The 125,451-nt window shown below is 40.2% G+C and overlaps 1 protein-coding gene across 3 annotated transcripts; it reads right to left on the minus strand.

The window, feature by feature from the left end:
* Nucleotides 1-27,288: 27,288 nt before the first annotated feature.
* On the minus strand, nt 27,289-99,641 carry TMEM200A (transmembrane protein 200A). 3 transcript variants are annotated; one of them, XM_069541366.1, is made up of 3 exons: nt 99,468-99,641; nt 98,644-99,111; nt 27,289-30,240 (listed from the first exon to the last, which is right to left on the minus strand). In XM_069541366.1, the coding sequence occupies exon 3, from the start codon at nt 30,222-30,224 to the stop codon at nt 28,749-28,751; it is 1,476 nt and encodes a 491-aa protein (XP_069397467.1). In that variant the 5' UTR covers nt 30,225-30,240; nt 98,644-99,111; nt 99,468-99,641; the 3' UTR covers nt 27,289-28,748. The 3 variants fall into 3 exon arrangements, with proteins under 3 accessions (XP_069397467.1, XP_059886514.1, XP_059886515.1); XM_060030531.2 differs by lacking the exon at nt 99,468-99,641 and having other exon boundaries at nt 98,644-99,459; XM_060030532.1 differs by lacking the exons at nt 98,644-99,111; nt 99,468-99,641 and adding an exon at nt 94,210-94,451.
* Between the last annotated feature and the right edge of the window lie 25,810 nt (nt 99,642-125,451).

Here is a 125,451-nt window from a genome sequence, read left to right on the forward strand (position 1 = left end):
TCTTACCCGGGAGCTGTAGAAACAGTGGTTTACACTATCTCTGTCTCTTTTCTTATACCTGGAAAATAATTTCATGCAACTACTGCTGTTTCAATCAACACATATTCTGTTTATATTTTCATTAATGTAAATTCGATTTTAGGAGGGAAAATTTCGAACATGGAACTGAGGAGATTCCATTGTTTGTGTGTCTATTTTAATGACAGCAAAAATATACTCCATAGACTACATATCTATTTGTTAAAAATATAAACAGTATGGGATGCAGCAAAAGCAGTTCTAAGAGGGAAGTTTATAGCAATACAAGCCTACCTCAAGAAACAAGAAAAATCTCAAATAATCTAACCTTACACCTAAAGGAACTAGAGAAAGAAGAACAAACAAAACCCGAATTTAGCAGAAGGAAAAAATCATAAAGAACAGAGCAGAAATAAATGAAATAGAAACAAAGAAAACAAGAGCAATGATCAAGAAAACTAAAAGCTGGTTCTTTGAGAAGATAAACAAAATTGATAAACAGGGCTTCCCTGGTGGCGCAGTGGTTGAGAGTCCGTCTGCCGATGCAGGGGACACGGGTTTGTGCCCCAGTCCGGGAAGATCCCACATGCCGCAGAGTGGCTGGGCCCGTGAGCCATGGCCGCTGAGCCTGTGAGTCCAGAGCCTGTGCTCTGCAATGGGAGAGGCCACAACAGTGAGAGGCCTGCGTAACACACACACACACACAAAAATTGATCAACATTTAGGCAGACTCCTCAAGAAAAAGAGGGAGAGGACTCAAATCAGTAAAATTAGAAATGAAAAAGGAGAAGTTACAACAGACACTGCAGAAATACAAAGCATCCTAAGAGACTACTACAAGCAACTCTATGCCAATAAAATGGACAACCTGGAAGAAATGGACAAATTCTTAGAAAAGCAAAACCTTCCAAGACCGAACCAGGAAGAAATAGAAAATATGAACAGACCAATCACAAGTAATGAAATTGAAACTGTGATTAAAAATCTTCCAAAAAACAAAAGTCCAGGACCAGATGGCTTCACAGGTGAATTCTATCAAACATTTAGAGAAGAGCTAACACCCATCCTTCTCAAACTCTTCCAAAAATTGCAGAGGAAGGAACACTCCCAAACTCATTCTATGAGGCCACCATCACCCTGATACCAAAGCCAGACAAACATACTACAAAAAAGAAAATTACAGACCAATATCTCTGATGAATATAGATGCAAAAATCCTCAACAAAATACTAGCAAACAGAATCCAACAGCACATTAAAAGGATCATACACCATGATCAAGTGGGATTTATCCCAGGGATGCAAGGATTCTTCAATATATGCAAATCAATCAATGTGATATGCCATATTAACAAATTGAAAAAGAAAAAACATATGATCATCTCAATAGATGCAGGAAAAGCTTTTGACAAAATTCAACAACCATTTATGATAAAAACTCTCCAGAATGTGGGCATAGAGGGAACCTACCTCAACATAATGAAGGCCATATATGACAAACCCACAGCAAACATCATTCTCAATGGTGAAAAACTGAAAGCATTTCTTCTAAGATCAGGAACAAGACAAGGATATCCACTCTCACCACTGTTATTCAACACAGTTTTGGAAGTCCTAGCCATGACAATCAGAGAAGAAAAAGAAATAAAAGGAACACAAATTGGAAAAGAAGAAGTAAAACTGTCACTGTTTGCAGGTGACATGATATTATACGTAGAGAATCCTAAAGATGCCACCAGAAAACTACTAGAGCTAATCAATGAATTTGGTAAACTTTCAGGATACAAAATTAATTGCACAGAAATCTCTTGCATTCCTATACACTAATGATGAAAAATCTGAAAGAGAAATTAAGGAAACACTGCCATTTACTATTGCAAAATAAAGAATAAAATACCTAGGAATAAACCTGTCTTGGGAAACAAAAGACCTGTATGCAGAAAACTATAAGACACTGATGAAAGAAATTAAAGATGATACCAACAGATGGAGAGATATACCATGTTCTTGGATTGGAAGAATCAATATTGTGAAAATGACTATACTACCCAAAGCAATCTACAGATTCAATACAATCCCTATCAAATTACCAATGGCATTTTTTACAAAACTAGAACAAAAAATCCTAAAATTTGTATGGAGACACAAAAGACCCCGAATAACCAAAGTGGTCTTGAGGGAAAAAAACGGAACTGGAGGAATCAGACTCCCTGACTTCAGACTATACTGCAAAGCTACAGTAATCAAGACAATATGGTACTGGCACAAAAACAGAAATATAGATCAATGGAACAGGATAGAAAGCCCAGAGATAAACCCATGCACCTATGGTCAACTAATCTATGACAAAGGAGGCAAGGATATACAATGGAGAAAAGACAGTCCCTTCAATAAGTGGTGCTGGGAAAACTGGACAGCTACATGTAAAAGAATGAAATTATAACACTCCCTAACACCATACACAAAAATAAACTCAAAATGGATTAGAGACCTAAATGTAAGACCAGACACTGTAAAATCTTAGAGGAAAAAACATAGGAAGAACACTCTTTGACATAAATCACAGCAAGATCTTTTTTGATCCACCTCCTAGCGTAACGGAAATAAAAAGAAAAAGAAACAAATGGAAGCTAATGAAATGTAAAAGCTTTTGCAACGCAAAGGAAACTGAAAACAAGACGAAAAGACAACTCTCAGTATGAGAGAAAATATTTGCAAACGAATCAATGGACAAAGGATTAATCACCAAAATATATAAACAACTCATGCAGCTCAATATTAAAAAAAGAAACTACCTAATCCAAAAATGGTCAGAAGACCTAAATAGACATTTCTCCAAGAAAGACATACAGATGGCCAAGAAGTACATGAAAATCTGCTTAACATCACTAATTATTAGAGAAATGCAAATCAAAACTACAATGAGGTTTCACCTCACACCAGTTAGAATGGGCATCATCAGAAAACAAACGACAAGTGCTGGAGAGGGTGTGGAAAAAGGGAACCCTCTTGCACTGTTGATGGGAATGTAAATTGATACAGCCACTATGGAGAACCGTATGGAGGTTCCTTAAAAAAGTAAAAATAGAATTACCATATAACCCAGCAATCCCACTACTTGGCATATACCCAGAGAAAACCATAATTCAAAAAGACACATGCACCCCAATGTTCATTGCAGGACTATTTACAATAACCAGGTCATGGAAGCAACCTAAATGCCCATCGACAGACAAATGGATAAAGAAGATGTGGTACATATATACAATGGAATATTACTCAGCCATAAAAGGAACTAAATTGGGTCATTTGTAGAGATGTGGATGAATCTAGAGACTGTCATACAGAGTGAAGTAAGTCAGAAAGACAAAAACAAATACTGTATATTAACGCATATATGTGGAACCTAGAAAAATGGTACAGATGAACCAGTTTGCAGGGCAGAAATTGAGACACAGATGTAGAGAACAAACGTATGGACACCAACGGGGGAAAGCAACGGGGTGGTGGTGGTGGTGCGAAGAATTGGGAGATTGGGATTGACATGTATACACTAATATGTATAAAATGGATGACTAATAAGAACTTGCTGTATTAAAAAAATAAAATTCAAAAATTCAAGAAAATATATAAACAGGAACAGTTTGAGACTGTTTATTTTTAAATATTAAAGATGCTAATATCTTCAATGAACTACAAAATTAATATATACAATTTTTCTAAGTAATGTTGCCATAGTAACTGTAGATTCAGGATCAACTTTGAGGTTCTCATATGCTCAGAATTTTTTTCATTCTAAAAACTTTTTTTATTGATTTTTTTAAAGAAATGAAATTCAGCATCTGTATGATATACCGTCTAGCTTCCTGTCAGTTATTAAACAAAATAATCATAACAGTTCTCTATTTTCTAAAAGGATGATCCAAGCAGTGTCAAAGTACTAATTCCTGCTTCTTTTTTTTTTTAATGTTTTTTTTTTTGATGTGGACCATTTTTAAAGTCTTTATTGAATTCGTTACAATATCGCTTCTGTTTTATGTTTTGGTTTTTGGCCGTGAGGCATGTGAGATATTAGCTCCCCAACCAGGGATCGAACTTGCACCCCCTGCACTGGAAGGCGAAGTCTTAACAACTGGACCGCCAGGGAAGTCTCCTAATTCCTGCTTTGACACATCATTTCTTCTTTTTTTTTTTTTAAAACAAACTGATTTAATAGTCAGTAATTTAAAATATGACAGTAGTCACTGTTAAAAAAAAATTGAGGGCTTCCCTGGTGGCGCAGTGGTTGAGAGTCCGCCTGCCGATGCAGGGGACATGGGTTCGTGCCCCGGTCCGGGAAGATCCCACATGCCGCGGAGCAGCTGGGCCCGTGAGCCATGGCCGCTGAGCCTGCGCGTCCGTAGCCTGTGCTCCACAGCGGGAGAGGCCACAACAGTGAGAGGCCCACGTACTGCAAAAAAATAAAAATAAAAATTGAAACTCTACAAGTCAGTAAGCTGGGTCCTATTCCCATGTCTGCCAGTGTAGCTGTGACCTCGATGGTTGATGATTGTAATTTAATGTCTCAGGGTTTCATATTCTCATCTGTAAATGAGATTAGTGGACTAGATTACCTCTGCTGTGCCACAGTCAGTGCTTCACAGACAATGGCCGATCTGTTTCATCTTTTTGATCCTGAACACTGTTTCTCACTGTGTCTATCCAAGAAGCCAAACCTCTAAGAATTAGGGGGCAATAGATTTACTACAGGAATTAGACCTTTCACAATTGTGGGGAGGGAGAGGGTGCTGGGGAAGTGATGGTCTCACGGGGGAGCTGAAGGATCAACAGAGTGCCTGACCAGTTAATTTGAGAAGCCAAACACAAGCAGGCACAGACGGAGCCAGCAGAGAAGTCTAGACACAGCAGGTGTCTGGAGACAGGCTTGGGCTACTGTTGGTCAACGGTGAGAAGTCAGGAAGGATGGTTGACAGAGAAGCAGAGGAGAGTGAGTTGAAACTAGAACCAACTGGCACCTCTGACCATACAACGCCAAGAGAGGGAGGCTGCTGCTAAGTCCTGCCTCCTGTTGTCTTATACAAGGTTCTCTTTTGGCCAATTCTAACCTGGAGTCATCTAAGGATGGGGATTCTAAGAAGTACAGTTGCAGCTTAATTCAGATGATAACAGAACGATGTAATACAAACCCAGCGTGACAAAGTGGTGGGAACTTTGTTCTTATTCTCTCAACTGTTTATTCAATCTTTCTATAGTCTATGTATTTTGGTAATTAATCTCAAATCCTTGGTGCAGAAAGTTAAGTAATGAACACTTTTAAAGAAGTATAGCTATGAAAACATCTGAGGATTGGGGGACCATGTGGGCAATCTCAAAGTGAAGCTTTTGGTCTAGAATTAACCTGACTGCCTGCTCACACCAGCCCCTCCCTCCTCACAGATGCCCAGACTGTGGGAAGAAAGAGTAGGAGGTTTTGCAGAAATGGGACATGGAGCCAGACGGGAAGAGGAGGCAGTGGGAGGAAGTGGCAGGTGGAGATACAGGATTGAGAAAGACAGACAGAGAGTTCAGGACGGAATAGGAGTTCAGAGGAATAGGAGTTTGGAAGAAGCAGAGAAGAGCGATGAAAGTTGGAGAAACAATACAGAATGTACATCTGGACGATTGTAAGAATTACCTTAGAAACTTTTGTTTTTCATTACAGTGAAATAGTTTACATATCCCAAGGAATACAGGTCACAAATATTTAAAGATTGATGCATTATACTGCATCATATATCCACCCCCCAGCTCAAGGAAAAGGATATTGCCTACTGTTGAAGCTCTGTGGGTGCCCTCCATGGACTGCCTCTCTTGCCCTGGGAAGGAAGCCTCTATCCTGAACTTAGAGCCCAGCAATATGAGGTAGCTTTTCAAAAGACTGCAAAGGAGAGTAAATGATGTGAGTGAAAGGGGAGTGGATAGGGTTTCCTTGAACAACTTTTCTTTCTCAAGAAAATGTCATGGAGTTTTTGTATCTTCTGCATAGTCAGCTGGGTGGTTCCTGGGTATATTGGTAAGGTCTGAGTGGGCTGGCAGGTGTTATTGTTCTTACTCTGACTCCAGTATGTTACAGTTTAATGTCTTTTGCATCTTTTTCCCAGCGAAACGCAGGTCCTATGGCTATTCCACCTAAGCAAGCAGAGTAACCTCACTTGCAAACAGTCACTGTCTACAAAGTAGAGGCATTAACTGAGATAGTTCTTATATAGCGTCAGTATTTAATAGCCCCATTGAAGGCTGTTTCTTTGTAAACGATAAATTACCAGAAGCTTTCTATAAAGAGGGATATTGTTCTGTTGCCTTTTCTGGGACTTCTAGATTGGTTTCTTCAGGTCGTTTTAGCTTCTTAGATCCTAAGCAGCCAATAAATCGAAGTCAGTCATAAGGAAGGGCTTTTCAGGTGGGTGAGGGAGAAAGTACACAGAAGAGAGAAGAAAGGCAGAGGGCGCTGAGGCTGTGACTCCTTGAGGAAGGGACGGTCTTATCCAATTTTCAATCTTTCCCTCTGTCTTACACTTTGCCTGGCACAGAATCCTTTGTTGAATTGTTGAGCTGAAACGAGACAGATGTAATTGGTCAGCAAAGCCTCCACAGCTTTCTAGCTTAACCATGCTTTTCGATCATCTACTTTGATTCCAACTCCACTGTTTCTGAACTGTAATCGGAGTTGAAATTCACAGAGAAATGTCTCCAGCGTGACTGTGTCTGACAACTGAAGTGATGACTCAGGAGTGGCCACAGAGCAAGCCCATCGTCCTTCAAGCCTCCGAGTCTAATTGCCTCCAAAGGGTCAGAGACGAGTTGGCATTTTCCATCCTAAATCTTGGTACCCAGGTTGTCAAAATGCTCTATAGTAAACTCCTGAGACTGAGCGGACATGGGAGGGGCTGAGTGGTGAGCAGTCACCAATACCAGGCTTGACGTGGGGGGAACCTGGAACTAAAGGCTGAATGTTCAGAGTTTGGGACCCAAGTCTGCCAAGGTCAGTGTGGTTATAGGGCAGGTTTTCTCAACCTCAGCACCATTATCATTTTGAATCAGGTAATTCTTTGTTGCAGAGAGCGGTCCTGTGCACTGTAGCATGTGTGGTAGCATCTTTGACCTGCACTCACTAGATGCCGGTAGCACCGCTCCCCACCCCACCAATCAAAAATATCTCTGGACCTTGTCAAATGTTCCCTGGAGGCAAATTCACCTCCAACTGAGAACGACTGTACATAGAATGTGTTGACAGCAGTTTTTCCCAAGACATTTTTCTAAGCTACCTGCATCAGAAACACCTGGTGTGCTCATTAAAATACAGAGTCCCAGAGACCATTCCAGAATCACTGGGATGGTAGCGTGTGTATGTTTGATGAGTGTCCTAAGACATTCTTATATACATGAAATTTGCAAACCATCGTCTTCACTAATATTTGAAATAGGGATTTGTTTTGATAATTCAATAATACATGGGCCGTAAGTAAAACTATTTTAATGAATTTCCTTTAAATACAGAATTTTGTTTAAGAAAACATTTCCATGTCTCAAGGTGAGGGCTTGTTGATATCATAACTAACCCTTGCAGAGTCCCTTAACATAATAGTTTCCAAAATAAAATGCAGTCATCTACCTGGCTCTGACATTCCTTACTACACTAATCAATGTCCCTTCTACTCTAGTTGGTCAGCAAAGCCTGCAAATCCTACCACTGGACGTTTATGTAAGTTTGGGCGAGAAATCCTCTGTTACTATGCAAACATATTACCTGGTAGACGAAACTCTTTAAAACTTAGTACCACTTAGTTTTAAGGTTAGTTTTAGCATAGTGCATAGAGGGATGTAAATAGACATTTACATCTAGGTGAGGGATAAGATGTTTTCTGAGTTTTGAATAAAAATTAATTTTTTTTTAACTAGACAATCTCTTAAGATACTTCTGTGGAGGCAGCCTCAGTCTTAACATTCTTTGATTCACGGGGGGCTGGGCGCTATGTTCCTGGTTAACTTGGAAAGGGGCTTACGTTATGAGTCCTGGCTGTGGTGGTTACAGGGAATGTGTCTACAGACATTCCTCTGGGCTTTGGAAGATGGAAGCTGCCCACTAAGATGTGGGAGAACTGAAAGTAGAACAAAAAGACTCTAAAAATTAACAGAGCCTGCCTTCCATTTTTGCCTACGGCTAACTCTGCCAATAACCACAGCTAACATTTGTAATGCATTTACTACGTATTTAATGGGCGTTATCGCGTTTAATCTTCTCAACAGCCCTAGGAGGCAGGCACTCTTATTATTCCCCTTGGCAGATGAGAAAACTCCAGTTTAGAGGCAGAACCATGGCCTACATGCAGACCTCTCTTCTCAAACCCATGCTCTTACCCCTGCAGGATGGGCTGCCTAGATTCCAAAGAATTGGACTTAGAAAACACCCTCTAGGGGACAGAGGTTCACAGGCTTCTATAGATCGAGCATGGCTTTTGATTTGGTTTACAATTTGGGCTTCTATGTTATCTGCGTCATATCTGCCTGCCGAGATGGAGGTGGGTGGTGGGATGAAGGAGCAGAGCGGTCCCGGGGGTGAGATGGGGACAGGAGGAATGCAGATGGAGTTAGCAAGACCGGGCATCTCAGAGACGGTGGAACAAGAGGGATTTCTCCCAGCTGCTACCAACGTAGGCTGGAGCCCTTGACAAAGTTCAGAGGCATCCGATTTATTTTTCTATGCTCCTCCCTTCTGCTGGATACTCCCTTTTGTGCCTTCTTTTCCCCTCTAAGACATTCTCTTTCATCTGAGTTCACTCACTTAAAAATAAAAGGGAGGGCTTCCCTGGTGGCGCAGTGGTTGGGGGTCCGCCTGCCGATGCAGGGGACACGGGTTCGTGCCCCGGTCCGGGAAGATCCCACATGCCGCGGAGCGGCTGGGCCCGTGAGCTATGGCCGCTGAGCCTGTGCGTCCGGAGCCTGTGCTCCGCAACGGGAGAGGCCACAACAGTGAGACGCCCGCATACCGCAAAAAAATAAATAAATAAAGTAAAATAATAAAAAAAATAAAAGGGAGGCGAGGAGAATGATTCCAAGTGAATTTTGTAGCTCTGCGTCCCCGCAGGGAAGGCTGAGTCTCTAGAGCCCTGCAGAGACCCCAGAGGAGGCTGTCAGTCACCTGTCAGTGTGGGAGAGAGGTGAGGGCTGAAAGGGAGGCGGCTGTCAGAGCTGAGTGCCTGGAGAGAAGTGTCAGCAAGCTTGGCTGTGTCTCAAACAGGAGCCAGAGAGGGAACACATGGTATCTGATCAGACAGTAGGATTTTAATGTCCAATCAAGTGTATTAACATTAGGATTTATTTATATTGCTCTATTTTGTGCCTCCATGATTCTGTCATCTTTTACCTCCTTTGTGTTTGCTCTCCCATCTCACCTGGTCTGGAAAACTGGTACCTTCAGAGGCAGGACCTAAGCCAATGTGACTTTTCCAGTTGCTGGCACACTGTATTGCGTGGTATACTGCTTGCCGTCCCCCAAATTCCGTCTCCTCAAGTCATGTAGGGAATGTCAATCAGAACCTAAAATTGAGCTATATTTGTCTTCAGAACATATTGTGCCTTTACAGTGGGACACACCCCGAGAGGGTCAGTACTGGTCTGAGGCCGCAGACAGAGCTGCCATGAACAGGGCCACCAATGACTGCTCCTTCTTTTCTTCCTTCAGCCTGTAAGCCACCTGCAAATCCAAAATGCTGCAGTCGAGGGCTTTTCTAGTATTTACTTCAGGATCTCTCACCACTTCAGGTTGGTGCGCTTACAATTATCATTGGGGAGGATTTGGCTCTAAGTGACCTGTTTTCCTGTGCAAAGTGCCAGTCTGTGGGGAGGATGAGTTTCATTCCAAGGCGCTTGTGTCCTGTGCCGTGTGAGCGCTTCACTCCAACATCAGTTAAGTATAGTTGTGCTTCCATGTTTGGGACAGAGACCTGCCAGTTACACAAGAAGAAAAATGCTCAAAGTGGAAGAGAAATAAAGGAGGCAGAACTTGGCTTCCACACAGGAAGTGACTCGTTTTCTGCACACACGCACACACACCCTGAAAGAGCGACGTCAGGAAACCCCAATTTCCTTTCATCCAATAGAAAGCAGCCACCACTAGGAACCCAGACTCCAGAGTTTGTTCCATAAAATAATGTGCTTTTAAAGAATCACATCAATCTTGTCTATTGCAAAGACTTCCCTCCGGGAGTGTCCACTCTCTGAATAGCCACTTCAAAGGTACAGCGCTCCCTCTAAGAGAACTGAGCTAATTACATTCATGTCTAATTCAAATGATTCCTTTTATCATGATGACAGCAGACTTTGAAATCAGTCTGAGATTCTACAGGGATTTTCCGTAATAGGAGCATAAAGACATCACAGAGAAGCAGACCTAATTACTGTGTCCCAATGCTGGCAGTATTTTATTGTCCCCACCCCCCTACTTATATTGGAAGCACTGAAAGAGAAATAGAACCACTTAATTGTTGAGTTTCCAATTTTGGAGGAAGGAGCAGGGACTCAGGTTGGGATTCATTTTGCATGGTCCTATTTTCATATTTGGAGATGTCCACTGTGTCTGAATTAAGGAATACAGTAGAAAAAGTTCAAAAGTTTGAATTTTGAGATTGTTCACTGTTTCTTTTTGTTTGTTTGCTTTGAGTTTTTTCTTTTGTTTTGATTTTTTAGCTAGTTGTTTGGGGTCACTTTTCTTTTTTAAATGTTTTTATTGCAGTATAGTTGATTTACAATGTTGTGCTCTGAAAAGTGAATCAGTTATACATATGCATATATCCACTCTTTTTAAATTAATTAATTAATTTATTTTTGGCTGCGTTGGGTCTTCCTTGCTGTGCATGGGCTTTCTCTAGTTGTGGAGAGCGGGAACTACTCTTCATTGCGGTGCGTGGGCTTCTCATTGCAGTGGCTTCTCTTGTTGCAGAGCACGGGCTCTAGGCACACAGGCTTCAGTAGTTGTGGCACGTGGGCTCAGTAGTTGTGGCTTGTGGGCTCTAGAGTGCAGCTCAGTAGTTGTGGCACATGGGCTTAGTTGCTCTGCGGCAGGTGGAATCTTCATGGACCAGGGCTGGAACGCGTGTCCCCTGCATTGGCAGGCAGATTCCTAACCACTGCACCACCAGGGAAGTTCTTTCCACTCTTTTTTAAGATTCTTTCCCCATATAGGTCATTACAGAGTACTGAGTAGAGTTCCTGTGCTATACAGTACGTTCTTATTAGTTATCTGTTTTATATATAGTAGTGTGTATATGTCAACCCCAGTCTCCCAATTTAAGAGCTCTTTGTTTAGGGCTTTCCTGGTGGTGCAGTGGTTGAGAGTCCGCCTGCCGATGCAGGGGACGTGGGTTCGTGCCCCGGTCCGGGAAGATCCCACATGCCGTGGAGCGGCTGGGCCCGTGAGCCATGGCCGCTGAGCCTGCGCATCCGGAGCCTGTGCTCCGCAACGGGAGAGGCCACAACAGTGAGAGTACCATGTACCGCAAGAGCTCTTTGTTTAAAGCTGTGCCCTTTGGCTGGACTAAAGTTTTTCCTTACATTTTACTGCAGCCTGTCCTCTGAGCACGTGTTGTGTAAAGACCCTCTTCTGGGCGCTCAGTTTCTCTAACCCTCGTCTCCTCTGCAGCCACCAGGCACCAGACATGGACACTTCTGAACTTAGCAGAGGCAGAGCTCGTTAGAGAACAGGATAGGAGTCCCAGGGCACACAGCAGTGAGGCCCCACAAAGTGAATGAATCTTAATGACTTCACCCTCTGTCCTTACACTTACCCCTCTCTGCCCCCGCTGCAGCTTTCCCCACCTCCTATCCCAGAGACGATAAAACAGGTTTCTAAGAGGGCAGTGTGCCAATCTGCAGTACCTTCTGGCAGGGAAAAAGATGGGGCCAATTTTGTGCATGATCACGGTGGAAGATGTTTCCATGGCATGTGTTTTTAAAATCCTAGGAGAACTATCATTTTAATATGTATTAGTCTAACTAGTTAATCATATATTTTAGAAGACACACAGGATGAAAACAACTTGAAGAAACGTGCCGGGAATACCGACACTGTTAATTCAAGGGACCAAGAATCTATAATTTTGCCCCAGGCCATCTTTCAGAAAAGACTTTCTTCCACCTTTGAGTCCACCTAGGTGTAAGACAGCCTGCTCGATTTCATTGTTCTGGAAACTCTTTCTAGGAAAATTTTGATAACTGATACAATATTTATGACTTCTGGGGAAGACAGGAAAGATTGGAGAATTTTTCTTATTTACAATTCACTCTTGAATTTTACTCATTTTAAAGAAATTCAGAAACTTTAATTCAATGTCCGTTGGGCTTTATTGATATCTCTGTTTTGAAGAATATATAAAGTTATATTTAATATTTCTTTTCTTTTTCCTTGAGAGAGTTATACCTAGACCTCCTCAGTCTACTTCCATATAAATATGAGAGTGATACGTTATGTATGTTTAAAGTTATCATGAAAATCTGGATGCAAATACCAGGAGCTTCTTTAGTCAGCAAGAACCCTTTGCACCTTAAAGCCTGAGAACGTGGAACTGAAGGACAGAGTTGTCTCAGAACACCTTTGTAATTCACTTATCTGAATACAGATTAATAATAATACTTGGAAGTGAACTTTCTAATAATATCAGCAATGAGAAACTTATGACTGAGACTTAACATTTCAGGATTACTCTGCCCTTCCAACCACTGGAGACCAGCTAGTGCTATAGTGAAAAACTAAATATTGCAGTTGTCATGGAAACTGAGATCACCTTGGAGATGATTAATACCCATAGGGCTAACAGTGGAGGCTATAATCACATCATTTCTGGCCAAATTAATCATGATCAAATAAAGAGAAGCAAACACTTTTATAAAGGCCCATGAGCCCAAATCCTCTTTTCCAGACCATGTAAGTATTATCAAGTTTTGTTCTCTGTGAGTAAAGAAGTCTCCTGGTAAACAGTTATATTTCAATTTACTGAAGAACTTTTTTCTCATTCAAACGTAGGGGGTGTTGAATGACTCTGTCAGGGTGCAGAAAAGAAAGTCCACCTCATAAAGGAAAACTCTCAAGCATTTTTTTCCTATTATTTTTTTCCTTTTTCTATACATCCTTATCTTTTGAGAATCAGGTGAATCTAGATTATTATGATCTTTGAGGTTTTAAAAGTTTGTGGCTTTTACAGAGATTGCCCTGCTTGAGAGAGCTTTGCCAAAACCATCAAATACACTAAGATGTTATCAAGAAAGTCTGTTATTGGACAGGAAGAAATTATTATTGTGTAAACAAAAGAGTTCTTAACGGAATGTCAAGACAATAAAAAAATCTTTGTCACTGGGCATGGTTGGTTGAAGATTAGACTGTTCTGGTTTTAAAAGACCATAAAGTCATTATCAACAAAGATACTGTTTCAGTTACATATTTCCCTTGGAAATTTAAGTATCAGAGAGAGAAATAATTATAGAAATAGTTGTGTGTTTCAGGTAAAGAGGGTTACATTATTAAAATATTATTAAAAATTGATAATGTCAAAGATGATTGTTGAGAGGTTTATAATTTATTTTATAATACTTCCTCCTGGATGAAGGGATATTACCTTAGGTGTATTAATATTGAGGAATAACATGGCTTCTGTAGCAGAAAATCTGAGAAATTGCAGAGGTTTAATTCAATAAAGATTATTTCTCAATTCCTACACAATCCAATTTTAACAGCCCACTTAATCGTAACATTACTATTTTGGAAAAACTCAGCTCTTTTTCCTTTCTGTGTAAGGAAAAGCCCAGTTCTTCCCACTGTGTTTCTCTCCCCTGTGAGTCTACCATTACTACTCACACAAACACTTCACTTCTGGTCACCAAATATGTGGAGGTTTTGCCCCATGACAAGCAATTCTCTGCAGCCTCAGCTGGGTGTCCTACCATTTAAGTCAATTCTGATGGTATCTACCTGGAGATAGTGTCAGATCCTACAGGTAATGGCTCAGTCCTACAAGACCCCCTGCCCCTGCACACACACACTTCAGATGCCAGGCACAAGCTCCAGTTCACCTGTGCTTCTGACCAACCAGCTATAGATCAGGGGTTCCAAAGACCCTCCCTGGGTTTGATTCATTTGCTAGAGTGGCTCTCATCTCAGGGAAGCACTCAGGCTTACCAGTTTTTTAAAGGATATGATAAAAGACATAGATGAACAGTCAGATGAAGAGATACATAGGAAGAGGTCTGGGAGGGCCCTGAGCTCAGGTGCTTCTGTCCCTCTGGAGTTGGGACGTGTCACCCTCCTGGTGTGGATGTGTTCAACCAACATGGAAGCTCTGAACCCCCTACTATTGGGACTTTATGGAGGCTTCTTCATGTAGGCATGATCAATTATTAACTCCATTTTCAGCTGCCTCTTTCCTCTCTGGAGGATAGGGATTGGGGCTGAAAGTTCCAAGCTTCTAATCATGGCTTGGTCTTTCTGGTGACCAGTCCCCCCACAGGAGTCATACATGAGCCCACCCAGAGATGCCTCATTAGAACAAAAGATGCTCCTAAGTGTTCTTATCACTTAGGAAACGACAAGGGTTTCAAGAGCCCTGTGCCAGGAACTGGGAGCAGAGACCATTTACAGATATTTCCTGTTATTTCAATTTACAAAAAGAGTCCATGGATCTCATGTGCCTCCTTAAGGGGATCCAGTGGAAAGTACACAATACCATCTATAAAATGTTCTGCCAAAAAACCTCACTGATCAGACAACCCATACATAGGACATATGGGGCAGTGAAACCTGTCAAATAACACCAGAGGGATGCAATCAGCTAAATCCAGAATGTGGAAAATGATACAGGAAAAATACTTTGTTTCCTTCCACAAAGAAATTGCAAGAGGAAAAAAAAGGAGGAGAAATCTAAAGATTAAAAGAGACTTAAGATATATTAATCAATGGTAAGGTGTGGACTTTATTTGAATCCTGATATGAAGAAACTGACAGGGAAAAAAAAGTATGAAACAATTGGAGAAATTTTAATACCAAGTGAGTATTTGATAATATTAAGAAATTCTTGTTACACTTTTGGGTGTGATAATGATGTTGTGATTAGATTAAGATGAGAGAAGACTCCTTTAGGGCTAAATGCTGAAACATTTACAGAAGAAATGGTGTGTCTGGGACTTGCTCCAAGATAATTCAGAGGTAGCGGTAGTTGGGGTGAGACCTTTACCTTTTTGTTTTTTCAATCACTCAGCAGCAGAGACTTTGCTAATTAGTATTATGATGTTAGAAATGAGTTTCCATTGTTAAAATCAGTGGCTTTCTAAAAGCAAAATGGCTGTGAGAGATGGGCTTCTGCTTGTGAAATCTGTGGTCAAGACAAGAGGATTGGCTGACATGTTTTGGCGTTATTCCTACACATTCATGAACAGGTTTTAAAGTCCTGAGATCTGTTTTATTTCATTCTTCATCTTTTACCCATAGGGATGGTGCCTGAGGATTTTATTCTTAAATTGCCCTACAGCCAAGATATCGGTTCAGAAGATTCTGGTTGCGTCTGTTCCTTTTTGAATAACTGGATCATGACTGTAGAAGAGTGATTCTGAAAGTACGGTTCAGGGACGTCTGGGGGCCCTGAAGGCTTGAAAGAGGTGCATGAGGTCAGAATTATTTTTTTAATGAAAAGGTTCTGTTTGCTTTTCTCACTCTCATTCCTTGATGGGTATACAGTGGAGTTTTCCAGAGTCTCCATGATATGTGAAAACATCATTGCTCTGGCAGCTAGAGGAAGGTGTGTTTTTATTTTTTTAAGTTCTCAGTTTTATCTTCCAATGCAATAAATACCCATAGATATAAGATACATACACAAAATCTCTTTGCAGTCTTCAATAAATTTTAAGAATATAAAGGTTCCTGAGCCCCCAAAGTTTGAGAACCCCTTAGTTAGATCGTTGTCGTGTCTGCCTTGAGTGAAACTGTCATGGAGGATATTGAGGGGGTTCAGGACACGCTACCCCAAAATAGGGCACCTCGGCATATTGAATATCTTAAAACGAAGAAATTTGAGAAAACGGCAGAAGCAGGAAGGTCACCCTGATACCCTCCACTCACATTATTTTCCCTGAAAGCAGGAGATAAATGTCCCATGCGAAAGGCACCCTCTCTGTATCTGGAAGGACAGGGACATTCTTATGTTCCCTACATGTCCCCACGGATAGGGAGCATAGGGCTGAAAGGCTGTATGAACAAGTTTTGTTATTTCATCATTTACTATCCCCAGCCCAAACCCCTTTGTCTTGTCAATTCTTCTCATATTTATTGTTTCTTTGTCTAAAAGGGCTATAAAATCGTCCTGCTCTGGTCACTTCTTCAGGTGTCTTCATTCTCTTGGGAAGTTTCCCATGTACACGTAAAAATTTAATAAAATTTGTATGTTTTTCGCCTGTTAATCTGCCTTTGTCAGTTTAATTTTCAGACCCAGAACTTCATGGTTGTTTGCGCCCACATTGGCTTAGGTCAGTCTGTAGTGGTAATGAAAACCATAAATCATATGCTCAGGAGACTTGGAATAGAGAGGTAGGAAGTTGGAGGAGAAAATGAGGCGAAGGGATGAGAAGATAGAATGGAATCCAAATTCAGGCAGAGAAGAGACGAGGAGGAGTTGGGGGAGGGGCTGGCATGGAGGGAATGAAGACTGGTTCTAGGTCCTAGAAGAACAGGTGATCTGGGACTTCAGCTCCTCCATTCCCAGCAATTCCTGGAAAAGTTCTCTGGCAGCTAAGCCAGCCCTGGTTTTCCCTTCTTGAGAAAGAAGTTTCAAGAAGAGTAGAGCCTGCAGAAGTATTATTTCCCTCTGCCCCAACTTCTTGCAAAGACTGGGATAATTTACTGGAGAACAAAGACATTCATTCCACAGTTAGAGATAAAAAGGCTAAAAATCAAAGTGTAATCAATTAATCAGTTAACTAGCATGAATTATCATTTTAGATCTTTTCCTCTTGGAAGCACAGAGGATGGAGGATATTGTTCCAAAGAGCCACGTGTAGAGATAGGAAGAGGAGAGTAGCAAAGGCTGACTTGCAAACAGACATGTGTTAAAAATTTCCTAGGGCCCCCTTGGGTTGGGTCAAGTACCCCTCCTTGCCTGGATGCTTTTTCAGGTATAGTTAAGACTGTGTGCCACTCTGCTTCTCAAGTTGTGTTTTTTTTAACTTTCTATTTTATATTGGAGTATAGTTGATTAACAATGCTGATATACAGCAAAGTGATTCAGTTATACCTATACATGTAACTATTCTTTTTCAAATTCTCCTCCCATTTAGGTTGTTACATAATATCGAGCCGGGTTCCCTGTGCCATACAGTGGTAGGTCCTTGTTGGTTATCCACTCTAAGCATAGCAGTGCACACGTGTCAATCCCAAACTCCCTACCATAAGTTCGTTCTCTAAGTCTGTGAGTCTATTTCTGTTTTGAGAAGACTTTGTTTCGGCTTAAGGGACTTTTTTTAAAATAATGATTTTTAAAGTTCTGAGAAGATCTGTCACTGAGAAAGAAAGAAACTTAGAATATACTCAAATCCATTCAAGTATAGGTGACTTGACAATAATTTTTCAGTTTCTGGATCATCTCAGAAACAGTCTTTTCAGAACTGTTTGCCTTTGGTCTTCCTGGCCTCATCCAGCCTCTTCACTCTAAGCCCATTGTTTCCACCTCCTCGTCCCTCTTGCTGTCAGCAGGTGGTTCTGTGGATCTGCAGGGCTAGCACGGGTATCTACAGAGTGGGTGGTAGATACCATCTGGTAGTGTCCAGAGCAAGGTGTGAGCTAAAGGTCATAGCACAGTGGCTATTCCCATGCAGTAAAGGAGAACTTGGTTATTTGAGCTTGTAAACTCCTTGAAGGACAGGCAATGTCTTAATTTGCTTTGTTTTTACAGCACTTAACACAATGCCTAGTGCACCCTGGGCTCTCTGAAAGTGATTGTTACCGTGGCTATCCGAGAATGCAATCATGGGAGATATTTCACTTTCTTAGTTTTACAGTTCCATTTTGTTGGAATGTGTGTGTTTTTTAAAAATAATGACTGAAGATTGTTTCTATAACCAGTAATGCCATGCAAATAATTTTAAATGTATGAATAATAGTTGAAGAAAGTCCTGAAAGCAAAGGTGAAGCAGTAGCTTGGGGTGTCAAATCAAAAGGAAAAACCTAGACACGAATGAGAGACTAAATAAACAGGGAATATAGTAACTGGCAAGAAGAGCAGGAGAGAGAGATGTGGAAGACGGCTCTGGTAGGAATCAGCATCCATTGTCCAAATGAGTCAGGACCCAGATGCGAATTCAAGCTATGCCTAGTGGGGACAGGGGAAGAAAGAGAGCATGAGAAAAGAGTAAACCATAAATACTTACCTCAGGCTCCGAAATGAAGAAGTGGCTCAAGGAAGCCCCAGGCACGTCACGCCACTTGGTTTCTGGCAGGCGCAGATATTGAAAGAATAGCATTCTAGGCAAAAGGCACACACCGTGGAAAGCCTTGAGACGGGCAAATGCTTGTTCTGTTCAATGATCAGGAAAGAAAGTGAGTGGGTGGAGCTGAGTGAGGCAGGTAGTAATAGATGAGGCTGGAGGTGTAACAAGGGACAGATTATGTAGGTCCTGCCAGGGCTGGGAAGCCACGGCAGGGCATGAGAAGACAAGTGATATGACTAATCTAGCTGCCATGTTGAGAATAGACTACACTCCAGGATGGAAGTAGGAAGACTAGTTATGTGGGTATTTCAGAATTCCAGATGAGATAAGATGATGAAGTAAACAGTGGAGGTGGGTAAGAAATGTTTGGATTATATATGTTGAGGGCAGAGCCCACAGCATTTGCTGAAATATTGGGTGTGTGTAATGAAATAGAAACTAGAATCAATGATGATGGTAAGGTTTTGGGGCTAAGCAAATGGAATGAGGGAGTCACCATCAACTGAGAAGGGGAAGACTACAGATAGACCAGGTTTAGAGGAAGATGGGAGTTCAATTTTGATATGTCAACTTTCATTTGTCTAGTAGACAGCCAAGTGGAAAAGACAAGAGTTTGAATAAAAGGGAGAGTTTGGGAGTCATGGGCATGAGATGTTTTTAAAAGCCATCTGATCACCAAGTGAGTGAGGGTAGATCCAGAGAGAGGAGAACCAAGGAATGAGCCCTAGAACACTCCAATGTTAGTGAAGAAAGGGAAAGACCAGCCATGGAGACTGAGAAGAAGGGACTAGCAAAGCAGGAAAAAAAGTCAGGAGGATATGTTGTCCAAGAAACCAAAGATGAGGGAGAGAAAAACAGACAAATGAAGCTGGTAAATTAGTAAGACAATGACTGAGAATCAATATTTCCCCATTTTCCTTGATCCAGGTCCCAACTACTCTTTCCTTCCTTCCAATATTTCCCAAACCACTCTGCAGATCACCATTAAGCATGTACTTCTAGAAAACCTCCCTTGATGTATTCCTCTTATGCTTAGGAGGTCTTACCATGAGTCTAGGAACCAGTTCCTGGCCTGGCTTTTGAAGTTATTGTGAATGTGAACTCCGTGTTCCTTTGCAACTTACCTTCTGTTCTCTCCATTTTAAACTCAGTGCTCCAGACAGGCCACGTGTCTTGCAGGCTTTACTTCTCCCTGGTTCTGGGTCTTAACCTTGGAGGTATTTCCCTCCAAAAGATTGCCCTTGAACTATTTACTTGATTCATACAAATCCTTCAGAGTATACCTCAAGTTGTTTCTTTCCAGAAAGCATTACCTTCTTTTTGATGTTCCTTCAGGGTGTTAAGGATAGGGCAGCTCTCATAGCTGGTTCCCAATGCCGTCAACAGCATCTCATGAATGTGTATAAGATTCTTAAGAGTCTTTTAAAAAATCTATTTCTTTATTTAATAAAATGAATAACATCTGGATTCCTTCTCACTTAACTTGGAAGACTGGATATTTACATCTTAAATTTCTATTTTCCCTCTCTTCTGGTATCTGCTGTTAGCTCATAGGTATAAAATTTCAGTAAGAGCAAGTTTCTATTTCAGGTTTACATCTATGAAATGAAGGTAATTTGCATGCTCAGGTAATGTTGGAATTCCTGGGAGACTGGAGAATGAGGAAGATGTGCTATACCAATCACAAGACCTTGGTAAATGGATTGTAACCTCCGACTCTCTAGAAACACTAACCGCAGATGATCATTTTGACAGATAAATTCATGAAATTGAAACATTATGTATACCTGGGTAACTGTTTTATTGATGAAATGGAAATAACTGCTTTATTTCAAATAGGGCTTGGGCATTAAAGTTAAAAGGCAGGTATATGGGACACAAAGATAATACAAAGTTAATGTTTCAGGAAGGCCATTGACCAGCTCTACAGGTACTGAATTGCTTTTGCATTACAAAAATAGTTTTCTATTGATATGTTCCATGTTTTTAAAAAGATATACACAGCTTTTGAGATTACTTTCCTTATTCATTCTAGGATCAAAATACCAAGAGTACCACTGCATTAGTTCCTTCTTTATCTTCCAGCAGTTGGTTTATAGGCCAGTCCATGCCTTATATTCTAGTAAAACTTAAAATTTTATAACCAGCCACATACATTCTCCCTTTCTTATCATAGGGTCTTTTGGGAACTGACCTATCCATAAGTGTAGGGCAATGAAATACAGCCTATATTTTTCACCATGAACAAAAAGTAAATTAATTCTCTCAGTCTCCACTGGGAGCCCAGTATGTACCAGCATTGTGCAAGACTGATGCATCTTGATGAATAAAGTCTGAAGTCTAGAAGAATAGAAATATTGAGAAAAGAGTCTACAAAGAATTTGTTTAAATCAGTTCCAGAATTTCCTGAACTTTCCAATATACAAATAATTCAATGACATACCTAAATTGACAATAACCTCCATTCTGACCAAGAGTCAACTCTTGGTAGACTGTGGCAACAGAAGTGAAAGAACAAAAATAACAAATATGAAATACATAATTTGAATACCCCACTGTAGCACCTTCTCAGATTTTCTTCCTTTGCTTCCACTGTGAACTCATGGCAGTGTTATCATTATGTTGCAGAATGGTCAGTACTCAATGTTACCTCTCCTTTAACCCATCACCCAAAGAGAACATAACCATAACATTGTGTTAATGAAAGTAAATTATAAAATATACAAATAAATTTTAAAAGTTGAAAGAGAAGAGTGTGAATAATCCACAGATTAAACACTAAATAATTAAATACTTGAGAGCAGGCTATACTTGTAGGACTAGACCCTTTTGGTATAATTTTATAAATATACAATAAATTTGTGTCCAAATTTCTTAGTGTATATCATTGCCAGAACTCTAGAGTAAGAAAAGAATGTTTTACATTAAATTTATTTTGTAAGCTGCTGAATATTTTCTTAGCCAATATAAAATACAATGTGGTATTCACACAGCAAAGTGAATATATTTCACTTAGATTACTTCATAAGATAATATTTTTTTCCTCTCTGTTAAATGATAAGGAGCATGCTACACTTTACAGGACAATTATTTATGGCCTATATTGAATATGATCCAGGTTCTAAATGTCTTCCATACTTTTTGCTCATATGCCCTCTTAATGCCCTGACATAGTAATAGACTATAATAGCGAACTCATAAAATGCAAGAGCCTTTGAAAGACATTTCCTTAGCTCTTCAACTAACTGGCTGGAAAGTTAATGTGACTTCTCCGATTATTAACATTGTAACTGATAACACAAGGTAACACATTTGGAATTTGGAAATGCTTTAGGGAAAAATGCAGGGGACGCGGGTTCGTGCCCCGGTCCGGGAAGATCCCACATGCCGCGGAGCGGCTGGGCCCGTGAGCCATAGCCGCTGAGCCTCCGCGTCCGGAGCCTGTGCTCCGCAACAGGAGAGGCCACAACAGTGAGAGGCCTGCGTACTGCAAAAAAAAAAAAAAATTATAAGCTTGGTTTTATTCCAAAATAAAGTGTAAATGGAATGCCTTTTGCTGGGCATGAGTTTTCAATAAGCAGAAAAACAAAACAAAACAAAACAGAAAAACCATATGGCATTCTCTTCTCTCTCTAGCCCCCAAATCCCACACTTCTTCCTTCCCTCCCCCTTGTCTTCCTGCCTTCCTTCTAGTACATGTGGTTTATTGGATACGGGTGCAAATGACTCATTTTAGTTCCATAGATCTTGTTCAAAGATAATATAATGGCTCAGAAGGGCATACTGGCATAATTTTCATGGCAGAGTTGCATAGTTAATAAATCAAACACAGGAAATCAAGCTATAAAATAAGTATTGAAAATTCTTGTTCCAAACTCTGTGCCTTCTCTAACGTCAGCCCCTAGTATATCACCCCATGACCTCACACGCACTTCTATGATGTGATGAAGCATTCAAATTACATTTTCTGCCCGAAATTTTAGATACTTTTCTCTTTACCAGTCCTAATAAACCCAAAATCTATTCATTGGATTTTGAATGTATGTTTTTTAAAAATGTTTTTTTTTAAAGTTTGGTTTGGTTTTAATTGATGGTGATGCTGGGAATCAACAGTCCTGGATTCAAGTCTTGCCTCTGCCATGACCTTGTGTGTTCCACTGTGTGTCAGCTCACATGTCCTTATTGCTTCTTGATTCCAGATTGGCACGTTTCTATTAGCAAGTATTCTATCATTTGTACCACAAATGCTGTGGCCTTGCCTAGATTGTAAACCATTGCACTGCCAACAAAATCTCTGCATTTAACTTGTAGAGTACACATCGTCCTGGAGACACAGTCTATACTCTTCAGTGATGAGGAAGAACTAGAGAATTATTAGAAGTCTCAAACTATTAAATGGTGAATTAATAAGGGAAGAGACAGAAATAAAAGTAATTTTCTTAATCATTTCTGGTATAAAACAAGGGCTGGATCAACCAGTAGCAGAGGGAAACAATAGAAAGAGTATATATAAAGTTTAAGACTGTGAGGATAGCCAACCTGAAGTGAGAATGACAAGATCCTATGTGCAGAGATTTCCTATCTTCTTTATGACTTATTTTCTCTTTTCTTATACTGTCAGCAAATAACAAACATAAATGTAAATAAGTTTACCAGAAATGTGTTTCAAGAATAGGAATTGACTTATATGAACATATAAAGGTTGAGTGACCTAATTCTGTCATGTTAATGAGCCCTATTCTTGAGCAGACATGATTTTTATTATTAAAAAAATTTTTTTTAATTGGAGTATAGTTCATTTACAATATTGTGTTAGTTTCAGGTGTACAGCAAAGTGATTCAGATATATACATATTTTTTCAGATTCTTTTCTATTATAGCTTATTACAAGATACTGAATATAGTTCCCAGTGCTATACAGTAGGTCCTTGTTTATTTTATATATAGTAGTATCTGTTAATCCCAAAGCCCTAATTTGTCCTCCCCGCCTTCCCCTTTGGTAACCATAAGTTTGTTTTCTATGTCTGTGTGTCTGTTTCTCTTTTGTAAATGAATTAATAGATTTCACATATAAGTGATATCATATAACATTTGCCTTTCTCTGACTTACTTCACTTAGTATGATATTCTCTAGGTTCATCCATGTTGCTGCAAATGGCAGTATTTCATTCTTTGATTTTTAAATGACTATTTCAAGGTGACATCAGCTATTGAGTAAAAGGCGCTTCAGTGAAGTGGGCCTTTTTTCCCTGGTGCCATCGTCCTGGGAGAAAGAGCATATAGAGAGAAACCACCTGAATTACTTCAGTCTGAATTCAGGTCACAAAGCACTTAACTCATCCAATGGGGATCCTATATCAAGTTTATGTACCCTATTATTGACATAAGGTCTAAAACAGGATTCCATATAAGGTGGGGGAAGGGTAACAGGGCAATTCATTGAAAGTAAGAGACAGAATAATCTGTGTATGGCTCTTACGGTTCCTACTTAGGGAACAAATGATTAAGATCTTTGAACAATCTAAATACCATAGCAGTTGAATATATACCACCGGGCAGGTCAACGTTTTAATATTTAAAATGCTATGAGTAAAATTTTGGTAAACTGGCGGATTTTTTTAAGAACCTATTTTACTTCTTTTAGTTATTCATGGTGTGTTCCTGTAATGATTAAAAAGGGTTAAATTTGAACTGCTAAAACAAGTAGCTAAAAACTTATCTTCATCTAGTAAATTGTTAAATGCTGGCGTAATATCCACTTTGATACAAAGTTGTGCTAAAAATGGGTTTTTTTTTAATGATTTTTACTGATTACCACTGTTTCTTCTAAAATTATGTAGATGGAAACACTAATTTGAGCCTGAAAGCTTTTATAATCGATGGTTACTTCTAAGCCAACTATAGGGTTTTCTATTTTTTATTATGTATAAAAATCAGTACTTCCTGCTTCAAAAAAGCACTACCACTTTTGTTTAAATGATTATACTTACATTAAGATTATCAGTGTTAACATAAATCTAAAATTGACCATACATTCTGCTTTGGGCCACCTGCCATCACCTAGTATAGACACCTTTGACCCTGCTTATGAGTCTGCTGAATACTGGCTCATGGGTCTGAAGCAGTTCATCTGGACTGGGGGAAAACATTAGTTCATTATGGCTGCTGTAACAAATTACACAAAGATAGTAGATTAAAACGACATGTATTTCTTCTCTTACAATTCCAGAGGCCGCAAGTCCAAAATCATTTTCACTGCGCTAAAGTCAAGGTCAACCAGCAGGGCTGGTTCCTAGAGAGGCGCTGAGGGCAGAATCCACTTCCTTGGTTTTACCAGCTTCTAGAGCTTCCTTCCTTGTACTTCTCGGCTCATGGCTCCTCCCTCCATCTTTAAAGCCAGGATCTTGGCCTTCCATTCTCTAGCTGCTTGGGTCACATCATCGTCTCCTCTGCTTCCTTCTTACAAGGACCTTTGTGATTACACTGGGCCCACCTGAATAATCCAGGATAATCTCCCCCACTTTAAGATCTTTAACTTAGAGTTGCAAGTCCATTTTGCCATATGGGACATGGACACTTTTAGAGGACTTTTATTCACCCTACCACAGGGGGTATACTTGGGGGGTAGGGTGGGGGCAGTGTGAAGCTTGAAGAACTCTTAGGTGACACTTTCAGACAGTAATAGCTCACATATGTTGAGTGTTCGCTATGGGCCCACGCAGGCACCATCCTGGATCCCCTATGAGCATCAAGCCATTTAATCTATAGCAATGGATCTTCATCCCAAGGCACCAGGAACCCAGGACTTTTAGAGTTAGAAAGGACTTTAAAATTTATGTTCTTACCCGTCTCGTTTCCCACTTGAGGAATGAAGGCTTGAAATTAAGAAATTAATTGAAATTGAATTAATTGAAATGCAGAGATGAAGTGATTTATTCAAGGCTACACAGCGAGGGTGGCAAAGCCATTGGGGGCATACTGTGCTCTTGTCACCTAATCCAGGCTAAGAACACGCAGCTTTCCTGCTTCTCAAGGGCACACCTCATGTGATGGGCACAACCCCAAATTCGTTGTTTAAATCCTAACCCCCGTACCTCAGAATGTAACCCTATTTGGAGATAGGGCCTTTTAAAAGGTAATTAAGGTGAAATAAGGCCTCTAGGGTAGGGCCTGAATCCAGCATGACTGGTGTGGTCATAAGGCAAAGATACACCAGAGACACACAGTGAGAGAGTAGCTTCTGCAAGCCAAGAAGACAGGCCTCAGGACAAGCCAAATACCTTGATCTTGCATTTCAGACCTGGAGAAAATAAATTTCTCTTGTTTAAGCCACCCAATCTGTGGTATTTTATATGGTAGCCTGAGCAAACTAATATACCCTGGATAGGCCACAGGCCTTAGAAACTCTTTGGACTAGAGGCAGCTAGTTCATGGTCCAGATTCCTGGGGTTTCCCAGAGGAAGAAATGGAGTTTATAAGTAATCTGCAATATTTATAAAAGCCTAAGGGAAATGCACAAAATAGAGTCTAACTAAAATTCCAGGTTCCATTGCTTTGGGGTGGAATTACATCAAGTCAATACGGCGACATCAGCTATTTCATATGCATCTAAAATTTTACTTAGCAACATGTCTTTGATTAATTTAAAATAAGAAAATTATTTATTGTTTAATAAACTTGGTTTGTCTGGTAAGTAAAAACTCAGGCTTTTTGATGGAGTGGAGGCTGAACAGAAATCTCTGCTTTGAGCTCCCAATTCCTTTATTCAAATCTTCCAAGACCCATGCTGTTTAATCCTCTTCAAATTGCTAGAGCTCTTTCAGGGGTGAGCTGAACAAATTATATGGCTTTAGTCATTTGTCACATCAGGGGTGTTGTGAGCCATTGTTTTCAGATCTGGGAGTATCACTGACATTTGCTAGATGCTATGTATCTGGTTATCTTCCTGAAAGTCAATGAAATTTTAAGTGAAAATCATCCTAAGTATATTAGTCAGTGTTCTCCAGAGAAACTAAACCAATAGAAGATCAGATAGATAGATAGATCGATAGATCGATAGATAGATAGATAGGTAGATAGACATTTATATATATACACACACACACATATATTTATTTTGAAGGATTGGCTCTGGAGCCAAGAAATCCTACTCTCTGCCATCTGCCTGCAAGCTAGAGAGGCCCAGGAAAGCAAGTGGTAGTTCTAGCCCAAACTCGAAGACCAAAAAACCAAGGGAGCCAATGGCATAAGTCCCAGTCTGAGTCCAAAGGCCTGAAGACCAGGAGCACTGATGTCCTAGGGCAGGAGAAAGTGGATGCCCCAGCTCAAGTAGAGGGAGGGAATTCATCCTTCCTCTGCCTTTTTGTCCTGTTCAGGCCTTCGGTGGATTGGATTAGATCCACCTGCATCGGCGAGGGCAATTATCTTTACTCAGTCTACCAACTGAAATGCTAGTCTCTTCGGGAGACACCCTAACAGACACACCTAGAAATCTGGACATCCCTTAGCCCAGTCAACTTGACACATAAAATTAACCATCACATCCAAATAACAAAATATGAAAATAGCTTAATACAACAGGTGGATGGACCTAGCTCTTTAACCTAATAGAAGCAAAAGAAAAAAGCCAGAGCACCCAATGCAGATGCTAGGGTATCAAGCCCCTTCAGTACGATGTATCTGAAAGTTTGAAAAATGGTACTTTGAACAGAAATGTATTTTATTCAAAAAATAATAGAAATGTATGAAGAACACACACTAGTATTAAGACTGGAGGTTTATTAAATGCTTTATCGTAAAGTATTAAGCCCACTCCATTACAATACACAGGCTTGATGTTCTAACAAGTAACACTGTGCCTCAGTCCAAGGAAGCTCGTGATGCTAATACAAGGTGGAATTGTGGGGAGCTACAAATACAAAGATATCTTCCTTCTCCTCTTCCACAACAACTGCAATACTGATGTTCAGAAATGTGTATGCATTGGGAAAAACTTGTAAAATTTCCTGAGTGTTCTGTCAAACAATTTTTTAAAATTAGGTTACCTTAATGGAAAACATGAAAATTTTCTGATGGAAAATGCATTTTAATATTTATTATCTTCAATAACTGAGAACCACAATCCAAAATATCTATTACACCATAAGAAAGTCTTCAGAGTTACCATATGGCTTTCTAGCATAAGGTAAATGTCAAGGCAATGTATCAAGGACTAAATCTTCTTCAACCACCAACTTAGTGATATGCAAAGATAAAAGAAATGTCAAGGTTAGCTGATTATCTTCCAAATAACAGGATCTAAAAGATATTGGGGGAAAACAAGGATGTGGGAGTGAGTGGATATTAGATGATAAGAGAGACGGCTAGGAAAAGGTACTGAGACTAGTTAGCATTAACTAGCATGTATTTTTATTCATTAGTCAATCTTTTCTTCATATATGTAATTATTTCAAGATAGCACTTCTAAACACTAAATTGGTTCATTCAGTTTTCAAGTCAGTTGCAAAGAAATTTTGATTCTGAATATCTAAAGTTATAGCTGAGCATTTTGATATTTACCCCTAAGAATATCTGGCATTCTCAGCCATGGCTCTTGAATACATGGTTTCTTAGTAAAATATCACTAAAATAGAACTGATGTTGAAAAAAATACTACCTACCTAGAGCTCAGGGTACTAGTCACAACCAAACTCCACCAATTCTTGTCAATTAGCTACTCAGTACTAAGCCAATTTACCCGATTCACATTATTTAGCTTGCACAGAAGCTAGATCTTTTTCCTTTTAAATAATTTAACCAATCCTATATAAAAGCAAATTTTCAGAAAATGACACCTAAGATTAGCATTGAATTTGGCACTTCTAGTCTACACTTTGGTACCCTGCCTCTTCTAAACTGGACACTTTGCTCCATGAATATGACCATCCGTGAAAGAACTTTAAAGTAAAGAATAGGAACTTTAATTTGGATGGAAGTATTTTGTATTCATATTAATGAAAGAACCCATGCACTCAAGGGAACGGAAAAAAATAAATTCATATGCAGTAATATAGAGTACTGCAGTCCTAAGTAATCCAAACATATAACCATCTCCATTACAGAATTAAGCAGCCAGGTCTAATACACTACAAACCATTTGATTAAAAAGGCTTATAACCAAGGCTTTAACAAGGGAACACTGGTGAAAATAGGTTTAGAATATAGAGCCTTGTAAAATAAGATCTTTTTTCAACATTAAAACCTTGTTTCAGAAGTTCCCCGCTTCAAGTTGTTACTCAAAAACTCATCATGTTCGAAACTCAAATTGTTGTGAGACCTTGAAATCATAAGAAGCTTCTCCTTATTGGTAAAGTCTTTCTTGACTGCAGCCTGGGGTACAAGCAGCCTCTCCATCGGGTCCTCTTTGTTCTCTAGTTTCATGTATCCTTTGCTGTTGCTTCGATCCAACCGAGGCCAGCTTGGATGTTTCCGTTGTTCTGCCTGAACGGTTAAGGTGGAGTGACCCCGGTCTAAGTCTAAGGATTTCGAGTGTGACGAGAGCAAATGCAAGGATGTGTTGGACCCAAACTGTCTTCTAGCATCCCCAGGAGACAAGAGCTGTCCAGCCCCAGGTCCAAGGGCCACAGAGGACTTGTACTGACTTGACAGTGACTCCCCAACGGAATTATTCCTTGGGAGCATCATACTGACTGGCTGGAAGGACTGACTGGTATTGGGCAAAGGGACCATAAGGGAGTCCATTGACAAATTCCTCGACTTACTTTTGAGGTTGTCAGCATCCTCAGTGATGTTATCTATACTGGGCTCATCAATAACGCAATTATTAAGTTTGATCACGGGCAATGTAAAAGTACTGATGGACGATGACACAATTGACTTGGTTTCACATTTCTTAGGGCCACTGGTCTTATCATCAGTTGTCTGGGAAGGAGGTGGATAGAGGCCACAAACAGAGTTAGAGCTGTCAGAGAGCAAAGGTGGCATAAGATGTCCAAAACTCTTACTTTCATTTCTCACCAGCTCGTCCTCCTCCACAGAGCTGTCCATCCGAAAACTGCTCCTAAAACCTGAAAAAGAAGCAATGGTATTTGCTGCCAGTCTCGAGGCACAGGAGTTCCCATTCTGTTTTACTTCCGTTTCCCCCATTAGACCAGGGTAGATGCCATTCATATGCTTTTGCTCCTTGATTCTTAGCGTGTGGATGTCGATGACTGTGGAATAGATATCCCTCATGTGTATGACTTTTGTTTCTTTGTCACGGTTCTCGTGAAGAATGGCGTTAGCACAAATGAAAATGAAAATGCCAATCCCCATTGTGAAAGGGCCAAGCATTTTCATGTTATCAGAATGCAAATGCTGCTCAAAGAAGCGAACCACCACACCACCTTGGCTCCGGATGACCTGAGTTTCATTTGTTGACAATGTCGTCTCAGCATCGATAAAACGTTCTTTTTGAGGCCAATATCCAAGGACTGCCATTGCGATTCCTACAATGGAGATAAGGACTCCTAAAATGAGGAAGAAACCAGATGGGGAATAAAGCCGGATTTTGCCGCGAACAACCACGACATCGGCCCGAGGTCGACGCCTGACCGGTTTCTTCTCCTGGGCAGCAGGCGACGGGCTGAGGTTGACATGATGCTGCGATCTGGCAGAGTCTTGCCTCTTCAAGGCGGCCAGGCCAGTTATCACTCCACCAGTTGCTATCATAGTTCAGTCTTCTATGCTGAAAATAAGAGAAAAAGACGACAATCTTAAGTATGTTCTGAGGTATGCAGAGCAGTTCAGCACTTGTTTATATAAGACGTTATGGAAAAACCCGAGCGAACATTTTGGCCAACGCTGTATATTGTTGTTATTGCTTCATGTAATGCAATGGGGCCAAGGAATAAGGCTTTAATTTGGGTAGAAGTTTTGTTTATTGACTAATGTAAAATTCTGGAGATTTCCTTTTTTGGCTGAATTAGTGTTTCTATTATTAATGAAATGTGAGCTCAAGGTATATTTTACTTAAATAATTTTATCACTTATTATATAAAACAGTTCCTTGGTCACAAGATACACATATTCTCTATCTCTGTCTCTCTCTCTCTCTCTGTCTGTCTCTCTCTCACACACACACATCATCCTTCATTATCTGTTATTTTAAAGAAACAGAAAAATCCAGAACACTTAATAGGCCCCAAACAAACTCTAGATTTACAAATAGAATACATTCCAGCAACTCACAGTTCTAAGACCATTCTTGTGAAGGTCACCAATGAACACTTACCTACCACGTTTAATTTCTCCTGCTCAATTCTCATCTTCCTCACTTCTCTCTTTCCATGGATATTACCTGACCCTTCCTTTCTTGAAACTCTCTCTTGTCCAGCTTTTTATGCTACTAAGTCTTCTGCCTCTTCCCTGACCTCACTGACTATTTCGATTCTGGCTCATCTTCTCTCACCTACAAGTAGACCACCTTCCCTCCAGTGTCCTGTCCTTGGCCATCTTCTCTTTATGCTCCCCCTTGGTATTCATTTTCCCTCCCACGCTTTCCACCATTTCCTTTAAGCTAATGAGTCCCAAGTCTGTATTTCAAACTGTAGCCTGAGTTTCAATTTCACATTTCCAGCTCTCCACTGGGGGACATATATATGTACATTGATGCTCCTCTAGCAAAGCTGAACTCACCTTCCATCCCACAGCACACAGAGCTGGACTCACCTTCCACCCATACTACTTGACTTGTCTGACTTTTTCAATGCTCTCAGTTCTCAGGCTTGACTCTCCATAGTTACCTTTAACTCCTCCCTTCCTTCTTCCTCTCATCTTCCAATCAGGTTCTAACTCCTAGAAATGTTCACTATAGAATGTCTCTCAGTTCTACCCCTTCATTCCAATCCTGCTCTTCCCAGCCTAGTGCAGGTCTTATGAACTCTTACTAGACCATTATAATAACTTCCCAACTGGTCTTCCAAACTCCATTTCTCTTCCTCCACAATCAAGCTCACACGCTGAGGACAGATTAATTATCCTAAAATACAGTTCCAAAGTTGTTTAAAGAGTGGAAGAATGGATAAAATATTCTCCACTACCTACCAAAGTTTTAATCTGGGATTTCAAACCCATGAATTCAACTACTGCCTTTAGCTTCATCTCCAGCTGCTCTCTTTCATTTACAAAAACTAAAACGCAACCGTATTGCCTGTACTCCATACGATACCATTTTTGAGACTCCGTTAATAATGTTTCATCTGTCTAGATCCCCCTTTTCACATATTTCACATATTATCATCTGGCTAATCACTGAAGCTGATATTCCACTTCCTTTGTAAAGCCTTCTCTGACTCACTAAGCAAACTCCTACACGAGTTCATTCCTCAGAACACTTTAGCAAGTGTTCTATGGCACTCACCATATTATAATGTCTTAGTTTTTCCACTTCTTGTGGTCAAACATCCAGTTCAATCCACATTATTATTATCAGAAATATTTAATATAATACCTTACACATAGCTAGTGTCAAGAGATATTTGCTAAAATGCTCAGTAAGGGAGTAATACTTTTCCTGAGATTTGCTATATAATCATAATATTACTATACTAACTTTCCTAGTTAAAAATTTGAACAAATTTAATACCAAAATAAACAGCAACATTTTGTGACTTGGTAAAATGGTTGTCATCATTTGTGATGAATAGCTCTCAGGCGGCCAAATCTGGCTGGTAGAAAACAGAGAATATTTTAAGACCCACAAGGTCTCTGGCAAAGTTCTGAGAGGGTTGCTTCATAGCATCGAATTCTGTCTTGCAAAATCAAGCTCTCCCTTTGAATTTCTATTTATGATTTTTGAATTGTCCTTAAATAACAGGGTCGTGGATGGTATCTATAGTTTTAGCTAGCTGAACTGGCTGGTGAGTAAATCCAGCCTTCGTTGGAATTGTAAGTTAGATTAAAGTTAGTTGAATATTGGAAGAACAAACCATATTATAACCCATAGCTCTAGTCTGTGAAATTTATCAAAGTATACATACCGTAGCTTAGAACCTTTGCCAAACCTTGGCTAAAACAAAGCTTAGTGTCAACCTACGTTTTCTTGAACCAAAAACAGTTTCGAGCTCTTGAAAAAAATGCTTAGATTACATAGGAGCCATCTAACTCAATTATTTCCATAATGGCAGGATAAGAATTTTTTCTAAACTCTTTCTGAATAGAATGAAAACAAGGGCAAAAGACTCGCATCTGGTTTAAAAGCAGCCTCGGTGAATTCCCATTCCATACACATTCCCAGTCCTTCCCAACTTGGGAAAACATTTTCTGCTAGTGATGCCATTTTCTATTCCTGAAGCTGATAGAGAAAAAGGGGCTGGAAGAGAAAAAAAATAGTTTGAGAAATACAGATGAGGAGAGAAGGTGGAAAAGTGCAGTGAGTGACTGGGCTCTTCTGTAAGCAAGCAAAGCCAGTCAGAAGAGACAGGAAGAAAAAGCAAGGGCCGTTTAAGAGTGTGAGTGAAGGGAGGAAAGATTCCTGGAGGAGTTGATAAATCGAGATGAGAATGAGGGGGAGACAGAGGCTCACACAGCTTCTTCAGCCAGTCCGCCCTGGCCAGCCGGACAGGGGCACCAACACGCCCAAGGATCGGCAAGCTCAGGGTGGGTGTCTGTCCTCCCTCAATTCCAATCCAGGCAATTCAACACTACGTGAGCCTCTCTTGGGATTCAGGACCCCAAACTGACCCTGAGTTGGCAAAGCAAAAGTGCGCAAACTCAGTCCCTGCTTCAAAGAGCTTGCAAGCTAATGAAGGGGCTCATACACCTACATAAAACATAAGGTGGTAACCCCTAGAATACAAGTTTCAATCAGGGAGGACCTTGACAACAGGCTTCATGCAGGCGAGAGCATTCTAACATTTATCACGGTAAAAAAATCACGTGAATGGTACTTCGGGTAAGGTCGAGAAAAAGAAAGGCTGGGGAACAGAGCTCTGCCCAGCCTTTGGCACCCAGCGCGGCACTGAGGGAGGGAACCAGGCAAGGCTAGAGAGGGAGGGGGAGGGCCAGGTCTTGGGAGGGAGTAAGAGTCATTCCCGAATGCTTGAATGCTACACTCACACTCAGTGGAGTTGGAGGAAGATGCAAAACACAGTTGTTGCCATCTTAGGAAAATGAATCTCAACTTGTAGATGAAAGCCGTAATGAGGGACTGATATTGGGAAATAGCACGAGGATGCTAAAGGCAGCTTTGCAATAAGAAACTTAGTGAAACTATAAAACCTAGAGGCAGTGAATGCACAGGCCTCAGCATCTTCAAACTGCAATGTCAGCTTGGTCCAATGTGTTCAGTGCATGCAAAAACAGCTAAGTCTTCTTCTTTATTTATGCCGCAAAGCCACATCTCTTCCATCCTACACTTTTATGACTTTTCTTTTCTTGCTGGTGGTGAAGGGATTGGAGTATAGGGACCCCGTTCACTACAGTTTTCTTATTGTAACAAATCATAGCATCCTTCTAAGTTTTAATAATAACAATAACAATAATCGTAATAATAGCTAACACACAGTGCTCATAGGCACCACTCGAAGTGTTTTAGGTATAAGAACATATTTATTCTCACAGCAATTCTGGAGGTGGACACAATCATTATGATCTCTATTTTGCAGATGAGAAAACTGAGGCTCAGAGAGTTTAGGTGACTTGCCTAAGGTCACACAGCTCAGAGGTGGCTCCAGAGCGTATGCTCTTACAGAATTTGAGACGGGGACGGGCCTCTAAATTTGCTCTGAATTTGCCTTTGCTTGAGGTCTTCTTTCCCTGTCCGTTTTCTTATTTTGATTCCTGTTTCTGCCAGAACACCAGACCCTAAAGAATGCTTTGTGCCTTTAAAACTGTGACTATGAACCAACTGACTTCCATTTCCATTTCATGGGGAGTAGATGAGGGTGAAGACCCATCCTTGGGTGAGCACTGGCCTCTCACATCTGTCTAGATCACCTTCAGCATATGAAGGTGCAGACTCAGAACAGACCACTCTCCACCTGGACTCCCCTCCTTACTCTACCATCCTGGGTAGGGTAGGGCTGGGCATTATTTCCTTAAAAATCCAAGTGAAGAATTTTTCTACACTCAATTTCATTTTGTTAACTTGGGCACAGAGTTTTTGTTTATCAGTCTCTCTGGATCCAAGGCTTCACCCAAACTTCTGAAACTTGAAGAAAGCCCTGTGGTATTCCCCTAGAGACCGCCTCCTAGGTGGACATTGTTAATTTATGTAAATATTCATTCACGTAATCAGTAAAAACGGATATCTGGTATTGTAGTAGATATAGGGCTCAAAATATGTGTCCTGGCCTAAAGAATATAATGATTAGCAGCTATTTTTTTGAGGGGGTCATTCAACTAGCCTAACGAGAGGGTCAGCTACACTCAGTGTCTCCGTATTCTCCAAAGAGATATCACGGTTTTGTCAAACGCCAAGCTAAAAGACAGATATTCTTCTGTTAACAATACAAAACAAAAAAAATTAGTTCGGGTTTTTAGCTACATATCAATTGTCCTATTTTTCATTCTCAGTGTTCATAAATCAGCTACAATCTTTCTAGCAACAGCTATAAAGATCAGCAGCTTAAATTTCACACAACACACCTGCTTCTTCACTGTGCAAACCAGGATCCTGTTGGGCTATCTCCAGGCCTTTGCCATCGTACCCACTCATCGAAGAGCTCAGAAATCATCAGTAGGAATTCAATTTCATTTGCTACCTTTCTCACTACAGACGCAGACTCTTGCATTCTTTCAAGCACACTTAACATCTACTCGTCTACCTTGGGCTCATCTCTCCTCTGGACCATGTTTATTGTACACCTTTCAGCTGAAAGCTCTTTCTCCTTGACTAGGAGGATTTCTGCCTGTGTATCACGTATCAACACTACACCATCGCATCTAACTGTCAGGTGTATCCTCTCCTATTCTTGCTCTGATTATACTTCTAAAAGTCTTATTGTTGTTGTCCTTTACCCTTTTTACAAGTTTAAGCACATTCTGGAATTCGCTTTTCACAGCCCTAATCCATACAAGTTTTGAATATTCACAGCCCCATGGAAGTTTATTTCTGTACACTTAAGTCTTCTTCTGACCACACTGACCTGCTATTCTCACCACACGTGAGCCTGTTATACACCAGATGTGATTCTAAATGCATTCACATGCCCATATCTAAGGTAATGGTAAGTAAATAGACTTGCAGAGTTGAAAGCTTTAGAAGACTTTGAATCCAGACATTCCTTTTAGCCAGCTAAAAACAGGAATGTTGTCTAAGATCTAACAATGAATCAGCAGAAAGAATAGGATTGGAATTTAAGTTTTCAGACTCCCAGGCCAATGTTCATTCTTGGTTAGATATTCCTCTTTGTATTATTTTTCATGCTATCTTCCAATGCCTCGCTCAGTGCCTGGAATGTAGTTAAGTGCTCAGCAAGTTTATTTGTTGACTGTGAACTGCCTTGATGAAGGCTTGACTATGACTGAAATATGCTAGTAACTAGGGACACAAAGATAACGACACCCGATCCTTGATTTCAAGGAGTATGGGGTCCAGTGGGAAAGCAAAGTACACGTTTAAAGTAGAATGAATGAATTGCTCTGATGGAGCTATATTAGAGAATGCTCTTCCACACCATCTGGAGGAATCAAGGGAAGCTTCCAAGAAACAGCAGCAAGTCATGGAGACCTGGTGCATCAGTAGGAGTTTGCCATGCAGATTCTAAGTCATTCTCGTTCCTCACTGTTCCACGAGAGTCCTCGCCCTACAGTTTTTCTTCATCTTCTCAGCTGAAGTGTGCCTATTATTTTAAATATATTTGATATTGTCTTATGTATACTTTGAATTTTTATTCTAATCTCGAGGTTTAAAAAGTTGCCAGACAGTGAAGCTATCTGCCAAAAGGAGGTGAAAATTAATCTATGCCTTCAGAACCAAACAAAAGCATTATATTAAAACCCCATGTGGTATCCACAGATGTGACAGATGGAAATATTTTCTGTTCAAGCTAGAACAGTTTTAGGACTTCCTTCCCTGTAGAGACATTTTAAACTTTTAGAGGAGGATTTCTAATCTATATCTTTACCAGAGCTGAAAGAGAAAATGCCTATGGGTGACAGATAGCTCAATCATATTAAAGTTTAAAAAATAAGAATAGAATAGAAATCATTTTTTAATGTGTAGCATAATGGTTTTGCACATGGGCCTTGAAATCAGAAAGACAGGGGTTCACACCCTTGCTCCATCACTTGACAGCCATGCAACCTTGGGCGTGTTGTTTTAAACTTTTCTCCTCTCAGTTCCTTCATGTATAAAATGGCAAAACCTGTCTTTAATACAGAGGATACAGTACACTGGGGGCAGAAGACCTGGGGGGACTTGAATCCCTACACACCACTTAATAGCCATCCTTGAAAAACTGGCTCAACCTTTGGAGCCTCAGTTTCCTCATCTGTAAAACGAGGATAGTATCAATAAGGTTGTTGTAAAGCAAAGGAAATGATAAATGCAAAGCACAGCTCAGTGTCTGGGAACTAAGGTCTACATCAGTGATGTCAGCTGTGTCTGATTTTAAGGTCTTCTTGAGGATAAAATGAAGCATATAAAGTGTTCACTATTACACTTTACAGTAATTCCTCAATAAACAATAGCTATTAACTCTTCATTGTTTATTATTCATTGCTCAGGTAGGCAAACTAAAAATATATTTTAATATATTGAGTTAAATAATTAATGATGGGTCACTGTACATGGGAAGGAAATTATGACTGCAAGTTTGTCCTGGGATTTAGAGTCAAAAACTATCTGAGTGGCGTCTGTGTATTTTAGTGGCAGAAGCATTAATAACTTGGTGGTTGCAAAGAAGAGTTGAGTGTATGTAAGAGAGAGACAGGTGGGAAATACGTTACAGAAAGAATAAAGCATGATTTTCTTTTCAATTCATTCTATTTGTTGAGATTTGGAGACTTGTCTCTGTCAAAAAATAATAGCAATAATAAAAACAAGGTAGAAAAACCCAAACCAGCTCATCTGCTGTTTTTACTTAGTGATGCAATTAAATCGTATGCCTGAGTAATCTGATGAATTCGGCAAGCACCATTCTGTTTCCATTGGGACACCTGGACATAAAACAGACTGAAAATGAAGAATATGGGTTGGGGATATGAGAACTAGAGAAGATGCTGAAAGGGTGACATAAAGTGAAAATTTACAATATGTGAATTTTGTGACAAAAAGTTTAAGCTATGATTTTATGTACATTCTGAAGACCTTTGCTGGCCTACCATGGAGAGAACAGTTTCTTAATACTTAGTATAGCTCTACTTCCACGTGAATGCTAGAACTAAAGGGAAATACAGAATTTTTTGATAATTAGCAGCATGATACCCAGTCATTAAAGATAAAATATCATTTTATGGTCAAGTACCTCCTAAACATGCAGAAATGCTAGGATGGAAAATGCACTTGGAAATCTATATATGTTTTTTGTTACTGATGCTTTCATAACCTGCCAGCCTGACAAACTATAAAATATGGGCCTAAACCAATTATGAGCTGTGTAACAATGACGTGGAACAATTTCTTTCCAAGGGCTAAAAGCCAGGAAGCCCATGGAACACAAAAATCTTCAGGAGGCCAAATAACAGATCCATAATGAGCTGTTAGAAAAAACTCTGCTGAGAGCCAGTGGGAGACATTTTCCACAGGAACAGAAGAAATCAGAACCTCTTTCCCCAAAGTAGAAATATACTTCCTGCCCTGGATCCCAGTTCTTCAAATCTGGACAAGTCCTTAGAGGATTGTCACACTCCCTGTTCACTTTGTTTCCTGACAGGAAGTCGACTTGAAATTGGTGTAAAGAAGCTATCACTAAAGAAGTAACAAATTTACTAAGATGCAGGAAATTAGCTGAGATATTCCTGCATAAAGAGCTGAAGTATTTAAAATCACAAATTGGACTTTTTATGTAGATCCCTGCTCTGCAGAAGAACATATTTCGTAACTTCACTTTCAGGTAGGGTGACCATGTTTTTGAAGACGATATTGGAAAGTGAGACTCTAAAAAGTAGTAATGTCCTTTCCAGTGATTTTAAATGTCTGGAAAATCCAAATACATGCTGACATTCCTATAGGACAAGGGAAAAAGCTGGAGGGCAGTAGGAAGTTTCAATCCCAGTTGCTCCACTTTCTAGCCACTATCTTGTATACGTCTGTCAGTTTTGCATGGAACACAGCTGTGCCAATACCATTAAGGATGCAAAAGGTCTTACCTTCTTCTCTACTGTAAAGAAGGAACCACCTCTCACCAGAGCAAAAACACCATCTGAATTAGCAGTGAGCCATGTCATCTTTTAATCCATACTAACAGTACGGTAGTACATCAAATTTCTTATCAAGTTTTCCAACTGTAGCTTAGTAGCTCTAAGCTACATAGCATTTTTAAAACCCTAGAAAAACATTAGGAAATAGTTCAAAGTCCATCTAGAGAATTTACATTTTTTCCCCATAAGTAAAATCTGAGCAGGATTGCCTTTCAGGCAAAATAGAAAGTGGTATGAAGAGAGGCCTTGTGAGGGATGGCAAGACCAGACTCCACAGCTCGCACTAAAAAAGAATCTATTAAGCTTGGAAATACAGAAGTCCCTTAGCATCTAGGGGACATGTGCCACAGGTCCTTTAGAGAAACTCTACTATTGGTAAACGTATTGAAAAAACAATACAGGAGGCAGTGGGGATGCATGTAACTATTTTTATTTTCATTTTCTTCCCTCTCTTCTCCTATTTGTACAGGTTAGTGGCAGCAAGGGGAATTGAGGAAAACATATTTTTAGGCTTCCAGTTTAAAAAAAAGTATTTGTTGGCCAGTCTGTGTTTTTCTTATCTTCTCTATTTGGGAATTACTTGTGCTCAAGGTAAAAACCCAACAGTACAAAGTGAAGAAGTCTCTCCCACCCCTGTTTTCTCTAGTTCCCTTTCCCAGAGGTAAGCAGAGTGTTGGATTTCTCCTAGCTATTTCCAGAGAGGGGGGAGAATATTTTCTCATTTGGTTTTTCACAATTGATTTATACAAGTTGTTTATATACTGAAGAAATCAGCTCTCTGGTAGTGATATGCCTGGCAAACATATTCAATTTATATTTTTACTTTTTTTCATTGTATCTTTAACCAAACTGAAGATTCCAATTGTATGTGGTTAACCTTATCAGTATGTTGATTGATGGCCTCATATAATCATTAGAAAGACCTTCTTCAATGTTAGATTATATTAAAAATTTTCCTTTTTGTGTAAGAACTGAGATAGGGATCTACTTTGTTCACAGGTAATCAGTCACTCCTTTCTCGATTTGAAATGCTACTTCCATTACGTACTACTTTCATATATCAGTACTATATACCAAATCTCATGTGCATAAGGATCAATATTAAGAGAATGACATATATACATTAATATGTATAAAATGGATAAATAATAAGAACCTGCTGTATAAAAAAATAAATAAAATAAAATTAAAAAAAAAAAAGACTTACCACTCTGTTCCATTAATCAGTCTATTAGTTTGCCAGAACCAAACTCATTTAATTACCATTTGTATTAAAATACATATTTGAATATCTGATAAGATTAGCCCATTCTCATTCTCCTTTGCCAAAAGTTTCTTGTCTATTGTTACACATTTTATGTTGCCTACGAACTTTAGAATTTGATTTTTAAAAATCCGGTTAGTATTTTTATTGGGATCATGCTAAATTTCTACATAACTATAGGGAAACTTGGTGTTGTTGTACCACAGCAGCATTTTATCTAAAAGGTTTTATTTTATAGTTTTTTTAAACATAGATCTTTCTTAATTTGTGTTACTTTTTATTTCTTGGGTATTTTGTCACTGGGTTTCTATTGCACGTTGGTGTGTTTTCTGTCAGTATCATTTCTATCTTCAAGTGATTGTTGTTTGGATGTAGGAAGGCTACTGATTTTTGTACATTAATTTAGTACTAAGCTACTTTACTGAACTCGCTCACTTAAATAAAAAACTTTTCAGTTCATTCTCTTAGTTCTAGAAATATAATTCTGTCATCCAGATATATTTTTGCCTCCCCTTTCCCATTTTTTTTTTTTTTTTTTGCGGTACCGGGCCTCTCACTGTTGTGGCCTCTAACGTTGCAGAGCACAGGCTCAGTGGCCATGGCTCACAGGCCCAGCCGCTCCGCGGCATGTGGGATCTTCCTGGACCGGGGCACGAACCCACAACCCCTGCATCAGCAGGCGGACTCTTAACCACTGCGCCACCAGGGAAGCCCCCCTTTCCCACTTTTAAACCTACAATTGCTATTATCTAACTATCCCCCACTACCCAGAGAGCAAAGGTAAACAAGTACACAACAGGAATGACATGGACATCCTTGCCTCCCTCCTATTGAATGGGAATGCCTACTGTTTCACCCCTGAAAAAGTACCAATCAATGCCTGTTTTAACTAAGACTTTTTACCTAGAATTCCAGGAGACAAAATTAACTGATTCAGAGCTGCTGAGGGGGAGGACAACAGAGAAAATGGGCAAAGGGCAGAAAAGAAGGAAGAGGGAAAGGTGGGAAAAGTGGAGGACAAGATGGAGAAACGTATTGGGGGAGAAAATTATGGGTTATTAGTGCAAACATTAACTATCTGAAAGCATGAACAACTCCTGTATATTTCCTTAAAGGTCCTTACTTCTTTTCATCTCTTCTTTTAAAGAAACATTTATATAAGGACAGGAATTGTCCTCCTGGGTTTGCTGGGATGACTGAATCTTCTACAAATCCTGACTCTAAATAAATATATTAGCTAAAAGGGAAAAGTTGAGAAGAATGATAGACTGTATGAAATGTCAGCAATATGAAAAAGACTGGAAAGAATGCTTAGCAGTAAAAATGATTCAAGAGCGACCTAACCTAACATCAACAGGGGATAAAACTGTGTTTCTAAAAACATTACACAGGCACATTACGACTTTCTACAAGGGTAGGGTATTTGGGGAGCATGGCTAAGATATTTTCAGCTTCAAATATCAGTTATACTTTAGAATGGTTTGCTTCATTGGTAATTTCCTGTGAGAGATAGCAATCCAAGAGAAAAATGGACAAAAGACATTAATAGTCAATTCACAGAAGAAAAAAATACAAATGTCCAGCTAACAAATGAAAAGGGCAACTCAGTAGCAAGCAAAGAAATGCAAACTAAAGCCATATCAAAAGTAAAGTTACAACTTCACTTACTAATTGACACAAATGAAAAAAAGAGGGATTGATTATGCCCCTTATTGGTGAAGTGTAAGAAAATAAACTCTAATAAGCTGGCAATGAGAGGACAAATTGGTACTTTTTTGAGGTTAATTTGGGAATGACTTCCCAAAGTTTAACTGTCCATTCCCCTTGCCACACCCCCCATTTCACTTCTATGAAGACATCCTTTAGAAAGACTTGCAGAAGTACACATAAAATCATGCATTCAGTGCTACAGTAATGGCAACAGCTTGGAAATAACTAAGGTTCATCAACAGAAGATTGTGCTGCATCTGTATAATAGAATATTATGCAGATATCAAAAATGATTGCTATAGACCAATAAAGAAAATTTTTCACATCATATTTTTGAGATTTTACAACAGAAATAAGAGTCCAGGCCTGTTGGTGTCAAACATACAGATGTGTTTGAATATGCACTGAAGTAACGCAGGAGGCAACCTCACTGTTAATGGTCCTTATGTTTGAAGAGTGGGAGTGCGGGGGCTACCTAACAGAACGCTCACTTTCTACATATCCAAATTATTCACGTTTTTGCAAGGAGCGTGCACTGATTTTATTTCATTTCCATTTTGGGACTCTTAATTAAATACAGAGCAAAAAAAAAGGATGCTGTAACTTGTCAAATAAGATTAAAAAGTAGACCAACCCAATAGACATTTGGGTAATTCGTTGGACTTGCTAATTTAAAAACAGGTGTAATGTAGCCTTTGAGGCAAAAATGCAGAACTTGAAAAAAATAGGAAATGGCAAAAATCACTAACCAGACTAAACCAGAAATTCAGGAATGAAATATTTACTTATGGTACATCATAATCTTGAAGCACAGGAAACAATTCTTACCTACCCGGGCAACGCTTGCATTTACTGGGTGCAAGGCAACATAAAGCATGAATTAAGAATTGGTATCTGCCTTTAAACAATTTATAATCTAAAACATGCTCAAGGATAATGCTGTATATTGTAAAGCAAATCTTTTATCAGGATTGATCAGCTTTCTCTGTGCCTGGGTCATCCCGACCTATTCACACAACTCCCTTCTGGCTTTCAGAGGGGGTGTGGCTTGATTTCTTTCCCCAGAGCTCAGTCCTTGCTGAGAGCCTTTGGTTACTCTCACCTTCCAACTTTGATTCAATTATGCAAATGGCTTTCTTGTGGAGATTATCTGGCAACTTCAAAATTATTATTCTCATAGAGCATGCAGTCACCAAGTCTGGACAGAGATCTTCAGCTTCATTATGAGGGGGAAACTGGGCTGGGGCTCTGGAAAGGGGTCTTCCACTTAGCCTGATTTATATTTATCTCCTCGTAAAGATGACGGAGCAAGACTGAATTTTATTTAATTTTCATGCTCTGCAGTGAAATCTCTGTCTGTCCCCTCCATTTACCCTGTTTCATCCTTTGTGTGCAGCACAGCCCAGTGTCTACAGAGACCCATGAGTCATCCCAGTGGGAGGGTCTGTCTGGGCAGGGCCTTATGGCAGGAGCTGGATGGAGGGGCAGGAAGGAGACCACCCTTGCACTCAAGGATTACCTCATACGTGCCTTTCCCCTGCTTAATCGGAAGCTAAAGAAGGTATATTTACATTGAACTTTTCTTCAAGGCATTAACAACCCTGGGCTTATTTAAGATGAGTTTATGCCAAGGGTGAGCTTTCCTATAAATTCACATGACTTCAATCTGAGGGGTTTTTTTTTTTTTCGTTTTTGCGGTACGCGGGCCTCTCACTGTTGTGGCCTCTCCCATTGCGGAGCACCGGCTCCGGACGCGCAGGCTCAGCGGCCATGGCTCACGGGCCCAGCCGCTCCGCGGCATGTGGGATCTTCCCGGACCGGGACATGAACCCGTGTCCCCTGCATCGGCAGGCGGACTCTCAACCACTGCGCCACCAGGGAAGCCCAAATGGTGACTTTTTAATACTAATGAATCCCAGAAAGAAGGGAAAAAGTTTTATCCTGAATCTTTTCCAAGAGAACTGCCAAGAAGTTCAAATGATTTATCTGCAGACTTTGGGGGAGAGGATGTAAATTGAGAAAAGAATAAAAAGTTAAAAATGAGAAAGGTACTAGTGTTTATTGAGCTCTGATTTTGTTTTTTTAGGAACTTAATACATATTATCATATTTAATCTTCAGAAAATGTCTGTAAGAGAGGAAAAGCTGTACCATTTCACTGAGGCTCAGATAGGGTAAGTAATTTGCTCAACACCACACAGCCAGGAAGTAGAAGAGCAAGATTTCAAGCCCAGGTCTGTTTAGCTTAAAGTCATGTGATTTCTCCTTCAATTGTATTGCTTGTTAACAGAAATAGGATTAGGGGAAGGAGGCATGATTGGAAATGTTGAGAGTAAACAAGGAGATGAGGGGAGAAAGAAGAGTTTACCATCGTGAATTTAGGGTGTAATGAGGAAAAATACATCATTTATAGAAAAAACAAAGGTGTCACTAAAGAAAAACTACATTATTTAAAGAAAAACATCATATGCATCTCTGAATTGCATGGCGTAGTGCCACGCCCTCAATAACTTGTGATGGTTGGTGATGACAAAATGAGTTCAGCTTCTAACCTTTACAAGGACCACTTACATAAAAATTTTCAAGATAGTATGTGGGAAGTAATCAAGTTCCTCAAAAAAAAAAACAAAACAAAACCAAATACCACAAATACCCAAATACCACATCACCCAATACATAGATAAAAGAAAGATCAAATATCCCCAAAAGCAAGTAACGGATGGCAACACTCAATCTATTTAGCTTCTTATATATCTTATTACTTTGAGGCATAAGTTTTGGTATTTTATCTTTTTACTGCTACAGATTTTACCATCTTGCTCCAAAACTAAGGATATGAAAAACTGACTCCTGTTACCCTAAACTTATAGAAAATATTTTAAAACCCAATCAGCTTAAAGATTTCACTTTTCACCTAAAGTATCAGATGAGAAGTATAAACTAAGGAGATGTTGGCAAAAGGCTTTTGTTAGCACTGTTTATACAAAAGCTTTTTCTCTCTTTCCAGAGGGTAATTTGACAACATGGTTTTTTTTTCCTTTCAATTATATTAACACAATGATTTGATCAACTAATTATGATACACTCAAATAAAGGAATACCATGTAGTCAGTTTTACAAATCTAGAAAATCATTTAATGACAGGAAGAAATGTTCAATAAATATGCTACTTGAATATAAAAAGAACAATGTGGTAGCAATCTCATTTACTCGAAAATTTATATTTTACATACACACACACACACACACACACACACACACACACACACACCCCAAACACACATGGCTGGAGAACAGACACCAAAATGTACACAGCTGTTTATAGTGTACTGATTGAGCTACACAAATTCCCCTGTTGTAACTAGAGATATACACAGAGAAAAGATATACATAAAGAAAATACCCAGATAAGCCATTTGGAAAAGAGCTGATTTTATGGCCTAACTAATGTAATTTCTAGTTTGCTCATTTATTAATAAACACCCCAAACAGAAAATCACTTAAAATCTGGACTTTCATTTCTTCAGGCTCACGTGTGTCTTTATTCTCAAAAGTCAGATTACTCTGTTGTTACGTCAAGATCAACTTAAGAGCTAATACCATGAAATTAAAGCTTGAAGCAGTCAACTAAATGATAAAACTCCTTGTGCAACACTGCAGACACATTAATTTTATCTCCTACCAATATAGCTGAAGTAATTCCTTTTTAATGATTTCAAAAAGGCTGACCAGCTAACTAGCTAGATACCAGGAGTATAATAAAAAAAGAAAAAACCTCATGAATTTCTTAAATAGTTGGTTAAAGGCTCCAAATGTTTGCTACAAGGAAACCATCCCTTTACTGACCAAATACAGCCTTCATAAGCACTGGGCAGGCAACTCCCTCAGCTTTCTCTCTCTACAAGGTCTTCTGGGATGAGACAGCTCCCGTGCGTAGGAATTCATAATCCGTAACAATCAAAACATTTGGGTAGACACATAAAAGAGAAGACAAGTATTATGATATCAGAAAGATAAATAATTAGGAACATTCCACCAGTTCAAAAGCAACATGAAAAACGAAGCAAAACCAGTACCTAGAAAGAAACTAGCACTGGAAAATTGGTGCTCCTTCTGGAAGGAGCAGCAGAACAGTTCAGATGGAGTAGTGCTGCTCAAAGTAACACAGCATTGGTATAACCCCTGAGCTTGTTAGAAATGCAGATTCATGGGCCCTCTGCCACCTACTGCATCAGTAACCCTGGGGATGGGCTCAGCGATCTGTTTTCACAAGCCCTCTAGGTGATGCTGATGCTACTGAAGTTTGAGAGCCACTGAGATGCAGGAATTTCCTTAACAGACCCAGTCTTTACTCCGATGCAACAGTGGGGAGGGGACGGCTGACTGTATTCTTCTAAAACAGGACGCTTTTTCAGGGATGGAAGGAGGTGGGGAAGGCAATGCTGTTGTTAGAGAAATATGGCTCGAGGCAACAATGTCCAGCAGTGCTGTAGGATCTGGGAGACCCCTCCTTGCTTCCCCAGTGGTCACTGCCAGCCATGAGGATGAAAGAAATGAGGAGAAAGGAAAAAGATAATTAGCATAGGATTGCAGGGGTCCCTGCACTGAGAAAATGTCCCCTTGTTCTCTCTTTATGCCTGAAATTCCTTTAATTGGGGACTGTACCTTTGTTGCACTGTCATTCTGTCCTTCATTCACGGTTAATGAAGACCAACTAAGTTCCAGATGCTTCTGGGCATTGGGGACCCAAGGCTAAAGGATGACAGGGTCTTCACTGTAGAGAAGCTCACAGGCCAGAATAACACATTTAAGATCAAAGTGCCAACTAACACACGAAGTTACTTGTGGTAAAATGTAATCAATCAGCCATCCACCACAATGACCCAATGACCGATTCTTTCCTGCTTAGCGGAAAAGAGTGAAAAAATAAGGCAAGAGAAATGTCTCCTCCCAAGGAAGAAGGAAGACAGAAGAGGACTCTAAAAACCAAGAGGACCTATTTTTGCCTAAATGGCTTTGACTATAGTATGACTTGCTTACCATCAACCTGGAAGAATCTATGAACCATAAGCAGGGCTTTGCAGCTTAACACAGTGCAAAGGAACGTGCAGAAACAGGGTTGGACACTCAAAAATAATGAACTTGGCTCTATAACATGAAATGTATAATTCCAATCCTCTTTGTTATTTAGCAGTTTATAAATAACAAATTTCCCATCTGGACAGAAAAGAATAACTGACTACTGTTCCATCTAAGTCAGCTAAGTCCTGATGCTGTGTCTGTGTAGCACACTGAGGCATTTCCCTCATGCAAGGTTAGGAAGTCATGCAGCTCTATTTTTCTTCCAGACACAGGCTCTATTTCAAAAATTCTATTTTCCTAAGACACACTACATGTAACAAGCTGATATAAGGTTCAAATCATCATTATGAATAAAGTTTGTAACCAATGTAAGTCATAACAATCCCTAACATTTACTTAGTTCTTGTAAGGTAGCAGGCATTAAGCTTAGTGTTTTACATTCACTAAATTAACCCTCCTGGCAATCCTACTAGGGCCAGGTGGTGATCATTAGGGCTGTTCATCAATATTTCAGTTCTCTTCCCAGGCTCACAGGCCCACTGTTGGTTTTCATTTTCCCAACCCCATGAAGTTAGGCAAGAGCGGTGGCTTACCTTGGTCTGTCAAATGTGAGTGAAGAGATGTATGTCCTTTCCTGGCAAAAACCTTTAAGAGCCCGTGTGTGATTTGCTGTGATCCCTTCCCCTTGCCATAATGGTCATAATGCCTTAATGACAACCTTCCAGATAATAAAAAGACAATCATCCCAGGTTCTCATATAAGGGTGATGTGAAAGAGCTACTGGGCAACCCACAACGGACATGAGTGAGTAAGAAATACATTTTGTTTTAAATCATTGAGATTTGGGGACTCTTCGTTACTGCACATAACCTATTCTGACTGATACAGATAGGTACTACTGTTATTCCAGTGTTATACCCAGAGAAGCTGAGAGTCAGATGGACTGAAAAATACCTTACTAAAACACAGAGGGTTGGTGTCACCAGGAAATGTCTTTTTGTTTAATACCTGATCCTCTGGCTTCAAAACCTAAAGGAATTCATTAGCTGATTCCTCAAAGATTCCCCCTTGTGGCTCCAGTTCATACTTTGCCAAACTGATATATCACATGACTAATAATTGCTCAGTTTGCCCTCATCTAAAGAGATTAAGCACATCACCCACTGTGACTCAGTTCGTATGTGGCTAAAGGAAAGACAAATCTAGATGTTTCTGACACTAAAGCTTGTGATTTTACCACAGCACTACATTGGTTTTATGGCTAAATGTATCCAGAAAGACTAAAAGTTCTGGCCCTTAATAGCTGTAATCTTGAGGTAATAATTTATGTTATAGCGTCAGGGTTTTTATTTGTAAAGTGAGAACACTTACCCTCTCTTCTTCATAGGTTGCTGTCAGCTAGGTTGTTTAAAGGGTTTGCAAACTATACATCAATAGAATTAGGAGTAGTAAATAGTAAAACTTCAGCTCTGAGACACTCCATGGTTTATAAGTGGCTCTAAAAAATGGAAGTAATAACTTTGTATTCAGTTCTTTTAGAAGAAAAGCTTTTCATTTCCATTATTAGGTATGAAAACATTTCTAAAATATAATATTTCATTCCAGGTTCCTCAAACAATATTAAACATAATTCAATTTTCTCTTGATGACTCAGAGTTGTTTTGCTTTATTTTAATTATGAGTATCAACTATGACATGGTTTTGTGTGATGCTCTGAAAGTCTTGTAAAAAGTCAAGGTTTCCCCTTAAGAGTTTATGATCAAGAATGGGAAGTGACTTTTTAAAAGCATAATCATGCCACTTTTTGAAAGCATATGGTTAGTGCTGTCACACAAGTAAGGTCCCATCAAAGTCTGGAGGAGGGCGAGATGACCCTCCTGTCAGCCAACACTGCCATTGGGAACAGTGGGTTCCTGCAACCGTCTTTCCCTGTCCAGTTCTTGTTTGGGGCTTTGGCCTTAGAAATGAGAAAGCCAAGCAAATAGATTTATTGATACTATCTACAAGTAAAGAGCAAGCAAAGTTGGAGTGAAGGCTTTGAGGATACATACGCTTTGGGCTTTATGACATCTACTTGACTTGTTTTTTGACTTTTGGGGTGTGTGTCTACTTCCTGTTTTGCTGCTCTTAATCTGTCTGTAAATTTCCAGTGAGTCTAAAGTTAGTATACTGGAACCTCTTTTATGTGTTTAGATACACGCAGCATGACTACAAGAAAATAAATCTCTTCTAGATTTTACATTCCACATACATTCTCATAAAGAGGCCACTTGTTCAGGGCTTACCAATATATTGAAATTTGTTCACCTGGAAGATTCTTTCCATATGTACCCATACATTGCCAAGTCAATTTGAACCTGAGTAAACACGACTGTTGATGATACTTTCAAACAAATTTTTAATAAGCACTACCCACTTGTGTTCAAATTTTAATTATTTGGGTTTTTTGAACTCTGTCATTATGTCAAAAGTAAGTATAATGTCAAAAAGGATAAAATGATGAACAACTCAAACTTGATCCTCACCTCCTTGGATCTACCTGTTGAGTGGGAAAGACAGACTTTGAATAAATAATTCTGAGTTACATGTGTTAAGAAGGGAAAGTGTAAGATGACATGGAAGTGAATATCAAGGTGACCTATCTCAGTCCGAGAAGTATGAGGAAGTGACTTTACACTGCGATAGTGTAGAGAAGGGAGGGAAGAACAGCACGTTCCAGGACTCTGAAATGGTTGAGTAGCAGGTTCTCAAAGAAATGAACAGAAACAATGTGGCTCAGGCAAGGAGGTGAGTGAAAAGATAGTAAGGGCAAGACCACATGAGGTTTCATAGATCATATTAAGGGCTTTGAACTTTATCTTAGGAGACATGATGAATGGGCTTTATGCAGAGACAGACTAGGATCAGATCTGCATTATTATAAGACTCTTGTTGCCATATGGAAAGGAGGTACAAATGATCTAGGAAGACTAGTTAAGAAGCCCTGTGGCAATCCAGGTAAGAGATGGTGGTAACTTGAATGAAGGTGGCGGCTATGGGATCAATGAGTGGACAGAACTGAGAAGGCAGTTTAGAAGGCAGAATAAATAGATCCTGGCATTAGAGTAGATGTGGGAGATAAAGGAGAGACACTTGTCAAGATGATGCCCAGTTGCTGGCTTGAGCAACTGGATGTGGATAATGGCACCTTTTAGAAAAATAAGGAACAAATAGAAAGAAGCTGTTGGAGGGGAAATTTTAGCTTTGAACATTGGATCTTACATTCCTAGAGACTTACTGTTAACTGACGATACATGTACACACACACACACACACACACACACACACTCATCAAAAGCTGAAAATTTAATCCATCGATAAAACAAGCATGAGGCTTAATGACTATGAATCATAATGATGCTGTTTTTCTTAGTGACATAGAATCTTTGAATCTTTACACTAGTCAAATACTACATGATGAATGTGATTTTGGAACTAATTTATGTTCTCTTACAGTATTATTTATTTTATAACTTGAAAAAGAATCTCAGTAGCAATTAGTATGGAATATTGTTAAACTTAATTTACTACTAAGAAAACAACAACCCAAAAAAGCCTGATTCCAAAATACATGTCTTAATAAAAATCAATGTAATTACGACATTTAAAATGCAAAAAGAAAAAAAGTAGCAATGTCTATAAAATATTCAGTATATGAAACAGTTTGAAGTCTTGGAAGAAAAGGGAATTCAATGTACTATTGTTACCAGATTATTTGTGGTTTAATTTTCAAATGACTTGTTTCAATAAAGATAAATTTTCACTAATGATGCTTATAAATACTATAATACTTCCTTACACATATATAGCACAGTAACTCATTTATACATCAGATTGCAGTTTTCTTTTAAATAAGGGCACAACCCCAGACACCCTCTAAAAATTGTCTTGTGGGCAGCAGGAAAGGAGGCATCTAATGACACTTCAGTAGAGAGAAATAGATCTCATGAGCAGGAAAGGGGTGACACATTTATCGTAATTATTTAGTAAACTATAAAAATGGTGTTCAAACGAGTCCCAGTGTCCTTTCAAAAGTTAAGGGTCTATTACGTTATGGAGATTTTGGTTTTCTTTTTTCTAACTACCGACATGTAGTTTTCTTTAAATTATAAAGAGCTAACTTCTTCACCAAGTAATGATGCAATTCATTAATAATGAAGCTTGCTGTTGGTAAGTCAAGCACACAGAATCGAGAAGCACATACTAAATGGTTCATCTCTTCAGCTTCCAATTTCATCTTGTCGTCTCTACAGGGTGCAGGGGGAATTACTCTCTTCTGCTTATCCTCCTGACTTGGCACCTTATCATGCACTTGGAAGGAGAAAAAAATCCCTCCCTGTCTGGGCTAGACCTCTGTTCTTTACATCCCCCACTGTCTCTAACTCCTTGACTCTCTTCCCCTTGCTCCTACTTCTTCAGAGGCTAAATTTGCAAGCCCTTACATTCCACTGAATTCTATTCTGAATGGGGCGGTAGGGATGGGCTTTTAGCTCTCATGGATAGATTATCTATAAAAAAAATAAAACCTTTTATAATGCCCCCAAATAATTTACAAAACAATAAAATCTTTCATAATGCCGTAAAATGATTTACCTCCTATGAGTTAATAATGCCAAGAGTCTCTGACTCTTCCCTTCCTTTGTATTTAATATCCAAAGATCGGTTTGGAAGTTCAGTACATTCCTGGCTCCAGAAAAACAGTGTGTATTAACAAGGAAAAATACCCCTCCAGCCACATGTATGCATTTGCTGGCTGACTTGTTTATTATGCGTCTACTCCATTAGGCCAGGAGCTCTAAGAGAACATTTTTATTCATAAATTCCTAGCATAGCACTTGATGCACAATATACTCTCAGATAACATTTCTTGAATGAAGATAAGTCTAGAGAACTGGACTTGGCCAAGTGATGCTACAACAAGTCACTTCTCTGTGCTCAAGAGGTTGGAATTCAAGAAAAACAATGCATGCACACATTCTTGTACACTGGACTGTGCAACGTACATGTAAGGAATTATAGTATTTACAAACACCATTAATAAAAATTCACCATCTTTACTGAAATGAGTCACGTGAAAAGTAAACTAGTAATAATTTGGTAACAATAATACATTGAATTCCCTTTTCTTCCAGGGTTTCAAAGTGTTTCATATACTGAATATTTTATAGACATAGTGCCTTTTTTTCCTTTTTACATTTTAAATGTCATAATTACATTGATTTTTATTAAGATTTTTATTTTGGAAGCAGTGGAAGCAGACTCTTTCTTGTTGTTTTCTTAATAGTAAATTAAGTTTAACAATTATTTCATACTAATTGCCACTGAGATTCTCCTTCAAGTACAAAATAAAGAATATGTAAGAGCACAGAGATTAGTCCCCAAATCACACTCATCAGTAAGCATTTGGCTCTAGTGTAAAGATTCAAAGGTTCTATTTGGAATAGGGAAGTTAATGATATTTTAGACAGATGATATTCAAAAGTTCTAAGGTAGCAAAATGTTTGATATGTTCCAGGAACAGAAAGAAGGCCAAGTGCTTGGGGGTGAATAGCACAAGGTGAGGCTGCAGAGATGAATAGGGGGCTAGTCATGCAGGTGTACATAAGAATTGTAGAATTTGTTAAGTGTGTTTAAGTAGGTTAGTGACATGATCCAATATGCAGACATCACTTTGGCAGCTGTGAGGATAATGAATCACAAGGTGGCAAGAATGGAGTAAGAGGTAGACCATGCGAGAGATGTCGGTGGGTTGGACTAGGCTTGAGACAGGAAGTGCTGAAAAGAACAGAACGGACCACAGAATACACTGAGCCATTCTACATGAAGGATAAAGGAGAAGAGCCAAGAACATCTCCAGATCTCTGGCTGGGGCTCTGTGGGGGGCAAGGGGGGATGGTTGTGCCATTAACTGAGACTGGGAAGAAGTAGATTTGTGCTCTGGAGGGAAGTATCAGGATTCAAGAGTTCAGGTGTGGGCATGCTGAGTTTGAGATGCCCGTGACACGTCAAAATGGAGATGTCACATAGGCACTGGCTATAGGAGCATGAAGCATGGGGGATGCCTACTTGACATCTGCATTTTATATCTCATAGCCATCTCAATGACAAAGTTTTAGCACCATTGAGACTAAAGGGTAGTCCAAAACAGAGGGAGTCTGAAGGTAGTTCTAGGGCCAAGATCTGGGCTGGAAATATAAACTCAGGGTCCTTAGTATACATCCCACGTGTAGAACGGAGAGTACCTTAGACCTTTTGTCTGATTTAAAAGTACAGATCTGGGCTTCCCTGGTGGCACAGTGGTTGAGAATCTGCCTGCCAATGCAGGGGACACGGCTTCGAGCCCTGGTCTGGGAGGATACCACGTGCCGCGGAGCAACTAGGTCCGTGAGCCACAACTGCTGAGCCTGCGCGTCTGGAGCCTGTGCTCCGCAACGAGAGAGGCCACGATAGTGAGAGGCCCGCCCACCGCGATGAAGAGTGGCCCCCGCTTGCCGCAACTAGAGAAAGCCCTCATACAGAAACGAAGACCCAACACAGCCATAAATAAATTAATTAATTAATTTAAAAAAAAAAAGTACAGATCTGATGGAATGTAAATGAGGAACTGCTGGTACTTGGATTCCAAAATTTTCATCATGGATTTTGGACACAGAATCCTCTGAAGATAACTTACTCCTAAGTAATTAATGCACATGTATATTTTGGAGAAGATATGCTATAAATATATGTTAGTTTCTCATTGAATGCAGAATCAAACATCAAACCTTTGCCTTACTAAAATATGTATTTTCACATTAAAAATAAATCTTAAAAAAAATCGACATAAGAAGTCTCAAGAAATCATTTCTCTTCAATTATATGTTCCAGAATCTTGGTTAAAAAATAAGACCACAGATCTTCCGACTTTGGTAAATTATTAGGTAACTTCTAACTCCACACTTTAAAATGGCATTGAGCTCTATTCCCCCTCATGAACAATTCATTCCTGAAGCCATGTGGTGGAGCTAAGGAAGGCAGAAATCCACACAGGAGTAGAGGAGCCACGATGACAGAGAGTGGGGTGTCGAAGGCTGGCTAGGATGAGGACGATGTACACTCATAGGGGTGGCAGCTCCAACCGGGGTGTCAAAATCTGATTGGAAGAAAGAAGGCATCGCCAGAGCAGGGCATGGGGTTGTGGGGTGGGAGGTGTCTAGCCACAGAGTTTCAGAGCCCAAGCAAAGCAAGAAGCATTTCTACCTGGGACTGTGGCCCAGCACAGGGCATCAGAGCCTGAGCAAGGTGAGATAGGACTCCCTGTGGGAGGGGACAAGGTGGCCTGACGTGGGTGTTGAGACCTGGGCAGCACGAGGAAGGAGTGCTATTGCACAGTAGCCTAGTGCAGGGAATCAGAGCACTGACAATGAGGAGGGAGTCCCCAAGGGGTGGCTTGGGAGCAGCAGTGATGAGAGATTGTGTACCTACTGAGAGAGTCTGTGGGCAGCAGCAACACCCTGATGGCGATGAGCACACCTATCATCCAGATCTTGGTTTCTAAATACCATTCTCCACTAAAAAGAATCAGGGCTTCTGGGAGAAATGGCTCATTTCAGAGCTAAGGCAGGGAAAGTATAAGATGATCTTGGAGCAACATGTGCCTCCCAAAAAACAAGGAAATGCTCAAAGATTAATGGGGGTGTGTCAACATAAAAGTCAGCTTGAATAAGCTTCCACTGGCCAAATAAGGGATAACTGAGCCTCAAAATAAATGATAGTAACAGATTATAACCCATTAAACCATGAGACCACAATAATATAAACTCACATATGTGTAAATTGAAAGATACTGGCATAAATTCAAAGTACCCCTCACAAAATACTTATTAACTAAAAATGGAAAACAATGTGAAACTTTACAGTGGCACATACCCCTTTATCAAGGGATCAAAGTGAACATCATTATCATGAGATGAACTGAAATCACACACCAAATGACACAATACAGCACCATGAAGGGACCCAGAATAAGCCACTGTGGCATAAAAATTATTTTAAGCTAAAGCCATTTGAGTTCCTGAAATCCCTTATCTGCCTAAAAGCAGAGCTTCTCAAAAGAACTCAAAAAATTCAATTGTCATAAATCCCATCCCTGGGAACAACTCCAATCTTCTCTTTCAGAAAGAGAAGTTGGCACTACCGCCAAACAGATACTGTCACAAAACTATTACATATCCTATCTATTCTCCTAAGGCCCATTTATCTTTCCAAAATGTCATTTGTTTTTCCTTAAGTGCCCTTTCTCTCCACTTCCCTTCTAAGAAGTTATTTGCTCTCCCAGAGGTATCTCTCTGGCCCTTCCGATTCTCTATTAAGATGGTATGTAAGCCCCAAATCCTAACTGCCTCTCTGAGTCACATTTCTTTGAGAACTCCTGTGCATATGTGCATTAAATCTGTTTTTCTTTCCTCTCGCTAATCTGTCTTTTGTTAGTTTAATTCAAAGGCCTCCAAACATTGAACTAAAGACAATAAAGGAGAAGTGATTTTCCACCTCAACAACACTTCTGTGATATTCCCACCAAACCTGAATCTAGCAACAAGGAAGCATCAGACAAACCCACAGTGAGAGACATCTTACAGTAACTGGTCTTTCAAGATCATGAAAGTCTAGGAAAGACTACAGAAACATTCCAGATGGAAGGAGACTAAAGACACATGACCACTGAATCCAACACATGATTCTGGACTAGATCCTTTACGTTATAGAAGACAACTGGCAAAACTTGAATAGGGTCAGAAAATTAGACGGTAGTAATGTGCCAATGGGAATGTTTTGAATTTGATGGTTATATTATAGGTGAAGGTATCATGCCAACAAGTTATTTTCAAGTGGCTTAGGAAAAAATGTTCTTTGTACTATACTTGAAAAATTTCTGTAAGCATGAGATTTAAAAAAAAAATAAACACTTCCCAAAATGGCATTGATTTGATTTAGTGCCCCATCCAGTCATCCCAACATAGTCAATTACTGACTGGTTTGAAACAAATCTCGAGTGTCAATGTGAGATGCCATATTGAGTTTTCCAAAAATTCCACTTGACAAAGGCAGCCTCCCAATAGTAGCCAAGACTGCAATCCACTGTGGTTTCCCTAGACCTGTGACATCACTAATAACTTCTTCTTTTTTTTTTTAAACATCTTTATTGGAGTATAATTGGTTACAATGGTGTGTGAGTTTCTGCTTTATGACCAAGTGAATAAGCTATACATATACATATATCCCCATATCTCTTCCCTCTTGCGTCTCCCTCCCTCCCACCCTTCCTATCCCACGTGGTCACAAAGCACCGAGCTGATCTCCCTGGGCTATGCGGCTGCTTCTCACTAGATATTGGTTTTACATTTGGTAGTGTATATATGTCCATGCCACTCTCTCACTTTGTCTCAGCTTACCCTTCACCCTCCCTGTGTCCTCAAGTCCATTCTCTAGTAGGTCTGTGTCTTTATTCCTGTCCTGCCTCTAGGTTCTTCATGACTTTTTTTTTTTTTTTGGTTCCATATATATGCGTTAGCATACGGTATTTGTTTTTCTCTTTCGGACTTACTTCATTCTGTATGACAGACTCTAGGTCCATCTACCTCACTACAAATAACTCAATTTCGTTTCTTTTCATGGCTGAGTAATATTCCATTGCATATATGTGCCACATCTTCTTTATCCATTCATCTGTCGATGGACACTTAGGTTGCTTCCATGTCCTGGCTATTGTAAATAGAGCTGCAATGAACATTGTGGTACATGACTCCTTTTGCATTATGGTTTTCTCAGGGTATATGCCCAGTAGTGGAATTGCTGGGTCGTATGGTAGTTCTATTTTTAGTTTTTTAAGGAAACTCCATACCGTTCTCCATAGTGGCTGTATCAATTTACATTCCCACCAACAGTGCAAGAGGGTTCCCTTTTCTCCACACCCTCTCCAGCATTTATTGTTTGTAGGTTTTTTGATGATGGCCATTCTGACTGGTGTGAGGTGATACCTCATTGTAGTTTTGACTTGCATTTCTCTAATGATTAATGATGTTGAGCATTCTTTCATGTGTTTGTTGGCAATCTGTATATCTTCTTTGGAGAAATGTCTATTCAGGTCTTCTTCCCATTTTTGGATTGGGTTGTTTGTTTCTTTGATATTGAGCTGCAGGAGCTCCTTGTAAATTTTGGAGATTAATCCTTTGTCAGTTGCTTCATTTGCAACTATTTTCTCCCATTCTGAGGGTTGTCTTTTCATCTTGTTTATGGTTTCCTTTGCTGTGCAAAAGCTTTTAAGTTTCATTAGGTCCCATTTTTTAATTTTGTTTTTATTTCCATTTCTCTAGGAGGTGGGTGCTGTGATTTATGTCATAGAGTGTTCTGCCTATGTTTTCCTCTAAGATTTTTATAGTGTCTGGCCTTACATTTAGGTCTTTAATCCATTTTGACTTTATTTTTGTGTATGGTGTTAGGGAGTGTTCTAATTTCATTCTGTTAGATGTAGCTGTCCAGTTTTCCCAGCACCACTTACTGAAGAGGCTGTCTTTTCTCCATTGTATATTCTTGCCTCCTTTATCAAAAATAAGGTGACCATATGTGTGTGGGTTTATCTCTGGGTTTTCTATCCTGTTCCATTGATCTACATTTCTCTTTTTGTGCCAGTACCATACTGTTATGATTACTGTAGCTTTGTAGTATAGTCTGAAATCAGGGAGCCTGATTCCTCCAGCTCCGTTTTTCTTTCTCAAGATCACTTTGGCTATTCGTGGTCTTTTGTGTTTCCATACAAATTGTGAAATTTTTTGTTCTAGTTCTGTGAAAAATGCCATTGGTAGTTTGATAGGGATTGCATTGAATCTGTAGATTGCTTTGGATAGTGTAGTCATTTTCACAATGTTGATTCTTCCAGTCCAAGAACATGGTATATATCTCCATTTATTTGTATCACCTTTAATTTCTTTCATCAGTGTCTTATAGTTTTCTGCATACAGGTCTTTTGTCTCCCTAGGTAGGTTTATTCCTAGGTATTTTATTCTTTTTGTTGCAATGGTAAATGGGAGTGTTTCCTTAATTTCTCTTTCAGATTTTTCATCATTAGTGTATAGAAATGCAAGAGATTTCTGTGCATTAATTTTGTATCCTGCTACTTTACCAAATTCATTGATTAGCTCTAGTAGTTTTTTGGTGGCATCTTTAGGATGCTGTATGTATAGTATCATGTCATCTGCAAACAGTGGCAGCTTTACATCTTCTTTTCTTTTGGATTCCTTTTATTTCTTTTTCTTCTCTGATTGCTGTGGCTAAAACTTCCAAAACTATGTTGAATAAGAGTGGTGAGAGTGGGCAACCTTGTCCTGTTCCTGATCTTAGTGGAACTGATTTCAGTTTTTCACCATTGAGGATGATGTTGGCTGTGGGTTTGTCATACATGGCTTTCATTATGTTGAGGTAAGTTCCCTCTAAGTTTCTGGAGGGTTTTATCATAAACGGGTGTTGCATTTTGTTGAAAGCTTTTTCTGCATCTATTGAGATGATCATATGGTTTTTATTCTTCAATTTGTTAATATGGTGTATCACATTGATTGATTTGCATATATTGAAGAATCCTTGCATTCCTGGGATAAACCCCCACTTGATCATGGTGTATGATCCTTTTAATGTGCTGTTGGATTCTGTTTGCTAGTCTTTTGTTGAGGAATTTTGCATCTATGTTCATCAGTGATATTGGTCTGTAGTTTTCTTTGTGACATCTTTGTCTGGTTTTGGTATCAGGGTGATGGTGGCCTCGTAGAATGAATTTGGGAGTGTTCCTCCCTCTGCTATATTTTGGAAGAGTTTGAGAAGGATAGGTCTTGGCTCTTCTCTAAATATTTGATAGAATTCGCCTGTGAAGCCATCTCGTCCTGGGCTTTTGTTTGTTGGAAGAGTATTAATCAATTTCAGTGCTTGTGATTGGTCTGTTTATATTTTCTATTTCTTCCTGGTTCAGTCTCAGAAGGTTGTGCTTTTCTAAGAATGTGTCCATTTCTTCCAGTTTGTCCATTTTATTGGCATATAGTTGCTTGTAGTAATCTCTCATGATCCTTTGTATTTCTGCAGTGTCAGTTGTGACTTCTCCTTTTTCATTTCTAATTCTATTGATTTGAGTCTTCTCCCTTTTTTTCTTGATGAGTCTAGCTAATGGTTTATCAATTTTGTTTATCTTCTCAAAGAACCAGCTTTTAGTTTTATTGATCTTTGCTATTGTTTCCTTTATTTCTTTTTCATTTATTTCTGATCTGATCTTTATGATTAATAACTTATTCTTAATTGAATAAGAAGGTCATGCCCCCGAAATTCAATCTTATCAGAATTAAGACATAAGTTCATCAGTATTTCACTTGGGCTTTTGAAGTAATCACTCTTGTCATGTTCACTGATTATCACTTAGCTTTTTTTAAAGAAGGGATATGCCACATGAACAGGAGCAACATCTCAATTCTGCATGGGTCTTAATACTGCAAAATTATATCACACAAAATCCTTTCACCAGATAAACTTCTTAGCACTATTAAGTAAGTTCAGAGAAATAGGAGATTTTTCTTCACATGGTTCTTTTCACATTTAAGCAAATACTATGTATTCTCTTTAAATGAAAACTTACTAGATAATGCCCACAACTCCAGTTACATCAGTAGGGCTTAATAGATATACATTTTTTAATGGAAAAGTTAATGTTAAAGGTATTTAGCATTTTATCATTCTGCATAGTTTGAATCCATTTGAATTTCTGTCAGCCTTTTAGTTGTCACTTACTGAAGAGATTCTGTGTGTAAAATGAGAGCAAAGTAGTGCAGCTAAAACCATGAGGTTGGTCCTCAATCCCTCCTTAAATCCTGGACCACACAGGGAATCCCCGTTCACAGAGAATTCACAAAAGACCTCTGATCACAGGAACACTTGAAAGTCTGCCCAGGAGATTAGATAATGCTCAATTCTACAACTTAACTCAAACAAATTCATTTTAGTTTCAAAAATCTTGATATTCAACCTAGCATTTCATTTTAAATAAATGTAGTACACAATTTTGCTGTTAGCCATATTATATAAACTGCAATATGACAGACCTTCTAAAAACAAAAAATTAACTTCCATAGATTTCTCATGTTTGAAGATCACAACCTACTTCAAGAACAGGATTCACTGTTTTTACTTAAAGTGATTTTTTTATTAAAGAGAGAGAGAGGTAGTGCTTTTCATATATAAGGCACCATATTCTAGAGAGAAACACTGCCTCAAAAATCATACAGTGATTTGCTATAATTAATCCTGTCCTCCCAAATGCTGGGTCACGGGCTTTTAAGATGCTGAATTATCTTCCTTATTTATCTAACCACCTGCTAGTCATGAGATATCAAAATACTTTATAAGAATGAGAGTCAGGAAAAAAGTCTTCTCTGTCTGAAGCATTTCCTGTTAATCAACTCTTTGAACCTGAGCCAATCCTGCCACGATGGGATGTAGGAAATATATTACTAAGTAGAACTAAGCAAGGCTGCCAGTTCTGCCCTAGTTCCTCAGAAGCCTGTCAGATCCCAGGTAGCTGTAATGACAAACTTGTGTGGAGAAGCTTGGCATGCCCAGGAATCCAAACTGTCCTGAGATCATTTATTTAAGATTACCTCTGACTTCATAAAACAGTGTATTTCATATAAAGGAAAGCACGCTAGTTCAGAGAGTAAAAATATAAAGAACTGCTTAAAGGTACATACTAAAATTTAAAAGTAGGCTTTGAGGCATCATATGTCAGTTCATGTCCTTTGGAAAGCCAATGTCAAGACAGAATTAGAACTAAAAGAGATCACTGGGGGAAACTCCTGAAGAAAAAGGGCGAGGGATTCAGGAATAGACAGAGGAAGGCTGAGACCATCATAAACCCCTGGCACCCATGAAAAGAAGGAGAAGGATTGAATAGGAGGAGGCTCGGATGTGTACGGCTCTGAGAAAGTCTCTGCCAGCCCAGCCTCAAGCAGACCACCCACTGGAAGAGTCCCCGTTGGACAGAACTGGCCTGGCCCCAGGCTCCGCTCAGTCATTACCCTGGGAGCAGCCCACGGAGAGTGTGGCCCTGAGGGGGATGTTGTGGTAGATCAGAAGATGTGGCACCTGCAGGCTATTGGCTAACTACTCCTACAGCAGTTCCCTCCTGAAGGGAGTCAGAACAGCAACCTCATCAATGGCTTCAATGCAGAAACAATAAAACTAGCTAAACAGTATGAATATACTTACTACACAAGTCTTTCATGTCATTCTGCTACTTGAAAGCCTTTCAGGGTTCTCCCATTTCGACCTAATAATGTCCAAACTCCTCAGCAAAGCACATATGTTCTTTCAGGATCTGGATCCTGCTTTTTCTGGTCAACTCCATTTCCACCTCTTCTTCATAAGCATCCTACCTGTGCTCCAGCCAGGCGTATTTACTCATGCCCCACATGCCGCATGCCAGTTTTGCTTCTCTGACTCTTCACACGCTCCCTTCTTTCCTGTTGTGTCTGATTCCCCAACCCCATCTAAGCCACAACACCTGACAAATCCATTCTGGGCTCTGGAGGCATCCAGAACCTAGAGTCAGAATTCAAGGAAAGTAGGTAAGAAATAGGAGGTCGGGATCTGAGGATGCAGGGTGGAGACCAGAGCAAGGCTAGAACTAATCAAAATGTCTGGGAAGAGGTCTGTCATAGACTTTCGCCAGCCCCAGGTGTAGTTGGAGAAAAATCCATGAAAAATGTCCACCTGGGCAGAAAACCTGGAACACTCTCCTTCTGTGTCCCTCTGGTAAGTTTCTATTCATCCTTTAAGAGCCCCACTGGGTCCTGAAGCCTGTGCAACCTGATCTAATCAGAGCTCCCGCCTGCCTCTCTCCACTGGGTCACTACAGTATTGTGTACACTGGGGCACTTATACTGTACTAGGAATATGGTCTCTTTTTTTAAAATTTTATTGAAGTATAATTGATTTACAATGTCGTGTTTAATTTCTGCTGTACAGCAAAGTGATTCAGTTATACATATATGCATCCTTTTTTCATATTCTTTTCCATTATGGTTTATCACAGGATATTGAGTATAGCTCCCTGTGCTATACAGTTGGACCTTGTTGTTTATCCATCCTAAATATAATAGTTTGAACCTGCTGATCCCAAACTCCTAATCCTTCCCCCGCTCTCCATCCCACGGTTTTCACATCTATCTCCTTACTGCTCTGAACTTCTCAGCCACATCTTATCAAGCATTGTATGCCTTTGTAGTGGAGCACAGTAAGTACCAACACAAGTTTGATGAATGAACTGAATTTATCACAAGTGTTAGAATACCGACGGTATGTAAGTGATACATCAACATAGTTGTTATATAAAAATAAAAGGATAGAGGACAGAAAATTCAAAAATCAAGTCTGAGATGTAGCCTTAAATCTGCTTCAAAAGAAAATTGTCTCAAAGTTTGTGAGAGTCAAGCTCCCTTTTCACATGAACCTTTATATACCTTTTCTGTTTATTAAATGGTAGGCTGATTTGCAATATACATTATTTGTCTACTTTGGGTTTTTTCTCCTCTAGATTGGTGGCAACTTGAGGGCTGTCTCTCCTATTCATTGCTGGGTTTCTTACAGCCCGAATCAGTGTTTTAAACATCGTAGGCATTTATGATATTGGCCAAATCGAGTATCTTCATGTACATAGGTATCTTCATGTACATAGGTGTACATAGATGTAAAGAGTATCTTCATGTAAAGGTGTAACTGATGTTAAATTATTATTTATTTATTTATTTATTTATTTATTTTGCAGTACATGGGCCTCTCACTGTTGTGGCCTCTCCCGTTGCGGAGCACAGGCTCCGGACGCGCAGGCTCAGCGGCCATGGCTCACGGGCCCAGCCGCTCCGCGGCATGTGGGATCTTCCCGGATCGGGGCACGAACCCGTGTCCCCTGCATCGGCAGGCGGACTCTCAACCACTGCGCCACCAGGGAAGCCCGATGTTAAATTATTGAGATAATTATTTGAATAGAGATAATTTAGGCAACAAAGGTTTGGTTTTGAATTACCTAGATCATTATTTTAATAATCTTTGCTAATGCAGACAAAATATATCTCTTAAGCACAGCAATCCTACTATAGTAAGACCCTGGCCCAAATGAGAAGAAGTTGTTAATCCTGATGCCAAACATGTGTCATATTTCACAATCTTGATACCTGTCACATTCCAAAGTGATTGAATCCCTGGATAAAAGGAAACATTTGGTAAGATTTTTTCCAATTAATTTTGCTTCTATCATTGTTATTCAGAAGTTACTTAAAATATGTTTAAGCATTTTCAGATGCAAAAAGATTTTTAAGAGATACATACACATGTGATTAAACGATAAAGAAAAGGGAGAAAATAATATAAAATTCAGGATATTGTTTGGGGGAGAGAAGGAAGAGGATCAGAGCACACAATTGGTTCAGATGTATTGGAAACGGTCTAGTTTTAAGCTAGGTTGTGTGTGTTAATCTTTAAATTGCGCATACATTTTATATTTCTCCTTTATACATGTGGTATGTTGTATATAGTTTTCAAAATCAAATAAAAGGACAGAAATGACTTGGCTATATTATATATTAATGGAAAGGAGCCAAGGTGAAAGTTAGAAATGGAAGTTATGAAAAGACAAGTATAACTGTTGGAGGTGGATCCCAGAAGAGCAACGATTTATGGGTTCCTGAGATGGATGAATGAACCTTGGAAAAGAGGGTAATCTATTCCTTATTAGAAGTCAGGGAACGACAGAAGGATGAAAATATGAAAAGAAGCACACATTAGTTTGACGCAGATGCAACTGCTGACTTTGCAAGTCAAAACCAGTCAAACATTGACAATTTCATATGGATCTGTCCAATACGTGGAGAGGCTGTGGTCCAGTGAGGTGGTACGCACTGCAAGTCTGTCATCTGGACCAGAAAGCAGTGGGTGAGGAAACCTGGGGAGGTCGGTATGAGCTGGCATAGGAAGAGGACAAGAGGCTCCCAAGAGGACCTCTGAGCAGTGCTGAAAGCACACCCAGGGCTGGAGACCACAACTGTGTAAGGGCAGTGATGTGCAAGGTTGTGGCATTGTCTCCAGCAGCCCTGAGCAATCCAGCTGTCAGAGGTGAGTGACTGTTCACAAGGATGTGATGCACATAATTTCTCCATCTTGAAGTGACTCTCCCACCATGACACCAAATCAACTAATGGAAAGTGCATGGTAAGAAGAAATCAAAACAAACTGCTGCAGTAGTGGATTTAAGTGAGTAAAGCAATTCTTCAAAGTTTCCATAATAAGAATGATTCGGGCTCCCCTGGTGGCACAGAGGTTGAGAAGCCCCCTGCCAATGCAGGGGACACGGGTTTGAGCCCTGGTCCAGGAAGATCCCTCATGCCGCGGAGCAACTAAGCCTGTGAGCCACAACTACCGAGCCTGCGCTCTAGTGCCTGCAAGCCACAACTACTGAAGCCCACGTGCCTAGAGCCCGTGCTCTGCAACAAGAGAAGCCACCGCAATGAGAAGCCCGTGCACTGCAAGAAAGAGTAGCGCCTGCTCGCCACAACTAGAGAAAGCCCACGTGTAGCAATGAAGACCCAAAACAGCCAATAAATAAATTAATTAAATTCTTTTAAAAAAAAGAATGATTCACTCAAAAATCATAGAATGATTCATGCTTTTGGATTTAAAAATACAAGCTATCAAAGATTACACATTTCTCTTTCAAAATTTTGTAATATTAAACATACAATTTGCTTCTTCCAATAACACTGTGATCATATAAGGGATCACCAATGTAAGTTAGCCAGAAAAATTTCCTCAAAGGTAAAAAAAGAGAGAACTATGTCTGAACACCATTTATCAAAATAATAACAATAATAAAGAAGACTCCATTATTCTACATATCTAGCATTTGCTTGGTATGGGAATGATATCTTCTTTGGTCATGCATTCTGTCTGAACAATGGGAAAGGAAATCTGTGATCTGCCATCATCAAAAATTAATTATTGTGAATGTTCTGTTACATTTATCAACAGAATTCAAAGTAGTAATTAGTGATCACTAATGCAGTCACATGTCAGATACCTCTCAGCATAGGGGGGACCATTAGTGTGAGGAATACAAGACAGAATGTTCCATCCATGTGCTTTTCCCAAATGTTTTTACCTAGTGCAGCTGTACCTAGAGATAGAAGGAGAGAAGCAAGGCTGCCAGTGACAGAAATAATATGAAATTAAGCCACTGCAGATTTGGAGTATGAAGGTTGCACTGACTTGTATTTATTTCTTTATACTTTTCTAAATTATCTGATTTGTTTTTTAAGAGAAAAGTTGAGTATTATTTTCACAAAACCAACAACAACAGTCTCAAAAACCAACTCCCTCATTTCCTCTTGGGAAATTTGATTTTTTTTATAACTTTTATCTCACCAATTTGGAATATTCTTAGTTCAAAAATAAAACTGGTCAAAGCCCAAAATGTCTGATGATTTCCTCAAAATTCCAATAACGATATAAGCAAACAAAAATACATAAATAATACAATAGCCAAGACATGGAAACAACCTAAATGTCCATTGACAGATGAATGGATAAAGAAGATGTGGTACATATATACAATGGAATACTACTCAGCCATAAAAAAGAATGAAATAATGCCATTTGCAGCAACATGGATGGACCTAGAGATTATGATACTAAGTGAAGTAAGTTAGAAAGAGAAAGACAAATACCATATGATATCACTTATATGTGGAATCTAAAATATGACACAAATGAACTTATCTACAAAACAGAAACAGACTCACAGACCTATAGAACAGATTTGTGGTTGCCAAGGCGGGTGGGGGAAGGGGGGAGTGGGAGTTTGGGATTAGTAGATGCAAACCACTCTATATAGAATGGATAAACAAACAAGGTCCTACTGTATAGCACAAGGAACTATATTCAATATCCTGTGATAAACCATAATGGAAAAGAATATGAAAAAGAATGTATATATGTGTATAACTGAATCACTTTGCTGTACACCTGAAACTAACACAACATTGTAAATCAACTATATTTCAATAAAGTAAATTTTAGAAAATACATAGAGAAAAAGTTGGTGCAAAAGATTTTCCTTAAAATTTTTAAATCTTTTTATATTGTCACCTGCCAGTATCTGCAGAACACCCACTATGTGTAAGAAATTGCTGGCCCCACGTCCATAAATGTCAGAAACACTAATAAATGTAAAGTCTGAGAGTGGAGAACGTTTTTTAAAGCTTTCGCTGATATTTTTAAGGCCCCTAAAAATGTAAACCGTATAGATTTTGCACACAAGTTCATAATTAAAGTATGTCTGATACTTTTGTTTGAAAATGATTTCAACACCAAATGTCCCTTATTAGCATTTTCATACTTAGTCCAGGGAGGAAGATGAAGACATTAAAGTGTTAAGTTTTAGCCACTAAGGGCACCATCACAAAATTGATATCCCTGCGCTTTTTAGAACTGCCGTCAAAAAAGGCCACACCATTATGGTCTCTATATTTTAACTACCATTATATGCGGCATTTGCTTTAAATTCAATCAGGGGATTTCCCTGGCGGTCCAGTGGTTAAGACTCCGTGCTTCCAATGCAGGGGGCGTGAGTTCGGTCCCTGGTCGGAGAACTAAGATTCCACATGCTGTGCGGAGTGGCCAAAGGAAATAAATAAATAAAATAAAATAAAATCATGGGCTCTAAGGTAAAGGGCACTAAACTGCAAGTCAGAAGATCAGTGTTTTTTTAAAAAAATTCAATCAGACTTTGATCCAGCTAGTAACCTTCTTGAATACATAACACAATGCAGTCAAGGAAATGAGTGGCGAGCCTCTTCTAACATCACTACTAGCAAAACCTTCCCCAGCTGACCAGTGAATTTAAAAGCAATTGTTATGAACAGATATATAGTTTATTAACCTTTTATTTAAAAAAAAACACTTCCTAATGCCAGGTTTCATAAGAGCTTTGTAAAAATTACCTAATTAAGCATTTAAGATTCTCAGCCAGAACCTGAAATATTTTCTGAGCTACTTTCACTCAAATGAGTTGTTTATGTGATCATTCCCTCTGAAGAAACAATTTGTGAGATCTGTTTTTCCTGAGTATGCCTTCACAAATGTGCTATTAATGTTTCAGATAGTATAATGGAACAGACTGTCCAGGGCAGGCGATTGGAACTGCTCCAAAATTACAGATTGATTTTGACATGTTTCAGCTGGCTGGCATTTCAACTAGGGGTTCCAACCACTTGGGAGAAGGGAAAACTACTGAAATGACCCTTTTTCCAGGAAACTCAATCTAGCTGCAAGAATTATAGCCAATCCATCCAGTATGGCTATGCAGCTAGCCAGGATCGTTTTGGTGGGGAAAGGGATGAGGGTTTTGTTTTTCATCCTGTACGCAGAAACAACCATGAAGGTATTCGATATACCTAATAAAATGTACTGAGTGCTCTACACAGTGTACTACTTTCAAAGCATTGAGATATAGTGAAAATAATGCAAGACAAAGAGAGAAGACCAGTATTCTGGCGTAGGTTCTAGCATGGGCCAGCTGGGTGGCCATCGGTAAGTCACTTAAGTGTTCTCAGCCTCCATGAAGGCAACAGATCACGTGGCAATAGATCACATGAACTTTCAAATCCTGACCCACTTACAAGCTTAGGATTCTGTGATTCACTGTTCACTAAAGGGTCTTGAGACTTTTGCGAGACGGCAAGTAAATCACACCCACTACCCTCTATCTACCCAGTACTATAACTTTCATTCCCAAGACAGAACTTCCAACATCCCATACCTACTGGAAGCTCCAGAATGTAAATTCAGCCTTCACTCCGATGCTCTGTATGTACCATTTGACATCTTAACAAATGCATAAAAAATGCCAAAAAATAAATCAGCAAGGGCGCTGTCAGCCAGACATGAAGCAAAGAGGCTAATCCGTGCCCAGAAATGTCCTCCCACGTGTAGAGAAACTGGTAATTGGAAGTAAGAGGAATTCCCCACCTCCAAGAGCAGACTGTGCAGAGGCGGGGCGCCCCTGCCAATACCCAAACCTTTGCCCGAAGCAGAAGCAGCGTGGGGAGAGAAGAAAGCTCTTCCACCCCCGCTACTCTGAGTATTTACAGGGATGCATTCCAGCTCCTGGCAGGAACCTGCTGGCAGAAGGAAGTATCCCCTTCTGCAGGAACGGAAGGGAATTTCAGTGTGACAGTCGTGAAACAGCAAAATCAGATCAAGCCTTGATAAAAGGTCTTTCTTGCGCAGCAGTTCTGCATTTCCCTTGAAGCAGTCCCAGGCTTACAGATTCTCAGCTGGGTTTAGAGGAAGGGTGTTGGCATTTTCCACACAGAGCAGTCGAGACCCAAATCTGGGGTTGGTATAAGGTTTTTCAGAAATGTATGAAATTTGACGTCAAACTCTAACAGCTGACTCACAAATACAGTTTACTGAATCCCTTAAATAAAACCAGGGACGCAATTCACTGCTATTTCACCTCAGTGACAAAGCAATGTACAAATAACGGGCGTGGAAACTTTTTCATTACTCTAATTGAAGGGCAACATGTGCTGTTCGATATGTCAAATCAAAAAGAGGGAGAGAAATCCTTCCTGAGAAGATGAGATGACATTTCAAACGATAAAACATGACTAGAGAATTTTCAAATGTAATTTATAAAAGGCACATATTTGAACAACAAAGAAATGTGTTCCTTTGCCCAACCAGAAAACAACATGGTTCCTTCGATGGAATCATGGGTTAAAATAATTAGTGATGTCACTAAATGATATTTTGGTCACCTCCTTAATGTTGAGAAAGCTGTACACCACGTTTCCCCACTTTGTATGTCAGGCCTGAAAAATGGTCTTCCTGAAAAAGGACTCTTGAGACTACTGCTTTTAGCAGCGAACTAGTCTAAAAACGCTTAGGTAGAAAATGACACAACACTGGTACCTTTTGTGGCTCGGGCCACGTGATCCCAAGGCAGCGTGGCCCGCTGAACACCATCTTTGATCAGCTCTTTATACACAGCTGTTACTGGCACTGGAGGCTCGAAACTGCTGTATAACATCTGCCCACTGCGCATGTGCCTTTGATGGTTGAGCTGGTCATTTCTGGCCCCCAGGCAATGACTCCATTTGTTGCAAAAGTACTTCATCTCTGTTGCCATAACACTAGGTGTATACCTTTTTAAATAGCACTCTATTATAAGCATTGATTCACTTTTCCTTCTGGTGTGTTTCCCGCGTGCTCAGCGACAGTAAGAGAAGGCAGCATGCCTGAACACCCAGACCCTTTGGAATTCCTCCCTCTATTATCTATTACAGATGAGCTTTCTCTGTTAAGACTTCTAACCTGATCTCAGCTTTAAGCTTCTGTATCTACTGACCGCTGGATTCTATCCAATAGAGATACCTACATGGTTTCTTCATTCCTAATTTTGCTGGTTAATTCTGTCCATTTATTCTGATTCAGTTTTGTTCCTGCAGTTTTGTGAGTCTACACTGCCTGACTCAATCTTATGGAATCCTAGCTTTACTCAACTATAAATAGTTATTTACAGTCGTCACCTTATTTTGTGCCAAGAAATGAGCTACTCACTAGGGAAACCAAAATGAATGAGAAATCAAAATGAATGCAATGTCAAAAATTGACAATTTAGGGAATTCCCTGGCCGTCCAGTGGTTAGGACTCCGTGCTTTCACTGCTGAGGGCTCAGGTTCCATCCCTGGTCGGGGAAATAAGATCCCACAAGCTGTGTGACAAGGCCAAAAAAAAAAAAAAAAAAAAAAAAATTCACAATTTAGTGGGAAACACAATCAAGAAACATAAGTCATCATAGTAAGTGCCAGAAGATACCTATGCAGAGTGTTACTATGGTAAGAGCACAGGCACATAGTGGACAAATTATTTCAGCAAAGGGTGGTCAAGTACTGCTTCTAAGATAAAGAGACAGTGGAACTTTGACTTAAAGATGAATAGATGTTAGCTTCACAAAGAAAAGAGAAAAAACAAGGAGGAGGGAACAGTTAGCATAGGCATGGAAGCATCAGTGAACCTGGCATGTTAGGGTCTGATTGCTAAAGCACGTTGGGATATTACCCATGGTGAGCCTAAAAGGTAAGCAGGTCACCAAGGGCCATCCACGTCATGCTTGAGAGGCTGACCTTCATTATAAAGGCAATGGGAAACACTAAGGAGTATCCCCACCCAGGAAGCAAGACAACGAATAGATAGGCTGAAGGTGGAACTAGAGGCAGAAAGGCTGGTTTTAGGGACTGCTGTAACAATCTAAGCAAGAAAGGACCAAAGCCTTCACTGCAGCCATTGCACTTAAAATGGATAAGAATGGGCCTCACTGAACTGAAATGACAGGTGGGATTAACAAAAGGGATTTGTAGGGATTTGCTGGGTGGGACCAGGGAAATGGTGAGCGAAGGAGTAAGAGATGGTTCTCAGGTACCTGGTGAAGGCATGTTTTTGGACAATAACAACATCTACCATTTATTAAGCAGGCCAGGCAATATTTTCTAAGTGATTTACATGCATTACTTAATTTGATCTTCACAATAACCCTGGAAGATTGGTATCCGTTTGACAGAGGAGGACGATGAGGCAACAAGAGCAGAAATAATATGCCCAAGGTCACTGAGTTATCAAAGAACAAAGGAAGATTCTGACTCCAGAGCCCTGCACCAGTCCTTGGGATAAAGAATCCTGAAGGAAGTTGAAAAGGGGCAAGGAAGTAAGATCATGATTTCAACTGGATACACGCTGGGTTTTTGTTTCCAGAGTTTGTGAAATATATAAGACAAGATCTCTAGTAGGGCTAGGAAACATGATTCTGGAGTTAATAGGGAGGTTCTAAGCTAAAGATACATTTTTAGGAGTCTTCAGGGTACAGGTGGTATTTGAAGACTGGGTGCAGAAAGTGTTATAAAGTTTTAAAAAAAAAGGTGGAGAGAAAGAGGCACCTTTGATCTCTGCCTGGACCTTGAAGCCTAAAGTCTCAAGTATCCAATGCCACTTTGAGTGAACACACTGCATAATTCCGTCAACTATCAGGGCATGGGGGAAAGGAAGATTGAGAAGGTGGTAGCACTAATGGTTTCAGAAAAGAGACTTGAGATTATGGCGGGTCCTTGCCCTTTTGGTCCAGAAGAAAACAAAAAATTCATATGATGAACCAACACAGTTACTATAATTGATTAGTTCTTTAAGTGTCTTTTCCTTTGCTTTCCATATTCAATGCACCTCTGCCCTGTGTGGGAGCTGAGGCTCAGAGAAAGACACAGTGCAGCCTCCTAGGGGCTGGCAGTCCGGTTGGGAGGAGATACAGGCAAGCTGATTATTACATACAAATCCAGGGATGCTGGATATACAGTGATTCTCAATTGCTGGCAACTTTGTCCCCAGAGGCCAAGAGGCAATGTCAGGAGATATTTTTTACGGTTCAACTTGGTCTGCTCTTAACGCTGAAGTTACTGGCAGATGAGACTAAACATCCGAAAATGCACAGGACGACCTTCCACAACAAAGGATTATCCGGTCCAAACAATCAATAGTGGGAAGGTTGAGAAATCCTGCTCTAATGAAGGAGAGCAAAGTCCAGGGCAGAGGGACCGAACACTCAAGGGGCTGCCTTGGAGGATCAGAGCAACCTCAGCATTGGAGTGGATTCCAGCCAAAGGAATCTGCCAGGAAATGAGTGGATATCTGATCTTAGTGGACCCGTGTTCCTTGCCGAGCCGTATTTTTTTTCACAGTCCCAATCCATTATCAGCATTTATTAAGCACCTAGTATATGCAATGCAATCCCCCCATGATATGGAGCAGAAATATTCATAAGAAAGGCAGGGTTCACACTCTTAAGGGTATAAAGAAAGCTAACTTAGCAAGCTTTTTCACATACTTTATCATTTGAACCTCAGAGTAATCCAGTGAAGCAGGTAGTACTAACCTCACTTTGTCAATTCATTAATGGCTCACTGAGATTAAATGACATACTTCAGACCACACAGAACGTGGTGGTGTTGCTCCAAACGCTGATGTCACCCTCTGCTTCTCCTGCCCTCTGCATGATAGCACCCTGCAGAACGCAGCTCACACTCACCCGACATGACACAAGGCACCCGGCATTTCACCAAAACGGGACTCAGTCAAGTTTGCTATTCAGCTACAGTGAAGAACTTCAGAATGCTTCCTGGTTAAAACTAGATGACTGGGGGGTTGGGGATAGGGATAGATTAGGAGTTCAGGATTAGCAGAGACACACTACGACCTATAAAATAGATAAACAACAAGGACCTACTGTATAGCGCAGGGAACCATACTCAATATCTCATAACAACCTATAATGGAAAAGAATCTGAAAAAGAATAAATATATATATGTATAACTGAAACACTTTGCTGTATACACCTGAAACTATCACAGCATTATAAATTACCTATACTTCAATGAAAATAAAGTAAAAGAAAAAAAAAGAAAGAACAAAAATAACTAGATCTTGTTTCTCCAGAATCCAAATAACTGAGATAAAATAAGTAAAATTGTATGATTTAACAATTATGTCTGTCAGGGCTGAAATTTTATAATCAAAGAAAAATTAAATTATGTAGTCAAAAATAGTTTGAAGGCTGTTGGGCATTTAATTTTTCCTACAGTTTTTTGGAAACTGATAAAGCATTCAGAGTAATTTTTAGTTAAGCAGAACACCCAAGAAATCAAATAACTTCTGGCCATTCTGGAGGTGTGCGTAATGTACTTGTAAGCAGAATAACTTTTATTAGTAACTCAATTGTCAATACGAGCAATTTTTACCTGGTTAAACCTTCCTAAGGAAGCATATTCACAAGGAACTGGGTGGAGAATTTATAGCTTTATTGTGACAAAGTGGGCCCATGTAATGAGCCCACAGAAGTTTGAACATATGTCCTTTACTTAGCACAACTCACCTGGAAATTTTACTGAGAAAGTTTGAAATTTCTGGGAAAATCGGAAATTCAGTGAATCATCAGAATCTATTGATGGTGTTAAAATCTGGCTGTGATCTCCTATATCTAAAAGTAATGGTTTCTCAAAATTCTGGAGCTGTGTCACTGCTTTCCTCCTACCATACTCAAAAATTTTGGTAGAGGGCCCTGGGATCCACATTAACCTTCTATATTACTCTCAAGTATATAACGTTTACTTTCAATTTTTTATAAGATGATGATACAGTTGTGCGTTGAGGGAGGCAACATAATGTCAAAGGAGCAAGAGCTCCAGTGACAGACCCCTTACTCGATGAGCAACCAAGGACAAGTTCCTTCACTTTTCTAGAATATTCTTAGATGCACAATTGTCACCTCACATGGTGCAGTGAGAATCAAGTGAGAAGGCATGGACAAAGTACCTAGCAAGGTACACAGAGTACATACTAACAAATGTTAGGCATTTTCCTTCACAGAAAGATGAAATTCAAGTTCTAAAGTAATATTTACCTTTCCATTTGGAAAGGCCACCTTTCACAGGGGTCATGTACAGTGGAGCTGGCTTGGTGAATCAAAGTTCCTGCTGCAAGCTTTCCTTAATCCTTTTCTGCAGGCTCACACCTCCCTCTTCCCCTAATGGTACAAGCACGGATATATCTACTCTGCGCATCACTACTCCCAGCATGTGCCTTCACTGCCCTTTTCAAAGTCTACACCTGGCATTCTGGACCATGCACTACAGTAGAACATGCCCTGGGCTGAGAATCAGGAGACCCCTCAGGCCCTTCCCAATCTGCTTCCTGCTTCCACTAATGTTCCACTAATATCTTGCAGTATGACTGGATCCCAATTCTAACTCTTTGTTCTCTCATATGTAAAATCAGAGGACTACATTAGAAGGCCTTCTATAGTCTACCCAAATCTAACAATCTATAGTTATAACCTAAAATTATATCCTAAGGTTCTAATTTGTTGAGAGGCCATGAAGATATCATTGGCTTATCTAATTACCTAAACATAATGAAGCTAGAATATAGTAGTATTTTCAAATTATGTTTATTTTATATTTATATTCAATTTACCTTTATTAGATTAATGATGAGCAGTTGCTTTTTTAATAAGTTTTCTTGTCTTCTCCTTTAACGTAGTGATCAGTGTTAAAATTACCACCATTCAGTGAGTGCCATGAGTTATATGATTTTGTAAGCACACATACCTGCAGAGGTTGATGTAATTCACATAAACTGCAATAAATATGCTTTCTGGAAGGATACTGAAATGCTTCTTTTTTTCAGTCTTAGTGATTTTAGTGTTTAGAATTGATTGATGCACATATGTTTTAAGTACTGGAATTATTTTAAAAAATCAAATATGTACTTAATGTACATAAAAATTAATAGTCATTGTTTCTAGTGACAAGATTGAGAAAGCATGGTTATCTAATTATGCCACTCACTAAATCAATCACCTTATCAGAAGTAGAAAAAATAGGGCTATATGAGTTTAGATTAGGGAGTGAAAACACACATAATCAAGAATGCACATGTAACATCAACAGACACTGAACTTATCTAAGCAATGAATTGTCATACTCTGAAAATAGGTCCCATTTTCCCTAAGGACAGGTATAATACCTCTCTTGATTATTCATTCTGTAGGTTATCAACTTAGGAAGTGTCTATATAGCTAATTTCCTAATGTTGTAATTTAAGCACATATCCTTTCGAATTGTTTTTTCCCTAAAGAGGGAGGTATCTGATTCTTACATTTGAAAGCTCTTAATATACTTTCTCTTTTCCAGAATAATCCTAGTTCCTTTCACATTTTGCAACATCTTAAGCAGGCCTTATTGCTCACCTGAACATCAACTCCCTCACGGCCCCTTCATTTGGAGATTACTGAAGTGGACATGATGATCTCCACTAGTGTACAGTATAAGGATGTTACTGACATTTAAAATTTCACTCTCCTCTTTCCTGGGTGGAACTTGCCTTTCTCCCTTCCACTCCCATATACTCATTATGAAAATGTCCACCTGTGAAGGGAAAATTATCCTGAGAAGTGGAAACTAACTGTAAATTTTCAATTCTCTGAGACACTGGAATACCTACCCTTCACATCTTTGCATTCTTTCTTATTTTCACAAAGGGAAACAGAATTTTTGAAACTTCCAAAGAGAAAACAATTGGACAGCACTCTGAGTCACTCTAATCAAAAAATTTAAACCTAATAAATATACAAAACAATGAATATATCAGAAAATCTCTAAAACAAAAAAGTTTAAACCTAAATACTCCCAAATCCAGTAGCCAAAGAGCCTCACCTATGACTGTTCCAGGGAAACACAGTTAAGGGTATGGAAACTGTACCATGATTTTGGTCTAGAGTTCCCTCTACAGATTTGAGTTCCCTTGGCTCAACCATTTGTAAACAAACTTGAAAAGTCATGTGGTTGAGTCCACATGACCACACTCAAAAGACCACACCCAATGACCTATCCTTCTAAAACACTACCCAGACAAAAACAGCCTTTCTGCTACAAAGGAATTATGGGAATTTTCCCAAAGGCCTTTAATGTTGTTATATGATTGATATTTTTATGATAAACACAATAGGGCTGGGGGACACTTACCGACAGGTAACCCCTCCTTCTTTCTTTTCATGCATTTCAGAGTCTTGCACCACCAACTTCACATAAGGAAGACATACTATCACAAGATGATAGAGCTAGAATGGATCATAAAGGTCAGATACTCTTAGAATTGATAATTAAAGGGCCTTCTCCTACCCACTCACTTAGCATCAGAGGATTATTGATGAATGAGCCATGTTGTGAGACTGCCTTCAACACAGCTGAAAGGTTTCCGATTTAGAAATAGGTTCTCAGTGAGGGAGTGCCTGGGAGTCCTGCAGGGAAATCTATTAAAGGATCTGGCTTTCAACTGCTGCTGCTGAAGAAAAAGGAATACTGACTTTTGAGCCCAAGTTTTAAAATAACAAAGCAAAATTTGCAAAGCAAATTTACTATAAAATGTTCCAAGGTCATACCTGCTGAGATTACATTTTTACTAGTTTCTTTTTTCTTTCTTTCTTCTTCTTTTTGGTTTTTTTTTTTTTGGCTGTGGGGAGGTGGGAGAAAAAGTGTTTCAATGCTAATGGCCTCGAGTAGCTTTTAAAGACCTACGGTTTCTTTCTAGATTTTTTGATGATGGCCATTCTGACTGGTGTGAGATGATAGCTCATTGTAGTTTTGATTTGCATTTCTCTAATGATTAATGATGTTGAGCATTCTTTCATGTGTTTGTTGGCAGTCTGTATACAGACCTACTAGAGAACGGACTTGAGGATATGGGGAGGGGGAAGGGTGAGCTGTGACAAAGCGAGAGAGAGGCATGGACATATATACACTACCAAACATAAGGTAGATAGCTAGTGGGAAGCAGCCGCATAGCACAGGGAGATCAGCTCAGTGCTTTGTGACCGCCTGGAGGGGTGGGATAGGGAGGGTGGGAGGGAGGGAGATGCAAGTGGGAAGAGATATGGGAACATATGTATATGTATAACTGATTCACTTTGTTATAAAGCAGAAACTAACACACCATTGTAAAGCAATTATACCCCAATAAAGATGTTAAAAAAAAAAAAAAGACCTACAGTTTCTTTTCTGCCCTAAAAGGGTGAAATACTTTTCCATACTTTATATTTTTCCCAACGACTATACAGTTGCTGTATAAACCCTGATACATACACAGGAGTGAAATACAGGAAAAAAGAATACAGGAAAATTCTAGATAATGTAAATGTAAGAGCCCTTTTCTCGCAAATATATTAACAATTTTCCTTAGAATATCAATATGATTTCAGAAGAACAGGAGTTTCTTTCTCAACTGAAGGATAATATTCTCAGCTGTTCATTTTGCATTTCAAAGCATGACCAAAGGGCAAAAGTTCGCCCTGAAAAACTCATCTGAAAATTCTTCTTATGGTTTATTTATAATAATGTGAGATTACGTAGCGTTATGAGTTAGTTGAGGCTCAGACTCTTAGAAAAGGTTTTCAAAAAGGAAAATGACAGGCAAGATCAGTGGTTGCAAGGTTATAGACCTCCTTTCATTCCAAGCAGAACATAATGTAGTTTTACAATTACAGAAGTGCAGAGAAATTAATTTTTCTTTTCGACAATGAGCTTCTAACTAAGGGCATTTCCTTTTGGGGATTTGGGTGGAGAGCAAAGACCTGGAGGAATGAGAGGCAATCCTGCTAAAGAGCCTCCTCAACAAAGTGATCTGCAAACTTTTTTACAGTGAGTGTTTCACCAGAGTAGCAGCCTATCTTTACTGTGCATTAAAAGTATTTACTGGAGAAGCTTTGGCAAAATAAGACAACTGCTTTATATAATCAGGTTAACAAAAGCAATGGCCTGCCAAATCCCTGACAATAAACTGTTAGGAATTTAAAGGAACTTCGTTAGATCCCTGAAAGAATAAACAGATAATAAAAATAATCATAGAAAGCCACCTTCCAGGTGACCATGTCCTCCAGGGCCCTGATGTCATCCCACACTGTCGCTCACTCACCTCCGGGCACAGAGTCCCAGTAAGGAGCCCTGGTCCCCATCAGACCTTGCACTAGCTTCAGGCTATAAGAAATTAAAAGTTTTATCATGTGGTCTCCATAACTGATAATTCCTCCAAAATGCATGCATGGAGCAAAATGTTAACAAAGAAAATCCCCTTTCTAGATAAAGACTTTTTTCTGACTACTTTCTTCCATATTTATATCCAAAAGATTGTATTAAACCTGACAGTCTTCCTGTGTTTCTCTCTACCACTGGATGAGATGCTAATAAAGATAAATCCTTTTACGAAAAGATAATAAATGTACTCCAGATGTTAACTGTTGTAACATTAGAAGAAAAGCAAAAATAATCCCCAAGTGTCTGACACCGTGAAGCTTCTAAGAGAAAAAAAATTCCTTCAGAAAACTTTCGGGGATGGTTATCTGCCCCTTGACAAGTTAACAAGTGTGACCCGATCTTCACTTTAAATGTTAAGCTTCATTAAAATAATTCCAAAATATCCAGTGATACATCTGAAAAACATGCTTTTCTTTCCCAAGATTGCAAAGAAATTGCAAAGGAAAGTTTTAAATATCACAAGAATCAATATTTCCTTTTTAATTAATTAAAAACTATAATTTGAAAACGGTAGCAGACCACATTGCAGCCTTTAGAAAGGTATGTTTATCAAAACTTCAGTACCATGACAAATGTTTATAATAAACTAAAAAAAATTCATAAAGAATAAATTTACTTTTTATAAAGTACCAATAAAGACAACTTACAATGTTGAGAAAGTACTTAAGAAATGATTTCTTCTTTTTTCATATTATTTGAATATATTATTCCTGTAAAATTCTTTGGGTCCATTGGCCCTCAAAGTTTTAATATTTGTCAGAATTATTCAGAAAATTTTTAAAAGAGAATGGTAATCCTCTGTACTCATAATGAAGACAGTATTCACCACTTTCTGATATTCATTTTTATCTCTATGCCAACCAAATGTGATTTGCTAAAACATTAAAAATTGAAACTGAAGACACTTATTGGGTTTTGAGCCTGACAGCTCATACTTTATTGATCAGTATTTTCAGAGAGACCGGGGAGTAATATCTAGATACACAGCTGAGTTATGAACTATGTTTGGGAAGCCGATTATTTGTCACTGCCAGGCATTCAAGTGTTCAACTTTCAGTTTTATTAAGATACCTTCATGGATGTTTCAAAACATCAAAATGAAAAAGGCCAAGAAAAGGACTGGATTATCTACTGTCATTGAACACTCCCCATCTGGCTATGTTTTGGAATGCCAGGATGCCCAGACTTGCTGTCTCATACTGTTTCCACTTCGTGCCTCACACTGTGCCAGACCCTTTACTTACATGACCTTTTATAACCCAACCATGCTTCCAAGGAAGTCATGCTGTCCCACGCTAGGGAGAGTGAACTAAGGCTCAGAGAGGTTAAGTAACTTCACCAAGATCACATAGCTTTTAGGGTGTAAAGCTCGAATTCTCCAGTGATTTTCAAATGATCCCTGGCAATGGGACTCTTTTTTACAAAAAAGAGAAGAAAGCTACTAAGTCTAGGGTAGCTCTTCCTCTGAACTAGATAATACCTTTGGCTTGATAAGACCTGCGCGTCAACCAAGGTGACACTATCCCACCTGATGCTACTACAGGGGTTCATAAACCCCTCAGAGCTGCTGTTTTAATTCAACTGAATTTGACAATTCAAAAATTAGAGAGGAGTCTTAAACATAATAGAACACCACAACTGGCCATAAGGAGCTCACACCATTCATCAGGTAAGAGGGCTTGCTTCCGGTATGGAGTCCCTAGGGGGCCAGAGCAGGTGTCTAGAGGAGCCTGGTCACAGAAGAAACTTAATAGCAGGATCTTAGCAGACTTGGGAGCAGAAACTTGGCTGCTTGGTGCGTCTACCTTGCCCCTGCCCCGAGAAGACAGAGAAAGAACCTTTCTGGGCGTGGGGAGGCAGTACTTCTTTTGTTTTTTTATAGAAGTATAGCTGATTTACAATATTATATTAGTTTCAGAATTAGTTTCATTACAAGATAATGGCTATAACTCCCCATGCTATACAGGATATCCTGGTTGCTTATCTATGTTATGCGTAGTAGTTAGTTTGTATCTCTTCATCCTATACCCCTACTGCTTGTGGGGCTGCTGCCTTTCTTGAGACCCCTGTCCACTGGTCTCCAAAAAGCTGAAGTGGTTCTATTTTTTGGTAACATTCCTGGTGGTACCACCACCAATAGAAAAAAATAATTCCCCTTCCACTCTCCATTCAACTCTTTTTGTTGTCCTGGGGGAGGCATTAGGTCCACTTTCACTACTTATACACTTCAGTCTAGAACAGAGACAGAAGGTAGAAAAGTCACTCTTTGTGGGTCAGGCTTAACTGCTGGCATAAGCAAAGCATCTCGAAGGTGCAGGAAAGTGCAACCAACTCTCCCAGGAGAGGCAGGGGAAGACGCCACAGAAGAGGTGTAATCAAGGTGGGTCCAGAACGAAAAGTGCTTCCACCCTCCCCCCGACACCCCAAGAAAGGATTTCATCTTAGGTAACAGGCAGAGATAACAGTTGTATCCCACAGACTGCGTGTGCAAAACAAAGGCATGGTGGTTGGAGCCAGTGGAGAAAAAGGCCAAGAAAAGGACTGGATTATCTACTGTCATTGAACACTCCCCCTCTGGCTATGTTCTGGAATGACAGGACGCCCAGACTTGCTGTCTCATACTGTTTCCACTTCGTGCCTCACACTGTGCCAGACCCTTTACTTACATGACCTTTTATAACCCAACCATGCTTCCAAGGAAGTCATGCTGTCCCACGCTAGGGAGAGTGAACTAAGGCTCAGAGAGGTTAAGTAACTTGACCAAGATCACATAGCTTTTAGGGTGTAAAGCTCAAATTCTCCAGTGATTTTCAAATTATCCCTGGCAATGGGACTCTTTTTTTCAAACAAAATCTCACTTAAATCATAAATAGCCCAGATAATCAAAAGTTGACTCTATATTTAAAAAATATCTTTGAAGGGGAGCCACTTCAGCCAGGTGATAGGGATTCTGGAATGAACGGAAGAGAAAATGCAGGTAAGAGATGGGATCCCACTCAGAGATGGTCCAGCAGGTCCGGGAGCCAGCCTTTCAAAAGTTAACCTTTAATTAGCAATTCCTCAAATCGCATCGGCTAAACTATAGAACTAAAGGATAAGGACCATATAAACCTTTCTGGTGCCTACACTTAAATTTAAAAATGGCACTCTGCCTCTTTCCACAGACTGCTTTTTATATGTGCACCTCGACAGAAAAAAAAAAAAAAAAGGTTTCTCCCACTCTGCAGGAATAATATCATGCTATAATGTGTGTCTGACATAGCACAAGGCAGCTTAGGGACTGTCACTCAATGTACTGCAGTTGTACAGAAAGATGGCTGACATTCTAAAAGAACTGCACTTGCAGAAAAGTTACTGGAGTCCCCAGCACAGTAATCCAGGGCTGACAGTTATTTCTCATTCATCTTCTGCACCAGACATAGTTATCCACAGGGAAGTCAACTTCCATGACTAGTTTATAAAAAGTTCTCTCTGAACCAGAAAACGGCCCCACTTCTCTCCTCAAAGGTTATCTTCAGAAATGGTTCACGCAGAGGCACAGATGTGGGAAAAAAAATTGTTTTTTGGTTGGGAGCGAGCAAGAAGACATATCATCAAATATAGCCAGCAGTATCTGGCACTACTTCTTAGGACACATTGCTGTGAAGGTCTTATGTAACTGATGGACACTTATGCCAGGACGGATAAAACCAGTGGTAAGTTCACCTTCTAAGCATTCAAATAACAAAAGAAAGGTGCCGAAGGAGGTCTGGAGGATTCTCATTGACACAGAGGACCCTGGGTAGCAAGGTACAAACTCCCAAAGGACTCAAAGTCCAGGAGAGTTTTTTATTATATACTTTTCAATCATAACTTAAGAAAGTACTATGGACATAATAGCATTATTAAGTGTTTTGATAACTTCATACTATAAATAAGGTCATTCCTGAATCTTAAATAATCTTTTAATATGAAGAAAAATGTTAAAAAATGAAAAGACTACATTAGAAGATTAGAGAAAGTATAAATGTAGTTAATCCCCTCTAATTTGACAATGCGCACACAAGGGTGATTTTAATTTTGCACATTAGTTTCATGTACTACTGGTGAATTTCCACTGTGTCTTTTCCTGTAGGAAAATACAAAAACAAGGATGTGATGCTCCCTCAGGGTCCACTGTCACACACAGAATGGGCTAAGCTGAGCTCCCAAGTGGGGAGGCTAAAGGCAACCTCAAATAACAGGTGTCTTTTCTCTTCAATTTTAACGAGCTAAAATGCAATTGTAATAAGAGCCAGGGTAATCCTCTGAGTCTTCTGCTAGCTATCCAAGCAACTCTCTTTTAAATTATATACTTTCCTTATAGTGTCCTGGAAAAGAAAATAGCTTTAAAATGCCTGTCACATAGATAACATATGACCTAGTAATGCTTTAAAATAAAGTTATAAAATAAATAAGTCCTGGGGAATGTAATGTACAACATGGTGACTATAGTTAATAATACTGTATTGTATATTTGAAAGTAACTGAGAGTAGATCTCAAAAATTCTCATCACAAGAAAAAAAATTTGTAACTATGCGTTAATTTGATGGATGTTAATTTAAGTAGACTTATTGTGGTAAGCATTTCACAACACATACATATATTAAATCATTATGTTGTATACCTAACTCATACATTATACATCAATTATGTCTCAATTTTTAAAAAGTATATATGGGGACTTCCCTGGTAGTCCAGTGGTAAAGAATCCACCTTACAACGCAGGGAATGTGGATTTGATCCCTGGTCAGGGAACTAAGATCCCACATGCTGTGGGGCAACTAAGCCTGTGTGCCACAACTACTGAGATCACGCACCTCAACTAGAGAGCCTGCCTGCTGCAAACTACAGAGCCCACGCGCTCTGGAACCCGCACGCCACAACTACAAAGCCCACGCGCCCTGGAGCCTGCGTGCCACAACTAGAGAAGAGAAAAACCCGTGCACCACAACTAGAGAGAAGCCTGCACGCCGCAACTAGAGAGAAACCTGCGTGCCGTGGCGAAAGATCCTGCACGCCACAATGAAGATCCCGCATGCTGCAGCTAAGACCCGATGCAGCCAAAAATAAATAAATCTTTAAAAAATAAATAAAATTTTAAAAATAAATAAAAATTTTTTAAAAATTTAAATAAAAAATGTATAGGCAAATGCTTTTAAAAGTTCAAAGACCTTCCAAATTGGAAGGCAGCAGTGGAATTGATAGTAGGAATAGAGGAGTAACCAGCATGATAATGAACATGACCTTCAGATATGCTATTCTATCATGATTTTTTTGTGAAGGTATGATTCGTGCATTTATTCTGTTCTAATTTAGCATCAACAACTATGACATGGAATTCAAAAAAAGATTTTCAGCAATTTCTAATCCCATTTCACCCAAAAGTTTATAGGTTAAACTACATCACGGTTGCACTTGTAAGTTTAATTGGAGAAAGAAATTGAACCTAAATCTTCAGAAAGGGCTCAGCAAGGAGCAGGCAAACAAAGCTTTCTTGCTAATACCATGTACCTTTCATGAATGACATCACACCGTTGGCTTTTCTCCTACCTCCAGGGCTGCTACTTCTCCGTATGTTTCTCTAACCACCCTTAAATGTGGAAATCTCCAAAGCATGCTCCTAAGTCACCTTCTTTGTTTGGTCTCTATCCTCTCCAGGACTTTATTACCAACTACAAGCTAAGGACTCTCAAATTTACGTCTCCATTCTAAATTTATCATCTGAGCTCCACACTCATCTGTCCAAAAGCCTACCTGCCCTTTCCCTGGGATATCTCACCTGCAACTCAAATGTAACATGTCCAAAACTGAACTCATGAACGGAACTTAGGAAAAGTCTTCCTTACCTATATGAATACTAGCACCATCCATGCTAAAATCTTGGAGGATCTTGGACCACATTTTCCCACACGCTCTCAGTTACCAACGTCTGCTGGTTCTGCCCTCAAAACCTGTCTTTACTCTGTCCACTTCTCTTGAACATCACTGCCACCACCCGATCGAAGGCCCTGTTATCTCTTCCTTATGCATTCTTGCTTCTTCCAACTCCTTCACCAGGAAACTCCTAGAATGATACCTAAGTGCAAATCAGTTCATGTCATTCCTCTTTTTTGCAAAGCCTGCTCTTTGAATCAAGTATCAAACCCTTACCACTTCCCTCAGGGCACAGCATAATTGCTGGCCCAGCTTACAGCTTTTCCTTCCACCGTCTCTCCCCTGCTCACTTTGACCAATAACAGGGCTTGCTTTCTGTCCTTCAAAAACAACCCAACTCCTTCTTTCCTCAACCTCCCTGCTTGGGTTTTCCTTTCTGGCAAGCATCTTCTCCAGACAAGTTCCTCTCGTCTCTGGTCCCATCTTACAAGACATTTCTCAGGGGAGCCTTCACTGACCCTCTGACTCACGAACCTCTCTCCTAGCAACCTGTGTGTCTTCATGCCACGAATCACACTTATTTTTTTTTATATAAATTTTATGTATTTATTTATTTATGGCTGTGTTGGGTCTTCGTTGCTGCTTGCGGGCTTTCTCTAGTTGAGGCGAGCGGGGGCTACTCTTCGCTGCGGTGCGCGGGCTTCTCATTGTGGTGGCTTCTCTTGTTGTGGAGCACGGGCTCAAGGCACACAGGCTTCAGTAGTTGTGGCACGCGGGCTCAGTAGTTGTGGCTCGCGGGCTCTAGAGCACAGGCTCAGTAGTTGTGGCGCACGTGCTTAGTTGCTCCGCGGCACGTGGGATCTTCCCAGACCAGGGCTCGAACCCATGTCCCCTGCATTGGCAGGTGGATTCTTAACCACTGCGCCACCAGGGCAGTCCCACACTTATTATTTATGATGTAATTTTTTGCCCCCATTACTAGAGCATAAGCTCCCTGTCCACCCTGTGAACACAGCTCGCTGTTCCCCCTGCACCACACGCAGTCAGTAACCAGAACACAGGAGTTGCTCCATGAGCATCTCTTGACCAAATGAATGCTGATATTTAAGGAGGTTTTCTGGGCATGCTCCAAGTCACTAACCCTGACAGTCCTGGTTCTTATTAGGTAGCTAATCTCAGGCCAAATATCACAGTGTTTCTCCTCCTTAACCCATGTATGTCACCCCATTCTTCAAGAGCCAAGATCAGGAGGAGGAAGGCCTGGATTTTTTTTTTTTTTTTTCTTTTAAGCGGGGGCCACTCTTCATCGCGGTGCGCGGGCCTGTCACTATCGCGGCCTCTCTTGTTGCGGAGCACAGGCTCCAGACACGCAGGCTCAGTAGTTGTGGCTCACAGGCCTAGTCGCTCTGCAGCATGTGGGATCTTCCCAGACCAGGGCTCGAACCCGTGTCCCCTGCATTGGCAGGCGGACTCTCAACCACTGCGCCACCAGGGAAGCCCCGGAAGGCCTGGATTTTAATCCTGTATCTGCACCTAATACTTAGTACGTGAACTTGAGCAAAAGCGGACTCTGCCTTCCCAGACTTCAGATTTCTTACTGTTGTATGGAAAAGTCTCCTCATGGCTCTCACACTCTGGATCGGTGAATGCAGTTTCCAATCTACAGCAAAATTCGGCTCACACCCAAAGTAAAACGTCTCCTTTGGAATTCTCTGGGTTATTCTTGCTTCAAAGTCCTTATCCGTGTCACTTTCATTTGATCACATCACTGCTGAGAATCCTGAACTGGAGTTCAGGCCCATCAAGTCAGGCCTACAGCTGATGGGGCAGAACACCTAGGCCTCCACTCGCTGCACATTCCCTTCTGAGACTAGTCAAGGACCATTGGGACTGAGCCCAGCAAAGCCCCCACTGTAGGTCAGGACCCTGGCAGATGCCTCTTATGCTACTCAGAGGAAAGCCCAAAGTTCCCTCGTGGCCCCAAGGCCCTCTATAAGCCCCTGCTCTGTTTTTTTTTTACATCTTTATTGGGGTATACTTGCTTTACAATGGTTAGTTTCTGCTTTATAACAAAGTGCATCAGTTATACATATACATATACATGTTCCCATATGGCATCTTTGCTATTCAAACATTCCAAGCCAACTCCCACCTCTCCTGCGGCCTCCTCTGGCCTTTGCACCCTCTGCTCTCTGCCTGGCACTCTCCTCTCCCCCAGACGTTCTAATGAGTCCTTCCCTCCCTTTCATTCAGGTCTCTGCTCAAACATCAGGCCTGATCACAGGGGTTTTCCGTGACCAGGCTACACTACCCCCATCCCAGCGTTCTCTGTCCCTGAGCTGTGCTTCATTCTTCACATTACTTGTCACAAGAAAGTATACGTGTATTGTCTCTCTCCCGAGGGACTTCATTTTGTTTCCTGTTGTATATCCAGTGCCTAAATTAGTAGGTATTCAGAAAATATTTATTGAATGAGTGAATGGATAAAGCAATGAATAAGTGATGCTCTATTAGCAACCGAGAAGACAGCAGATCTAAAGCTGCAGGAGTATGTGAAGGTCTGGAGGAGTGGTGCCCACGAGGACATGCAGGGCAAGCTTGGGTCCCTAGACCCCAAGGCTGGTGAGCCAAGGGGGCAGGGTTCATGGGGTTGTGTGTGGGAGGAGGCAGGGGGATGTTGCCAGTCCCTGGGTCTCCTGCCAAGTGAACACTGAGTCACTGGCAGCTGGGGAACCCCCAGGGTAATATCAGTAGAAATGAGAATCGGGACGTAGATGGCCTTGTTGCCAGAAGATGGATGGCACGTGCTGCCTTTTTTTTTCTTTGTCTCCTTTTTGTAATCTGTCTTTAAAAAAAAAACCTAACCAAATTCCACATTGAAGGCTTCTGTGAAATAATGCCCAGTTTCACTCATTACCATCTCCTTTCCCCAAGCTTAGACTCAGGGAGACCCAAAGATCATCTTTCAAAACTCTCACCCTTGCTCTAAGTATGTACCAGATTGCTCTCTGGACTGTGAGTTCCTCGCGAGAAGCCTGTTAACTTCCAGAACCGACCACAGTGGATGGCACTTGGTCCACTCTCCATAAATGTCTGATGACTCAATAAGTATATTTTGAACTCGGTCTCCCGTAAGACAATGAGCTTAACAAACATCACTAATTATATGCTATTATCATCTACGTTCCACTACGCCAGTGTTGGTAGAAGAGTTCTGAATAGAGGTTGGTTCAACGATTGGGAGACTCATAAAATAAAGAAGGAATTTCCACATGTGTTAAATAGAGTGTGATAAAACCAACTGTTGCTAATGAAACCCTTATCTAACATGTGGACTTTCCAGAGACTTCCACCTATACTGCATATAAAGAAGATAATTATAGCTGTGAATTAGATTTTTATTTTCAATATTTCAATTTTTAATTTTGACTATAATTGAAAATTAATATGCAGAGTACAGTTAACATTTTATCTAAATTTTTTTCTAAGAAATAATTTGGTCTTTTCATAAAAACACTCTGTCTTAAATGTGATTTTATATCGTAGGGTGATATTTTACTGACAGTATAGAAGATTCAATATAATTAATTCAGCAAACATTAACTGAATGCGTACAATACACAAGTCACTATGCTAGGCACAGTTAAAAATATATAAGCTTTACATAAAAACTTCACAGTGGACTGATTAAGCTGTTTATATTTTATGGACAGAACTATACTTATATTAATATAGAATATCTGTAGTCACATTAAAAACCCTTTGAAGGTGGATATACTATTTACGGGATGCCTTCAGCCACATAATGATGCAGGGCACATCTTGAGCGGAACTACACAGGGAGTTTCTAACGTGAACGTTGCTTTCATTCCCGGCTCCAACACCATCATCACAATATTGCTTAGCATTCTAAACCTCAACCACTATTTTTAATAAATGACCTCAAACATCATGCTCCAGAAGAAAAACCTTCTAACGGCTTCCCAGTTCCCTGAAAATAAAGCCTACCTCCCCTCCCCAATATGCAAGGCTGGCCTTAGTTCAAATGACAAACCCAGAGAGGTCTTTCCTGACCTTCTGATCTACAGAACCCCAGGCACTCTGTTACATCAGGTTCCTTCCCTTTCTCATAGGACTTTCTACTTCCTGAAACTGACTTGTCTTCCTCATTTAGGATGTACACTCCACCACAACCTTTCTTTTGATCTTTACCCTATCCCCAGATCCTGGCACATAACATTTATTTTTTTAAATTTATTTATTATTTTTGGCTGTGTTGGGTCTTTGTTGCTGTGCATGGGCTTTCTCTAGTTGCAGCGAGCAGGGGGCTACTCTTTGTTGCAGTGTGCGGGCTTCTCACTGCGGTGGCTTCTCTTGTTGTGGAGCACGGGCTATAGAGCACACGGGCTTCAGTAGATGCGGCACGTGGGCTCAGTAGTTGCGGCTCACGGGCTTAGCAGCATGTGGGATCTTCCCGGACCAGGGCTTGAACCCTGTCCCCCGCATTGGCAGGTGGATTCCCAATCACTGTGCCACCAGGGAAGCCCCTGGCACATAACATTTATTGAATCAATTATTAATGAATGAACTTCCTACAGAGCTTGCATTTACTACGTTATGCATGATGATTTGAGAACTTTTGTATGTTTCATCAGAGAGCAAATAATAAATGTATAGGTCATACTTTCCTACCTGGTTTTCTACACTATCATGGTGTAAGGCACACCTCACATTTGACAAAATGGGTCATAAATATAATTCAACAGCAACTACTGAATGAATCTCAGTAAATAATGATTTGGTGAACAAATGAATGAAAATAATTTTGCTCAAAATTATTGACTGAGATCCACAGAAGAAAATGGAGTCGTAACACTATAATGATATTCTCCAACTTTTAGAAGAAAACCAGAAGTATTTTTATTGTAGTTGTGAATTATTTCTGCAGCAAAAGAGCAGTTGTGGAAAAACTGAGACAGGCACTGAGAAACCACCTCGAATTGACTGCTGTGGTAAAGTTCAATAGTTCCTTTGCAGTAAACACCCCACAGAGGTCTGAATAAACACCAAGTTCCTCCTTCTTGTGCAATAAGGCAAGGTTTATCACTCTGAAAACTAGACACTTCGGGCTTCCCTGGTGGCGCAGTGGTTGAGAGTCTGCCTGCCGATGCAGGGGACACGGGTTCGTGCCCCGGTCCGGGAGGATCCCACGTGCCGCGGAGCGGCTGGGCCAGTGAGCCATGGCCGCTGGGCCTGCGCGTCCGGAGCCTGTGCTCCTCAGCGGGAGAGGCCACGGCAGTGAGAGGCCCGCGTACCGCCAAAAACAAAAAACAAAAACAAAAAACTAGACACTTCGATATGGTTGGCTTGCCTTTGGGAAAGGGCGTAAAACCAGAAGGTTCCACATTCAGGATCTTTGTTTGGCTCGTTTTGCGCGGATCAGTGACTAAGAGGGCCTCGGGCCTCGGGAAGGAGCGATCTCCCAGGTGTTCACATCCTACCTTAGGGCACAGCCGACCTCAGATTCTACCCATCAGCACTAACTGCTCCTGGGTCGCCTGCTGAGAGCACGGCCCTGAACAAAACAGACCATGCTCCCTGGGTGACAGCCCCTTCACACAGGGTAGGGACCACGAGCTCAACAGTTCCAAATGTTCCACAGTTCCAGGACTGCGAGGACCTGACTGCCAGGCCACAGAGGCAGGCTTGGTAGAGCGTTTGCTCCCAAAAGTGGGGCCTTTGTCCAGCGTCACCTTCACTCACAGGTTCTCCACGCCACGGTCTGAAGTGTGCCCTCGCACGACGTGCCTGCCTGTCATTGGCTTTAAAAAGTCATTCACAAGCTAATTTTCTCTCTGTCATGGGTCCCTATCTGAATATTCAGGACCACTTCGTGAGTAAATTTTTTTAAATCGAGTGGTTCATCACAACATTGGACCAACCTCCACTTTAAAAGAGAGGTTTGGGTACAAAGGAACCAAATCAGCAGTTGGCGGAGCTGTTACTCATTTTGAAATGGTAGCTTTTCTCATTTAAGAAAAAAATAAATAAACCCCTAGTGCAGGCACGGTGAGGGGGGATTCCCCTGCACTGTCAACCACAAGTTCACTTATTCTGAAAATCAGACTGGCATTAAGTACCGAAGGTCTTAAAATATTTATACTCTTTGACCCAGGATTACCTTTCCGTGGATCTCACTTAAAAAAGTAACCTGAAATATGAACAAAGATTTCATCAGAATGCCAGTTATAAGACCAGTTATTTGGAAACAGCCTAACGGTCCAATCTTAAGGGAATAGTTAATAAATTATGGTAAATCATACAATCAAATATTATACAACATTAATAAAGCTTGCCGAGAAGCTGGAAAATATTTAGGACACAAGGTTAAGCAAACAGAGCTCATTGTAATATGTTATGAACTATGGAAAAACTTCATTAAATATAAAGGGGAAGAAAAATGCCAGACTCTTATGGGTGTTTAGGGGTCATGGGATTATAGGCAAATTTTTTTTTATAGTTACTGTATTTTCCAAAGTTTCATTAGAAGCATGTATTGCTTTTATTAGAAATAATAACACCCCTTCAGAAATGCTAAGTCTGCTGTATCACAAATACTTGCACATGTATGTTCTCGTACTTGCACTGAGCTGATCTGATACTTGCTTTGCCAAGTGAGCCAAAAATGCATGCCTCTTCTATACCAAGATCAGCTTAGAGAGAGGACTGAGAATCTTGGGGTTCATACTGCGTTTCAGCCCAAAGACGCTGATTCTCAAAACTGCAAACATACCTTAGCAGCTGCCCACCTATCAGCACCTCTGCGATGAGCTCACTGTTTGTAAAAGAGCATCACTTTTCTCAGCATCACTTTCATCCCAGGAGCCCCTATTCTTCTTTACCTATTCTCATATCTCTACCAGCTTTATTTCAAGGCATCATAGTCACTGACTTGCATGCAGTTCTCTCATTAGATTATGAGATTCTTGAGATCCTTGTCATCCTGACCTCCCCAGAATCTAACAGGGTACCTGGTAAACAGTGGGAACTTAATAAATGCTATTAAATAAAATTTTACAAAATAGGAAGAAAATCACCTCCATAACTCCAAGAGAAGAATTCACTAACAGTATCATATTGTAATGGGAATCTCAGTTGGTGCGTGAAATCAGGTACACTTTGGAATATCATCTGCAGTTTATGAAAGAGCACAGTAGACATTATATCGGGGAGCTGGCCCTGGGGTCCTCCTGTTAGATGGAAATGATTTCACAGAGCATCCGCACCAGACAAGGCCACTCTGTGACCGTGCTGAATCAGGACAGAAACAAGACCACTGTGTAATCCTATCTGAACACAAACAAAAACACAAATATTATCCAACCCCCAAAATGACCAATATTCCCCTAATCTGGCTAATGAGTATTTGCTGCATCTTTGCCAATTATAGTGTCAGCCTCTCTAGTCTTGCTCCTTCTAGAGAAGACTTATTAAGATACAAACTCATAGCATTATCACTGTTGTGGCCTCTCCCGTTGTGGAGCACAGGCTCCGGACGCGCAGGCTCAGCAGCCATGGCTCACGGGCCCAGCCGCTCCACGGCATGTGGGATCTTCCCGGACCCGGGGCACGAACCCGTGTCCCCTGCATCGGCAGGCGGACTCTCAACCACTGCGCCACCAGGGAAGCCCAGTCCTGCTTCCTTAAACCCTCTCCCAAATCACTTACAAGACCAAATCCTATAATCACGCATTTCTAACACCCTTTTACTGCGACACCCCACGTTTTCCTGTGGTGTACCTTTTCCCTCACTGTAACAAGTAGCAAACCCAACCTGTTCAACTACAAGTCATTTCCCAGTGGTCTCTGGCTCACTGAGAAGTTTAGTCATCCTACCTGGAACACGCTTGTCTCTTCTTTCTGCCCACACATACTTATCAGAACTCCCAGAAGCTTCCCCTGATCAGCCTTCCAGGTTTCAGATGGTTCCACTCCTTTTAGTTTCCATAACATTTACGTTCATCTGCTACTATTAAGTTTGTATTTCATAATACTGGCTGGCACTGTGATCCTGATGACTCTCTGAAAAATACTGCCAACTCTGAAATCATATTATTCCATCGTGCTGCTTTAAAAGTTTACGCATGGTTGTCCTACCTCCCCAAACAGGCTATGAATTCTCAAAACTATGTCTCAAATATTTCTTTTCACTTACCTTTTCATTCCCTTTCTTCTTATCATATGTATACACAGTTCATCTACAGCGAACATCTACATCCAGTCATAAATTACACAGAGACCGATTTGACCTTGCGTTTGTTGGGGAATGATATATCACTCATATTTCATCAGGAAATAGTTTCATTTAGAGCATCTTCCAGTATAGACCTTTATAGCTGGAGTGTATTCCACATACCTGCTACATTCAGTATGTGCTAATGCTCTTCCTCTCTCTCCAACTCTCTCCATATATGTATCTATTTCTTATTTATCATATTTCTGGGAAAAGTACCTTTGTGTATAAAGGTAAATTCAGGCCATGGCAGCTGGCAGAGGTCCCTTCTCTTCAACTGAAGTCAGTGACTAAAATTAAGCCCTCCAAACATCTGACTTGCTGACGTATCTATCCTGCATGATGATAGCGAGCCTGCGCTGAGGGGGAAAAACCTACTAGGTTATTAAGTTTTCTGCCAAAGCTGGATATAGTCCTGCTGGACAACGCCATTCAGGTGACCTGCTCTCAGCTCACATTAAGATGTCTAAACGTTCACTCACGATGTCCCTTCCCAACCATACAACCCTGCTGACTTCCCCCTGTCTATGGCCCAGACTTGAAATTGACCTTGCCCTGCCAGGACCAGGATGTCTCCCTGAAGATCCAGGATGCGGTGGAGATACAGATATATCTCGGTTTCCATGACAGCTCCTTGATTTTCCAGTCTGGCTCCAGGAGCTCAGGCAAGTAATTTAACTTCTCTAAGCCTTCATTTCCTTGCTCAAAAAAAAAAAAAAAAAAAAAGCCGCGATATATCTCCTCCCAGGAGTCTAATGAAGACTCGGTGAGATTATGTATCTAAGGCACATGGCAGATGCTCTACAAATGTTAGCTTTTTTTCCCTTAATAGTGCCTGACAACTAATAGAACTCCGTCTCCCTCTAAGGAGTTGCCCGTTGCCCATGCCGTATTCTTACTGACTTACACCACGAAGGATATCTAAAGCAGGGCAGACGGCAGAGTTCCTGTTCTCAGATCAACAATCAAGCTCTAGTTCTATTGATCTGCCCACCTATTCAACTTCCTGATGCTGTTCCCACTCACTTTCCTCCCTGTACCCAAACCCCAAACCAAGAATCTACGCCTGTTCTATTCTTACTGTGGCACTCTTGTCCAGTTTGCCACTGAGCACGAATGCTCTACACCTTCACCCTGATAGCCTCTATTCCATCCCCTCTGTCTGACCTGGACTCCTGGCACTCTGGTTGCCTACTGGGAGGCCCAATATGGGGCCCACCCTTCAATTTGGCCTGATATACTAGATTCTGACCTTGACCTTGAGAGGTGGTGTTGCGTAGTTTAAGCACAGGCTTTTGTTTCAGACTGCCAGGGTTTGAATCCCAGGTCTACTACTTAATGACCACATAACCTTGAGCAACTTATTTACCTCCCTAACTTTCAGCTTTCTCACAGTAGAGGGCTTTTTTGAGATTTCAATAACATAATGAATGTAAAGCATTTAACATGGTACTTGGCATACTAGGTAGGTCTTTAATAAATGTCAGTGCTACACATATAAAGGTTTTGCCCCTAGGACACGTGGTGGCCACAGGCCTCCTTTTGATACAGTCCAGTTGCTATGAATCTACCTGCAACACACAGCCACTTCACCTACTGGCCCAGCCTACCTTCCTGGTTTGGTTCCCCTTGATCTGTTTCAACCTACCAATGTTTTTGTCAACACAGACGCTCCTTCATCCTCACCAGACCTTAATAATGTTGCTCACACATGCCAGTATTCTAATTTAGGACCTATTACCTTAGGTCTCCTAAGTGGTAACCCTAATCTGTGCCTGCTGCCTCCTCTCTGCCCATTTCTCACAAACTCAATGAACTTCTATAAACAATAGTTCTGTGTTCATCACTTTACTTCCTTGTTCAAACTGTCACTGTGTCACTGGGTCTCTAATCTCATAATGCCCAAAGTAGGAGTCTCTAATCAAATGATCCCTAGAAGACCAGGCCTTCAGGAAATAAAATGCCTAGGCTGGAAATAAGGCACAGGGGTATTTGCTAAAAGCACATGGACATGGATAAATGGTGGGCTCCTCATTCAATAATATTCTGGGGGCTTCCCTGGTGGCGCAGTGGTTGGGAGTCCGCCTGCCAATGCAGGGGACACGGGTTCGTGCCCCGGTCCGGGAAGATCCCACATGCCGCGGAGCGGCTGGGCCCGTGAGCCATGGCCGCTGAGCCTGCGCGTCCGGAGCCTGTGCTCCGCAACGGGAGAGGCCACAACAGTGAGAGGCCCGCGTACCGCAAAAAAAAAAAAAAAAAAAAAAAAAATTCTAGATCCTCTTAGCAAAGTCTAGACATGGAGGGAATTATTTCATCACCTAGCTTTGCCTTGGCTGGGAGGAAGGTCCCACTTCTGGAATTTGCATGGCCGTGGTCACCTGAGTTGCTTCCATGTGCAAACTTCACATCGTTGTGCAAGTGGCTGTCTCAAAATGGAGGGGGCAATTCTCCGCAATAATAGACATGTTGTTTTTGATTGGCAGCCTCATTGTCTTGGGAGATCTATATGATCTTAACAGAGATCATGTCAATCATGGTGCCTCTACCGGTCTCCTTTTCCCCATCCCACCACTAGCATCACATATATACAGGGTTGGGCACATGATCCAGTCCAAGACTATCACAGTAGCACTCTCTGCTGGACACAGAGACTGATTCAATGACCTCCATAGCAGGGCCAACCATAGCCCTTTCAGGAGATTCTATAAATGGGACCTGGAAGAGAGAAGACCTCTCTTTCTTATGGATCAAAAGCCAAAGGATGCAGGTTCGGAACTACCAATGGTCACCTTTCTTAGCACGTAGAAAGAGGCCTCAGAATGAAGCTGATTCAGAAAGAAGAGAAGCTGAGAAATGAGGAGAGACAGAACGAACCTTAACAAAGTCATGTGAGGCTCTGGGTTCCAGCCATGACTAAAGCAAAGTCCATGTTTGGACTTTCCAGTCACATGAGCCAATAAATCTACTTTTTCTGCCTAACGTAGTTAAATGTAGGTCCCTCGAGTGTATAACCAGATGAGTCCTGATCAGCTCCCTTCCACAGGAACACAGGGGGAGGGGGAGGGGACTTGACCCCCTTTAGTGCACTTGACACCCCTTTAGTGCTTGGAGCAGAGCGACAAGGACACTGTAGGAAGGAATGCACACATCCACCTCTTCACACTTTGCTCACATTCCCATGAATTTTGTGTAATTTCACCTCTGGTCACAGTTTCCAAAGCACAATTTGCTATTGGAACATATCCCATTAATTAACAGTACAATGGTCCAAGAATCCCCAGCTTTATATGAGAATTTCCTTTTTCCAATTGCACTCAAAACTCTTGGAAAAGTCTTATCAATGACTGTAATAATCAAATCACCAGAACTCCTGCTGGGAATGGGGAGGGAGATGAGATCAGGAGGAAGCCCAGAACAGGAGTAATCAAACTAAAGATTAACAATCAGAATTCCAGATGTGTCAGGTCTTGATCTCACAATTGGAGATTCTTATCTTCCAGAATGTAACCTAAATTTTTACTCAGAAATTTGAAACTCCACTAAAATCTGATGCCACCCTTATATCTCTCTCCCATTTACACAGGGTTTCCAAAGTGTGTTCTAGCTTTTCCTGTTCCTACAGAAAGGCAATGGAGTGTACTGGTGCAAACGTGCTTTGAGAAATTAGTCCTGGTTTCATCACCTTTCTGCTTGAATAAACTCTTGTGGTTGTAATGAAAATCGATTGGCATTATGTGTGAAAATTCATCGAAAACCATCAGGTACTAAGTGAATGTTGCTATTTATTAACTTTGTTTTCTGTTTTGTTTTGTTTTTTGCGGTACGCGGGCCTCTCACTGTTGTGGCCTCTCCCGCTGCGGAGCACAGGCTCCGGACGCGCAGGCTCAGCGGCCACGGCTCATGGGCCCAGCCGCTCCGCGGCATGTGGGATCTTCCCAGACCGGGGTACGAACCCATGTCCCCTGCATCGGCAGGCGGACTCTCAACCACTGCGCCACCAGTGAAGCCCCTGTTATGTATTTTAAACTCATACAATCAACGATGGGCCAGATGCCCCAGGTCAGATCTCCTTGACCTTCTATTACCATGGTCATTGTTCTTTCCCTGTGTACAGCACAGCCTGTCTTCCCCCAACCCAGACTTTACTCACCCACCCCACCACCACCCACACCTCATCCTGATTTTTCCTCATAATGCAGCATTTTAAAAAGAGGATGAAAAGATCAGGAGTCCAAAGTCCTTGGTCTGTCGATGAAAGCAGAGAGGCTCAGAAAAGCCTAGAAACATACCCAGGGCCACATCATTAGTGTCTCAGCCAGGACAACAACTTGGCTTTTCCAACTGCCCATCCAGTGTCCTTGGAAATCCACCATCCTGCTCCCCAGTATGAAGCAGTCCCCTGATGCTCAAGGACTCCTCCAGGTGCTCCGCGATCTATGGCACTTTTCCAGTCCCCTCCCCGCCAGCCTGTAAGCTCCCATAGGAGAGGCTACTTTGCTGTCCTTCAGCAAGCCTGGCACCATAACAAGGGTTCACCCATGTTTTCTGAATGCTTGGGCACATATCAGACCTTAGCAGACAAAACATATCTTAAGTCCTGAAATGAATACACTTGATACAACTGCAAATCATATCTTGCGTCATAAAATGAGGGGTCCCTCTCACTGCAGATTTGTTTTTTCCATCTCTACACAAGTTCTTTTTGCAGATGTGTTCTGCTTGACCGAACTCCCCATGCAGCCTCTCATTTAGGGAGACCAACACTAAATGAAATTTATTTTAAAACTGCCTCCTCTTTTAGACTGTACATTCTATTGATAAGTAATATGCATTACCATGAAGACTATTTTATCTTCTACTAATTTTGTTTAAGAAATGTAAAAAGTGACATCTGCTTTTATTTTTGCTCTTATCTATTCTCCTAAATTAAAATGAATTTCTTTTCCTTTATGCTGAGAATTATCATGGGAAACAAACCGTTCAAATCCACTCCCTCTGTATGTCAGTAGTTATCTTTCTCTGTCCAATGAGCTATTGTCAAAATTCTGAAACTACAAGAGTCCAGGTATTGCGATCTCACTCTGGGAAGATTCAAAAGCTTCACTAATAATTCCTCCAAGTTGGAATACAAGTGCAGCCATCATTCTTTACAATGATCTTTCCTGAAGAATCCATTCTGCTGTGGGTGCCTTTGGAATACTACATGTGTTTCTCTGGACCTGACTCAGAAGCAGCAGGTAAATCTCTATGTGCCAGCTGCCTGGAAATTGCATACAGAAGCTCCCCACACAACTCTCTTTCACTGAAAGATTCCCCAGCCTAGGATACAAAGCTAATTATAACCAGGGTTACAAATTATACCTAAATCATCTCACAATTATGAGCTCTGTAGTAGGACTTCATTAGAGAAAATCATTCCTAACCCTTCAGTATATATATTTTGAGTGAAAAATATCTCATAACATTACTTTACTAAAGCATTTAATTATAGTTTCTACTTAATAGAAGCATTACTTTCTGTTACGAAGAATGCCTATTCTTCACTTAAGCTGTTTGAAAAGCATGAAACTAAAGCAGATGCTTCTGTATGGGGAAAAAGTAGTGGAAAAATAAAGTAAGATTTGAGAAGTTTTGAAATTTAGCCTACTTTTTACAAAATGGTAATATATTCTAGTATCAGTAGCCAAATAACAAACTTGAAGGTCATTTTATAAGAGTTTCCATAACGCAAGACGTGACAAACCAGCAAAGTAAATAGCTTTCATAGGAGCTGGTAATAATTTATTCATAAAGCACTACAGAAAGTGTATCTCAGAACTCGGTTTGACAGCAAAACCTAAAAGTTCAATATTCTTACTGACAAATAAGAATAGTTGTTGATTCTTGAAATGTTTTCTGTATGTACAGTTGTCCACAAGTACTTCTGAAGGTCTTTAGAAGAAAAATCCGGGTAAGAGACACTTTAGCCCAACATACTTAGTCCAACACCAGACTAACGTGTACTTGGTCTGACTTCAATGAGTAAATTACATAAATGTGAAGCATCTGACTATCTGGCATTACCAATGCCTGAAACTGGTATTGAAATAGTGAACTGTTCTTATTACAAATATCACCTCACACACACATACACATACTTCTCAGTCGAAATCTAGCAGCAGTAAATACACACAGAGAGCTTGTACCTACAAAATGTGAAATGCTGGCTTGGGCAATTAATTATAGCAAAAGAATGATTAATGGAGAAAATCTTTCAAACCCTCAGCCCTTTCTCTTAAGGACAGACTCCATAGGGAGAAGAATAGTGCTGAACTTGGCAAACAATTGCTTCGCGTCTCCATGTCGCCTACGAAGATACTACCACATACAGATATTGCTTTAGGAAACCCTGACCACACTTTGCTCTTGCCAAGGACTACTATAAATTACGCTGTGGACATCTTTACAGAGAATGCTGAGTCTCTGGAACGAAGACAAAGGAGGGTGTAGCTTGGAGAAACCCAGCCAGGCGCTCCAAGGCTCCGGGTTCTGAGAGGCTGCCCCTCGCGGCTCCTCTTGCGCTCTGAGGACTGGGGAGTCCGGAACTGACGGCGGGCTTGGTTTATTTCGCAAACTTCAGGAGACAGTGTTTACCCTAACTCCGGGGTCCCAAGCGGGGCGGGGGAGGGGGAATAAAGCAGCGCCCCGTTTCAGCTGCACTGACTGCCCACCCACCTCCCCACCGCCGGCAGCACCCTTTCCTTCCCCCTCACCTGTCCTGAGCTCGGGGCCTCGGGGGTCCGGTCGCCTGTCGCGGCTCTCACTCCCGGAGCTGGTGCGACGTCCGGCGCCTCCGGAGCCGAGCGAAGGAGGCGACGGGGTCGGGGGCGTCAGCAGGAAGCTCGGCAGCCGCGGGCAGCCGCGGTCTCGCTCCCCATCCCGGCGGGGCTCGGGCAGCGGGCGCGGCGCTGCCACGGCAGGCGGATGAGTCAGGCGAGGGGGCGGGCGGCGAGGTGTGCGGGCCGGCGGAGGGGAGTGGCGGCGGCGGCCTCTGGGCGGGGGGCGCGTCGCTGTCTGTGCCCGCCGTGGGTCGCCGGGACGCCGGCCGCAGCCGTAGGGCGCACCGAGTCCGAGCGCTCCCGCCCTCGGAGGTCACCCGGCGCGGTGCGCCGGGCAGGGGACAGGGAATCGCTGCTCAGTCGTCGCCGCCGCCGCACAAGAAAGACAAAAGGGACCGGGGGCTGGGAAGGGAAAAGTTTTCTGCTCGGCTCCTGAAAGATGCCCACCGAACCTCACGCCCCAAGCGCCGAAGAGGAGGCTGGGGACGGGGTGCAGGGGGCCGGGCGGGCTACCAGGAGCGTGGCCACGCGATCGCGACCTGGTGCACGCCAAGCTCCAGCCGTCCACGACCCGTGGGCACTCCCCCGGCCCGGCCGCCCCCAATCTCGCCGCCAGCCTCCTCCTCGAGGATGCAGACAAAATCCAATCCTCTCCCTCCAGGACCCCCAGCCCCCAAGACCCGTGCAGCGGCCGCAAAGTTGCACTTCCTGAACAGGGAATCACCGCAGACAAAAACCTATCTTTGAGAACAAAATACCCGCTTCCAGGAGCTCTTCTCCGGGCTGGAAGGCCAGAGGGTGGAAACGGACACTACCACCCTCGGGGCGAGCCTCTCGCTGGAACCCCAGGTCTCGGAGCCGGGGTCCCGCCAGTCCCCGGAGGAGTGGAGAAGACCCGGCTGAATCCCGGTTTTCCTGGAGCAGGCGCGGCAGGACACTGGCTCCACGCCCCTCGGACTCTTTCTTATCAGACGGCGCCTGGGCGGGTCGGGGTCCCCCTGGCGGGCTGCGCGGGCGCTGCGCAAGCGGAGCCAAACACCGCGCGGAGCGGACACCGCGAACGTCCGCTATCTACACCGCTCTGGAGCGCCCACCAGATCTAGCCCGGAAAGGGGCTCCGGGAGAGCGGCTCGGGGGCGAGGGTCATGGGCAGGGAGGACGAGGGCGAACCGGATCGTTGAGGGCTTCGATGAGCAGTGCTTAGGTTCAACTCCAAACATCACAGTCAAGGAGGGGTGTAGGTTAATCCTCCTTGCCCCCAAACATCCTGTGAGTGGGGACTGTGCCCTATTCATAGAGTAAAATGTTATGATAGTTACCTCCTATTCCGCAGAGACAGAACTGATGGTTGTATATATGCCGGTCAATTCAGTAAATAAAGTTTTATGTAAAACTCTGGATTAGCAGATATTCCAACCACAACCCTGGCAGGTACAGAGCATACAATCCACCAGCGCAGGGAGTGGGTTGTACCTATGTGTCTCCTGAATGCATTTGAGCTGGTAACTAGAGGGCAAGTATGGCATTCTAGTGCAGTGTATTTGTGTCTTTCAATGTGCAATCTGCTGATCTCATTTTCAAGAAGGGTTTGTTTCTGGATGTGGAAAATGTATGCGAGAGGGAGAGAGAGAATAGAATTCCATGCAAAACTTTAACATTAAAAAAAATCTTGGAAATCAGGGCAGTGAAGAGAGACTGCGGTAGAAATGGATTTCTTTGGTACAATCTTCCTGTCTCGACTAGAAGAACTTGGAGATTTGGCACTTTTAGTAAAAATTTCACAATCGAAATGTTAAAAACAAAACTAAAAGGGTTGGAAGTTGGAAGGGGGTGGAGAAATGAGTCACCGCTGTAAACCATCTGTGGTTTTATTTTTGCCCCACCTCTTTCTATAATCTTTAGCCCACAGCCAACTGCTCAACTCACTTAGGTGTTCTTACACATTTGCCCAGGCATCCCATTAAAGGAGTGTGATTCCATGGTGCCTTCCTTCTAATCGTAGCCTCTACTTTTTATGACTAAATATCTTGAAACCACATTTCTCTGTAAAGCTCCTGAGAGAGGATATCTCCTGATTATGTTCAGTAGCTTTCTAGGAAATGAAGAATGGGCTCATGGTGTCCATCAGGACCATTAAACATGACATCCTAAGACAAGTAGTGACACATTTAAAATGGTCATCTAGCCACGTTACACAGTGAAAGACTGAGCCTCCCTCAAAGATGCAGGCCATGAAATAAGGAATAAGCACATTCTTTTGGCCACAAATATTGATGATTCATTTCTGAACTTAGACTTTAAAAAAGAAGCTGAAAAATGGACTACATAAGATCACCAAAGGGGAATTATTTACATTTCTGTTAAAAATAATTACTATTAGTCTCAGAAAAAACGGGGTAAAATATTCTATAAATACAGGATTATCTGCAATTCAGTAGACCAAGCAACTCCCAAGATATTATTTATAAATTCTTCCCTGGCATTGAGTGTTCAAACTCAGGTAAATTATTTCATCTCTGCTAATGGCCAGTATCCCTCCATCTGGGAAAAGCGCAGCAAAAATACCAGGTCAGTAATGGATTTTGAATTTAGCTCCATATTTTCTTTTGAGGTAATGGATGGAAGCTCTCACCATCAAGCTGCACTGCACTTCACATATTGTATTTTTTACAGTGTCCTTCTGAGATGTGTAAATTTCCACTAGAACAAACCCATCTTACAAGAGTGCATAGTGGGAACAGAACATTCCCATAATTCAAGCTCAACTATGTACTAACAGAGGGACTTGAAACTTCATTTTTCCCATCCCTTAAGTAGGAACAAACCTATTTCAAAGTATTTTTGCACAGATTAAATGAAATAATACGTGTAAGACTCTTTTTACCTGTGACACAGTTCCTCAACACATATTTAGTTACACACACACACCACAAACTTGTTTTAATGCTGTTAACATAGTAAAAAAGAAGACTCTTCCACTGGAATCAAGAATTGACTTGAGAAAAAATGTTGAAATGTGAAGTTCAACATTTTCATTCTTTTTTTTTTAAATTTAATTAATTTATTTATTTATTTTTGGCTGTGTTGTGTCTTCGTTTCTGTGCGAGGGCTTTCTCTAGTTGCGGCAAGCGGAGGCCACTCTTCATCGCCGTGCGCGGGCCTCTCACTATCGTGACCTCTCTTGTTGCGGAGCACAGGCTCCAGACGAGCAGCCTCAGTAGTTGTGGCTCACAGCCCTAGTTGCTCTGCGGCATGTGGTATCCTCCCAGACCAGGGCTCGAACCCGTGTCCCCTGCATTAGCAGGCAGATTCTCAACCACTGCGCCACCAGGGAAGCCAACATTTTCATTCTTGGTACACTACAAATATAAGCCCGATGGATGGCAAAACATTTTGAATGAATTCATTTTGAAAACATATATTAAAATGAAAAAGAACAAGTATTCATAAGCAGATCGTGTAACAAGGTTAAGGGAAGGCTTATTAGAAGGTTTATGGGATGGTAGTCATTTGCTTTTGCCATAAATGTAGCCCATAGCATCTCCAGACCTAAGAACAAAATTCCTCAACCAGAAAATAAAAATATCTTTAATGGCAAACAAATGGAATTGTTTGCCAGACTCTTATCTGAATTACTTTGTTCCAGCTGTGAAATAGATTGATAGTCATAAAGCCCCTGAGGAAGCTTTTCCGGCGCCCAGAGTTGCTGTTTCAAAGTAAGGGGTAAACAAGGACAAAGTCAAAGAAAATTATCTACCTGAGTTCATCCTTAAAATACGGAATTAGGTGGAAAAAATCCAGAAGAAAGTAAAAGGTAGCAGAAATACATTTAAAGTTAAAATTTTAAATCATTTTAATTTCACTGTTATTTTGAGTAGCATTTTGCCATATTTAAAATTTTTCTCTCTCATTATGTACAAGTGGCTAATAGTTGAGTAGATTTAGCAGCAGAAAGATGTTGCTAGTTTCTGTTCATCAAATGTGCAACTTAGATATCTCAAATAGATATTTTATAATGTTGAGGCTGACGATATTACTTAAATATTTTATGAATTCCCTATTTGATAATAAACCTGATTAGATTCTTTCTACCTGAGTAGCACTAGTGACATACACTTTTAAAATGCAGACACAGGCACCCTCTCTCCCTTCTAAAGCCCCAGTTCTGGGCTTCCCTGGTGGCGCAGTGGTTGAGAGTCCGCCTGCCGATGCAGGGGACACGGGTTCGTGCCCCGGTCCGGGAAGATCCCACATGCTGCGGAGCGGCTGGGCCAGTGAGCCATGGCCACTGAGCCTGCGCGTCCGGAGCCTGTGCTCTGCAACGGGAGAGGCCACAACAGTGAGAGGCCCGCGTACCGCAAAAAAATAAAAATAATAAAAAATAAATAAAAAATAAATAAAGCCCCAGTTCTTTCCTCTGGACAGATTTGTACCTACTTATATAAAGGGAAGGATCACCACATAGCTGCTAGCAATCCAAGAAGTACTTTAAAAATTTCTGACTGTGTGTTTTGTTACAAGAATCTACCCATAGAAAATATTAGAGGTTTGAGAGAAATGGCAGAGAAGATGGTAGTGGTGGCCCACCTGTTCTCCTGTCCATGGTACTGAACCAGTCAAGGTGCGTGAGCACCTGGCTGCTCAAAGTGTGGTCTGAGGTTCGGCAACATTGGCATCACTGAGGAGTTGTTATATAGCAGGATCTCAGCCCCAGCCCAAACCTACTGAATGATATTCTGCAATTAACAACATCCTCAAGTGACTAGTCTGCTTGTTGAAATTTGAGAAGTGTTAACACAAGGACACAATTCTCACTGCCTTGTGACTTCCCTAGTTCTCTGCTTATATCACCCCTCAATTCAGTCCCCTCCAGAGGCATACCCCAAATGTTGCCCTTTTAGCTACATTTTATTTGGTGATGGTCGTGTGGTGTTACCCGGAGAGCATAGCCTTTGAATCAAACAACTTGTACTGACCGTTCTGAGCTTCATCGTTCTCACTCATAAAGTGTCAATAATTATAGTATGTCCTTATGATGCTGTTTTAATGATTCAATGGTAATAAAATAGGAGCCTGGTACATAGCAGATGTCTCTCAACCATTGTGTGAATGCTACATCCTCTAACCAGGATGGAGGCCCTCTTTACATAACATTCTCAGGCATGGTGAAAACTTATTGTAAAAAAGTTTAATCACCAGTTCCTGCTCAATCAAATCAATAGCACATTACATACACATTAAATTAATAATATTCAATAAAACAAAAATTTAAAACCTACCAAATCTTTCAGTTTAGTGTTTCTTCACCCATAATTTAATTTATTTCACATGTTGTATGATTCCTTTTATATGAAATATCCAGAAAAGATAAAGCCTTGGATATAGAAGGCAGTTTAGTGGTTACCAGGATCTGTGGGAGAGGGAATGGGGTATGACTGCTAAATGAATTCAGGGTTTCCCTTTTGAGGTAATGAATATTCCACCTATAATTTATGATCTGGAGTAAAGAAAGATAATGTCTTTCTTGACAGTTGTATTAGATCTTTTTTATTAATTTAGTACAAGATGACTTGTCATTTTGAAATAAAAAATGTTTATAAGTATCTGGAAGTCTTAATTACACTACCAACAGAAATCTGTACATCACACAGCTGACTCTGTAAACAGTAATCATTTACACTTATGTACAGACCTTAATTAAGCCATGATGTTGGTAAAACAGAATGCAGCTTTAACTGTGCTATGTAGAAGCCCTGGGAATACCCTTTCCCACATGTATTTTAGAACATTAGGAAATGTTGAAATATTCATTTTTCAAAAGAAATGTCAAACCTGATCATCTGCTCTATTACAATAGTAATTTGATGAGTTTTGACACTTAGGATCTTTGCTCACTGTGCCATTGCTGATCTGAAAGCACCTGTTTCTATAAGGGAATGAGCTGTAATGAACTTGAGCAGGTCAAATCTTCTTTTAGGCACTACATTCAGTTTTTAAACTTGCTGGAAAGCAACCTTTAAAATACCTTAGCTGTCATTCCTTTCAGCTCCCTCATTTTTAAATTTATGAGCACAAGATAAGTGCCTGTCTCAGGATCATATAACCAGAGAGTGGTGCGACCATGATCATAACCCAAGTCTTTCTATTCCTACTCAGTGCTTATTCAACACTTGTAAAACATGACTAATGAAAGGCTGTTTTAAAATCCCCAGGCGACTGAGAGATTTCAGCACATCCCTGGAAGTATATACATTTCCCCAGCCTTACCATGCCTCCACACCTAAGGAAACAGCTTTCCGATAAAATAAGTAGAGCTTCAGTTTTAGATTGTTCATTCATTAATTCAGAAAGCATTCGCATAATGTATCGGACATTATATTCAGTTAGGATCTTATAAAAATCAGAGTTCGAGCTCTTTTCTTCATATTTGTGGCCTGGTATGTTTGGCACTTCCATAAGCATATAGTTGCAGTGTGAAAAGTGCCTAATTAGGGTAGAAAATGGTGATATAAAGTTAAAGTCATCAGAAATCCTTTCAGAAGCTGTAGTTCAAAGGAGATATCAAAGACAGGGGGATACAAGATCTTGGCTTTAAAAAACAAGGAGACTTCAAAAGATTGACAAAGGGGGTACAGAAATCAAAGGAGGAGGACTGTGCATGCAATTTCCAGAGGATGAAACAGTGTGGTGCATTCAGAGGTGTGTTGGTTAAGCCAGTGTGGCTGGAGTATGGAAGTAAGCCAGAGCTGTAAAAAGGATTGGAGAGATAGGCAGGGACAAGCTCACAAAGGGCCTTGCATCCCAGGTTAAAGAGTTTACATTTTAACCTTGAGAGATTAAGGAACATTAAAATGTCCCTTGGGCAGCAGTGGTAGAGGTTGGTTGGAAGGGATGGGGGACCCAGAAGCAGGCAGGCAAAGATGTTAGAAGATTTTTGTAACAGACCAGGCAAGGGAAGATGATGGACTGAACTAGGACTTTGGAAATAGGGATAAATTGGAGAAATTCAGAACATAAATGTCTTTATTTATGGTTTCTAGCACTGGGGTTCCATGAACAGAGCAATGTATTGCCTTTTCTGTTCATAATATTTCTTCTATATAAGAAATGAAGGCTAAGAGTTCATGGGCTATTTTCACCACAGCCTAATTCTGTGTCCTTAAAAACATACGATCTGTTCAAGAGTTAAAATTCAGATATATATGAAAGCAATAGATTGCAGTATTGTCCCTAGCAACAAAAATACCATAGTGAACCTTCACATATTACTTACAGTGAGGAAGGCACTATTTAAGCATTCTATACTTATTAACTCTTCACAACAACTTTCTAGGGTAAGTGCTAATTTCTTTCCATTTTACAGATGAAATAACTGAGACCTAGGAATTTAAGTAATTTGAATAAGTTAGTAAGTGGAGGAACTGGGCTTATGAGCACATGCAGCCTGCTGCCAGAGTCTGGGCTCTCAAGAACTATGTTAACTGTTTCTCAGTGAAAACTGGAAATCACCCCGTGCTCATCACTAGTTAAATTATGATGTTCATACAATGGAATACAATGCAGCATTAATCAGAAAAGATCTATAACCAATGATGTGGGTAGATGTCAAAGAGACACTGTTAGTGAGAAAAGAAGTTGTAGAACATCTTGAATAGTGTGATCCCATCTTTGCTAAAAAGTGTGTGTGTGTGTGTGTGTGTGTGTGCGTGTGTGTAAGGCATGGAAGGATATATACTAAAATATTAGCAGAGGCTACCAGTGGGGAATAAAATTAAACAGTGAGAGGATTCTTCTAATTTTTATTTTATACAATTTAGTTTTTTAAAATTGTTTTATAGTGACATTATGTTACTTTTATAATGAACATTCAAAAAATGACAATAACCTTGGATACTTTTCTCTCCTCTGTAACTCTGGACCTAGCAACAGGATGGATCTTACTTATAAATGACAGATTTAGGAAGTTCACCTTCATATTTTCAGAGCTTTTCTCCAAAACTGACATATACAAGCAACCACAAATTTAAGAACCAGGTTTCACCTTATAATTCATCAGCTAAAATATAAAATTTCTGAAATTCTTCCTGAGATCTGCAAACTGAATTGAAAGCTTCCTGAACTTTCATTATATCTAAATGAAAGTCACAAGGAATCTTTTGCAAATGCAATCAATCTGCAGCTTCATTGTCTTTCTTTCTTTTAGATGTGTGAAAGAATAATTTACTTCAAAATGTGGAAAAAGGTAAGGTAATGGTTGCCTGATTTTCTGTTATCTTGCTAGCAAGAGCATTATCTACTTATACTCTTCTGCTTCTATGGGAGAATGCAACTTTTTGCTGTAGTATATTTGATTAGCAACCATCAAATAATTTTTAAAAAAACAGAAAGTGATACATTATTGCTTTTAGAGAAATTAATCCTATTCACTGGCCATGTACCAGTGAATAGGAAATTTAGAATTTCTTTTCCTACTGACAAGATAAGTCCCCATTCTTCAAGTGTTTGTCACATCAGCTCTTTTTCTTTTTTTTTTTTTTCTTTCGGTAGGCGGGCCTCTCACTGTTGTGGCCTCATCCATGGTGGAGCACAGGCTCCGGGACGCGCAGGCTCAGCGGCCATGGCTCACAGGCTCAGCCGCTCCGCGGCATGTGGGATCCTCCCAGACCGGGGCACGAACCCGTGTCCCCTGCATTGGCAGGCGGACTCTCAACCACTGCGCCACCAGGGAAGCCCCAAATCAGCTCTTTTGTCTTCCTATAGGCTTTCTCATTAACTACTTAAATGAAAGTTGACAAGTGCCAACAAAAAATTGAGAACAGTGCTTTCACAAAGGTTACCGAATATAATCATGAACAATGCTCTTTTACAGTGTTTACGTGTATAGTGTGCCAGGAGGTTTTCCTTCACAGATTGATTAATTACCCAATAGAGAATTTGAAATTACTTTTTTAACCTTGAGAGAGAAGATAAACACTGGAATGTTGGAGCAAAGAGTTTAACTTGCCCAGATTTTGACACCTAGTAAGTGTCAGGCCTAGAACAAGAATACAATTTTCCTGTCCGTCAGAGACCCCAAAGGGAGTAAAGAGAAAAGTATGTACTCCAACACCTGACTATGCTTTTTACCCATAGAAACATGAGGAAATGGAAGATAAATGTTTCAACCACCTCCAACAGTACAGTTTTTCAACAATTATAAACCAAAAATACAATTATAAACCAAAAATACATGAGCTATATCACAATTGATCCTTTTGGCTGACACCCATTAATATCAAAGCTCTAAGAATCTCAGAATGAAGACATGGTGTTACACATACGTCTCCGTAGAGCAGTGTGTACTTTCTTTGCTGCTCACAGAAACCATGTGTTCCACTGAAAATAAAAGTCTACTCTTCAAAATATTTAGTTTCTAACTCAGTGAGCATGAAGATCTCAGGCATCTTGCAATGATAAGTTCTGAGAAGGAGAAATTTTCCTATTCTTCGATGATCTTTAAGTGATGCGATATTGCGTTATCCTTGATTTTACATTAGCATGGGTGTTGAAAGGATGGGTAGTTGGGGCCTTTTTCATTGGAAGTAATTTGTAATCATAAATATAAGAATTGGTGGTTACTACTGGCAAGGGTGAGGGTTCTATTTATAGTAAGAAAAGTCATAAAGTGAAGAGGTTTCGATTCAAACTCCTTAAGTTGTGAGTCACACTTGGGTTTTCAACTAAGTCCATTTTAATGGACTTTTACTCATAAAGACTTAATATCTTTGTTCATTAACTTAGCTCCTTAACTGGAGTTGACCCTCCTTTCTTTCTCAAAATGACCATGTTAATTTTTAATCAGGTCATTTTCTTGCCTAAAAACTTCTATGGCTGCCTCTTACAGAAAGATAAGATACAAAATATTCAGCTTGCCACAGCAAACTAGTGTGTTTTTCAACCTTTCTAGACTTCCCTATAACCCTTCTCAGGACACTAATAGAATTGCCTTACTTGTTGTCCTAACATTCAACTTGGGAACAGGGCACGATCCATGACCCAGGACAGATACTGAGAATTTTCTAGTCCCAGTTATGAGGGTCGGTTCTCTATTTTTGGGTTTTTTTTTTATTCTTGAGCTCCCTGTTTTCATATGTGAAGTCAAACAGCCCAACTTCTTTTATGCCAGTTGGGGACAGCTGATGAATTCTCACTTCCCTGCTGGGAGGGAGCCTAAGGCTCGGTTTCCATGTTTACTTGTTCAAAGAACATGTGCCGAGAGCTTGCCCTGTGCCAGGTACAAGGCCTTGAAAGCGCTCTGAATGCTGCTGTCTCTGAGGGGCTTTCTGGAGACCTGGATTCTCTCCCTATCTCCACCTCCTCAAAACCAACCTCCCTCATGATTTTGCCTAAGGCTTGCCTTAGTCTAGGGGATTCTTATTCACCAACGCGAATACAGTTCAATCTACACTAACACAGCTCTTCCTGCTTCATCCAAAGCACCCCTTTCAGGATGCGGAGCACCCTCCCAGGCAGCAGAAGCTGAGGAGTTGTTTCCAGAGCTGCCAGACAGGAAATGCCTCAGTGGGTGTCAGCATATGCTCATTTCTGATTGATTGATGAAAAGAGATGGTGAGGTTTTGAAATTTTGTCTTTTTCATCCCGAGGCCCCCTTTTACAACACCTCTCTCCCTTGAGTGGGACCCTAGTAGCTTCACTTCCATGCAGGCGCCTAATGCCTTCCTGTTGCCTTCAGGCTTCTCCCACCTTTCCCTGCCCTCTCCCCGCTCAAAACATTCACCTCAATTCAGCACTCATTCATTAAGTGCTCATTAGCTATTGGGCCACTTGATCATTGCCCCACCTCGAGAGGTTTGGAGCAAATTGACTGGTTACTTTGACAGAAATTTATTCATAGCACAATATTAGGTCAATAAATGGTCCCCCTTTCCTCCACTTGTGTACTGTTCAGTGTTTGGGGCTCAAAGAAAGTGTGCAGAAATATTGACAGAAGAGATGGAGGGGGTGAGTTGGGCATAGAGGGGGCAGGTGTCCTGAAATGGCAGAAAGAACATTTCCTAGGCCAAAGTAAAACTAACACAGTCTCTCTTCCTCTCTCTCTCTCTCTCTCTCTCTTCCCCCACCAGCCCCTGTCTTTTCTTTCGCCTTTTCCTTTCCCCTTCCTTTCCTTCCTGTTTTTGGTTTTGTGAAAATAATACTCAACTTTTCTCTTAAAAAACAAGTCAGATAATCCTACATGCCGCAACTAAAGATCCCACATGCCGCAATGAAGATCCCGCATGCTGCAACTGAGACCCAGCACAGGCAAAATAAATAAATATATATATATATATATATTTAAAAATCAGATAATTTAGAGAAGTATATATATATATGGGGGGTGGGGTGTCAGCAGGGAGGGATTGCCTATCAGAACCAGGGAAAGTCAGAAACAAGTGTCTCTGGAGAAATATTTACACATAATACATTAAATGAATAAAGTTGGATTACCACTTAGATTTTGGGATTTTGTCAGTGTGCAAACATATGGATGGAAAGCAATAGACATGCAGCAAACCACTGGGAGGAAAAGTAACAAAATGTCAGTAGTTGTTCTTACTGGTTAGGGATACACTTATATATGTATGACCAAATTTTCTACAATGAAGATTTGCTACTCTATAACAAGAAAAATAAATTGTTAATAAGACAAGGAAAACAAAAACCAGAAATAGTTTCCTCCCTGAGGGTTGCCTCTTGGCTTGGGGACTCCAGCAAGCCCCTCTCTCACGGGATTTACTGGGGTGAAGAGATGTCCATTACCCTTTGTCAGTGATTTCTTCTTAGACTGGCACTTGGTCTCCTGCTGTTTCCCTCAGAACTCCCAGCCTCTAACTTGCCCAGATCCTACTGTGCTACTTGTCCTTTGCCCTTGACACTGAACTCTCCTCATAGTGAATCAGCATTCATCCTCTGACCCCTAGGAGAGGAAAATGTAGACAATGTTTGAAACAGGACAATACTGGAGACTTAGGGCTATAGGATACATTTAGCTTTGCAACAATACTGCTGAGACATGCCTTTTATTAATTATTTCTCCACCCATACATTGGCATGTTATTTTTGCGCTGGCCAAAACTCTCCAACAAAGTTCTGTGTGACTAGAAAGCATCCTTTCATCTCTTGGTCATGACTTATGATACAGGTAATTCATTTAAGACCTCAGGCTGTGGAGATTTGGGGCTGACTCGAGGGATGTCAGGGAGAATGAACGTTCAGTGAAATGAAATCTTTTCTAAGTAAAAATTTATTTGACAAGATTCTGAGAGCTATTGGTAATGCATCCCTGAAATATCCTTTTATGCCGGATTCAATATGAAATTACAGAAAAATACCCAAAGTACATAAAAATCAATAACAATAATCCCCAAAGTAATTAAATTCCATCATCTTTTCCAAAACGTTGTCTTCTTCCAGAAGTTTTCTAAAGTTTCTTATTTGATTCCATTCTAGAAGAGTCAGGTTTTGTTCCTAGTAGCTTTGAATCAAGGCCCCCCAGCAAGGTCTCAATTTTCTAGGTTCACCAGCTACACTGCTTACCAAAGCATGGTCAACACTTCCTTTTCTTTTACATACTAAACACTTTGATAAATTTATAACATTTTAATAATTTTGTTACTGCTACCTTTCAAGAAAGCTAGTTAGCTTCTTAGAGTAGATAAAGAACAGTTAAAAATCAACTAAAATATTCAGTTACATGCAAAACATTAGTTATATGATTAAGAATTGGGTTAAATAATTTTCTTTTTTATTTTTGAATGTTAGAGTCTCACATTTTAAGCTGTCATTAAAGAAAGAGATCCCTACATTTCCAGTATTGTGGGACTCTGTCAAGATGATATGGGGTTTCATATTTTTAATAAGAGAAATCCTTGCAAAAATCAAAACATGCTATGGTTTGCAGAGCCTCTAAAGGGAGTTTTAAAGCGATTAACTTCAATTAATTATGAATGTGATTGTAAGATATTAAAATTAATAGCCCAAATCTTAGCTAAAATTAATTGAAAATGATGCTTAATGCACAGGTTGCTTAGCAATTACATTTTTGTGTTTTCATATTAATTTTCCAAAACGGCTGCTCAATTTATGCATGCTAGCCAAAAACAGCTCATTGTGGATTCTAAAACAATTTTTTCCTGAGGTTTGTAAGCAACGTTTTGTTAAAAAAAAAAGATTCTAAATCTTTGGTTCTTAAACATTTTATTTTCTTCCTTATTATTTATTAGACACGGAGCCATTTGAGGATTAAATGAGAGTTATGGTTTCTCATCCCAGAAAAATACACATGCAATCATACCCAAAATCTTTTCCTATGCTTGGAGAGAATTCACAGTTGGCCTGATATCCTTTAGGATTATTCAGTTATCCATAAACCTGAGGTTAAGAACCCCTGTCCAAATGCTAGGTCAAGGTTTTATGTCAAGGTCAAGAGACATGTCTATGTCTTTGCTTTGTAAGAACTACTTCCCTGACAAGTTTAATCCATTAGAATAGTTTATGAATAGTTAAAATTTATTGAGCTGAATTTCAGCTGAGCTGAAAATTTATTGAACACGAAGGTGTTTGGGTGTAGAAAGCGCATAATTATGCATTTTAATCTTTCAGCCAGTCAGTAGGCTTAGAGAAAGTAGAGAAGACATAATGAAATGCCATCCTTTCACCATTTATTTCCTGAAAGGCTCCCAAAAGAGCATGCTTCAGTGTGTTTAACAAGATGCTATGATACCAACAACTTCCCACTCACACGTGCTGCCATCAACACCACATGTAGTGCACCAATGCCAAGACGCCCTCCGGGTCCTTGCTCATGGACAGATGAAAGTCACGCCACACCAACGCAAAGCTCTGACTACAGACACACCCCTATCACCTGGGTCATGGAATCTACAGCCCCAGAATATCCTCATTCACTTGTATTTATAATGGAATTTTTAAGCCGGAGTGGGCTTCAACTAACTAGAGTGGACTTCATTTGTTTTTGAGGCAAGTGAAGCCTGATTTTATTCCATTCCTTATTTAAAAAGTATCAGTAGGTTCTTAAGTGAGAAAATAATCAACAAATAAACAAAACTAAAATCTGAATTAAAAGCAAGAACTAGGCATTCCTACTGCATCTTTATTCTAAAAGTCATTCATGTTTGACCATTTTGCATTGTCCGTAGAATAGCCTACGTTGTCAATTAGTTGACAAATGCTGATGTCATGTTCTGTGGTAAAGCAAGGTAGAGTGACAGACCATATTAGTTATTACCACTTAGCTTTTCTTTATTTCTTGACAGCAAACTGTCAAACAATACACAAAAAAACCTTAACATTGAGAGTCTGTGGAATCTAATGTCAGTAAAGCTCAGTCATTAGCGGCACCTAAAACTTTATGTGGTCCAAATATACTGGAAACCTTTAAAGCTTCTGGCAACAGTTTTTGCTTCCAGACAGATTTCACTCAAAGATGACACACTTGTCTGGAGGCTTGACTGCATCAGGGAAATTAAACATCATCAGAAAAAAAAAAGTTTCAAGGAGAGATTGAACACAATTTGAAGCAACATAACCTTGAACTTAATCATAACAGATGCCATATGGCTGGCTACAATAGCAGGAAACTAAGGTGTTTGTGAAAAAAAAGTCTCAAAATGATATAAATATGATCAGAATATCAAATTTGATTGTATCTAGTATTTTCTTCTTCTTCTTTTTTTTTTTAGAGATTCCTAGGAATTCTTGTAGAATTAAAAGATGAGGTTTGGAGAATCCATCCTGGTTTTACCTTAACCCTTCTTATTTTTACTTAAAGGATTAACATTTGTGGTCAGCAGAGTAATGGCTCTTTAAAGATATCCATGCCCCAATGCTCTAGAAACTGTGAATATATTATGTTACATAGTAATGAAGCATTAAGGTTGTGGTAGAGTTAAGGTTACTAATTAGCTGGCCTTGATGTGGGGACTTTATCCTGGATTATCCAGGTAAGCACAATGTAATCACAGAGTCCTTGTAAGTGAGAGAGAGGATAAGAGAGTGAGAGTCAGAGAGAAATTCGAAGATGCTATGCTTCTGGCTTTGAAGATGGAAGGGGCTACAAGCCAAGAAATGTTGGAAAAGGCAAGGAAACTGATTTTCCTCTAGAGTCTCCAGAAGGAACCAGCACTGTCAAAACCTTTACTTTAGCCAAGGCAAACTCATTTTGGACTTCTGCCCTCCAGAATTATAAGATAATAAATTTGTGTTGTTTAAACTACCAAATGTGTGGTGATTTGTTATAACAGCAATAGATGACAAATAAAGTATTATTAAACACATATTGTTTGACCATCTCTGCATTAAAGATAGGGTACATACTGAGGTATAAGTTATGGTCCGACACCCTCAATAAGTTTAGTGGAGAATAAGATTATATTTACAAAATATCTCCACTACTTTATCACATATTAAGTCCTACGGGGGAGCTTTCAAGATATTAAGAGTCTTCTGACTTTTGAGGGACTACATTAGGAGGATACATTTGATCAGGTAAAATGAGAGAAATAGACTTAGAAAATTATGTAGAATATTTGAATGGGAAAGGCCAACATCTTACATTGAATTGGGACAAATATCCAAACTAGTAATATTCTTTTTTCTACACCCAACAACCTGCTGCAGAAGCTAACAGTGTGAATTAATTCTTACAAGTCCTATTTTCTGAGTGTTGGGTTTGGAAAGGAGAAAGTATAATTGTGGATCCAGGTGCCCAAGTGTCCTCAGTGCAAGTGGCAGATGGTGAATGCTGGTGGCACTGAAAGTCAACAGTCCCCACTTACGGTTTGCTTCAAGCTGGTCTGATGGTCTTTGCTGGGTCCCTAAAACATTTTCTTTAACGACATGCCCATGCATTATGTAGAAGTGTTGCAGGATTATTCACTGAGATGGTAATTTGTTGAAATGTGTTTCCCTCCTCCCCTTTTCTCCTACTTCCAGTTTCAAGGCTATGCTCCTTGGACTGAGAGGATATGTGTGGCAGGTTGGAAAGCAGAAGCTACTTGAAATCAGAGAACTTTCCTACGGACTTCCCTGGTGGTGCAGTGGTTAAGAATCTGCCTGCCAATGCAGGGTCCACAGGTTTGATCCCTGGTCCAGGAAGATCCCACATGCTGCAGAGCAACTAAACCCGTACGCCACAACTACTGAGCCTGTGCTGTAGAGCCCACAAGCCACAACTGCTGAGCCCGTGCTGCAAAACAAGAGAAGCCACCACAATGAGAAGCCCGTGCACCGCAATGAAGAGTAGCTCCCGCTCACCGCAACTAGAGAAAGCCCTCACGCAGCAATGAAGAACCAACTCAGCCGAAGATAAATAAATAATTTTTTTTAAAAAAAACTAAAAAAAAAGAGAACTTTCCTAGTTTTTGTAAAAGACTAAACTCCTTGACGTTATTATGATAAGTCCTCCAAGGATAGATGAAAGAGAAAGTAGTGCCTTTGAGGTTAACAGAGGGAGGTGGAAAGATTTCAACAGAGAAGGAAAAGAATGGAGACCTGTGTGCAGGAACCTGAGTGTAGCTCCAGCTCAGAGCCCCAGAGAAGTGGCAGCTCCACAAGGGGTCTGGCTGTCCTCTGGTCCCATTGTGGCTGGGCCTCAAGCATAGGCTTTGCAGCCTCTGTGTGGCATAGAAACAGAGCACATGGGCGTAAGCCATGAGGATAAGACGACCACGGCAAACTGGAGATGAAACAATCTTCTCTCAGTTTGTCAGTACCACATACACTTCCTTGATTCTCATGCAGCCTTAATGACTAAGACTGAATTTCTCCTCTGTCTGTATGGGAGCTTAGAATAGATTTTATATGAATTTAAAATAAGAAATAAGGCGATATTTCCTGCCACTAGCGTTTATAGACTGAATCACCCCTGCTCTACAGTACTGGATGTGACTCAAACAAGAGTCAAGTGCATATGGAAGCTTTATTCAAACTCATCTTCCTGTTGTTTATAATCTGTCATAATGTTCCCTTTTCACGGTGTACTTGAATTAAATTTATAAATTTACTCAAAATTCTATACTAAATTATACTGAGCTTCCATTAGAATTGATAGTTGATCCAGGTCTATTTAACAATATAATGGCTAGTAGTGACTCACGAAACTATCAGGCGGGAAGGGGTTAGGATGCATTAGATCACTAATTCATCTTAGGCTACAGCACACACTTCAGAATCTTGGTTACTTCTTGGGGGAGGGCAGAGCAATGGGATCAGGGAAGAGTACGCAAGGGTGTGAGTGGTTGGGATCAGGTTCTAAAGTCTAGATCTCAAGTGGGCGGTAAGAGCACAAAGCTTCCCTTTATTATGTATATTTCATAACTTACACATGCATAGCAAATACTCTTTTGCATGCATCAAATATACATTAAAATAGTTTTTAGTGCTGAAGACCTTCAGCAAGATCTAGGGATTGACATCTTCATTTGGATATGTAATATATCTCTCAAACTTAACATGTCCAAAATGTAACTCTTGCTTTCCCCCCAAAACTGTTCTTTACCCAGTCTTTTCCTTCTCAGTAAATAGTGTCACCTTCCACAGCCTTAGTCACTCAAAACAAAAAAATTAGGAGCTGTACTTCATTGTCCTCTCCTTCCCCTTCCACGTCTGAAGTCTCACATTCTGTCAATTCTACCTCTTAAAAAATTACCCCCAAACCCGCAACTTTGCTCCATTTCTGCCACTACCATCCTAACCCAATCATCATCATATTTTGTCTTGCCTACTTCAGGAGCCCCTTACCTGGTTTCTTGCTTCCTAATCAGTGCATTTTCACTGTGGCCTCATGTGGTGGAAGAGTCAAGATATCTCTCTGGAGACTCTTTTATAAGAGCAGTAATTCCACTCATAAGGGCTTTGCCCTCATGATTTAAGCACCTCTCAAAGGCCATACCTACTAATATTGTCACACAGGGCACTGAGATTTCAACATATGAATTTGGGGGGGACACAAACATTCAGACCATAGCAGATGCACATGAACACTTTATTCACATAATAAATTTTTTCCCTTTCCCTCTTCTAAGCTGTAAACCATCCTTAAAAACATAGATACATGACTGAATCTCACTGTTTTCTACCCTACTGAAGTCCTGATATTGGTAATTTCTTGATTAGTTATGTAGATTAAAACTTTGGTGGCAACATAAACTCATAAATACTGTTTAAGTGGAAAGTTTTTAATACAAAATATAGCCATTTTGACTGCATTCCAATACCATGCCAATACTACACCAATACCCTAACATGTAATTTCATCCTTATATTATGTCCCCATACCCTACAAGTCCCCTTCTCGCATCCATCTCAAGCCCAGGCAGTATCCTCCCGTTCTCTGGGGCTATCTAACTTTTAGATAACTCTCCTTACTCCATGATACATGAGATGTATTTTCCTGCAATTATTCATCATTCCCACATTTAGCAGAGTCACTGGGCTGTTTCATTCTACCACCCTTTAGGACCTCACTTTGGGTGCTGTGTATCTGAAAGTGGTTGGTAAAGGTGTCAGGCAGATGTCATTGTTCCCCAAAATGAATGTAGTTTCAGTAATAGAGACAAGCCTAATCAGTAGTGCTAAACTCTACCCGCATTTTTTTTGAGATTTGTTGTTGGTACCATCTATTTAGCTATTATAAGCAAGGCAGTGGTAATGATAGCAGCCACCATACCAAAGACAATTGTGAAAGATATGCTCTACCTGATTAAAAACAGAAAACAGAAGCAGTTAATCCAGTGATCAACACATATAAATGTGTCCACCTCAAATCAATCTCTTATATTCTAACTTCCCTCTGAAACTATCAACCTGATCTTGGCAAATCTACCATCTCTCCTTTGTACTCTTAAACTTTACTTATTTTCCCTCCACTTAAATGTCTCTACATTACATCCATCTACTTGGGATCCCAAATGATTTTCCATGTTTTATCCTGAGTATTCCTTAAAGTTGACAATAGATAGATGCCATGAATACAGAATTCGAGCAAACTAGGTCAATAGTTGGGTGACTGGAACAAATGAAAAATATTTTCAAGGTTCGAGGATTGTTATTGGCTAAGCAGGTTTGGCCTCAAGGCATTCTGTGATCCTAGCAGCAGCATGGTGGCCTGAGGGAGGTGAGTTGGAAGTATGCTGGATAGAAACTGAGAGGACCAAACTTGCTTTGGGGTTGATCTTGTGTGTAGTTGTCTGGCAGTAAAAAGCTCCAAGTCCAAGATGACTTGGCAAACTCAGTTCCCTTCTGGGCTAGTGTGAATATCCAGAAGGTCTACTCTTTTAGATGATGTGTGGAATCAGTATTTCCTGGGCATTGAGGACGTGTAAGTGACAGCATCTGGATCCTAAGAGAGGTGGGGAAAAAGGGAATTTGGGACTGAAGTAGAACCCCAGTCAGTGCCTCTAGTTAGGAGACAGAGTTCAGCCCACCAGGAAGCGAGAGTTGGCAAGGGCCGGACCGTTTGGCTGTAGCCAGCAGTCAGGGTCCAGGGCACATAGCTCCAGGCCCAGAAGGTCCTGTAATATGAGTCAGAATTGGGCATGAGTCCATCCCACAGTCAGGCCTACTAGTAGCAATTGTGGGAAGGGTACCAGTCAATTGGCCCATGAGTCTACTTCCAGGGACCCATACCAGATCTGCAACATGAACTGCAGGTAAATTTCAAAGCTTAGTTTGTGTGGAAAACTCAGAAAGTGGATGGAAGACAGGCAGGGACAGACAGGGGCTGAAGGGACCATATGTGGAGAGTTATAGCTTCCTTGGCTTGTCTATATTTAACCTCATGTCTAAGGATAGACAATGATGGGCTCGTTAATGTTAACTGTCAATTTGAAAATATTTACCTTTTGATTAATTTTTCATTCAATTCTTCCTTATTTTATGTATTTACCTCTTCACACATATGTTTTCTCCATCATAATATGGACATTGTAATCATCTTTATCTTATAAATTCTTTTGAGTATTAAAATGACAAAATTAAAAGTACGTAACATGGAGCAGAGTGCTAGTTATATAACCCTCAATATGGTGGTTGTTATAAATATTAATATCTGCATCTGTTCCATACAGATTATAAATACCAACTGTTCATTTAATAAGTCTGCACTAGGCTTTATGCCAAGTTGACCATTTATCCAGTTTTTATTTTGATACTTTCTTTTTTTTTTTTCTTTCGGTACGCGGGCCTCTCACTGTTGTGGCCTCTCCCGTTGCGGAGCACAGGCTCCGGACGCGCAGGCTCAGCGGCCACGGCTCACGGGCCCAGCCGCTCCATGGCATGTGGGATCTTCCCGGACCGGGGCACGAACCCGCGTCCCCTGCATCAGCAGGCGGACTCTCAACCTCTGCGCCACCAGGGAAGTTCTATTTTGATACTTTCTTGATGCACAAGTTTAATGGCTATTTTTACTAAATTCACTTTCTTGAAATAGTTATCTGGTTTATTGTCCATTAATTTATAATTTGCTAGCTACTAAATATGGAATTTCATGTTTTTTAGTCCTAAATTCTCTAAGAGTTAAGCTTTTCTATCTCCTAGAGAAAAGTAATGTCTTTTTTAAAGCTATAAATTTGAAATTTAATGATAAATTCAATTACTAAGTCTAATTCTAGAATCTGGAGGAAGGTAATATCTTTCTACTGGCAGCTTTTTTAGAATCAACTCCTTATCTTCTGATTAAAAAAAATAATGTTCTAATTTTGACTGATTCGTTTGATGGAAATAACTATTTTACAAGCCAATGTTTATTTTTCATAGTGAAATCAATTGGCTTATATCTGTCCCTTTATACAAACTTTATGTTCCAGGGGTTGCAAATTCAATCAAAGAAATGAGACTATGGTCCAGGAAAGAAAGGTAAAACATTTCACAATTTATGAGGTGTGTACTGGAAGGAAATAGATCGTGTTAAGACAAATGTTTTCCTATGAAAAGAGACAGTATCAGAAAAATTATCACCAAATTTATTTGTTTAGTGAATATAGATCTGATATTTAAAAACCCAAAGTAAATTTCAGTTTAAAATATAATCATCTTGCAGTTGCATTGCTTCCTCTGTCTCCATCAGGGCAACTGCCTGTAGTTGGGTAACTTGTATAATTTACATACAAGTCAAGGGAGGTAGAGAGGACATTCACATTATAATCTATGGCACTAGTACCCACCCCTTGTGTTGTGCAGTGCACAATGTGTACAATGTACTCAGTGGCCTTAAGATATGGTAGACACATTTAAAATTAGGAACAATGTTAAATTCCTGTTTATTCATTCCACAAAAAGAAAAATACCTACATTTCAAATTAATGAATATTTATGGACTGACTTTTGTGTACCATTGAATGTATTACAATGCCTAAGAGAGAATTCCCACCCAAAAGGAGCATAGAAGGAAAGCCAGACAGATAAACAGAAAAATAGACTATAATATGTGTATTCAGTTAGGGAAATGCAGCTAAAGACAAAAATAGACTATAAGACATCTATTCAGTTAGAGAAATGCACAAGGCGCAATGGGACAAAGGAAAAGGGACATTTAATAAAAGCTGGGACTGCAGAAAAGAATTACTGGGAAGTTTGTCACATGGACTGAGCAATGTGTATGACCAAGTTTGCAAATAAAAAAAAAATAACCAAGCATTTCTAGAGAGAAACATCATGGGTAAAGTCATAGAGGCAAGAAATATAAGGGTATATAGGAGCTATAGGCAGCTCAATACTATTTAAGTTAAAAAAATAAGGTCAGGAGTAAAGAAAGAAGAGGCTAGACTTAAGGCAAATGCAATGAGATGTGAATAGAGTCAGAGAGTCCAACTTAGAGGTTATTACAATAATCCAGATAAGACTATGGTGAATGGTGAAACTAGGGTCAATATGGCAGAAATAGAGAAGAGGGAATAGAGTAGATAAATGTTCATCATTCATTCATTCCTCAAATATTTATTGAACATCAGAGACTGTGATAGCCTCTCTGAGTTCATAGACCAAGTCCCTGCCCAGCTGCAGTCACACAGGGGAGACACACAAGAGACAAACTCAGGAATTAGGTGCCTGAGAAATGTGGAAACAAGCAAGTAAAAGCAATGCAGCCTGGCTTCTGGATTTCTGAATGGACAACTGGATAGACTTCAGGTGCATTCCCTGAAGTCAGTAATACTGGAAAGGAGACGGACAATGACAAGTTCCGTAAAGGACACATTGAATTTGAGGCACTTCAACCATGAAATTTAAAGAATAATCTCAGTACTGAACTACACCAAGAATACAAAGAAATATATAAATTCTAAATGAACAGCAGTGAGATTTCTGCTAAACTAAATGCCTGCTTGGTACAGCTTTTGTTTGCAAATGGATACAATTCTCCAGGGACGAATTGCACCTGCAGAATTTCGTTTAAGGCTACACTGGTATTTATGGCAATAAAAAGATACTCAATAAAAATGGCAAGATTATCATTTAAAATGATAAAAAAAAAACAAAAACAAAAAAGCCCCACAAGACGCCCTAACTCCTTGGCAAACTTGCCGGGTTGTGTTCCAGTGTAAGACACAAGGAAAGGATTAGTTCTTGTGTGAAGGCTGCACCCAGACCAGATTAGGTGATGGCGTCTGGGCAAGTTTTATGCATGAATTAACATTTTTCTGTTCCAAGAAATTTTTTCCAAAATGTAACTTTTGTTATTTTAGTTCCAGTTATTTTCAAGAATAATGTTCAAATCTTTTGAACTAAGGAATTTACTTGATATATTTAAAAGATCATTTGTCTTCCTCCAAGTCTAATTTTCCTGATAAGCAAAGTTTTAACCTAGTTTCCTCAAGGGGAGAGAAATAGTTTCAAGGAAGAGGAAAGCACACAGTAAATTGGTGCAAACATCCAGAAAGTGCTTCATAATTTGAAACAGTCTAAGACAGATCCAAGAATAAAATTTTATATTTTTATGATAAAGAAGCTAGTTCCAAAATTAATTATGTTTTGATACTCCATAAATTGATACAACCATACAGAAACATAAGATGCCAAGAGTATTCCTCACATGTATTTTTAAACAATAAAATCAACTACACTTAACATACTCATCATACTTATGGCTTTTACCAGATTGGGGCAGCAATATGGGTTAAAAAGGAAAAAAAAATTTACTGAATTTAAAGGCCTTGTTTTGAGAGAGTTCACCTAATTATCTCAAAATTAGTTTCTAACTAATAAAGTCTATTAAATCAATATTTTGGGATTCAACTAATCTTTCTTAGCTATTATCCTAACGTTTAATAACATTTGATCTATATAAAATGTAAAAAAATATTTTAAATGTTAAAAAAATTTTTTTTAAACGTTCTATTTTTTAATCACAAAAGGGACTTCCCTGGTGGTCCAGTGGTTAAGACTCTGTGCTCCCAATGCAGGGGACCCGGGTTCAATCCCTGGTCAGGGAACTAGATCCCACATGCATGCCGCAACTAAGAGTTCGCATGCCGCAACTAACAAGCCGCATGCCGCAACTAAAAAAAAAATCCCGCATGCTGCAACGAAGATCCTGCATGCCGCAACTAAGACCCAGCACATCCAAAAATAAATAACTAAATAATAGATTAATAAATAATATTTTTTAAAATCATGCAAGAATAATATATTCATAAAAATGTTCCAAAGTTAAATGCCAGATTGTATTTATTAAGTCCTCCCTTGTGTATCTCACATGCACCATCATATTTTAGCCATTCATTTATTCATTCATTGATTTAAGTATTTATTGAGCATATGCTGCATATCCAGCACTTATAAGGCACAAATAAAAGGGAACAAGAATGCCGTTTTTTTTCCCCTTTTCCCTTATATTCTGGTGGTGAAAATGAGCAGGACCCTGCAAGGCTTGTGATTAGCTTATGGACATTCTTCTGATTGGTTGGTGGTGAGGTAACTAGGTGATATTTCACCTAGTCAACATCATCAACCTTCTGGTTCTAACCAGTCTGGGGTCTATGTGCTTATGGTAAGCATGCAGCTAACTTCTTCCACCTGGTGGGGGTTTTAGTATCTGCAAAACAATGCAAGGATATGGCTCAGTATATTATCTATAGCCCTTGAGGAGGAACTCCCTCATCTGGCTTTTAAAAACCCTTCCCAGAAAGCTATTGTGGGGTTCAGGTCCTTTGAGCATGAGCTGTCCATTCTCCTTGCTTAGCCCTGCAATATGCACTGTAATTTCCTACAATACAACCTGGTGTCAGTAGATTGGCTTTACTGTACATCGGGCAAGCAGACCCAAGTTTGATTCAGTAACAGTTGGGGAACAAACTATTGTGTGGTGTTTACCATGTGCCCCACTGTTTTAAGCGCTCATATTAACTCATGTAAGCCCTACAACAATCCTATGAAGTTAGTACTATTGTTATCCTATTTTACAGATAAAGAAAATGAGGCTCAGAGGGGTTAAGTAATTTGTCCAAGGTCACACAGCTAGCTAGTTAAGTAGTGGTCCCAGAAACAGAAAGGAATAGAGAAAATTAACAGTGCAAAATGTTAGAGTGTCTTTGTACATAACTTCAGAGAAATACAAATGGAGAGAATGAAGTAAAATAGTCAGATGGGGCTTCCCTGGTGGCGCAGTGGTTGAGAGTCCGCCTGCCGATGCAGGGGACGCAGGTTTGTGCCCCGGTCCGGGAAGATCCCACATGCCGCGGAGCGGCTGGGCCCGTGAGCCATGGCTGCTGAGCCTGCGCATCTGGAGCCTGTGCTCCGCAACAGGAGAGGCCACAACAGTGAGAGGCCCACGTAGGGCAAAAAAAAAAAAAAAAAAAGTCAGATGAAGTGACTTGTCAGGGATTTGTCTCCAATAGCATTTCAAAAGGAAACGGAATGTGGACTGATTAAGAGGAATTGTGGCCTGAGGACAGAAAACCGTTGAAGCCTGCTAGGCACAGCTAGGCAACCTGGCTTTTGTAACGGTTGGCTAAGAGGTACTCATCATCCTATTCTCTCACCTGTCTATACTTCAGATATGTCTAATATTCATCTATCAGAAGAATCACTAAAGAACATAACAGGCAACATTCTTTGCTGTTTTGACTTTTATAAAATGCTTCATTGTTAACTACTTGTAAAACAATTTTATTTCATATGTCAATGGCTGTTGGCATGATAGTCATTGTTTGACTTTCCATTTACTATTCTGGGAACATTTTCTATTGTACATTTATAAATGTCAGAAAGAAATAGTAGCTTGAGATTCAACTCTAGTTATTCCATTTTCTGTGTTTACCAGCAAATCACGAACACACTGCCACCTAGTGGGTCTTAGCAGCAGCCTCCATGATTGACAAATTGTAATGCAAGTATCTCAAGGCCACACTTCTTTACAATTTCTGTTTATACGTTGATTGCTTGGAATACAAAACTCCTTTGAATATAGAAATGATATCATGAGTGGTTGTTAGATTTCCAGCTTGTTCACAAAATCATTCATCCCATAATGTACTTTGAATGAACACTTTCCAGTTATGTTGCTCCATCTGCAGTCACAGATTCAAGGAGTCTTTTTTCTTTTTTTTTAACAGTGTCTTTTTCCTTTTGAATTTTATTTTATTTTATTTTTTATACAGCAGGTTCTTATTAGTTATCCACTTTATACATATTAGTGTATACATGTCAATCCCAATCTCCCAATTCATCACACCACCACCACCACCCCGCCACTTTCCCACCTTGGTGTCCGTATGTTTGTTCTCTACAACCGTGTCTCTATTTCTGCCCTGCAAACCAGTTCATCTGTACCATTTGTCTAGCTTCCACATATATGCATTAATATACAATATTTGTTTTTCTCTTTCTCACTTACTTCACTCTGTATGACAGTCTCTAGATCCATCCACGTCTCTACAAAAAACCCAATTTCATTCCTTTTTATGGCTGATTAATATTCCATTGTATATATGTACCACATCTTTTTTAGCCATTCGTCTGTCGATGGACATTTAGGTTGCTTACATGACCTGGCTATTGTAAATAGTGCTGCAATGAACATTGGAGTGCATGTGTCTTTTGAATTATCGTTTTCCCTGGGTATATGCCCAGTAGTGGGATTGCTGGGTCATATGGTAATTCTATTTAGTTTTTTGAGGATCCTCCATACTGTTCTCCAAAGTGGCTGTATCAATTTACATTCCCACCAACAGTGCAAGAGGGTTCCCTTTTCTCCACACCCTCTCCAACATTTGTTGTTTGTAGATTTTCTGATGATGCCGTTTCTAACTGGTGTGAGGTGATACCTCATTGTAGTTTTGATTTCCATTTCTCGAATGATTAGTGATGTTGAGCAGCTTTTCATGTGTTTCTTGGCCATCTGTATGTCTTGTTTGGAGAAATGTCTATTTAGCTCTTCTGCTTATTTTTTGATTGCGTTGTTTGTTTTTTTTAATATTGAGCTGCATGAGCTGTTTGTATATTTTGGAGATTAATCCTTTGTCCATTTATTAATTTGCAAATATTTTCTCCCATTCTGAGTGTTGTCTTTTCGTCTTGTTTGTAGTTTCCCTTCTGTGCAAAAGCTTTTAAGTTTCATTAGGTCCCATTTGTCTATTTTTGTTTTCATTTCCATTACTCTAGGATGTGGATCAAAAAAGATCTTGCTGTGATTTATGTCAAAGAGTATTCTTCCTATGTTTTCCTCTAAGAGTTTTATAGTGTCCAGAT

Source organism: Delphinus delphis, chromosome 14 (assembly GCF_949987515.2).
Source record: "Delphinus delphis chromosome 14, mDelDel1.2, whole genome shotgun sequence".
NCBI classification, from domain to species: Eukaryota; Metazoa; Chordata; class Mammalia; order Artiodactyla; family Delphinidae; genus Delphinus; species Delphinus delphis.

What these genes read in the sequence shown, in the direction of transcription:
- TMEM200A (XM_069541366.1), bottom strand. Translation starts at nt 30,224, where the DNA reads ATGATAGCAACTGGTGGAGTGATAACTGGCCTGGCCGCCTTGAAGAGG.